Raw genomic sequence first — 141,406 nt, 5'->3', positions numbered from 1 at the left:
GTCTGAAGATCAGTTGGTATCTCGCTATATTAGAGGTATAAGAATTCAATTATTCCAGTCAACACCTGCTTGTAGTCTCCTATTCCCCGACGGCGCTATCTCAATGTCAGTGGCTCACAACAAAAATAAATTGCTTCACTTGCCTCTATACTCACTCCAAGCGGGTTTAATGCATCAACTGAAATTGCTAGTGTAATATAGTATTCGATAATGTAACTTCTTCAAATCTATATTTCCCACGGATCCATGCCATTCTTCTTAGTATACCTGACAAATCGGGAGGTGTAGCTGCAATAGCACCAGTTTTTATGTCTGTTGGCTTTACCTTTCTTTAAAAGACTTTTCAGAAATCTAGTTGGTCCAACCAAGAAAGATGGGAATCTTTGGGCGTATGAACTTCCTCAAAGTATTTAAACGACTATAGCAGAAAGGATGGGCGAAATCATTTGGTTCTAAAACATGCAGTCTATGCTCTAATACCATATGTAAACCATAGTGACTGCATATAATAGAACACTTGTCTTTTGGTCTTCCAAGAGAGCTGTCAAAATATCAAGTATGTACAAGTATTCTTCTCCTCAATATGATCCCTTATGCACTGATTCTAAATGGGGTGAATCCTTTAGTGTAGGTTGGGGTTGATCGTTTGAGCAGGGGCACTTGTATTTATATGCATCTACCTAAGGCCTCGTTTGGTTCATGGAATAAATTTGAGGGAAAATTATTTCCCATGTCATTTTTCAAGAGATGGGAAATGGAAGATTCCTTTCCCACATTTGGTAATGTTGGGAAAGTAACCAAGAGACAACACTTTATTTCCTCTTCCATGTTTGTTTTGAGTAGGAATGGAAAATAAAGTTTGTATAAATTTTCAATTATACCCATATTAAATTAAATAAATTAAGAATGCATTTAATGATATATTGTAATTCTAAATTGTAATGGGGACAAAATTTTCATGAAAAATTTGTATTTAATGTTAGTTCATTTCCCCAAACTTTCCCATGAGAAGAGAAAACAAAACCCAAGTTGGGAGGATGACTTTACTTTCCCCCCTACTTTCCCATGGGCTAGGCAATGATTTCTCATGCCTAGACTTACCAAATATGGGAAAATAATTGATTTTCCATCCCCAAGTCTCCTTTTTCCCATGAACCAAACGGCCCGTAAGAGTCTATCCCATCAAGAAACTCTTAAGCAGACCTTATTACATTAGAAGAATAATACCCTAATCCACATTAAATAAGGAACCCTTTTAGTCTTGGTATTACACTAATAACACACTTAGACAAAGACTAAAAGTCTAGGCTACAGCTAAGCTCCTAATCAACATAAAGTACCAATCTTTATTTGATTAGAAGACCACATTAAGTGGTTCGAGACAATATAACGTCTTATATATCTTTCTCACATAATTGGAAAAGAAAGTCTTTTATAATAATAGTAAAGATTTTATTTGACAAGATTAGTTAAAATGGAAGTTATGAAGCCGCGATAATGTAATTGAAACCACCCCATAAGCCTTAGAGATTTTGGTTCCAATTTGTATGTTAAAAGAAATAGGTGAAACCAACCTTGCCAATTTGCTCAAAAAGGTAAATTAATTGAACTTTTGTGCTTAAATTTACCAAGAAAATAAAGTAAAATGAAAGAACAAGGCATAAATTTCGTGCAAGTATTTCTAATATAAAATCTCAAATCTCAAATTCTGAATCCTATTTAAAGGAATGACATGTTAAACACCAACAAAAATATCCGTACTCAAGGACTGGTGGGGTATATATTCTACCAAATTATATTATATAAAATATTTATTTTGTCATGAAACAAGGTGGTTGGCAGGTTGCCATATGCACTTACTTTAATTAAGTTTTACTTTTTTCTGTACAATACTTTAATTAAATTATTACTTGACTCGATTAACAAAAAGTTACTTTAATTAAAAATATAGGGAGCTTTTACTTGTAGTACTCCGTTTAAAAAAATTCTGCAAAAAAACCCAAACATAAAGGAAAAAAACTCTTTAAGATAACAGAATACCCCAAATAGAAAAAATGTTTATTTGAAAAGCGTGATCTCACTGCAAATCTAAAGGTCTTTGTATTTTTTGGTTGCTCAGTCTATTTCAAAAGTCGAGTACTACCAAAGGAATATGTGCTTCGAAAGAAGGAGGGTGATTTGTCATGCATCCACACTATCAAGGTTTAGTTAGGGTTCGAATTTAAGACCACTTGTTTGCAAGTAAAAATTCTTTTTTATTAGTCTAAATCTTGTTGACACCGAAAATATAAACTTATTAGAGAGATACTTATATCCTTTGGTAAGGCTTATGTTGTTTGCAAAAACATATATAATACTGCTGGATAAACATGAATAACACCACTCTAAAATGCAAGGTGATCGTGAATCACGTTGTCATGCTTTAGTTGTAATCGGTCGTATTCATTTGTATACACTTGATAATAAAGAATTGCTAGAAAAATGTTTATGTTGTTAGACAATAAATTTAAAACAATCATGTAGAGAAAAATCAACCCGATGAATAATTTAAATGTTATTCAAATTCACAGTCTGACTTTCAAAAAGAAGTAGTAATGTTGTCCAACAATTCTAGTGAAGTAACATTTCTCACTAGCAAATAGCATATAACTACAAACCGTAAAACTCCAATGCCAAAAGAACAAAAATGAGTATCTATAAGTTCTTTATGTTTTCCACATTGGGTCAACAAAATCGCACGTACTTTTTTGGTCCGAACATGTAGCACATTAGGCATTTATTTAAACTACAATATATTTAAATCTAAATCAAGCAAGAATTGGTGGGAGTGGGACACGAAGAAGATTCAAAGATTGGAAAAACAATTAAGAAATCAAGCTCAACCATGAAAGACACTGCTTCTCAGAAACTTCCTTGTGTGTATAATAAGTCGTTTGTCTTAAAACTCTACGCCGGGTGCCGGCATCCGACGCCATCTCCCCAACTCTTGACTCTTCACCTTTCTTCTTCTTCTTCTGCAGAAGGACATCGCATTGAACTCTCTTCATTCAAATCGGAGCTACCCAAGTAGCCCAACCGTTTGAAGTGGGTCAGGACAGGACAGGACAGGACCCAAAACTGGAGGTGGGCTCCCCATCTCACTCTTTCTCTCTCTGAAAGGGGCTAAGGCTGAGGAGAAGTTGATCCATTTGATAAAATCCAATTTATTTTGCTTCTAGGTTTGAGGTATTTAATTGATTTCAATTGATCCCCGTTTTGTTTGATTGTGTTGTGTTTGTTACTAAAAGTGAGCTCTTTTAAAGTGAGTAGGTGTAATTGGAATCTGTAAGTTGCTTTCATGCATTCCATGCCATCTGTTCTGCAACTTCATTTATTTCAATTTTCAAAAACTGGTTTGTTTCAATATTACTGAGCTATATTTGATATGTGAAAGAAGTGAAGAAAACTGGTTTGTTTCAATACACTCGTTTAGTAAAAGATTGCATCCCATAGCTCTAAAAAGATGAACAAGAGAAAAGAAAAATGAAGATCTAATCAGGACTTTGCGCAAAAACCAATAAAGTTTCTTCCTTTGGGTCACCATACATTTACTATTTATTTCTAAGTTTGTTTATTTCATGTGCATTATTCTTCTGCTTGCAAACATTAATATGAGTGATTGCTATACATGGTCTAAGTTACTTTATCAAATGGGTAAGTGCATCTTATGTTTTTGTGAGCAGGGTCCTGCTTTGGTGTAATTTCATTTCTGTGTTGCGGTTCCTTCTGAATCGGTTGGTAATCTGTACTTGCAGATGGGTTCCATAGATGAAAAGACAGACCTTGAATATGATGAAGAGATCCCTTTTAGCTCGTCATCAGCCACCAGTAAAATGGAGGCCTTGGATTTTGAGATGATCCATTTGCATTCCCGGGCAGAATTGGCAAACTCATGGATTTCAAGACATATACGGATGAGAGTTCCGAAGAGTATCTACTTTGTCTTGATCAAAGCAAAAATTAACGTATTGCTACCGTTTGGTCCGTTAGCGATTTTGCTACATTACCTTACTGGACAGCATGTATGTTTCACATCTCTCTATCATTTTTATGACCATTTCTTTAAGTTTGGAGAAGAATGTAGTGAGACTTAGGAAGTAGGAAAGTATCGAAGAAAAATTGTCTTGAAATTGTTTTGCAGCAAGTGATCGAGATTAGTGGTTTGCTTGTGTTCTTTTGCATTTTCGATTAAAACTTGAAATAATAACCTTGTGATGTAGCCTTATCATATGTGGCAAGGTGTTCAAACATAGTTTCTCTTAGACACATTGTTCAAGATTCAATAATTTAAATTGACATCACCCCAAATCCATTGACAGTTGCTTTGTATACGTTAGGGATGGGTTTTCTTCTTCAGCTTAGTGGGCATTGTGCCTTTGGCAGAGCGTCTAGGATATGCAACTGAGTAAGTTCTGGTTTGTGAAATTAAATATAGCATTAAATTTTCCTAACTTTGTCTAAGGCTAAGTCATGCCTTGCCAATTATTGTGCTGCAGGCAACTTGCTTTCTACACAGGACCAACAGGTATGATTATAATTTTTACCATGCCAACCGATGGTAGCCTAAATGTTTTTTGCGTTTTCATGAATTTTTGTTGTGATATACATATTTCTAACTGAATTATGATTTCGGAGAATCTTTGTCTGAATATATAACTATATTTTTGAAGATTCCTGTCTTAGTTTAGACTCCTGGCTCTTCCACTGCTATATAATAATGTTCTTTTAACAAATTATCTAACACAAAATTTTGCTAGGTTGTCAATCGGGTCTTTACCTACTTTCTAGTTTATCACTATGTACGTGTTCTCGTTCAGTGGTTTATGTGAAGTGGATTGTTTTTGTACACGACTTTGATCATACCAATGAGTGTAATAAAGTTTGTGCCACTGGTTGATTAGATTGTCTGCTTACAAGTGTGTGTACTGTACATTCCTTAAGATTTTTAGTTGCTAGAAAAAGAGTGATTCAGATAATTAAAGGTTATCACAGTTTCCCAGTGCCAGATAACCTGATGTACTGTTCATTATGGAAATGGATAGGTAGTTCCTCTTGTTTCAAATGGAACCGACTTACTGATTCAAAGTATCTTATACCTTTATGTAACCTTTTCTTGTTATCTCTCAAGTGGGCTGGTTTTTGTTGGGATTGCAGTTGGAGGTCTTTTAAATGCCACATTTGGAAATGCAACGGAAATGATTATATCAATTTATGCATTAAAGAATGGAATGATTAGGGTTGTTCAGCAATCTTTATTGGGATCAATCTTGTCCAACATGCTTTTAGTGCTCGGATGTGCCTTCTTCACTGGTGGAATCGTTCATTACCAGAAAGTTCAGGTTTTCAACAAGGTAGATCTTCAAATTTTGTTGAACCTTGTACCCTGAATTTTTTTTAGTGTGGGTTCTTTGACATTCTTTCATCTTGATGTCATGAATTTACATCCAAATGTGGTTACTTTTGCAACAGTCTGCCGCCGTTGTGAATTCAGGATTGCTGTTGATGGCTGTCATGGGGTTAACATTTCCAGCTGTGCTTCATTTTACACACTCAGAGGTCCATTTCGGGAAGTCAGAGTTATCTCTTTCAAGATTTAGCAGCTGTGTAATGCTAGTGGCATATGCGAGCTACCTTTTCTTTCAACTTAGAAGTCATCGTAATCTTTATAGTCCTATTGAGGAGGTTAGTTAGGTTTGCTCAATTGTCTTAAGGGATCTAGAATGTCATTTTCTTTCTATTTTGAACATTGTGCATTAGTTGTTCTTCATCCTTTGTTAGTTGTTTGTTTTTTTTTAAACTATGGAACTAAAATGATGCTTTCGTTACATTTTCTGAACCTTGTATGATCTTCAGATTCTATAGGTGCTTTAGTCAATTGGTTTTTATTTTAAAAAAATTTCAAAGTTAAGGGGTTTATTTCCTTCTTAAATTTATTGTGATTTTATTATCTATAAAGAAGAGTGATTAGTAGTTCTTTTAAGTATCTATTGAAACCCGAAAGTTAATACATGGAATGGTTCTTGGGAACATTTTCTGACTTAAACTGCTTTTAGTTGTTTAATTATCCTCTATTTTGCAATTGTTTCAGGAAGGAAACCAGGGTGGAGATGATTCTGATGAAGAGGAGGCTCCTGAGATAACTCACTGGGAAGCAATTGGCTGGCTTGCTATTTTAACTGTGTGGGTGTCCATTTTGTCTGGATACCTTGTTGATGCTATCCAGGTAACACCTGCTTGATATCCTTGCCCAGTGCTCTGGATGCATATTTTCTGAGCTGATATTCTGCTGACCCTTTGCACTTTGTGTATGTTGTCAAAGAAATGCATACTACTAACTACTTGGTTTTCCAGTTATGAATGAGAAACATTTGGTCTTCACTTAAAAATTATCATTTAACAGTATTATATTATTATATCCAATTCATGTCCTACAAAATATCGTAAATTTCAAAAGCCCATCAAGTCACTCTGTCAGTAGATGGCCCTTCTCTTGGTCAACAGTTTTAAGTTCTCAAATCCAATTCCGTTCCACTTGTAAGGAGGAAGGCTGTGACAGATCAGTCCAAGTGTATAGCTGTGGCTTCATGTTCCAAATTGACCAATTTAACCATCTCGTAGTGGTAGAAGAAATCCAGCAGATGCTAATGGCAACTAAGATTCTAGATGTTGTGTAACTATGAGATTATAGAACTAGTTTTCCTTGACTTCCCAAAGATGCGCCCAGCCTCAACTTTGCCAGATGAAAAACATAATCATCAAATTTAGTTGATATTTTCTTCTAAATAATGAGATGACCATTCTAACCATATTATCACCCTGCAACCAAAGTCCCTGTTTCCTGAAACCAAAGAGTCGCTTCAAAGTTCTAACCCTTCAAGAGCTTTTTAATACTCAAACCCTTGATTCATGACTCCAATAAATTAGAACTTTTAACCGACCTTCTCTCCCCTAAATTTTCCTTACATCATGATGAAGTATAGGTGGCTTGTTCAACCTTCCATTTCTGTATAACCATAACTTTGAAGCAAAATTTCTTGTCCTATTTCAATTTGTTACCAAGCTCTATATCCTATGCCGAAATGCCTTTTTCTGTATTTGATTGTGAAGCACATTTTTTTATATTCTTGGTTTACTGGTAATTTGGCCGTAGTTTTGGGTAACTATTTGATTACCTAACATATTTACTGTTTCTCCAGGGGGCATCTGACTCATTCAACATGCCTGTGGCATTTATCAGTGTTATACTGCTCCCAATTGTAGGAAATGCTGCAGAGCATGCAAGTGCTATCATGTTTGCCATGAAGGACAAGCTTGTTAGTGCTTTCAAGATTTGTAAACCTCATTTTATAGATTTCATTTATTTTGTTGATGAAATTAATCTTTCTACAGGACATCACACTTGGAGTTGCTATTGGATCTTCTACACAAATATCCATGTTTGTGGTAAGGACTTGACAGTTGACTAGCTAGCTAATGAGTTCTCACTGCAGATTCTATGAACCATCACAAACCTCTGTTTGACTTGCTTGTTATAGTTTCTCTTGAGTTGATTACATTCCTTAAACAGGATTACATTTCAAAACAGGAACTAGGAAGCTAATAATTTTTGTGCTCTTGACAATTGTAGATTCCCTTCTGTGTAGTTGTTGGGTGGATTATGGGACAGCGAATGGACTTGAATTTTCAACTCTTTGAGACTGCTACACTTTTTATTACAGTGTTAGTAGTGGCATTTATGTTGCAGGTTTGTGATTTTTTTCTTGTTTGTCTTCCTTTTAGCCATGAAGATTTCTCTAGTTTTAACTTTTAACGTATTTTTGCCCCCTTAGAATTCCAGGAAATATTCTAAAATTGAGGAAAAAAAGGAAAGTTATATGTAAAACGATTACTTATAAACTAAAATCATCCAACTTTGAGGCTTCTAATGACATCATCCAAGATGAATTGTGCTACATAAACTAAAATCAGGGAATTATTTTCTGTCTCTCTTGGGAAAACTGCAAAGTTGTGTGTCATGCTTTTTTATTTTATTTTATTTTTAATTGTACAGTATGACAAGTTGATTTGCCGATGGATTTAGACATTTCTTATCACCTAGTTGCAGTTTTTTTTTTCTTGTTCATTATTGCCTGATATAAGATTCATTGCCTTTATCTTTGTAGGAAGGGACATCAAACTATTTTAAAGGCTTGATGCTTATTCTGTGCTATCTCATAGTTGCAGCCAGTTTCTTTGTACATGTCGATCCTTCAGACGGTGAGTCACAAAGAACTTATTATATTTTTTCAAGAGAAAACAAACGTGGATATCTTTGTATGCAAGGGCATATTCAGGCCTCGAAAATATGAATCTCTTTGTTGTTTCATTTTCTGCACATGATCCCTCAAGTTTCAACTGTGTCAAAATCAACACATTAATTACTTTTACAGAGTTGATATTCTACTAAAATAACAAATTAAACTTGGTCTTAGTTATTTGTTTGTTGGGTTTTGTTGCAGATGATGATTAAACTAACCATTGGAATGGTGGCCATACATGTAAGAATCTATCTATCTATCCATCTATAGGAGATATACAGGAAGCTACGCTTCCGCAGCCTTCTCAAGCCTGTGATATGCATTTTATTTGCTTTATTTTTGTTGATCATAGAACGGAAAATCCAAATGATCCCCCAAGCATCAAAAGTCTGCAAACTTCCTCAGCTTTGTATAATATAGTATGATTCTCTTCAGAAGCATGGACACTCCGTTTTGCAATGGTTTTCGACAAAATGACACGCCTCACTTTCGAATCAAAATTTTGTTCTTCGATCTTTGTTCACTTAGGTTGTGCTCTCTCAATAATGTTTGGCCAATGCCGTATTTTAATTTCAAGATATTTCAAAACGATTAATGTATCTGTCCATCTTGATTATTATGATTTATTTATTTATAAGTATCTATTTACATTACTTTGAGCCATTTGAAATTTTAAAAAGAAAATATATGTAGGTTTATATTAAAATTCGTAATTCAATACCTAAAATACCAGGAATTAGGTTGATTAGTATGAGTAGTTGATTCAATTCCAATTCCTCGTCTGAATTATCGTGTCTCTAATAAATACCAAGAACATGTAAAAGTGTAAAAAACGTAAATTATGTAAAAGACTTAACAAAGTCAATAACTAATAACAATTACTTATGCTATTATACGAAATTTGCCACTACCACCAAACCAAAGTCAAACAAAAACACTAGTTAGAAACAAGAAGATAAACTCTAGCAACTTCTAGTTGACCTAAAAAAAGAAAAAGAAAGGAAAGTTCAACAAGTTCTTTTCTACATGATAGCGCAGGCATTTGGATTTTCATCATTAAACAGACTACAATAAGGATCCATTGCCTGCTCTTGCTGTGATGGCAGTTCATTCAGGTATTGCCCTTGGAGATTAGGGATGCCGTACCCAATCATCCCTTGTGCTGCTGGACCCACTGGATAGTTGCCCATGACGCCCATCTGGACCATCTGGCCCACCTGACCCTTTTGATGCTTACCCCCTCCACCGTTGCCTTTACCTTTGATCTCCTTCCCTTTGTTGCTCGCTTTGCCACTCTTGGCCACTTTGCCTTTGTTTTCATCTTTGCCACTTTTGGCCTCTTTGCCTTTGTTTTCATCACCACCAATCACAATGCCACCATCTCTTCTACTTGTACTTCTTCTGCCAAGCCAATTTTTCCATCCTATTTTTTCTTTACCTTTTTTACTATCATTCCCTCCCATGCTTACCTTGGGCATCTCAACACCATCATGAAGCTGACTGGCCATTCTTCTTCTTTGTGTATGTGAGAGAGAGAGTGAGAGAGAGAGAGATTGATCGAGTGAATGTGGTAATTGAGACAGTTTAACAATCACACCTCAAACACATGTTTATATAGTAAAACACAATTGATAACCCCATTTGAAAACAGGAAATATATCTTGTTTTCTTTGGAGAAACAGGAATGCTAATTGAAGAAGCAAGAAGAAAAGAAAGAAAAAGGGAAACCAAGATTTACAAGATTTGTGAAAAAAAAAAAAGGAAAGGGAGAGGCTAAACCCATGATTTTACTTTATAACTTTTACAACTGGTACACCTCACCGCCCTATTTGCCGATTATTGGAGTAAAAAAAATACACATTTATAAATAAACCCAATCCTAGACATGTATTTATAAAAAAATCCAAACACTATTTAAACATAGAATCAACCCCAAAATCAACAATTGTATATTTTTTGGGTGTGTTTATAAATGGGTTTTGAGTGTGTGTAATGATGGGTTTTGGGTGTGTTTATAAAGTGTTTTGGGTGTTGGATTTTTTTATAATTTCAGCCCCCATTTTGGGTGTTTTAGTGAAACTCCTGACAATCTCTCTGTCTTCTACTGCAAATTCACTTCCGTTCTTTCCTTTTATTTTTTGGGTCGAAATAATGTACTTGCTAAAATATAAGGATTAAAGTGGTTAAGAGCATTCGATTCTCCCTTTTCTCAATATCGCTTTCGTGAAAGAAAAAAAAAATCAAATTTACCAAATCAATTTAATTGAAGCAACCAAAGCATTGTGTATTGAGAGCTGTAACCTTTTCTTTTCACTTTTGCTATGGTTTTTCCCGAATACGACAGTCTGCCTCCAAATCAAAGTTTATTTCCTTGATGTTAGGTCCACCCCATTCATTTAATTTTGTTTCTTTCATCCTAATGTGTCTATTTTGATATATTTCAAAACATTAATTTATGTAACAAATTGGATGCCTGGAGTTTTCAAGTTTGCTTTCAGAATGAATTTTGAAAAGCCATAATTTGCAGTTCAACACAAATTTTAAATTGTAGATAATCACTTCCCCCTCGATCATAAAATGGAAAGAAACTTTGAAGTTAACTAAAAACCCAATTCCCTTCTCTACCTCCTTCTACTGGCTTTGCAATATTATGGCTTCTGCTTTTGTGGTACTTTTGGTTTTGCAACTTTTGCAGCAAGTCAATGCAAAGCATAGTTATGAAGCAGAAGGTGGATCATGCAAGATGTGATTTGTTCGAAGGAAGATGGGTTTTTGATGATTTACATCCTCTATACGATTCAACTCACTGCCCCTTCATTGAGAATATTTTCAACTGCCAAAAGAATGGTCGACCTGACAAACTTTACCAGCAATATAGACGGCAGCCATCTGCATGTAACTTACCAAGGTACCTCTAATTAATTTGCTCCAAAGATATTTGGTTAAAAACTTATGAGGATATATAGTTGAAAACCAATTCTTTGTTCTTGTAGATTCAGTGCCGAATTCTTACAAAGATTCAAAGATAAACGCATAATGTTTATTGGAGATTCACTGAGTTTGAATCAATGGCAGTCACTTGCATGCATGCTTCACACAGCCATGCCACACTCTGAGTTCAACATAGAGATGCCACCCCTCAAGTACACCACTGAGAGGACCCTTTCCACATTCACATTTCCGGTAAGATTGGCTTTCTCCATTCACTTTTCTCTACGTCACGCCCTATCTTGAGCATTAACCTAAAACTTGGATTAGACTAATTCTTGAATTGGGGCGTGACAGTTAAGGCATATCGTATCCCAATATTATTCAATAATTATTAACCTCAATGCATAATGCACATCTTGTCTTCTATGATGAAGCAATACAATGTTTCGGTGATGTTTGCGCGCAATGCATTTCTTGTTGATATTGAAAAAGAGGGTTCTTGGCAAGTTTTGAAACTCAACTCAGTCAAGGACACCAAAGTATGGGAGGGAATGGATGTTTTGATTTTCAATACATGGCATTGGTTTGTTCACACCGGGAACATACAACCGTATGTAGTCTTCACCAACTCCTCAATATTTGCTTCATAACTTTCTTTGTTTCCCTTCCAATTAGGGTACCAAAAATGCATGCATAATGCATTGTTGGCTATCTATGAATATGTTTACTTTGTTTAATTTGTTATAGATGGGATTTCATCCAAGATGGAGAAAATACATACAGAGACATGAATCGCTACGTTGCCTTCCAGCAGGCTTTGGAAACATGGGCTCGATGGGTGGATGAGAACATGGATCCCTCCAAAACCAAGGTCTTTTTCCAAGGAATTTCACCCACTCATTTCAAGTAAGTTATGCAGAGCTCATTCGGAATTAGAATGATTTCAATATATATGTCAATGTCTCATGTGTAAAGCGTTGCTTTTTATGTTTTCGTAGAAGATGTATGACAATTTATTTTTCTCACCACGGTGTATTTGAAGTGGGCTATATTAGCCCGACCTCTTAATAAAGGCCCACATCATACATTACATAGCCCAAAGCCATCTTGGAGCACCCAATAACCTATTACATTAGAGTACTTAGCATTTTCGCACGCACTTCTGCGAGGGCCTTTTTTTAAAAAAAAATTAAATTTATTTTAGAATTAAAAAAGATAATGAGTAGTTATGTTCTATAAAAATTGGATCCATTATCTGATTTTTCTTTTAATTTTAATATGAAAAATGTGAATTTATCATATTATCTCCATTTAAGTAATAATTTCAATTCTTAATATTTGTATTAACTAAGAGCATTTTCTGGTATTTTGAATGTTTTACCATTCTCTGTCTTTTGCTTTATCTGTATATTAGCCTCCATGCATACGCTTCCGCCCGTGTGAGAGGCTTTTTTTTTAATCACGCGCGCTACGAGCGACTTACAAAGTTTCGTAAATATTTTTTCGCAATTGTATTTATATAGATGTCCGTTTCAACAGTTTCATATTTTAATCATGTGCATGTGATATATCGTCATTTTAAATGTTTTCCTTTGTCCACTATATTTTTCTAGACGTCCATCTTAGCAGATTACACTCTATATTGTGCATGTCCTATTTTTATAGAACACAACTGCCAATTATCTTTTTTAATTTTAAAATAAATTTAAATTAAAAAAAAAAATCCTCTTGCATGCGCGGAAGCGCGTGCAGAGGCTAGTATATATAAATTTAGAATATCTCATTGTAAAAAAAAAAAAAAAAAAAAAACAACAACAACAACAAAAACTTTAACACATGCATACTATGCTATCACATGAGTCATTAGTAATACCATGTGGGGATCACCGTCACACCATAAAATTAATCCAATTTTTTATTATCAACTAATATGGGATATACAGATGTGAATTAGACTAATTGACGGGCATGCCCTTACCCTTTACCCAAGTTCTAATCCCTCTCAAAATTGGTCACCATTTAGTCACATGGCTTCTGGATTGTATCATTCATCATTGGGGGGCATTAACTAAATGAAAATTGGTCATCAATCACATGACATTGTAACTAACTGTATTGTATATCGTCATTCAGTATTGACACCTAGCAGAAATTGAAGTTTTTCTCCTCTAATAGTACTCCCAACTTCAATACCAATTGAAGTGGCAAATGACATGACGCAAAACTTGTCGTTCAAACTTTTGTGTGCGTAGAATTGGCATTAAAAGTTGTTACACTGCTCCTATAAGAATACCATTTTTATCATGTTTTACTGGGACAACTTAAAGATTTATAAAAGAAATGTTGAAATTTTTAAAAGAAAAAGGTCACACACAAAGAACATTGAAAAACCTAATCACAATTTTTTCTTGTTGTACAGTAAAGATTTCCCACCTTCATTAAAATCAAAGATAGAATAGAGATTCCAATGCACAATATGTAAAGTGTGTCAAGCCAAAGCTATCAGCCTATCACATTAGCTATGAATCCATGACCCTTCCACAACATATATAGCCTTCTCATCAAGTTATTGACCTCCATTAATTCACCTAAATTATTTATCTCTGAAAAAAAAAATGTGGGAGGTGCTGATGACAGTTTTAAAACTTCCCCCAACCCCCACTCATACACGATTGAAACTTTTCTGCCAACCTCTCCATTGATATCCATTCATTCATAACGAGTGACTGCAACTTGAATTGAATTCTTTACTTCTCATTTCTTTCCCACAACTTAAAATATAGGAAAACTCTCCATCAACTACACCATCTACCTCTTAATAAACCCACCAATCTTTTTCTTTACCAATTTCTTTTTTTCTTTTATTTAAATATCCACACCACTCAAGCTTGAAAAATCCAAACCAACTCGATCGATCTAATTTCATTAATTCTTGCATATGGATGCACTGGGTTTGGGGATTGCCTTTGCACTTCTGGTGCTGCTACCAAGTTTAGAACACCAAGTGCATGGGAAGCAAAGCAATTATGAGTTGAAGAAGTGTGATATTTACCAAGGAAGATGGGTTTACGATGCTTCTTACCCTCTTTATGATTCCAGCCTCTGCAGCTTCATAGAGAATGCCTTCGCTTGCCAGAAGAATGGTCGAGCCGACGAACTCTATCTCAAATATAAATGGCAACCCTTTGCATGCAAGCTTACCTAGGTACGTAATTTCTTTTAGGTCAAAGGGAAATTATAGTTTTGAACTCAGAGTTTAAGTGTGGGGATAAATGCTCACTAATATACGGGAGCTACAAGCCCTACCTAAAGTATGCTCTTTTGTTATATTTTTTTCCCCTAACTAATCTTTGTTTTATAGTACAAAGAAGGGGGCTTGATTACAATTTTAATCCTCTTAAAATATTTACCAAAAAAAGAAGAAAGAAAGAAACTTTAGTGCCTCAATTTCTCATGTTCTTATAAATTTGGGCTCAAATTCTTGGTATTGCCTTCATATATCTTATTCCAAGTTCTCTTTTCATGAATGACAAAATTCATTAAACTAACTTATTGAATAGGTTTGATGCGGAAGATTTCTTGGAGAGATTTAGAGATAAACGCATCATGTTTGTTGGAGACTCATTAAGTTTGAATCAATGGCAATCATTCACATGTATGCTACATGCAGCCTCGTCTGAATCTGAGTATAACTTTGAGAGAATAGGATCAACCTCTACATTCACATTCCAGGTATTCTACATGGGTAGCGATGTTCATATTTCTCTTCTAATTATCTGCACTCCAAACTGAATATTTTACAATTTTTTATGCGCCCAGAACAATGTTGGAAGCGAAAAGATGAGTGTTCAAAACCACTAGCCTTCTTTATATTCATTTTAATTGAGTAGCCTCTATATACATGTGCAGAGTCACAATGTTTCTTTGATGCTTCAACGCAATGCCTTTCTTGTTGACATTGCACACAATAAATATGGGAGGGTTTTGAAGCTCAACTCGATCGACCACAAGGATGGCCTAGCCTGGAAGGAATTTGATGTATTGATCTTCAACACATGGCACTGGTGGCTCCACACGGGAAGAAAACAACCGTGAGATAAATAATTGAATTGTTTATAGTTTTCATGCTAGATTATTTTATATAACTTTAGTAGTAGATCATTTATTTTGTCGTAATTAATCAAATTGAAAGTGGTTGGTTGTGTAAATGTATGCATGGCAGGTGGGAATTTATTCAAGATGGAAACACTTTACGTCAAGACATGGATCGCTTTGTTGCCTATGAGAAAGCCTTAAGAACTTGGGCCCGGTGGGTGGACAAAAATGTTGATCCTACTAAAACCAAAGTCTTCTTCCAAAGCATTTCACCGACTCATTGGAAGTAAGTTCACAAATATAATGTTGAGCCTTAGTCTCATAAATTGGTTAATATACGTATCTACTCTTGTTTTAGTTCAACGGTACAACTTTTGAGTTATAGAAGACCCTCCTTTATTTTAAAAGGGTATCAAATTCTGTCACGTATATAAAATCGAAATTCAAAACCTCATTCAACAAAATAATAATTAAATATCACTAAGAGCATGTCTAATGGGACTGATCTTGCCTAGGTAATTAGGTCTAGATTTGGTCTCAAATGAAAAAAAATCACTTTCTAATGCATGTGTTTGGCCTAGTTCAATTTAACCTAAGACAAGATGAGAGGTATTATTGTCCAATTGGCTTACAGGCAAGATAAGGGACCCATTGCCAATTTTTGAAAAGAAAAAAAGGAGCAACAAAAGCTGACTCAAACAACTATTGAGGAGTTGCTACGTGGCGCTCTCAAATGCAACAGCCCAACGTCTAGTTGCTGGCCCTCTTTTTTTTTTTTTTTTTCCCTCATAACTCTATAAAACCTAACCATTTGTTCATCTCTCAATTACTCCAAACATTTCTACTTGTCTGTCTTTTTTCATTTTGCTCAAAATTGTTGTTCCAAAGTATTGCTCAAAATTGTTTCCAAAAATAAATTTTTGTGTTGTTTTTCTTATGCTTTGATTTTTATCACAAATAAAAATAATAATAAATTAAAATAACAAGTTTCGAGTTTTAGCCCCTAGTCCCTCATCACCACTAGAACCACAAAATTTGAGAGGCTAGATTTTGTGAATAGTAGCATTTTGAGGGACTAAAACAGCACCTAGCCCCTTGCCCCTTGCAGCAGTAGACATGCTCTAACTAAACCGAATGATTATTGACGGCCCAAAAATATATCCATAGAGTCTCTCCATCTATTGGAGTACCAAGTAAGTGACAAGATCAAATTAAGACTATTTGAAATGTTATGTTAACTTGCATGTTTGTTGGTTGTTTAAAATTGTTACTTAAAATTAAAGATGATCATGTTGTGAAAATCAGTGCAAGTTTTTGGGGAAACCCAGAAGGGAGGAACTGCACAGCGGAAACGAGGCCACTGGCAGAGCCACCATACCCAAGAAGTCCACACCCAGCACAGGTGATTGTGGAGAAAGTTTTGAGAGGCATGTCAAAGCCAGTCAACTTGCTTAATGTGACAGCTCTGTCACGGCTAAGAAAAGACGGTCACCCTTCTATATATGGCAATGAAGGCCATCGTGGCATGGATTGTAGCCACTGGTGTCTTCCTGGAGTTCCTGACACTTGGAACCAGCTCCTCTACACTGAGCTCATTCGAAACTGAAATATTATTTAATTACTTTGGGGATAATTATAAGCTGTTTTTGCCTAATAAACAAAAAATATCATGTCAAATTTGGTTATTGTTACAATGAATATATAGTCTTTCTTTTATTTCAGTTTTATTGCTTTGGATTTTATATGTATGTTTCTTCTTTTGTTTTTTTTGGAAGATAAAGAAGAAAATAAACCTCAAAACAAGATACATAGTGGTTTGGCTTTGAGACGGTTATGTGATTCTGCCTCACCAATAATTAAGAAAGTTCTTAATTATTGATCAAATAAAAGGATAATCCAGACTCATAAGAACAAGTAAAATAAAAGAAAATGGGCTGCAACTACCATATCATGGACAAGGGAAATCAATCCTTCAAATTTCAACCCATAAAAAAGAGAAGAACTTGCATGTAACCAGAATGTCATCGTGATGATATCCTAACACTATTGCACATTTTCATGTTGGAAAGTTAAAGCACATGATAATAGATGATGGACTTAGGATACTGCCACGCTAAATTGAAAGAGTTGTATCCGCCTTGTTTGTTTCCTTCTTTTAGTAGAGAGTTGAACCCGCATCAACTTGTTCGGCTTCTTGATCATGCAATTGAGTCCTCACTTGCAGGGGATAGTTGAAGTTTCTTTGCTTAACCATTGAGTCTCGATTAGTTAGTGACTGTCAAAGGTATACTAGGGTGATAGAGTAAAACTCGGTCTACTACATCAAATTTCCTCCGTTTATGTTTAATTATTCAAATATAATGCCTTGCATCTTTGTCCCTATTTGCGACATGAAGAGAGAGCACATCAGTTGACAATGAATGTGAATAAAGTGGGTTGAACAGGCAATCTGTGCCTATTAAGAAATGAACTTGAACTATGCTATAGTCAATTACCTGTATGTTTTTACTCATAAAAAGAGTCTTATTTGTCCATTCAATGACTATATTGTTGACCACCTCTTTAATATAGATGGTCTCACACACATTAGTGAAGTCAGTTATTAAAGAGGTGTTGAGCAATATATTCAGTAACTATGGTATAAATAGCATTGTTGTAAATAAAATTAAAAAGCCCATTATATTGTTCGTTAGATAAATAGGAAATAGACAGAGAAATAATAAAAGCTACGAGTTGGACTAGAGGAAATAGAGTGCAGACCGTTACATGCGGTTTTTTCGGAGGTCCCAGGTTCGAACCTCGGTAACGTCGCCTTCTTCGTCTTCTTCCTCTTGAGGCCTTGTCAACCGGGTATGAAATGGTGTAACTTTTTTATTTTTAATAATCTACATCAGTAAATTCTGAATTTTATCTCTAGTTCGTGGTTGTAAATGAGAATAATCAATTGAGGCTGTTTCTGTGAAATTGGGGTTTAAGTTTGGTGATCGTTTCGTCCACTATTTTGTTAAGTCCTTTTCAAATAATTTCATGACAATGGTTCTGCAATTTGTTCTGTCTCACAGAGTTCATCTCTCTGCGTTTTCGATATTCAAAGAACACGATGAGTTCAGACGAAGCCAAAACCCTAGTCTCCACCAGACAGCCCTTCATCGAAGTCGAACGGGATCGCAGGCTAGAACAGCTGAAATTTACCGTTATGTCCCCCTCGGAGATTATGAAAATGGCGGAAGTTGAAATCTTTAGAGGCGTGTATTATGGTTCCGATCGAAAACCCATCGAGGGCGGCGTATTGGACCCCCGATTGGGCCCTCCAAACAAGAAGTGTGGAAATTGTGCAACTTGTGGTGCAAATTACAAGGACTGCCCGGGGCATTTTGGGTATTTGGCACTTGCCCTCCCTGTTTACAATGTTGGGTATATGGGCACTGTCGTGGATATTCTCAAGTGCATCTGCAAGTCATGCTCTGGTGTGCTTTTGAAGGAAGAAATGCGGGTTGAGCTTTTGAGGAGGATGAGAAATCCCAAGCTGGGTCCTTTGAAGAAAACTGAGTTAATGAAAATGGTGGTGAAGCAGTGTAATAATGGTTTGGCTGCTAACAATAGGCCAGTTGAGTGCTCCAAATGTGGATATTTTAATGGTTCTGTGAAGAAGGCTACCGGCATGGATCGTTCTAAATTTGATGGTGTTATGGATGATTGAGGTCAACAATTTCTGAAACTACAGTTTCCAGTGCACCATTTAGCCTGGAGACTCATTTGATGAACCCTGGAGAAGTTTTCTCTCTGTTTAAACAGATGCTTGATGAGGATTGTGAGTTACTTTATCTTTGTACCAGGCCAGAGAACCTCTTGATCATGAACATTCCTGTGCCGCCTACCGCGATTCGTCCTTCAGTTTTGGTGGACGACTCACGGACAAATGAAAATGACATTACAGAGAGGTTAAAGAACATTGTTCAAGCAAATGCTCGTCTTTGACACGATTTAACACAAGATTTACCACCAGCTTATGCAGGCGGGTTTAAACATAGTTGGGATGCACTTCAAGTTGAGGTTGCTCAGTATATAAATAGTGAAGTTCATGTTCCCTTTGCCATGCAAAGTGGCAATCCGTTGGGTGGTTTTTGCAGCGGATCAAAGGGAAGCAGGGGCGTTTTCGTGGGAATTTATCTGCCAAGCGGGTTGAATATACTGGCAGAAGTGTTATATCACCTGACCCTAATCTGAAAATTAATGAGGTTGGGCTCCCTATCCAAATGGCTCAAACCTTAAACTACCCTGAACGGGTTTCTCGTCACACTATTGAGAAGTTGAGGAAGTGTGCAGTAATGGAATTTATACGTACCCTGGTGCCAGATACGTACGCCGTAATGGCGATGAATTCTACTTAGGGGGTAGCAACAGAAAGGCATATGCTGATAAACTGCAATACGGCGACGTAGTTGAACGTCATCTAGAAGATGGGGATGTTCTTTTCAACAGACAACCAAGCCTGCATAGGATTTCCGTCATGTGTCACAGGGCTAAGGTTATGCCTTGGAGAACATTGAGGTTTAATGAATCTGTTTGCAACCCTTACAATGCTGATTTGGATGGTGATGAAATGAACATTCATGTCCCGCAAACAGAGGAGGCGAGGGCGGAGGCTGTTCTGTTGATGGGGGTGGAAAAAAATCTGTGCACCCCGAAAAATGGAGAGATCTTGGTTTCTTCAACTGAAGATTTTCTAACATCCTCTTTCCTTATAACAAGGAAGGACACGTTTTATGATCGAGCATCATTTTCACTAATTTGTTCATATATGGGGGATGGCTTCGATTCGATTGATTTTCCAACACCTGCCGTAATTAAGCCAATAGAGCTGTGGACAGGAAAGCAGTTATTTAGTGTTCTTGTACGCCTGAATGCGAATGTGAGAGTCTATCTAAATCTGACTGTTAAGGAGAAGTCCTACTCCAAGACTGATGAAGATGGAAGGGCAATTGAGGCAATGTGCCCAAATGATAGGTTTGTCTATTTTCGTAACAGCGAGCTTATAGTAGGGCAACTTGGGAAGGGTACTATAGGAAATGGCAATAAGGGTGGGTTTTTCTCCGTTCTTCTCAGGGACTATAAAGCTCATGCTGCTGCTGCTTGCATGAATCGTGTCGCTAAGTTAAGTGCACGATGGATTGGTAATCACGGATTTTCAATTGGGATTAGCGATGTACAGCCAAGTGACATTTTGTGTGAAGAGAAAGAAGAGATAATTAAAGAAGGCTATAAAAAATGTGATGAGCAGATAAAGTTGTATAATGAAGGACACAGCTGCAACTTAAACCGGGTTCTGATGCAGCACAATCACTTGAGTCTGAGATAACTTGTGCATTAAACAACATCAGAGAGCAAACTGGAAAGTTTGTGCATGCAAAAGCTACATTGGAGAAATAGTCCCTTGATCATGTCCCAGTGTGGTTCTAAAGGATCTGCTATCAATATCAGCCAGATGGTTGCCTGTGTTGGTCAGCAATCGGTTGGTGGTTGTCGTGCACCTAACGGATTCATAGACTGAAGCCTTCCTCACTTCCCTAGAGATGCCAAAACCCCTGCAGCTAAAGGCTTTGTTGCTAGTTCCTTTTACAGTGGCTTGTCAGCTACGGAGTTTTTTTTCCATACAATGGGAGGGAGAGAGGGGCTTGTGGATACAGCTGTGAAAACAGCTGAAACTGGGTACATGGCTCGTAGATTGACCAAAGTTATGGAGGACCTGTGTGTTCAGTATGATAACACAGTACGGAATTCAAGTGGATGTATAATTCAGTTTTGTTATGGAGATGATGGTATGGATCATGCAGTGATGGAAGGAACGGAAGATGGAGCTCCATTAGACTTACCCCGATTGTTTCTTAAAGCCAAGGCGACATGTCCTGCTAGAGAAAATGAGTACTTGTCTCCTGAACAAGTGACTGAGATGGTGAGAAGCAGGCTTTCAAAACAAGATATGACTCTTGATGGTGGTTGCTCTGCTGGTTTCAAAACTTCTTTGGAGCAATTCCTGAATAAATATGTTGAAGCATTCAGAAAAACACATGAGACCTTTTTGTTGGATGATCATAGTGCCTGGAAGGAGAAGATTGTGCAAAACGTATCTGGTGTTACTTTTAGACAGCTGGAAGTTTTTCTAGATACTTGCATTTCACGTTACCATTCGAAAAAAATCGAAGTTGGAACAACAATTGGAATAATTGGAGCTCAAAGTATTTGCGAGCATGCGACGCAGATGACGCTGAAAACTTTCCACTTTGCTGGAGTTGCCAGCATGAACATTACACTTGGTGTCCCTCGTACCAAGGAAATTTTAGACGCAGTGAAAAAGATCCGTACACCTGTCATCTTTGCAACACTTGAGTGTGAAACGAATGTGAAATTTGCAAGGGTGGTAGCAGGTCAACAAATCTCAGGCAGGTTGCTGAGAGTATAAAGATTGTAATGACTACAAGATCAGCATCTATAGTTGTCACGCTTGATATGGCCATGATTCAAGATGCACACTTGTCTATAGATGCTAATGTGGTAAAAGAATCAATTTTGCAAACTCTGGGAATCAAACTGAAGCAAGAGCATGTTAAGGTTTTGGATGTCAGAAAATTAGAAGTTGTTCCTGAAGAGGCTGATAGGAGCAGACTTCATTTTCGCCTCCACAATCTAAAGAGTATGCTCCCAAATGTTATAGTGAGGGGTATAAATACAGTTCAGCGTGTTGTCATTAATGAGGTAAAAGAAGAGAAAGAAGACAATAAGTACAAGTTGCTTGCAGAAGGCACAGGGCTTCTAGCAGTAATGGGAACCGAAGGAATTGATGGTTGTAAAACCACAAGTAATGATGTTTTTGAAGTGCTGAGAACACTTGGCATCGAAGCTGCGAGAAATTGCATCATTGGGGAGATAAAGAGTACTATGAAATCTCTTGGGATGAGCATCGATGATCGACATATGATTTTTATAGGGGATGTGATGACATACATGGGTGAAGTTCTTGGGTTCACAAGATTTGGAGCTAAAAAAATGGAGAAGGGTGTTTTGGCATTGGCTTCATTTGAGATGCCAGCTGATCATCTGTTTAATGGTGGTGTAAATGGGAGAGTTGAAATTGTTAGGGGAGTAAGTGAAAGCATAATCCTGGGTCTGCCAATTCAGATTGGCACTGGAATGTTTAAAGTTAGAACAAAAGTTTCTTCTGGTTTGGGGCAGCTCACAGGTTCTGGACCTCCACATTCAGACGTGCAACTGCCTTATGGGCCTGCAGGCACTACTTTTCCAACTTAAGTTGAAGAAAAACTGAAGCTGGATTTTGCAGAAGTGCTCATTTATTTTTTGGGGTAATTTGAATCATCTCATTTCCAAGTCATTTTTGTTGTGAACTTGTCATATCCATTGCCACATAAACCTGACTTCTATTTTTACTTTATTTTTGTTTTCTCTAAATTGGAAGCCAAACTTCAAAAGATCAGAGTGTTTAGATATGCATGGAGAGCCAGCTGGGGCTACTAGTGTTGTCATATCAGATTTGAACTATAAGAAATTTTTGTTACTAACTATGGTTTCTGATTGAGGCTCCTGCCTTTTTATCAGATTCATCTTCATGATATAAACTCACATTTATTCCTTGTTGCAGAAAGAATCCAACCGTGCCTGGAAATAAATTTTCCATGTCATGCTTCGAGAAATCAACGTACGAGTATCAATTGGTCTCAAACTTGACCTGCGGCTTTATGATTTGTCAATACAAATTAATCCTTTTTTCCCTTGTATTTTACCCCAGAAAAACAATGAAAAATAATAGAAAAAAGTGAAGAGTACTAGTCATAGAGGTGATAAGAAATTTAAGTCTCAACCTTTTTTGATTTGTCCTGATGGATAACCGGTAAATATTCCTTGCATATCAACTGTGGAGGAAAATAAATAAATATTGGTAGCAACAGGTATGAAGCTGATGGAGAACAAAGAGGTGCTTCAATGTATTAAATGGGTCAAAACTGGGCTCTCAGTAGCACAGGGAACTTCATGGACAATGAAAGAGGCATAATTGTGGTAGGAGAATCCGGGCTGTTTACTCCTGATGATATTGCCATCCCTTAGGCCGATTGTGGTAGGAGAGCCGATTGTGAAATAGAGTGACCCTTGGGCCATCCCCAATGGTTGGGGCTCTAAAAAGGATTTATAGAGTCTCATTTAGAGCTCCGATGGAATCTTTGGGGCTCTAAAGCATTCTCATGATGAGACTCTATATTCGAGGCTCTATATTAGGGGTTTGATGTTTTTTGTATGATGTAATTTAATTTAGATGCTATTTTTGTTTTTTGTTAATTTATTTATTTTAGTTTTTGTGTGTGAACATTTCAACCTAAAAAAATAAAAAATTGGACAAGATTTGAAAACATAGTTATAAAAAAAACCTAGCCATTTAGAACTTGAGGGTTGTAGTCTGAGTAACTTTATCAACAAAAAAACCAAAAACAATGAGACAAGCTTGTTGCAATTGGCCAATTGATTAAAAAAATATAGAAAGTAGTCAGTAACTATCAAAATGGGCGAGTATGACGCTGTTGAGTCGCAAGGCAAGTGAGCCAAAAAATTGTTAGGCTGGCAGCTTTTTCCAAATGTGGTCCCTATCGAGTTTCAAGGGCTGAAACCAGGTACACAGATTTAGCTTCAGCTCCGGTTAGGCTCTATCATTTAGAGCCTCAAATTCATACCATTGGGGATGGTTTTTTTTCAAAGAGTTGTTATTTATTAGAGTCAAAGGTGGTGCAGCCCATTTTAGAGCCCCCATTGGGATGGCCTTAGAAGGGAATAACTGAACTTTCTGGTAAAGACATTTCCTTATAGCTCAGTTTAGGGAGATTACAACCTACTTGTTCAAACGAGAGACTGAAGTTGCCAACTACTTGTGTGATGGTGGGAGAGAGTTTTTTATAACTAGCTTGTGCAAGAAGCTGATGATATTACCTATTTTCATCAAAATTTTCATGTTTTTGGACTCCGATATTTTCATATAGACTGATATTGAAGTCCTCTTGTGAAGCAAAAAAACTTGTATGAAACAAGGGTGTCGTGATTGGATGAGGATAGCAAAATAGTGCTATTTCCGTTTTATTTCTCCTTGTGAAGGCTTTTCTGTTTTTTATATTATAAATTTTATTTTCGAAAGGCTTTTGAGATATTGTCCCACTATATGAAAGACAAGATGCAGACGATAGGTATTAGGTAAGTGCCGGATCAATATATATATTGATTGTATTACACTTACAAGGATAAATAAAATGGCTTTTGATGATAACGTAGACTAATATGATAAGGTTTAACAGATAACTAGAGCAACCAGTGGCGGTTCCAGGATTCGAAAGCCGACCGGGCAAAACCTATATAACAAATTTGACGAAACGAGTGAATTTCATTAATAAACATTATAAAAAAATTACATGGTGAGAGGAGACGTAATAAGCCTTACCTTCAAATGCATTTATATCTACAAATACAAAAACTAAAAGAAAAACCAAAAGAAAAAAAATAGAAAAAAATTTATTTCACATTAAAAAGAAAGATAATATAGAGGACTACATTAATTTTAAAAAACCATATTTATTTCAAGAGAAATGGGAACGAAGAAAATTAGCGGAGCTAGGTTTTTTTTTTTTTAACGAGTTCCTTGTTTCCTTTTATAAACGTTTATTATGACATCCGTTTTTAGCTTTCCACCTCGAGTTCCATAGCCCTATCAATCATGTTTCGCAATTTCTGAAATAGTTATCTTTGTGCAAGACAATTTTTTTTTAATAATCATTAGTAATGTAGGTAATATTTTTCTAACAAAAAGAGAGAAGGAAAAGGAAGAAATAAGAGAGAGAGAGAGAGAGAGAGAGAGAGAGAGAGAGAGAGAGATGGAAAAAAAAAGAGAGGAGGGATGAGAGAAGGAGAAGAAAGAAAAAAAAAGGGAGAGAAGAGAGAAGGAAACAACGGAAAAAAAGAGAGATAAAGAGGAGAGAAGGAAAAAAAAAGGAGAGAGGAGAGAGGAGAGTGTAAGGAAAAGAATAAAAAAAATACAAATTTATAAATAAACCCAATTCTAGACATGTATTTATAAAAAAACCCAAGCACTATTTAAACATAGAAACACACCCAAAATAAACCCTAAAGTCAACTTTTTGGGTGTGTTTATAAATGGGTTTTGAGTGTGTGTAATGATGGGTTTTGAGTGTGTTTATATGTTTAAATAATGCTTAGGTTTTTTTATAATTTCAACTCCCATTTTGGGTGTTTTAGTGAAACTCCCTAAAAAAAGGAGAGAGGAGAAAGGAGAGTGTGAGGAAAAGAATAAAAAAAGAGTGGTGATTTCCCCACTCCAATTTTATCCACTTACACTTCATTTTATAACTAAAAAAGGTAAGTTGATAAAATTGGTGTGGGAAATCATTACCCTAAAAAAAAATGATAGGAGAGAGATGAGAGTGTACGTAATATTTTTTTTAACAAAAATTAGTGCTGGGTAGAAGAGAAGAGAGGAGGGAGAAAAGTGTGGGTAATATTTATTTAACATAAATTTGGGCTGGGCATGAGCCCAGCCTGCCATAGGCTGGAACCGCCCCTGAGAGCAACTAAGATAATTACACATTCATAAATACAAAATTAAATGGCTTAAATGTCAAAATAATCCATGTGTTTTACCCATTCGGCCAATTTAGTCTATGTGTTTTTAATTTGGCTAATTTAGTCCCTGTGTTTACATATGTTAGCCAATGTTGGACAATCTGTCAAATAGACGTTAAAATAGACATGTGCATAGCACGTGAGTGGGCATAAAGGTATTTTAACACAAACCAAAACCCTCGCGACTCTATTCCTTGGCGTCAATGACAATTGCCGTAGTCTGCGTTCATGAGAATTGGGGTTTCAAATTCAATCAGTTCCCTTGAATATCAATCACTTCCCTTGAGTTCAAATAAAGATGGTAAGGAGACGAATCGAATCTGATAGAGGCTCAATCAACCCAGGTGAGTATTCTCGAGTTTGGACCCTATGCTTGTTTTCCTTCAGTGACTCGTTGTTGGTACACAAGTCATGCTTGTTAACTATTTTTTCGCTTTCTTGGTTTCTTGTTATGCTGCTTGTTTGTTTTGCTTCTTTGCTTTAATGGAAATCTCTTTAACCAAAGACTTTAACCAAATAAAAAAGGACCAATCTCAATAAGAGTACCAATCTCAAACCATATGTTGTGCAGATAAAAAAATTCTTTATTAATAAAAGTCTATTACTTTTGTTGTGCAGATGATGATCACATGACTATTGAATTTAGATACGGTGGACATTTTGTGCACACTCCAAGAACCCATTATATAAATGGTATGGTGACTTATTTTGATAATGTAGATGTGGATAGGTTGTCTACATTAGAAATTAAAGACATGATACAAGAGTTGGGTGTTCAAAATACGGTGGACATTTTGTGCACACTCCATTATTTGGTATGGTGACTTATTTTGATAATGTAGATGTGGATAGGTTGTCTACATTAGAAATTAAAGACATGATACAAGAGTTGGGTGTTCAAAATTCCAAATATTTTTATTACACACTTCCAAGCCATGGACCGGCAGATGGTCTTTATGCATTGAGTAATGCTACACTTACCACATTATTATCCCACATTTCTATACCACATGATGTGGCATGTCTATGTCATATGTCATATCAATTAAATGAATAAAGTGTATTTTAATAAATAAAATTAGAAAAACAGAAACTAGTATTTTACATGATGTGGTATGTACACATCAGCTGCCACATCATGTGGTATAAAATTGTGGTATAAAAAATGTGATAAGACTAGTATTATTCTTATGCATTGGAGAAAGATGAACACATTTTAGGTTTTGTGAGCTCAATACCTAGGAATAGGCAAATGACTGTCTATGTAGAACATGATAGTGATGTTCATGAGGTTATTGGTGACTTAACCCAACCACCAATCTCACAAGCTAATATAGATTATGGAGAATCATTTAATGAAATCCATGATGACCTGTTTAGTCAAGTTGATGAAAATAGGTATGGTTCATATAGTCTCAGCAATGATCACTTATTTCAAGAAGAGAGAAGTGCTTTGTATCATGGTGAGCCTCAAGATTTTTATGATGTACCGATACATACTAATGAGTATGAATATGATGGTGATGGTGATGATAAAACAAAAGGTTCCAATTATGAGGAAAGTGATAATCATGGTGATAATTCTGATTATGAATTTTATGATGAGGACAATGATGCCATGTTGGATGATGATAATTTCTATGATGATGCAGTAGATACACTAGAGACTTTCATTGGATGTGGTAAGAAACAAAAAAACAATTGGGAGGCAGATATATAGGTTGAAGATATGAACATGGATGAAAAACAATATAATTCAGGTGAGTTACATTCAGCATCAAACTCTGAAGAAGAAGGAACTACTTGTAGGTACAAAGAGTTTAATATTGATATTGATATGGACAACCACAGTTCGATGTTGGGATGAAATTTTCAAGTAAAAAGGTCTTGAAACAGGCTATACAAATTTATGGAGCTTTAAGGTCATATGAATGCAAGGTAGTGACAAATGATAAGTTCAGATTGTCTACTAAGTGCAAGGAAGGTTGTAAGTAGAGGTTGTATGCTTCTTTGATGCAAGGAGAAAACACTCATCAAATTAAGAGCTATACTCCTAAGCATTCATGTTCCAAAGGTTTTCATAACAAAAACATCACTTTAACTTTCCTTTTCTCAAAGGTATATGAGTAGGATTTAAGATGATCCTAAGATTAAAAAGACAACGGTTCAATCAGAGGTTCATAGAGAATTGAGATATGAAGTTTCTACAGATCAATGTTATAAAGCTAAGAGGAAGGCTCAAACTTTGATTGAGGGAACTTATATATGCTCAACAATACGAAAAGTTATGGGAGTATTGTGAAGAGATTAGACAGACTAATAACGGCAACAGTATGTTGATGAAGGTGGATCCTCCTCATTTTCAAAGGCTTTATGTATGTTTGGACGCATGCAAAAAGAGGTTTATAGCAGGCTGTAGACCTTTAATAGGTGTTGACGCCTGTCACCTAAAAGGAACATTTCAAGGTAAATATTTTTAGTACTTTTATTTGACATTAACTTATGTGGATGTGATATTAATTTAATATATATATATATATATATTTATTTCTTTATATAGTAATTCAATATAATGGCAGGCAATTACTTGTAGCCGTGGGTATTGATGCAAATGATAATATGTACCCCATTACTTATGCGGTTGCTGAGTTGGAGAGTAAAGACTCTTGGTGTTGGTTTCTCCAACTTTTAATTGAGGATCTTGGTCCAGTTAATGAATATGGTTGGACCTTCATTTCAGATCAACAAAAGGTAAGTAATTGCTTTCATTGCAATTGGTTTTTACTTTATATTGTTGCTTTCAATTATTACAAGCTGCTCCAATATTTTTTTTTTAACTTCATAAGAAATGATTTTATATACCTAGGGTTTGGATAAAGCTTTTGAATTAGTGGTGCCTGAAGCGTCTCATAGATGGTGTGTGAGGCATCTATATGGAAATTTCAAGGAAACATTTAAGGGTCAAGCATTGAAAGATCAATTGTGGAGTGTAGCCATGTCATCAAATGAAGTAAATTTTAATTGTGAGATGGAAAAACTAAAAGGCTTAGATGAAGAAGCTTATGGTTGGTTGAAAAATAAGGATCCAAATATGTGGGCTAGGCATAGATTCAATCTTAGAACCAAGTGTGACATGTTGTTGAACAACTTGTGTGAGTGTTTTAATTCTTGAATTTTGGCTGCAAGGGATAAACCAATACTTACCATGCTTAAGATGATTAGGTGCAAAATAATGAGAAGGTTACAAGTTAAGAGGGACTTGATTAGTAAATGTGAGGGTCCAATTTGTCCAAAGATCCAAGGCAAGCTAGAGAAAAACAAGACTTTATCTCATAGATTCAGACTAATGTATTGTGGCAATGGATTGTTCCAAGTGGGGGACACATTAGTTGATCAACATTCTATGAATTTTGGACCAGAACTTGTAGTTGCAGGAGGTGGGAGCTCAATAGAATACCCTGCATGCATGCAGTTTTTGCTATATTCCATAATAGGCAAGAAACTGAACAATTTGTGGATAAATGTTACACACCAGAGGCTTATTTGAGAGCTTATTCTCCAGTCATACAACCAATCAAGAGTATGAAGTATTGGCCAACAGTTAACCAAACACATGTCCTACCACAAATTGTAAAGAAGCAACTTGGGAGGCCTAAAAAAAGGAGAATAATAAAGGATTCTGAAATGGTCCAGAATAAGGATCCCGCCAAATTGGGTAAGAAGGGGGGGTACTAAAACATGTACAAAGTGTTGGGAAAGAGGCCACAATAGAACAACATGCAAAAATCAACCTCGAGAAGTTCCAAGTGGTGTTTATGTTGACAAAAGGTGGGCTCATAAATTTCAAGATGGCAGCCATCGTGGGGGTATGAGGAACAATGAAATGGACAGTAGCAGTGGAAGTTTTGGAGAAAACCAAACTCCTCCAACTCAGAGCTCTAATGTACAACAAAGTTGTGGTGGATTCTTTGTGGCGCAAGGGGATGTAACTGGAGAGCCATCAAGACATGGTCTTAAGAAGAATACAAGACCACCTAAATTGCCAATAAGAAATAATATATTTGTTACTTTTTAAAATAATTATTATTATTTCTAATTTTCATGTTTTAATGTTTCTTTCTATGTTGTTTTTACTTGTGGTAGTTGAAGAAAGCTACAAAACACACAAGGTAATAGTGAACAAATCCCAGCCTAGATACTTTAATCCTGCCAATGTAAGATTTCTGTTACACTTCATGCTTCATTTTATTAAAACAACTCCCAACCTATGCATATATTCTAATAGTTGCTTATTGAAGTTTCATCCACCTCAAGAAATTGTACAACCAAGCATCACCACGGGTTTTAGAGGGGGTACTTTCATTACACCAAATAAGCCAAGGATCCCAATTGCAAGTCAAATATCAACAAGGCCAGTTGTAACCCCTTCTTTGCAAGCTAGGATTCCGATGCTACAAACAGCCCCAAAGTCTAATATGTCCAGGCCTAGCGGGGTCACTTTCATCACACCAAATCTGACAAGTACAATTACAGTCCCAACTTCTTTGCAAGCTAGGCCTCTAATGCCACAAGTAGCCTCATACTCCCATATGTCTAAGCCTAGCATGCACACCACACCACAAAGTTCATTTCGAACTTCAAAGCCATGGAAACCACCTGGCAAAGTTGCTTGTACAAAAAAAGCAACTACAAGTTCACAAAAAAAGCATATTTGATTCTAGTTTGAGCTATTTTGATATTTTTGGGCAGTTGAAACGGAAGTTCTTTTGTGAAAAGAAGACCATGTAGTACTTGTCTTTGGTGCAGATTCAATTTTATTTTGTTAATTTGGAATTAAGGCATGGAATTACTTTTTGGTACATATACATTGAAACTCAAACTAGTTTTTTGTGATCTTGATGTAGTTGTCAATAATGGATTTGCTTTTTCTTTGGTACTGATGGGGATGTACTTGAGAAGAACGGATTTTCTTGTCAAGAATGAATTTGCTTTTTCTTTGATTCTATTAAAGTTGTTTCTATAACAAATTAAGTACCTCACACAATACCAAATACCAGTCATCACTGTCATATAAACAGAGCACTCTTGACAAGCCAAGCTAATCCAAGGATGACCTTTAATGCCACCAATCCTGTTAGTTTTTGTATAGTGGATGTTTCATGCAACTTTTTTTTCTTTTCTAAACTTTACAAACCAATAAGTGCCAACAAACAATTTTGACACATATGTAAAAATGCATTAGATCCAATATACCTAAGTCACAAGAATTGTGCTTGAAATATATCTTGGCATAAATTCACCTCTTTGAAACCTTTGCTAAACAGAAAACTTGAAGCTTGGTGGCTATCATCTCGTAAAGTCCAAGCTTGGTGGACCCTGGTTTTGGTTTTGAGATCTCTACATTCCTTCTATTTTTTTTCTTTATTTTTTTGGGTACAATACGGGGCCAAACACCCAAAACCAAACAAACTACATAGGAATCAACCTTGAATTAGGGGTACTGCTAGCATCAGCAGTAAGAACATTATTAAGGAAGAAAGGTTCCATATCCAAAACATGAAGGCCCAAAGGGAAATCATAGCTCTTGGCAGCTAAGGCATCAACAACCTTATTTTGTTCACGTACGGTAAACAGGACAGTGGGAGCAAACCCAAACACCATGGAACTGCAATTTATAGCAATCACCATGAGAGAGAGAGAGAGAGAGAGAGAGAGAGAGAGAGAGAGAGAGATCTAGATTCGATTTGTCTCCTTGCTCTCTTTATGCAGACTCATGTAAATTGGTTGATATTCAAGGGAACTAATAAAATTTGAAAACCCCAATTCTCATGAATGCCAAGGAAAAGAGTCGTGAGCATTTCAGCAATTGAGTTTGTGTTAAAATACCTTTATGCCCACTCACGTGCTATGCACATGTCTATTTTAACGTCTATTTGATAGATTGTCCTACATTGAATAATAGATGTAAACACAGGGACTAAATTAGTCAAATTAAAAACACAGGGACTAAATTGGCCGAATGGGTAAAACATAATGACCATTTTGACATTTAAGCCAAATTAAATAGAGGAGGTAGAGTTGATTAGGAATGGGTATTGGAATGATCCAATTCCTACTTTTCCTATGTTTATTAACACATGATTATTGGAATGATACAAATTCTTGGCTTTCCCTACGTTTGTTAATACATAAGAAATGAAAAATTACGTGGTATCCTAAGTTAAAATCGTAATTACATACCCTTAAAATTGAGAATGAAATCAACAAGAGATAGTAGTTGATCTGATTTTCCATACATTAATTACCCAATTTAAATTTTCCAATTCATGACTTCTCACATCCTATTAAGTAAACATGAATGTAGAATTTGGGAAAGAAATACCTATTAAAATATTCATTTTGGCTCCACAATAAACAGAGGAGGTTGAAATTTCCTAAAAAATAAGGTGGTAGAAAGTGAATAAGAGATAGACAAATTTCCAATTAATACGAGGAGTAAGTTATTTATGGACCCTACCAATATACAATATTTGATATTAAAATAGGTGAGCGACCGTGTGTTCCTCAAGTCAACGGGATATTAAATATATCATGCTATTTTGAATGTTCAACTGAATCAATATAAACACTACTCAAAGTCTTTGTTTATTTCTAAAATATATTATAAACTCTTAACTTTCTAATAATTACAACTGCTCTTTTATTTTTTGGGTAATTTGAATCGTCTCATTTCCAAGTCATTTTTGGTGTGAACGTTGTCATATTGTCATATTCATTGCCACATAAACCTGACTTCTTCTTTTTTTACTTTATTTATGTTTTCTCTAAATTGGAAGCCAAACTTTAAGCCAAACTTTAAGAGTGTTTAGATACACAAGGGGAGGCAGCCGGGTGTTAGTGTTGTCTTGTCATGTCAATATCATATCTTTGGACTCTTGACTTTGATATTCTTCTGCAATCTTGGCTTTCTTCTCTTCTGTTTTCTGATTATCTACAAGCCAAGCCTCTATGAACCAAGGATGAAGAGCCGACCTCCCTTCACGTCCCCACACTGCCACACCCGCTTGTCTTCATATTGAGATGCTTTTCATGTATTGTCTGTATGAACGCATTGGTTGAATGGTGGCCCCATGTCAATATGCCTAAATGAGCTGTAAAATGCAAATTGATCTTTCGTTTGCTGTTCTACTGTTAAAAAGGATCATAAAGCGATAATGTATTGAGTGCAAGAGAGCCGAACTCAATACTCTGACCAACTAACTTAATTCACATTTTCTATCGAAGCAGCATTTTTACTCGTAATTAATTATTATGTAGTACCGAAACACGGTCTAGCAAGCGAGTTCCATATATTCTAGACTTAAAAGGGTCATAATCTGGCATCTACATGGTATTTTACAATATGGAGGGCCCCATATTAAGGACAGAATGATATGGATGGATGATGAAAGCTCAGCATTTTACGACATGTACGTACTGTTATGCAAGTTGCTCTCCCATGCATTGCATTCAAACGCGTAGAATTGAATAATACTTTGGATTTGTTTGTCCCGTTGAATATCATCAGCTGGGCACTCCTGTCCTCTTCCGTCCTAACTTCTGTGTGATTATAATTAATGCATGTCAACATTATTATAATATGAACGTGCTGCGTCCATTGAAGACATTGACTGATAAATACGTGTGGTGGGGGGTGGGGTTGGGTTTGTTTCACATTTCCATTATGTGCGTATATACCACGTTTGGTGTTATCATTGAATTACAATGTTGTGGCTCATCAGTTAGCTCGATTTGTTCTATTTCTTTTTTAAATTGAGTGTTCTCAACCTCCTTTTTGAGAATTATTGTACTTCGAAATTATTTACCTATCAATAAAAATTACCATTTTAGCATATAAAAAAACATTGGATTGCAGTGGATTGGATTAAATAAAGTGTTATAATCAATTTAATAAGTAGCCTATTTATTAGATTAGTACAGATTAAGCACAGAAAGATGTAGTTCTAGGTCACATCGTGTATGATTAATTTAATCATCTTTATATATTATTTTCCCCTTTTGGACAAAACAAGAATGTTACTGAATCAGCCACGTTTGTCACCCTGAAGTGAATTGAAAATGAAACAAGAATCTACGCCACGAATTAAAAGGAACAAAGAGAGGAGCTCGAATGGAATAGAATATAAGCCTTCATTTCCTCTCTTTGGATTTTAGTTTTTTCGTCAATCAAATTACTTTTAGAAGGAGATGGTGGACAAAAATGCATTCTTAGCAGAAGACAAATTGAACTTCCCAATTGATTTCCAGATCTCATATTGACATAAATAAACATTTATTATGTTTGGTGTCCTCAGCTCAGTCCGCATCTACATGTGTACATTTCAGTAAAGGGCAGCTGCACACCCATAATAAAATTATGTTATCATGATGAGTATTATGCATCGAGCTAATCACAGATATATATCGTCTTGCATTCATATGTGGGCCGAAATTAAAACCTTCTCCTATTGAATGGAGATAATTATCACTAAACTAAAGGCTAGTTGGTTGGTTATTTTGTTTCATAATTGGATATAAAAATTCCACTCTTATTCCTTACAATTGATCAACACTGATTTTGTGATTTTATAAACTGTAAAGCATGTGTTGATAAATGACTAGTTACCAATTGGAAACAGTAATTTAATAAATTACCAAGTTCAGTTGAGGATTTGCTTGGAAGGTTCCTATTTCCAGTAATGTTCCATCATGCCTTTTCACTTTTGTCATCATGGGTCAAAAAAACACCCCATATGGAAAATATCAGAAAGATAGAAGCATACATTGCAACAAATAAATTTTCATAATTTCCACACACAAATGGTCAAATACCAAACACCAAGTTTATTATGGATTAACATAATGCACTTGAAACTAAAAACTCCCACACACTCTTCTCCTACCTTGTCCAATCTCCACCTTTCTATGCCTCTCTCTCTTTCCTTGAGCTTCAAAAGATGAGACTCAGAGTTTGAACTCAAATATGGGAACTGATGATTTTTCATTTCCAAAGTTGCTTCTTGCATACCTCATATGCTCCACTTCATTTTTGTTCTTTGCAACTTTTGGACAGTCAGCCACAGCCACAGCCAAGCTTCACAGTCAGGAAGGTACCTTAAAACTCTAATTTGCAACTTTCCTCACATACCCTTTTGGCAGGAACAGCTTTTGGTTGAGCTCATTTCAGCTAAGTTGAGTTGTTCTGCCAATCAAAATGAGTCCCAGGAAATTGGCAAATCAACTCAGCTTAGCTGAACTGAGTTCTCATAGTATTCAAGTTTCTTCATTACATTCAATTCATTCCTTTTCCTTGGTTGGTCTTTTGGGAGGAAGTAAAAGAGATTTGGAATCTTGTTTATCATGAACTTGTGATATTTTATTCAACCAAATTAACATTAGAAAGATGTCTATGTATTGGTCCTGTTTTGTTTTCCTGCAGTTCCTTGAAAACCAAATTAACAGGTAATTTGATTTATTCACCCATGTGTTTTTGTTGGGTACTTTAATGGAGCAGTGAATGCATTGAAGGAGATAGGGAAAAAGCTGGGGAAGAAAGACTGGGATTTTAGGAAAGATCCATGTACAGGAGAAGGGAATTGGAATGGGTCGATTGAAGGGAGGAGGAAAGGCTTTGAGAGCTCTGTCACATGTGACTGCACCTTCAACCACAATTCCTCTTGCCACGTCATCAGCATGTACAGTACACCTCTCTCTCTCTCTCTCTCTCGACTTACAAAATGTTTAGAGTTGACCAGTAATGACAAAAATGTCCTGCATTATGGCATATTCAAGAACTTGAACATTTTTTTTATTTTTATCAAACACTTTTATAACTAGTTTTAAGTTCAACTAGGTAAGTCCTTGTTTATTTGACATTCATGAGACTAGTGATGGAATTATTTCACATGGGCTTTATCATTTATGTTATGATCATTCATGAGAGCTCTTCTAATTTGCTCTGAGGATATATTGCAGAGCTCTAAAGGCCCAGAATCTATCAGGTACTGTGCCACCAGAATTTTCTAAGCTTCAGCACCTGAAAGACTTGTAAGCAAAACCAGTTCCTCTCTTATGTTAACTGATTTCCATTTCCATTCTAAAATATTAGTTTTTCCTTTCCTTATACTAAACCTTGTTGGTGCATCCACTAATCTTTGCAATCCTATTACTTTTATAGAGACCTGAGTCGAAATTACCTCAATGGTTCTATACCTTCCCAATGGGGTACTATGCGCTTGGTTACGCTGTAAGCGCCCCATTTCTCATCAGTTACTAATTATTTAATGAACTTGTAATCAACCGAATGCCTTATACTTTGCTATTGAATCTGCAGCTCCCTTATGGGGAACAGATTGTCAGGTCCATTTCCAAAAGTTCTCACCAATATCACCACTCTCAGAAACTTGTATGCTTAATTCTTTCCTTAATTCTCATATTGATGATGACTATGAATAGAGCTGATAACTAGATGCTGGTTGATTAGAAATGAGGCTCTCTATCCTTATTTGTTGAAACTCGACATCAAATCCATATTTCAATGTATTAAAATGGAAAATCCAATGTATCATATCAATAGAAAACTGAAAATATATTTTATAACATCAAATGGTATCTGCCTTATGTGGCCGGAGCAAATATGTCCTTGATAGTAGTTGAAACTCAGTTAGACTTTGATGGCTCTATATTGTTTTAAACACCATTTCAGATGTTATGATCAAAGTAAGCATTACTATATGATTGTATATTACTTACAGGAGCATTGAAGGAAACCATTTTCGGGACCCATTCCACCAGAAATTGGGAAGTTGATAAAGTTAGAAAAGCTGTAATTTCTCATTACCTTCTCTGTGTACAATCATTCATTGGAAATTCCCACTAATGTGGTCTTTTTTTTTTTCACTCTCATTACCATTGACATTATCCTTATTTTTCTTCAGCGTTGTATCTTCAAATGCCTTCACTGGAGAATTGCCATTTGCACTAGCAAAGTTGACCAACTTGTCTGATATGTAAGCAAGCATGTGTTCCTTGATCTGTGGGTTTGTCAACCTAAATAAATAATCCTTTACGAATACTGATCTAGTTTAACTAAAATGATCTCTGATAAACCTACCTTTAAGATATATACAATATACAAGACATTAGTTTTTGCTCTGGTTACAAGTTCACTGGGATGCCAAAAGCTATACAGATAACAGATTTTAGATTTATTATGTATATGTGAGTGTGATGCATATGCTATCACATCAGGTGCCTGAAAATATATTGATAGTTTTCTAATATCTTTGAAATGAATGACTTTTCCTGGGTTTCTAGCTAAGTTTTGTTTCCATGAAACTTTTAGGAGGATTTGTGACAATAACTTCTCTGGAAAGATACCTGATTTCATCGGAAATTGGACACAGATTTCAAAATTGTAAGCTTCCCCCTTGCAGTTTTCTTACAGCAATCAGAAGTATATATTTTTACGATTTTGAAAATTTCCACTCTTATGTTGCAGGCTTATCCAGGGTAGCTCTCTTGAGGGGCCTATACCGTCTAGCATATCAGGCTTAACTAGTTTAACTGATCTGTATGCAATTCTATTGCCTTATCTTTCTTTTCTGTCAAACAAGAATGTGAACTTATGGTTTTACCTTTAATGACTTTTAGGAGGATAACCGACTTGAGAGGTACAGAGTCTCCTTTCCCACCATTGAGAAATTTGGAATCCTTGAAAAAACTGTAAGTTGGAATCCTAACCAGATTTGCATTTTCCTTCTACTGTGCAAATTGAGCTCATAAATAGTTAAATATTTTTAATCCAGGATACTGAGGAATTGCTTGATATACGGAGTGATCCCAGCTTATATTGGGGATATGAAAAGATTGAAAAACCTGTAAGCACTTAAAACAAATGAATTTCTTGAATTTCTGACTTCCCATCATTCATTTTTTTCTTATGTTGGAGATACTAATCTGCCTTCTTTTTTTTTTCTTTTTGTTGGTAATCAATACAGAGACCTCAGCTACAATGAGCTGACCGGTGAAATACCTGCATCTTTTGTCCAACTAGCAAAAGTTGACTTCACGTAAGCAGATTTCTAGATTATATTTTCATCTTCACACAAACTTATTCTCATTAACTTTTTTCACTCTAGGTATTTGACAGGAAACCAGCTTACTGGAACTGTACCTGGATGGGTCCCAGGAAGAAACAATATTGTGTATGTACTACAAAACTGCAGGAGCTATCTTGTTTTGCTTTAGAAGATTACTTTTTGTTATGATTAGTTGAAATTTTGTATACAGGGATTTATCGTACAACAACTTCACTTGGGAAAGCTCAAGTCCTAATGAATGTCCTAGAGGGAGTGTGTGAGTAGGATACATGCTATTATCTTTCTCTTACATTTTTTAACCAACTACTTTGTAGAATGATAAAACAATGCTCTCTGTTGCAGAAACTTAGTAGAGAGTTACTCCTCATCGGCTGATAAATCGTATGATTTCTTTCTCGTCAGTTGATAAGAAAATTTTGTTGCTTCCTATGGTTTCTGATTGAGGCTCCAGCCTTTTAATCAGATTTATCTTCATGATATAAGCTCACATTTCTTCCTTGTTGCAGAAGTAGAATCCAACCATGCCTGGAAAGAAATTTTCCATGTCATGTTTCGAAAAATCAACGTAAGAATATCAATTGGTCTCAAGCTTGACCTGCGGCTTTATGATCCAGTTCATCTATTTGCATGTCAATATGAATTAATCCTTTCTTCCCTTGTATTTTACCCCAGAAAAACAATGAAAAAGAATAGAAAAAATTGAAAAGTAAAAGAAAACTAGTGATGAGGTGATAAGAAATTTAAGTCTCAACCTCTTTTGATTTGTCCTGATGGATAACAGGTAAATATTCCTTGCATATCAACTGTGGTGGAAAGGAAGTAAATATTGGTGGCAACAGGTATGAAGCTGATAGAGAACAAAGAGGTGCTTCCATGTATTACATGGGTCAGAACTGGGCTCTCAGCAGCACAGGGAACTTCATGGACAATGATATTGATTCAGATATCTACATTGAAACCAACAAGTCTGCACTTTCAAAAAATGTCTCTTTGCTCGATTCAGAACTGTACACAACCGCACGTGGATCTCCCATCTCTCTCACATACTATGGACTCTGTCTCATAAATGGAAACTACACTGTCAAACTCCACTTTGCTGAGATTGTTTTTACTAATGATAGAACTTTTAACAGCCTCGGGAAGCGTATATTTGATGTCTACATCCAGGTAAATAAATCACACCAGATAAACAATGGAGAATCAATCCTATACTAATATGTACTTATTTATTTATTTATTTGGTATAAAGGATAAGCTGGTGCTGAAAGATTTCAACATAGAAAGTGAAGCTGGCGGTGCTGGCAAGCCCATTGTAAAGAATTTCACTGCAGTTGTTTCAAGTCATACATTAAAGATCCATTTTTACTGGGCTGGAAAAGGGACAACAGGCATCCCTAACAGAGGATTTTATGGCCCTCTCATATCTGCTATATCAGTAGATCCTAGTAAGTACTTTTAAAATGCACTCTCACCATGCATTTTTCCTACTTGAACGGTCTAAGCATTAGAACTTACTCGTTATTGATGCTTTCAACAATGCAATATAATTGTGCTTAGGAGTTGCATCTGGTTCTGGCCAACTCCTATTGATAATTCCACATGAATTATTGCACTAGAGACTACATGACAGCTTTTAGTCTACCTTAGCTAAGTTGAGAAGCAAATCTATATATGGTGGTCCCATGCATAACACTAAAAAGAAGAAGGAAGTGAGGGATGACATAATAGGTTACTGAGAAAGCTTTACGGATTGGCCTTCAATCATAAAGTGAAGAGTCTTAAGTTTTAAGTTTTTCTGTACAAAAACATGTTTAATGTTTTCATGGAATACATGAGTTAATTAAGGTACACTTGTTGCAGACTTTGAACCTCCCTCAGTTGAGCGCAACAAGAATCATGTTGTTATAGCAGTTGGGACAGTGGCTGCAGCACTACTTCTTCTGCTTCTGATCTTAGGCATCTTGAGGAGAAAGGGTTGTTTGGGAGGAAATATCTCTGCAGATAAAGGTCTGATTTTCTATTTCATAAAAAAACATGTTTAATTTTCTTCTTAATGTATCTCTTGTTCTCTCCCTAATTTCTCAACAACTCATGTTGGTGAGCAGATTTACTGGTGTATCTTTGTTATAACAAGAAACAGTTTTAATTAATATTCTTCTCTTAACTGACTTTCAAGCAGAGCTCAGAGATTTAGATCTTCAAACAGGATTATATACTTTAAGACAGATAAAGGCTGCAACGAAAAACTTTGATGCAGCAAACAAACTCGGGGAGGGCGGCTTTGGTTCAGTCTACAAGGTAATTTTTGTTTCTTTATGTTCATCTCTTCTTTTTTTCTTTTTTTTTCTGGCTTATTCTAAGTGTTCTTAGATGAGTAGGTTGACTCAGATGAAAAAGAAACATTTAAAAAATGAAAAGCCTGAAGAAATGAGGGAATGCATTCTACAAGAAATTGGAGAAACTACAAACATCTACCTATTCAATTGGCATCACAGCAATGAATTTACATGAAAAACTTTTCGAAAGTAACTTCTCAAATATAACTTGATTCTCTTACAATTTCTGATATGACAAGGTGGTAGTGTATGGAATGTGGAGGCTTAAAAGACAGCAAAATCATCCAAAGGGATGGAGTTTTAAGCCAAAACTAAACCTTTTAGCAGTCAATATGAGCATGTGTGCAATACACAACCAGAAATTGCTGATCTTCTTTTGCTTTCTGAATAGGGTCTGTTATCAGATGGCACAGTAATTGCAGTGAAGCAGCTCTCTTCAAAATCAAAGCAAGGAAATCGGGAATTCGTGAATGAAATAGGCATGATTTCTGCCCTGCAACATCCGAACCTTGTGAAGCTGTATGGATGTTGTGTTGAAGGGAACCAGATGCTTTTAATTTATGAGTACATGGAAAATAACTGCGTATCACGTGCTCTTTTTGGTGAGAATGGTAACACTAAATTTTTAGGATTAGCATACCATTTAAACAAAAGGCAGGATTGATTCCAAGTATGAAGTAGATTGACTCTGATTCGGATCATATACAGGAAGCGACCCCGCTTGCAGATTGAAACTGGGCTGGGCTACCAGGAAGAAGATTTGCATAGGTATTGCCAGAGGTTTGGCCTATCTCCATGAAGAGTCGATACTAAAGATAGTGCATCGCGATATCAAGACAAGCAATGTGCTGCTTGACAAGGACTTTAATGCTAAAATTTCTGATTTTGGCTTGGCAAAGCTTAATGAAGATGACAACACCCACATCAGCACGCGGATTGCTGGAACTGTGTAAGTTTTTGTAGAAGGAACTTAATACACTATCAACTCCTTTCTCTTATTAAATTAAGTAAAATATAACCTATGACATGAGTCTCTGGCACAGTCTTCATGAGGTGGAGCAGAAACTATATTCTTTTTGGAAATTTATTTTGGCCCTTCAACTTTGCAGTGGTTATATGGCTCCGGAGTATGCAATGCGTGGTTACTTAACCGACAAAGCAGATGTTTATAGCTTTGGAGTCGTCGCATTGGAAATCGTTAGCGGAAAGAGCAACACAAACTACAGGCCAAAGGAGGAGTTTGTCTACCTTCTTGACTGGGTAACAAAACACTTCCAAAACAATTGTTCCCTTTTCTTCTCTCAGATATCTTCAAGTCCATCACAACCAGCTCCATACCTTGCAAACCTAGAATGTTAAGATGAATTTTCTCAGTAAAGCATTCTTCACTGAATGGCGAAATTCAGCTTATGAAAATCTTTCCCATGTTTCTCCAATCAATTAAGCTTTGCCACTTGCTTCTTTGCATCTCATACTATATGTCTTCTTAACTCGGTAGTGTTTGTTATATTTATTCTGTCTCAAAGTTGTGCTTCTTTTCAGGCTTATGTGTTGCAAGAGAGAGGGAGTCTATTGGAGTTGGTTGATCCAGCCTTGGGTTCAGAATATTCATCAGAGGAGACAATGCTGATGCTAAATGTTGCTCTCATGTGCACCAATGCATCTCCCACTCTTAGGCCTACAATGCCCCAAGTAGTGAGCATGCTTGAAGGCAGAACAGCAGTTCAAGACCTACTTTCTGATCCCGGCTTTTCGGCCATCAATTCCAAAGTCAGGGCCATTAGAAATCACTTCTGGCAAAATCCAAGTTGTACACAGAGCATGTCAACCAACGGTCCAAGAACTGATACCTCTGGTAATTCATACATTGAAACAGAAGAGAGTGGCCGTCTTTAAAGAGTTAGTTCTGTAACTTCAGTTAAATCTGAAGAGTAAACTGTACATCAGAATGGCAAGTATTGTATATAGGTTCTGGATGTGCCATATATAGCAGTTTTTGGCCTCCAACCGTATAAATATATAGTCGAAATATAAGCCTGCATATTCCATTTTTATGGCTCCGGATTCCTGTGCTTTGGAAGTTTGTTTCTATTACATTGTGTAGCAGTTGGGATCCGCTTGTTACATAAACTATTTAGGCCATTTTAACAATAAAATTATCATTCTAATACCAATGATAATTTACAATTAATTCAATTGAAATTCACAAAACTAAAAAATTTGCACAAAGCCAAAATATTGGCAGATAAAATCACATAAATGTAAATGTACTTTTGTTATACGTAAGGTGAAGGCGGGAAGTATGGCCCGTGCTTGTGTGCTATGTGTTTTTTGTTTTTCTACACATTAATACAATTGTATTTAAGGTGCAGATGCGATTCTTTTGATTGCTGCTGTTTTGCCTGCCCTTGATATGTCAAATACATGCCAAATATCTGCAGAATTCTTGCCATAATATATTGTTTGTTGCTTAAAAGTGTAATCTAAATAAAAACTCTGGTCATCAATGTACAATATTGTTTAGATTTGGAAGAAGTCTTGAGAGTATTGCGAAAAGAAAAATTTTATGCAACAGCAAAAAAATTGTTCTTTTGTGACAGATAGGGTGTTATTTCTTGACTTTGTGGTGTCGAAAGATGGAATTTTTATGGATGATTCAAAGGTCGACGCAATAAAAAAATTTGCCACTATTGCAAAACCTACACGAAGTCCGAAGTTTCCATGCGTTAGTATCATTTTATAAGCGCTTTATTCATAATTTTAGTACTATTATGGCACCCATAACATATTGCATGAAGCTTGGGAGGTTTAATTGGTCTGAAGAGGCTACAACTACTTTTCACAAGATCGAACAAAAGCTCATTTCAGCACCCGTTTTAATTCTTCCAGATTTTAGCAAGACATTTGAGTTGCATTGTGATGCATCTAAAGTGGGTATGAAGCCAAGAAGGATGACCTGTAGCGTTTTATAGTGAGAAGCTCAATGGTTCGAAAATAAACTATAGCACATATGATGTGGAGTTTTATGCAGTTGTTCAAGCTTTCAAGCATTGGAGTTCGTATCTGGCTCATAATGAATTTATTTTGTTTACTGATCATGAGGTCTTGAAGCACATTAATTCACAAGATAAACTCTCTACTCGCCATGTCAAATGGGCATCATATCTGCAGCAGTTCACCTTTGTTCTTAAGCATCAGTCAGGCACTTGAATCGAGTACAGGTGCGCTTAGCCGTAGAGCCAATTTTCTCACGACCATGAGGAGCCATGTTGGGTTTTGATTCCTTGCTTGATTTAATAGCTACAGACCCGTACTTTGCTCCTATCATACATGACGTGGCAGCTGGCGTACGTTTTGATTTTATGATACATGATGACGTTTTATTTAAAGGAAATCAGTTATGCATCCCCGAGTCTAGATTGCGCCTGAAGATTATTCATGAATTGCATAATGAGGGCCATCTGGGGAGAGATAAGACAATCTAGCTAGTGATGAGATTTTATTTTTGGCCTAGAATTCGTTGCGAAGTGACCAAATTTATTGAGAGTTGTAGGGTGTGCCAATTATCTAAGGGTTTTGCAACTAATGCAGGGTTGTACATGCCGCTTCCAGTTCCAAATCCTTCATGGGAACATTTCAGCATCATGGATTTTGACTTAGGGCTTCCGCGTATGCAGCGAGGTATGGATTGGAAGGTTTTGAATATTCTCAATGATTTTCATTGAAAAATCGTGTGATAATTATATACAATACTTTGCTTGGTGTCTACACAAATGATTTCCTATTCTAGGCAAGAATCAAGTCCTTGAGAGACAAGGAATATATACAGCAAATCTATGAAATAAACACAAATAAAACAGAAAACTAAATCCTTTTAGGATCATGTCTAATTACACCTCCTCAAGCTGGCGGGGCGGGGGAGCACATGCAACTTGGACTGAAGGAAAGAAAAGATATCAGCAATCTGATCAGCGGTAGAATAATAAGCAATAAGAAACTCATTGTGCACCACCCTTTCACGAACAAAATGATAATCAACCTCAACATGGCCAATGCGAGAGTGAAACACCGAATTAGAGGCAAGAAAGAGAGTACTAATATTGTCACGCCAAAACTTAGGGCAAGGAATTGGAAGATGAAGATTAAGAAACAAAGCCCGTAACCAAGACAAAGTGGTGGCAGTGTAGGCAAGCTGAGCGGGAGATACCGCGTTGCTTTTTGGAACTCCAATAGATTAAGTTAGTACCCAAATAAACGCAATAACCACCAGTGGAACGACTATCGTTGGGATCCTCTGCATAATCGACATCAAAATAGGCGTTGAGTTGAAGGGTGCTGGGCGAATAGAGTAACCCAAGAGTAAGTGTGTCATTGAGATAACGAAGAATGCGTTTAACACCGAGCCAATAAATAGTAGTGGGTTGGTGTATAAACTGACAAACGTGATTAACAGCAAAGGCAATATCTGGGCGAGTAAGGGTTAAGTATTGAAGAGCACCAACAATACTACAGTACTTAGTAGGATTAGAGAGAGGATCGCCATCAGAGAGGCTAAGATGAAGTCTACTGATAGTCGGGTAAGGCACGGTTTTGGCTTCGTGCATGTTAGCACGCTTGAGGAGATCCACAACATATTTGGTCTGAGTAAGAGATAGACTAGACCAAGTATGAGCAAGTTCCATGCCCAAAAAATAATGAGCGGGCCCAAGATCCTTCATAGAAAATTGATGACCAAAATCAGAAATACGTGTGGTGATGCGAGCGGGATTGGAGCCAGTGACAAGAATATCATCAACATAAATCAACAAATAGATGTGAACAGAACCATGAATGTAGATGAAAAGGGAAGAATCAGAGTGAATCCCAACTGAAGAAGATGAGAAGAGAAACACTGAAACGAAGCGTGAAAAGCCTGCTTGAGACCACAAAAAGAGTGGTGTAAACAACTAACATGATCAGGATAAGCAGTATCCACAAACTCAAAGGGCTGGTGCATATAAACCTCTTCATCTAGGTAACCATACAAAAAGGCATTTTGAACATCCAATTGATGAACGATCCAACCAAACCGCACACAGAGAGCCAAGATAAGACAAATAGTGGAATGATTAACAACTGGACTAAAGGTTTCACCATAGTCCAAGCCCGGCTGTTGATGAAAACCATTAGCCACTAAGCGAGCCTTGTAACGTTGAATAAAGCCATCAAAATTCCTCTTGACACAAAAAACCCACTTATTCAGCAGCACATTCATAGTGGGAGTATGAGGGACCAAATTCCAAGTCCCGGCACGAAGAAGAGCATTAAACTCATCTGTCATAGCAAGACGTCATTCTTGATGCTTATTAGCTTGTGAAAAAGAGGTAGGCTCAAAAATACAATTAGTAGAAGATAAAACCAATGCATGATTATCATATTTAGGATTGGGTTTACGGATGCCGGTTTGAGCATGAGTAACCATCGAATGAGCATGGAGTCACTTTTCATAGACGTGCCAGAAATAGGATGATAAGATGTACCATGAAACAAGAGTGATAGGCAGGAAGAAAAGTTTGCGGTTGGGGTTTTGAGTGTAAGTCTGAGAGAATCGAGAAGCTAAAGACACATGGGGAGTAACTGGAGGGTGAAGGGCATGAGGGATTAGTAGGCACGCGAGGAAGGTGGGCGCAGGAGCAGCTGCGGCATAGGTGATGGTAGAGATGGACAGGACAGGGTTGGAAGCACGAGTTTCTGTGGAGGCGGGAGGATCAAGTGCTGGATAAAGGGGACTAGGCACAAGCTGTGATTCTTGAAGGTGTGGGCTATAGGAAAACAAAATTGGGCCAGAGAGGATGATAAACAGATCTGACGAAGGAGAATGGTCTAGAGCAGGAGTAGTATGGGCCTTGTCAAACAGAAAAGAAAATTCATCAAATAACACACGACGCGATAAATAAAAAAACATGATTAGAAATAAGATCCAAGCATCGATAACCTTGATGGTTCAAAGAATAACCAAGAAACACACATTTGGAAGACCGAAATTGTAATTTATTATGATTATATGGCCGTAGATAAGGAAAACATGTGCGCACCCTAAACTTTTTAAAAACAAATAATTCATAGGGTGATTTGTGTTGAAGCAACTTAGAAGGAAGACTGTTAATTAAATAAACAGCAGTGTGCTTGGCCTCGGCCTAATAGGAAGAAGGCATAGAGGCATGGGCTAAAAGAGTGAGCCTGGTGTCAACAATGTGACGATGCTTACGTTCAGCTAAACCATTTTGCTCAGGATGATGTGCACAAGAAAGATGATGATGAATGCCATGATGAGATAAAACAATCCTTAAATTGATGACTAGTGTATTTCCCACCCCCATCAGATTGAAAAGCCTTAATCGTAATGGAAAACATATTTTCAACCTGAGCCTTATATTTAACGAAGTGAGAGAAAACTTTTGATTTCAATTTCATTGGAAAAATCCAAGAACAACGAGAAAAATCATCAATAAATAAAACATAATAATTAAAACCAAAAATAGATTTTGAAGAACTCCATACATAGGAGTGAATAAGTTTCAACAAAGAAGAAGAGACATAAAAAGAAGGACTAAAGGGTAATTTAACACTTTTACCCAACGGACATGATTGACAAAAGAATTAGACAGAGCTGGAAGATTGCAGTTTATTATGAGATAACAAAAATTGTAAAGTGGACGAAGCATGATGACCAAGGCGAGAGTGCCACACGGAGCGGGCAACACGGACACCTAGTAAAACAACATGATGAGGCAAAACTTGAAAAGACTCATTTGGTGTAAACGAAAACGGATATAGGCCATTGCTACTCTTGCCCAAATCTTGGATAAAATAACAATCAGGAAAAAAAGTGAAGAAACAATGGTTGTCATTAGCAAATTTATGAACAGATAAGAGAGAAAAAGAGGCATCGAGACAGTGAAGAACATCATTAAGATGAAAAGAAGAATTAAGGTGAGAGAAACGAGAGTGACCAATATTTTTAATAGGCAAAGCTATTCCACCAAGCACACCTCCAACATTGTTAGAACCATGACATTTTCTAGCAAGGGATAGTGGCTTAAGTCGTTGGTAATATGAGTGTTCGCACCGGTATCAGCAACCCACTGTTGATGGCCACCATGTGAAGGATATTGAGCAATCATACCTTGAAGACGAGACGGAGGAGGAGGCACAAAAGATGCCTTGGAGGGACAGATAATTGCGATGTGGCCAAAACCATGACAATTGAAACAATGAAAAAGCCCACGGGCAGAAAGAGGCCAGCAAAGCATTATATATAATTATTCCACTATTATTCAATGAAAATCATCGAGAATATTCAAAACCTTTCATGGTATCAAGAGCCTAGACTCACAGTCCTCGATCCTCAATTTTCTTGTTCCTTATTATTTATTTATTTTTGGCACCCATGGCTTCTTCCTTCTCTATTGATTTTCCTAGCATTCATCATGTTATCTCCATTCGTCTCGAGCGTGATAATTATCCGACATGGCTTGCTTAAATTGTTCCTATCCTTTGCAATCCCCTTGCTCGGCTTTGTTGACTGCACTTCTCTGTGTCATTCTCAGACCATCCCAACCCAAAGACTAAGGCCGATGAATCTGCTTCTTCGCCTCTCCTCCCCAACCCAAAGTGTGATGATTGGGTCCAGAAAGATAAGCTTGTTCTCTCTCTCATCAACGGTTCTCTTCACATAAAGTTCTCAGCATCGTAGCTTCCAAGACCACCGCTCGTGACACTTGGGTGGCCCTTGAAACTCTTTTGCTTCTCCAAATCAAAATCATCTTCTTCAAATTCGCAGTGATTTGCTTCGTACAACCCATGGTGACTCTTGCATAACTAATTTTCTTGGTCGTATTAACTCGATTGTCGATAACTTGGCTCTGGCAGGTGCTTCAGTTGCTAACTCTGATATCCTTACTGTGGTTGTGAACATCGTTATCCTCTTTATGATAATACCGTTGCTATTGCTCAAGTTAATGAGAAACCCATCAGTATGCCTGATCTTGAGGCTCCCCTCTTGTCTGCGGAATGTCGCCTGCAATCATCTTTTACTTCGATCATTTGTTCTGGTGTAACAGCTATGGTAGCTTCCTATGGTGGTCGCAGTGGTCGCGGTTTTGGCGATCTCAGTGGGTTTGCTGGTTGTGGTCCAGATCGTCGTAACTCATTCTCTCCCTCACGACCTAGTTTTTCTTCCAGTCGCGTTCCCTTGACACTTCTTATAGCGCCTCTCAACCTGCCTCACATCAACAGCGTTTTGGCAGCAATTTTGGGTGGGGTGTTCTTGGCCCACCTCATTCTAGCTCTGCTGCTTCCTCTTTTGTCTACCCAAAGGATTTCCTATTCTAGGCAAAAATCAAGTCCTTGAGTGACAAGGAATATATACAACAAATCTATGAAATAAATACAAATAAAACAAGAAACTAAATCCTTTTAGGATCGCGTCTCTTTATGAATTCTATTTATGTGATTGTTGATCGGTTTTCTATGATGGCTCATTTTATCTCATGGAAAAAAACTACGAACGCAATCAATATAGCTCAGCTTTTCTTTCGAGAAGTGCATCGACTCCATCTATTGTGTTTGACAAAGACACGAGATTTCTTAGCCATTTTTGGAGGTGCTTGTGGAAGCTTGCTAATACAAAATTAAATTTTAATAGTGCCTACCATTCTCAAACTGATACTAAAGTTGTCAATTGGTCCCTTCAAAATTTAATGCGAAGCTTGGTAGGAGATAATTTGAAGTCATGGGATTAAAAGTTGAGCCAAGCAGAATTTGCTTTCAATCATTCTATTAATAGAGGCACTAGGTTCAGTCCTTTTTTTGTTACTTATGGCTATAACCCAAAGTGTCCTCTTGACCTTGCACCAGTCTCAGATTTGAAGCGAGTTAATATCAAGGCAAAAGAATTTGTGGCTATACTTCAACAAATTCACTTAACAGCAAAGCAGCTTTTTAAGGATGCCAATGCGAAATACAAGCAAGTGGCTGATGTGAAGCGCCGACATGTCGAATTTGAGGTGGGTGACTTTGTTTGGGCTATCTTGACTAAAGATCATTTTTTGGCTGGGGAATACAACAAGTTGGCTGCAAGAAAGATTAGTCCAGTGGAGATTATGGCCAAAATTAATCCAAATGTTTACCACCTCAAGCTTCCTAGTCATATACGTACTGCCGATGTGCTCAATGTCAAACATCTCTTTCCTTAACATGGTGATAGTTCTAACGAGGAAGATTTGAATTCTGGGATGAATTCTTCTCAACCCGGGGAGGATGACGCAGCACGCATCGCTCATAATTTTCTATTTCAGTTTGACAGGCATATGATCCGTAATTAATGTTCTAGGAATCTGTTTTAGGAAAATACTTTTGTTTTCCTATTTCAATTAGAATTTGGAGCTTGGTTTAGAAGTAAGTTTGTTTTCCTATTTCAGCTATAGTTTGGAGTTTAGTTTGTTCTTCCCTAAGTATAGAAGCTATCTTATAGCTAATTGTAAGACAGTTTTGACGTTGAATATTAAACTTAGAGAATTCTCTCTATTTCCTATCAATTTGGTATTCCACTGGAATCAACAAGCATAGAACTCCTTTATTCTTGGTTATTCTTATATAGAGAATCAACAAGGATTGAAAGTTTATTGTTTTGTCTTGTATTCTTCACCATTCTTGCTATCACGCGCTGCGTAAGTTGGTAATTAGAGCCGGTTGGTTTACCATGCCGCTAAGGAGGGGACGTGGTGGAAAGGCCATGGTGGAAACGATCAAAGTGAGCAACATGAAGAAGATGATTATGAGATTGAAACAAACCCTTTTAGCGAAGACAATTGATGACTGACCATATTGAGACCCACTGAAACCTTTATAAATACCAAGCTTTTGTAAGAGAGAAAAGACCCCCGACACAACACACAACTTGTCATTTTACATTCTTTTCAATTCCTATCCTAAGAGTAGTGCAATGTAGTTCATAGTCTAGTTCTTATTTTTCGGCCCTAGCTCCCATAGATTTCAGTTATGCATTTACATTCTTGTTCTTGTTTTCCAATTCTATTTTAATTACAGTTCTTTCAATTCATGTCTTAGCTTAATCTTTACTGTTCTTCGTAATCTAATTTACTTTCCACTTTTACTTTAAGCACTTGTCTTTAAATTATTTATTTTGTGCACTTTCATTTATGTCATTTACTTTATGCGCTTTACTTTATGCACTTGTCTTTTCAATTATATTTACTTTCCATAATTTATTTTATGCACTTTACTTTTCATAATTCTTTTTAAATTATATTTAAATTCAAGCACCTTTACTTTAGGTACTTATTCTTCATTTCATCACATTTCACCTTCAATCTTCATCTCTACCTATTCCACATTTGGTTGCTCACATAAAGTCTTGACCCCGAGGTAGTGGAAGAACCTAGGCCGTGAGGAGGTACTTGCTCGGCCGAACAATCATTTGAATGAAAGTTGAGACATCCTTATATTTTGAGTTTTGATTACAAATCTATCGTCACTTATCCATTGGGAGATTTGCGATGTCCATGTATTTTGAGCCAATTAAGGGCCAATATTGTCAGTCATTCTTATGTTTTGAGTTTTTATTACAATAAAATTTTCATTTTTTCTAGGTAAAATAAAAGTGTTCCACACTTTTTTTACAGAACAAGTGATTTTCTTTATTTATCTCCCCCTCCATCCATGATTCTTGCTTTTCAATTGACCAATAGTTGTTGGGAACCTAGATCAATAAACAAGATTGTTAATGTATGTGAATGACAACGTAAAGTGTCTCTAGTCAGAGTCCTCGTGCATCAAAGAATCCCCTCCAAAGTGGGGTTCTCCCTATGGATGAGAGGGGCATTATATTGGATTCAAGCCCGGATTGAGAGACTAAGGGCCAATTTGGGATTGCTGTCATTTAAAAAAAAAAAAAAAAGAGCTTCTGTTGTGCTTTGAAAATAATCAGTTGTACAGTAAAGTAGTTTCATGTTTGATGAACAATATTTTTAAAGTGTTGTTAGTATAAAAAGTAGTGTCAAAACCGTTTGATAAATTTTAATATAAAACTGTTGTAACTATGAATAATGACTAAAATATACATAATGTTGAAAGTGTTATGTACACTAATCCTGTGGTGGTGGGGGTGGTAGTGGTGGTAATGGTGGAGGTGGTGGTGGTGGTGATGGTGATGGTGATGGTGATGAAGGTGGAGGTGAAGATGGAGATGGAGGAGGAGGAGGAGGAGGAGGTGGTGGTGGTGTTTGTGGAGGTGGAGGTGATGATGGTGGAGATGGAGGTGAAGATGAAGGTGGTGGGTGGAGATGGTGGTGGAGGTGGTCATCTCTGGTTCTTTTGAAAGCAGCTTTGAAAAATAAACTAAAGACTGCTTTTAAAAGTTGCTGTCAAAATACCATTAGTTTTAAAATAATCAGGATATTTTATTTTTACTAAACATCTTAAACTGCTTAACTTTAAAGTGAAGCATGTTTTTAGCCGAAAAAAAATTCCCAAATGGGGCCTAAAAAGTGGGACAATCGAGCCCCAAAATGTTTTCTATGTTTGATTACGGTTGAATATGATGGGAATGATGTACTTATTAAAATTATATTTGTTTCACAATTCAAAATATCATTTTTGGTCATTTTATATTAGGGTAAATTAGTAATTCAATAAATAGTTTGATAGTAGGATGTACTCATTTAATTTTAGGGTTCGTTTAGCAGCACTTACATTTTTTAATTAATTAAATTAATGCTTTCAAATCCTTAATTGAAATTCTTGCTGTAAAATATTGTTGATTTCAAATTTATGCATTTGAAATATACATATCTCAAATTCATGCCTATGAAATCCATTTCCAAATTCTAATTCCAAAGGGCCTAATATACTTTTCTTAACAATGGCCACAACCTCAGCTTAAAAAACCGATGGGGGATAATCCAGTGAAGCAAAAAAAGTACGAACATCCAATCTATCAAAACAGTCTACACATTCTCCAAATCCTTATTGAACAAAGTCATCCTTATATTTTGAGTTTTGATTACATATCTATCGTGACTTATCCATTGGGAGATTTGCGATGTCTATGTATTTTGAGCCAATTAAGGGCCAATATTATCAATCATTCTTATATTTTGAGTTTTTATTACAAACTAAATTCTTCATTTTTTTGGGTAAAATGAAAGTGTTCCACACTTCTTTTACAGAACAAGTGATTTTTTTTTTTAATCTCCCCCTGCACCCATGATTCTTGTTTTTCATATTGACCTTTATTTACACTAGAAAACTCATCTTGGGAATTACAGTGACGAGTGAAACCTTTGATGTGATTACAGAAAGCAAAGCATGAAGAGCATGCAATTAGCAGCAGCTGCTGGGAGCCTGGATCAAGAAATAAGACTGTTAATGTATGTGAATAATGGTGCATCCTTTTGGTGATTACTACTATGGAACAATTGTTCGACATTTTGGTGATTCAAGTCTGTAAAGTTGTAATTGTTGAGATATATGAATAAATTATTATTATTTTTTTCTGTGTTGCAGGATACTATAGGTTACTTCTTATGTCTACAGGACCGAGCTTTACTCTCTAGGAACTGTGATGTGGCCATACACACATCAAACTCCTATGTGTCTCTTTTTTTGGTCTGCCCTAAAACTCCTATGTGTCTAGTCACCAAAGGTTTCTGCTTACTGGGTGAAAGTGGGACTTGAAGCAACTGAACCATGTATCTCCTTCTCTACCAAGGAAATGTTGAGTTCTATATATGGAAACAACTTCTGAATCAGCACTGTCTCGATCGGTAAACAAAAGTTCAATAGGTGCATTCTAGGTGAGAATTAAAGAAGCATTTCTTGGACAAATTGGCGGTATTGGAACTATTTTATTAGGCAAGATACCATTTAATCTAAATACCACGACCTACGGGAGTATTTTCGAGTGGCACGTGGATATAATTTTTTGGAATTACTGATCCCTCACATAAAATTTGTAGTATTTATGTGTAGAAAGCAGTGTTTTCTGGCTTATGGATGATGGGGAATGAGTTCAAGATTGAACTAAAACTACGTACTTGACATATGAAAGCAGTGCTAAAGGTTCCTCTGCTTGCACTTTGAGAGGCTTAACTGCATATCTTCAAGAAGCTCAAGGACAGAGAAATCAGAAGCACCCTCAAGATAAATAGGAAAAGACGGATGACAGATCGTTATAATGTGTTATGTGAGGATTAGGTAGGTTTAATAGGCTTCAAGTAAGTCATGGCAAATGGTTGTAATTTAGTTAGCTTCACTGCATTGCAAGATTTTGATTGTAGCCGTTGGATTCAAAAGTAAACAAATAAATAATTTAATAAGCGAAGCATGAGTAGCTGCATCCATAAATAATTGACAGAACTGTTCAGTATATTGAAGTACTATGCCTTTTATTATTTTTATTTTCTTTAATACAAAAAAGTAAGGGAAGTATGATTAGCTCCACCCATAAATAATTGATAGAACTGTTCAGTTTAAGGAAGTGATATTCTTTTTCTTATTAAATTTTATGGAAGTGTTTAACATAAATAAATAAATTGTATGCAATAATGCAAATGTTATAACTTAATAGCTTCAAAGAAAAAAAAAAGAAAAAAAATGTATAAAAGTGGTTAAGAGCATTTATTCATATATCTTAGGTTATATGTTCGATTCCCACTTCTCTTCGCTTTGTATATAAATAAAAAATACTAACAAAAGTCGGAAAACTTTGTCTTTATCTTGGAATATAAACAAGAACATAAACCCAACAAGATAGAAACTTTCTTTTTGATGATATAAAAATTCAGAAACTTTAAGAAAAAAGAAACGTACATAATTTCGGAGGAAAATATAAAGCTTCAAGATAAGAAGAAAATTAAAAATAAAAAATATTTTCAGAAATTTCTCGAGTCAATCTAAATTTTCTAGATAAAAAATCTTCCTAAAATGAATCCCAAAAAAGAAAAAAGAAAAAAAAGTCAGTTGAGTCTCTCTCTCTCTCTCTCTCCACTTCCTCAACTATATATTGTTTTTTCTCTAAACCCTTGTACAATGTACTAGACCAAGTCCTCACTCCTGAACAACAGCTGATACATATCCAAGTGTTCCTATAAGATTAGGGTTTCTCTTTCCCTCCAACTCCCTCTCTCTCTCTCTCTCTCTCTCTCTCTCTGTATATCTTTTCTCTCTTTGGCGAGATCCGATAGTGTCAGCTAATGCAATAGGTATACTTCTTCTTCTGGGTTAACCCTCTGTTTGGTTTCTGAGAAAAAAAAATATATATATTTTTTAATATTCATGAACTGTTTCTTTTGACTGACTCACTATTTGCCTTGTTTATTGCGGGAACCAAACTGAGGAAGACCCTCCATTCGGTTGCGTGATTGAGGAAAAATATATATTAAATTTTGAATCTTTACGCATGAGTGTATGATATATTTGGTTTCTGTTTAATGAGAAATCACATTGGCTGAGAGCCAATTTGTTGGTTAAGGGTCAGTTTGTCTGCTTTCCGGGTCCCAATTTTTGCTGAAAATTTAAGAGATTGAAAGTCTTAAGAATTTTCAGTTGAAAATATCATTTTTGAACAATAGGCTTTGATTCAGTTTACTTGTTGGCGATTGAGAATAGTTCTACTGTACCTGGTTTGTAGTAATTACTAATTATTATTTAGAAAAATGATAGAATATGACATTTTTTATTAATAAAGGCAATGTCTGTCCGTCCATTGGGGTACTCTTGCATGGTGCCATTAGCTTTAGTATACGCTGAGGTTTTAGAACTTCATATACTGCGTGTAAGAATTGTAGAGCTGTTAATTGCCCTTGAGGACCTATCTGTTTTGCCCGTAACTATTACTGCTAACCACGAGGAAATTCGTTATGTCTGACACTAAAAGACAATTGCTTGGATATCACTTATGGTATTACGAGGAGGATGGAACTTTTACCCCTTGCATATGTGATTTTTCATAATAGAGACCAGTTATGTGGCGATGAAGAGTATATGGGGAAGAATATAGCTTGCAATTACAGGGAAATACTCATATTCATTAAGCATATGGCAACGGATAGTTGTGTATTCATCAGAGGCACATGTATATTTGATTCTGATTTAGTGCCAAGTTGAATTAGGAAATTGATAATGGGCCTTGAGTATGACTAGTATATATTTTCATATTGATTGGCCATTGATATTTTCTTGAATTGCAGTTTATAACTTTTTATGCCTGTCCCAAAGAGATATGAACTATTATTACCTAATATATCATCTCAACACTCCTTGTGGCGCCCAGTTGATATAGAGTTGTACAAGGATGAGAAATTAATCAGGGAATCTATAATTTGCTAATATGGGTCCGTACTTCTTGTAGACGACAAAGTTTATGCTCATCATGGAAGCTAATAATTCTAATGTTTCGCGAGCTGAAGAACTTAAACTCCTTGCAAATGAAGCATATAAAGGTAATAATCTGTGCTTCTACAATTCGTTGTTACATTTTCTTCTAATTTAGTTTGTATATCTTGCAATGAAGTGAACTATCCTTTTAATTCCTTGGATTAAAAAAAAGAAAAAATAAATTTGTAGATCACAACTTAAATCATCAGAATTGGTTCCATACTGATGAGATTTACTTTTGGTGTTCCTAAATAGTAAATCTTAACAAGTGACAAACATTGTACACTCTCACACAAGTAGACTGAATTGAATGAATTCTTGTGTGGCGTATTATTTTATCTATTTATATCCTCGCGACGAGCAAGAATCCTTACATAGAGATTAACTTTGAACACTGCTTTAGTGGTTGTGAACTGTTGTGTCTGAAGTGATATTTTTTTTTTTGGGTCTGGGTATGATCTGTGTGCTCACTTTCATTATTATTTCAGCTCATAAATTTGCTCAAGCTATTGATCTGTATACACAAGCGATTGAGGTAAACAGTCAGAATGCTGTGTACTTTGCCAATCGTTCAATTGCCCACCTTAAACTGGAGGAATATGGCAGTGCCATACAAGATGCTTCTAAGGCTATTGAAGTTGATCCTAAATACTCAAAGGCATGTTTTATGCCCTAAATTTTGTGCATCTGAATATGTGTAATTATGTTCTGATAGTTTTCTATTGCTGCAGGGATATTACAGGCGAGGTGCAGCTTATCTTGCTATGGGGAAATTTAAAGAAGCACTAAAGGATTTTCAGCAGGTGCTTTGTGTAGAACTTTTTTTTCCTGAAAATTGTGAACAATATTTATTGAACTTTTCTAGTATTGCATAATACTGAAAGAAGTTGAAAGCTTTCTTTATTCCAACAACCCTTTTGACATCAGACCACATAAAATATCTGCTTGATATGGATGTACTGATGACACCAGGGGGTTTTAAACAATCTATTCATCATGTGAAAACGGCTTTCTGCCTAGTTGATTGTTTTGTACCATATCAAAATTGTGCATCTAATAGCATTATTGGTACACATGAGTTTAAGTTTCTGAAGAATCTGAGGAAGATATCATGTATGCACATTCTAGAGGACTTGATTTTTGTTCATTTAATCACCATCAAGTTGCATTTTAAATGTCTGTTAGGATTTCAGTACACAATCTCTATCCTTATCCTTTGTGACTCACATATCTTATATACCCATTCACTGGAGCATAGCTAAAATAGATGGTTTGCGGAAACTGGAACAGGGTACGTCACCTACCCCTGACATGGAATGATAGGGGTAGAAAATCAAAATTCATAAACTCTTTAAGCAGAAGGTTGAATGTGATAAGACAAGCTTAGGTCAAGTGTAAAAAAACTCATAATCTACAAAAACTTTATATATCAAGAAACTAGAGATAAAATGAAAGGATACTTCAGGAAATGTGTTCTAAATTTTCTTTTGGTAACAATTGTCTTATATGTGGCATTGCATAATTTTTTTCTACTTTATGTAAAATAGGTCAAAAGAATCCGTCCAAATGATCCTGATGCTACCAAGAAATTGAAGGAATGTGAGAAAGCAGTGATGAAGCTTAAATTTGCAGAAGCAATTTCTGTACCAGAGTCTGAAAGGCGTCCTGTAGCTGATTCTATTAATTATCGTTCTATAGGTATTAGTGTTGTTGCTTTTCCACTTTATTCTGCTTATTGTATATGGGGTTTTTTTTATTTTTATCTTGTTGGTATTTTCCTTTTCAAAATTTTCCAGATGTTCATCTTCCTATTTTTTGTTATTGTTGAAAAATTTATTAGAGTTTCTTCTATATGCTTCTGAATCCTGATAAATGTTCATGGCATTGTATGAATCTTTTCGTTGAAAATGTACTCAAATGCATGCATACCATGAAAGGAGTGAATGAGATAGCAGCCAGAATTGACTACTACAAATCTTTCTTTTAGGTTTGAAATTTTCTTAACTGCAAGGTTTGCTCTTCTCAACATCGGTGTCTTTTTTCTTGGAAATGTACAATGGCACTTGGTTTCTTTCTTGATTCTGTTGTTATTTTACCTGATTCATTTTTTTATTTCTTTATGAAGTTCTGAACTTTGTTACTGATCCCTCTTTGTATCAATTTTATTCCCTAAAGCCATTTTTTGTGTCTTAACTCCCAATGGATAACTAAGAATTTGAAATCATGAATCTTTTCCAACACTTGTAATTAATGAATATCGGTTGCAGATTTATCGTATATTAATGCTGAATGAAGTATGTTTAGGCTTCTTATAGCAGCTGCAATAAGTAACAGTGCTATGATAATTTTGAGTGTATTTCTATGATTCGGTAGTGTTGGTTGCACTGGTAGTGCAAGCTATTTGGGTAGATATGGTAGCTGCAGCAGTGAGCATGTTGGCCATTCAAGGTGCCAAAAGAGTTAACATGTCCGTGGGGATGGAACTAATAGTGTTAGGCTAGTAATTTTGAATGGTGATTTTTTCAGTGCTATGGTTCAGAGGGTCCTTTATTACCTAGAAACTCCTTTGTGTGTGTATGTGCGTGTATTTAACAGTATATCATTTGTACATTCTGGAATTCTTACTATTTATTTATGGTCTGGGGCGCAATTTTTGTAAAGTCAATACAAGGTTTAAGCCTAGGTTCAAATTTCTTGTTTTCCACCTTTGTTAAAGGGTACATTTAGTAGGAAACCTTTGGATGAAGAGTTTGAATTGGGTCTGAGTCTGATATGGGAGGATCCTATGTGTGGTTTCTCTCCTTTCAGCATGGTTTATTTGGAACTCTGTAGTTCTCCCATTTGGATGGACTGTACACAAAGGTTATCCTGTTTTAGTTACGCATTAGGTCCATCTGTCTCTGTTGCCATCCAGGGTAGGACTATGTTTCTGGGCTCATTCAGGAATCAGTCTTTGAAACATGTCTTCCTCAGTGTAGTTAGTACCCACAAAAAGCGTGATCAGCATTAAGCAACTGATTGTTATTTTCTTTTCAAAATTCCTTTTAGTGTTAACTATATAGTGTCCATTAATAGTATTAATTAGAGTATTCTTATATATTCTGTCATTATAGGAATGGGCCCCAGTACATCATCAGTGTCCGCCGAAGTTGCCGTAGCAGCACTGGCAATGACAGTTGGGGCAGCGATGGTTATGATGAGAACAGCAGTGACTGCAGTTATGGCCACAGTAGTGGTGGTGGTCATGGTGGCCCTGGGGGCACGTTGGTGGCGTGGCTTCCATGGTGGTGTCTATACCAAGAGTCGAGTACATGACCTAGGTTTGAGTTCACAATCCATGGATATTAGAGAACAGTCACAAGTCACTGTCATAACTCCCAAGAGTTGGAGATTAGTTATTAAATAAAAAAGACTTGATAGTTGAAAAGTTGTGTTAGGTTCTAGGGGATGTATTACAAACTGATAGATACATTCACTGCTAAGATGGCATCCTTTCTTGAGAATGGATTTTCAGTCGAGTACATGATCTTAATGGAGTTTAAAAAGAGCTCGCCTGGGATATGGAAGATATTTACTCTAGCTGACCCAAGTGGGTTGTTTGGACCTTCTGTTTTCTTTTCTTTTTTCTAAGTTAAGGCTTTTAGAGTTAGAGTTGAGTTTTGTTGCGTGTTCTAAAATCTATGTTGCTTTGGATCTAAGGGTAGACACAGAAAATTGGAACAAAGACTGACTTTGTAATACTGAGAAAATAATCATACTAGGAACATTAAAATATTCATTTTAATGAAATTAGAATGTCAGTATATTATAAAAATAAAGATAAAGTGAATCATGAGCTGGATATATCTTTCTTTGTGCTTGTGTGAATTTGCATTAAGTAGCTTCGTTCTGTGCTTGTGTGAATTATTACATTCGCATGTGTTGTAAAAGTTATTACCTATTAAAATGAAATGGAGTTGCTAATTTATTTTGTTGATGATGAGACTTATGACAACATTTTGTTTGGCTCATGTTTTACTTTTTGAATTAAGTAAAGAATACAATTATAAGAATAGATGGTTATGTTTCCTTCTTTTTGTTCGGTTAAGAGATGTCAGAGAGAAATGAAAACTGGAAAATAGAAGCATTGAAGATAGGAAGTATTATAGCGGCTTATTGTTGCAAAGCTAAAGTTAGTACTTAACGGAGTGGGAGTTATAATTTGTATATTGATGACTGATTGAGCATTCATCGTTTTGGACATGATAGTGCATAAAACTAGAGCCGTTAATTTATGTATGATATAAATTATTGATATAATAAGTTCCTATCTTCGTCTATATATGGTAAAGCTTATTTACTTGCCTTATCACCTAGGAGAGCTAATGAAAGTGATATCTGTTTGAATTCCAGATGTGGAGCCACAATATTCAGGTGCAAGGATAGAAGGAGATGTTGTTACTTTGGATTTCGTGAAGAAAATGATGGATGATTTCAAGCATCAGAAGAATTTACACCAACGGTATGTATGGGAATCACAATACTATGTCACGGAACTAGTCAACAAATATTATTGGGCAGTCTTTTCACTTCACTTGGTATCGATATTGTAGATATGCCTTCCAAATTGTCTTACAAACGAAAGAAATGTTGCAAGCCCTGCCTTCTCTTGTCGATATAAACGTTCCTATGGGCAATCATTTTACTGTTTGTGGTGATGTACATGGTCAGGTAATTACATTTCTTCCATATTCATAAGATGCTGGTTCAATTGCTTGATTTGACTAGGAACAACATACAGCATTTCAAATCTGAAAGGTTGCATGTAAACATGAAGAAGGTTACTTGATAGACAATAAAGGCTATTGAATAATAGAATGTTTAATACTAGGTGAAACAACAATTTCTCAGATTCCTATTGTCTTGTATGGTTTTGCTGAAGTCAGCCTAGTTCTGAAAATCTATCATAGCTTTGAAATTCTTGTTTCGGTGGCTGTCTAAGTATAATGTATCTATATATGTTCTGGGCAATCTTTTATTTGTTTGTATGTAATGCCTGCAGTTCTATGATCTCCTAAATATTTTTGAGCTTAACGGGCTTCCTTCAGAGGAGAATCCATATCTATTCAATGGAGACTTTGTGGATAGGGGATCTTTTTCGTTGGAGGTGATCCTAACATTGTTTGCATTTAAGTGCATGTCTCCATCAGGTGAATCAATATGTTTTCTTGATTGGTTTGCAAATAATTTTGTTAATTTAGTTAGAATTTTTTAGCCTTCCATATCTCATATGTTTAGATAAGTTGAAGCAACGTCGCAATTACTATGTTGTGACTTAATTATTTCTGCCCAATTAATTACTTTTCTAAGTTCACTCCAAAAAATTTATCTACATTGTTATAGATTTATAGAACTTACATTCAATTATGGCTTCGTTTCCCCTTCTTTCAATTCCAATTTAGTTTTGACACACATTTCTTTTGCCCAGTAATATGATCATGTTCTAACTCTTTTCAATTAAAAGAATTCACGTTCTGACTTGATAACCTGTTTTATTGTTTTCAGCAATATATCTTGCAAGAGGAAATCACGAGAGCAAGAGCATGAATAGGATATATGGTTTTGAGGGCGAGGTCCAGTCCAAGTTAAGTGAAAAATTTGTGGAGCTGTTTGCTGAAGTGTTTTGTTGTTTACCGCTGGCTCATGTAATAAATGGGAAGGTTTTTGTAGTTCATGGGGGTCTTTTCAGTGTTGATGGGGTTAAACTCAGTGACATTAGAGCAATTAATCGGTTTTGTGAACCTCCTGAGGAAGGTAATTTATTACATTCCTCCCCTCACCCTTGATTCTGCATTTGGACGGCGTCTGTTATTGGCCTTTACCAGTTGAATTTAAAAATTGAAAATTTCATCACAAGCCTTCTGTAAATTAATTTGTAGGCAGATTTTATATATATGTTTCTGGGTTTCATCAGGGTTGATGTGTGAATTGCTGTGGAGTGATCCACAACCTACACCTGGAAGAGGCCCAAGCAAGCGAGGTGTAGGCCTTTCTTTTGGCGGTGATGTGACAAAAAGATTTTTGCAGGAAAACAATTTAGGTATGTCTACTAGTTTTGGCAGGGTTTAATTTTTATTTTTATTTTTTCTGAAGTTAGTACTGGTACTTATCAAAATGTATGAGAGGTTTTACGTTGCTTAATCAATGTACAGATTTAGTTGTGCGCTCTCATGAAGTAAAGGATGAGGGATATGAGATTGAGCATGATGGCAAACTCATCACTGTTTTTTCTGCTCCAAATTACTGTGATCAGGTAACTGCATGATGACTACTTGGCTAGTCTTCTATCATTACTAGAGTCATCTTCTGAAACTTTTTGTGTGTGAACCTTACCTTACCTGTAGCATTTAGATTTTATTGAGGGTTATTTTTCTGCACATCAAAAGTGTGGCATGAATAGTAAAACTATCTTACGACTGTACATTTGGAAGTCCTCTGAGAATCGAAGATTCCAAGAACAATGGTGTTGCTGCTTTTTTTTGTTCTTTGGTTTTTCCCAAAAGTGGAGTGATTTATGATCTTTCAGTATTTATTGCGCACATTCCAAAATTTGCTAATATTCATGTGTATATAACCTTTGTTTATGGTTTGGATGTTGCAGATGGGTAACAAAGGCGCCTTTATCCGTTTCGAAGCACCAGATTTGAAGCCCAACATTGTTACTTTTTCAGCAGTGGTCAGTGGCTCCTGTCAATTTAGCTGCTCCATTTTTTCAAAAACAAGTCTTTCTACTATTTCTACTTTAGTGATGATTTGTCTGGTTGCGCTCAAAAGTTTCCTTGTTTGTAGGTGTAATATATAGTGATTGTTGGTATTACACCTATTTATTTTTCTCGTGTATAATATTGCAGGACCATCCTGATGTCAAGCCGATGGCATACGCGAATAACTTCCTCCGACTGTTTCAGTAATTTATGTCGCTGAGCGGAAGGGCCAACACAGTATCTTTTTTTCGCCATCTGACAACTTTCCCGATGAATACAAATTCGTTTCCGAAGGCTACTGGAGAAGGGTTGGTGCATGTTGACATGCACCATGTAGCTGTGATTATTTACGTCTTTTGATTTACCTTTCTTGTACTTCTCACCAGTGGGAAGAATATTTCAGGCATTTTCTTTGATACCGTTTGTTTGATCTTGTGCTTGCTCGGAAGCGAGGCTTAGATGAAACTCATTAGCACATGAAGAATGACTGCCAGCTAAAAGTTCATGGCGTTTTCTCTGTGTTTATTTTATTTATATGATTTTTTCCCCTCGGGTTGTTGGAGATTCAAGTACTGGCGTAAATATGTCATCAGATGTGTTTTCCTTTTTAATTTTTATAATCTTTTTTTTATATTTTCAATGATATTGACTTGTAAATATCTGAATCATACTTTATTTTGACCTGTAAATAATGTAATGTAAAATTCAAAATATAAGTCATCCGACTCTATTTTGTTTTCGAAAATTCATTTGTGTAGGGTCACCTCTACGTGTGCATTTCAAGACAACTCGTAAATTGTTCCCAAAGAAGAAAAAAACTCCTGATTCTATACCAATTGCAACTAAAATATAAATCGAAGACTGCGTACCAATTTGAAATCGGATATACAGCTTTGTAGTTCCTGCAGTGAATGATGACGCGAGAGAGATATCGCCGATGCGATGATTTCTTATTTGCTGTGAATAATGAAGGTTCAAAACTTAAATGCAACACTGCTACATTAGTTGGTGTCTACTATCGCACTCGAGTGAATAATCATGTCCATGATGGCGTGGTATAAAATTTTTTATTATTTAAATTTTAAACTCTTTCAAATTTAGGGTTTTGGTTTGGGTATGAGAATCAGGAGCTTCAAAATTTGGACTCAATTGTAGGCCCAGCTGAACTCATTTGTTAACTTTGCCCAATTTGGAGATTGGGCTCGGGTTAGGGCAAGCGAAACCCGCCCAAAATCGAGCCCTAGTAAGAAAAGAATTAGAAATCACGAGTTGTGTTTTGCTTTAGCTTCCATCGTCGTTTCGAGGCTCCAATTGCTTGCGTTCGTCGACGCAGCTCTCCGGCGTCGTTTTGCTTGATTTGCATTTCAGGTTTGTTTATTCGCCATCCCTTCTGTACCTCTTTGCCCCTCTCATAAAATTCTCTTCCTTTTTCTCTTCAAAATCTGTCTCACTCACTTTTCTCTTCTCAGCATCTCTGTTTGGTTGCCGAGAAAATTAACCAGCTTCTTTTTAAAATTACTTCTCAAACCTAGAGTTGTAACACCACTGTTTTCGGCTCACTTATATTTCTGAGAACAAAATAAAAAACTAATGATAACTAACCCGTAATCTCGTTTTTCTTCTCTTTTTCCTCTGTTTTCTCGGGAACCAAACTAGGGTTTTCATTTTGGTGCTGATTATGATGAAGGATTAGTTCTGTGTTCGGATACAATAAACTATTGTTTGCAGATTACAGGGTTATGAATTTAGCTTTTGAACGTTAAACGAATTTATGTGGCACTTAAGCCCTGAATTGGTTTAATTATTTAATTTGATTTAGGGTTTTTGGGGCTGTGTCTTAGCTGGTAGCAAAAGTTCCTTTCAGATAGTGATTTTGGTGTGAAGGTAAATAAAGATGATTAGTGTAACTTCAACTCTTAGTGTATCATCTGAGCTGAGACAAATGGATCTTGCACCCTTCGTTTCGTTCCTCAAATATTACCAGAGGAATTAAAACACTTGATGATGGATAATGATGTTCCAAATGAGTGGATGCTTGTTGATAAAAGTTGTTCTTTTTTCATCACCTAAAAATGAAGTCCATGGGAAACATTATAAATTAGAGGTTCTAGAGTTCCTAGAGTGAAAATTAACCGCAGTGTGAGACCTTACTTCTGTAATGATCTCTAAATTCTAGTATTGGACATATTGGAAAGTGCAGAGATTAAGACCTTCATTCAAGGCCCTTAATTTGATCCCGGTAGGTTTAGAATCAGTAAAAGAAGTTTAAATTCTAATGTAACTAAAGTTTTTATTCTTGGTTCTTTCTAACTGCAACATTTGTTTATTTATCCCAACTTATGCTCGAATTTACGTCATTCCCATATGTAAACCAAACTGCCTGGAGCTTAAACTCATCATAGAGTGTAAACTCGATAGAAGTTAGAGCCAAATATAGAGTATAATTAATTCCCTTTCATAATTTTCTCATTGCTTGCATTTGACAGATTTACTAAATATGAATATGAACTTAAGATGTTGCTCTCTAGTTATTTTGTGAAGCTAATATTCCCTCTACACTGGATAGTTTCTGTCATTGGCAGTAATGGACCTAGCACTAATGGACCCTTATGGGACAAATCCTGGACCAATTGATGGTTCAGTGCTTTATGATCAGGAGAAGCATGTGTCTTCAGCAGTTTGGGATGGACAGGTGCAGTGTACCCTCAAATAAGGATGCTTATTATTAATATTATCCTTTCATTCAGGTTTATCTAACAAACTTTTTGCACTAATATGGACTTTAACTAACACTTACAGGAGCGTGGTGCACTTAGATGTCATGAACACACTTCGAAGCTTGATCAATGGACACTCACGGAAAAGCAGATTGAGTTGGTAGATCAGGCTGGATTTGGTTATTTAAGATTGATTCCTGCAATTAGTCTAGATAACCCACTCATTTCTGCCCTAGTCGAAAGGTGGAGGAGAGAAACGAACACTTTTCACCTGAATGTTGGAGAAATGACAGTAACTCTTAAAGATGTTGCGCTATTGCTTGGACTAGCTATTGACGGAGAACCTGTTATTGGAATAACGCATACCACCTGCAACTCCGTTTGTGAGAGGTATCTTGGAAGAGTACCAGAGTCTAGTTATACTAGTGGTGGAATGGTGAAGCTAAGCTGGTTGAAAGAGTTCTTTTCTTATTGTCCTGAAGATGCACCACTTGAAGTGATTGAGTGCCATACACGTGCTTACCTCTTATACCTTGTTGGAAGTACAATATTTTCCACTACGACTGGGAATAAAGTCCCTGTCATGTACCTTCCATTGTTTGAGAATTTTGACCTATGTGGGAAATATGCCTGGGGGTCAGCAGCTTTGGCATTCTTGTACAGGGCACTTGGCAATGCCTCACTGAGATCTCAAAGTACAATTAGTGGCTGTTTAACACTACTACAGGTTATTACATGCCTTTTCTCTTTAATTTTTTTTCTTCTTCTTATTTTTCTCTTTTTTCAGCAGTTCCTTTGATTGCATTTCTTTTTTTTTTTTTTTTTGGGCAGTGCTGGAGTTACTTTCACCTGAATATTGGACGACCAAAGCTCAACACTGATTCAATGCATGATCGTTTCCCTTTGGTGCTAAGCTGGAAGGGAAAACAAAGTGGGCCAACAACAAACCGTGATGTAGTGTTTTACCGTAAAGCTCTGGATTCACTGAAATCCTCCGACGTAAGTTTTTCCTTGTTCTTTTCTAATATTTATCGATTTGATGTTATATTCTAATATTCAGTGTAGAAGCATAATACATTTGGTATGGTGCTGACTTACAGGTGGAGTGGCTTCCTTATAGAAATATGGACAGTACAGTGATTCCAGAAGATATCAAGAGCAATCTAATTTTAGGGAGGTCAAAAACAATGCTAATATGCTTTGACAAGGCAGAAAGGCATCTCCCAAATCGTTGCCTAAGGCAATATGGCATGTTTCAGTCAATCCCAGAGGATGTACAGCGATGGGAGAGAAAGAGTCGTGGAGTTGATGGTGGGGTTGACTTGTCAGGTAAAATGGAATCAGAGATTAATGAATGGTTGGAACGTCGATTTCATATTGTGGAAGGTGATGATGGTGCAGATGAAAGTGATTATATGCAGTGGTACCTGAGAATTACGCGTAAGTTTGTAGGGAGGCCTATATCTCTCTCGTCTGAGTTTCAAAGAACGGTAAGGCTGGATTAATTAACTAGTTAATTATGAACTTATTGGTTATTGTCAAGTACGAGGAATTGTGTATTAATTTTAAAAGATAACATTATTAACTTTTGCAGAATGCCGGTTTGAGGGAGATCGCACGCATGGCAGATACATTCTCAACAAATGGGTTGGACGAGGAACAAGTTGACTTAATTAATAGTATCAGGAATATTGCGCATGAATGTTTGAGGGACCAGGTTGGCGGTCCGTACATAGTGTCAGCCACCCCACAAATCGAAGTTGGGAAAAGGATAAGAGGGAAGGAGAGGGTGAGAAGGAAAGGTACGGGAAAACGTTTGCGGAAGGATGATCCAGCACAATATATTGCTGCTAGTGAGGATGATCAGTCTCAGTATTGTGGTGCCACTGTCAGGGTTGAGCAGTTACCGTTACATCATCTACATAGAGAGGAAGATCATTCACAGCTGTGTCCTGTTGATAACGAGGTGACTGGTTTGGATATGATCAATGGAGATGTTGAGGGTGAGAATATGCAGCTATGCAATGCTGACATTGGGTTTGATCATTCAGAGCTAAGCCATGAGGCTGGTGAGGAAGGTAATGCTGAGCTAATCCATGCTGTTGTCAAGGTTGATGACACACAGCTCTTTGAAGCAACCGGAAAGATCAACGACTCACAGCTTTGTGATGTCATGAACGAAGTCAAGGACTCACAGTTTTCTGATTCAGCTAAGGTGGTTGATTCACAGATTTGTGATGCAACTAACGAGGTCGGTGACTCAGAGCTTCCTCATGTTACCAGTGAGAGTGATCGACAAGCATCTAAAGTGGAAGCAGAGGTTGTTTTAGAGTCTTCTCTTGAAACTCCTCAGGATATTGCACAACAGAGTAAATGTAGTGTTGTAGTATAAAGTAAAGGTGCTGTCATGCAATTTTTCAGAGGTAATCCTTTAACATGATTAAAGACCACTACTCGGATTTCTACTGTTTTCCCCTTGCATTTCCTTCTATATATCAGATGAATTCATAATTCCTCATTATTTTCTGATAGGCAGTGCGAGGCTAACAATACAAATATGCAGCTAGATTAGTAGTAAAGTAAAAGCTCTTAACATGTATAAAGGCTGTGGATTTTTGGCTAGACAATAAGATACTTGTGATCATGTTGATTAGTGTACTGTTTTCTGCTGTAATATTTCAGGTTTTATTGCATCTGATCTATTTTGATGACGTCTTCTTTAGTTCTTAGATTATTCATTTTCTTTTCCAAATGTAAAGGTAACTGGAAGTTATGTATATTTTTATCCCTTTGAAATTTTGAAGTTTCTGCTATTGGGTGTTTATGTTTTTTTATTTTATTTCTTGTTCTGTGTATATTTACATAGATTGCATTCATATTTTCAGTGACCTCTGTACAATTTATGCCCAAATGCAATGTAAGTACACCATTGGACCATATGTGGGTGCGTAAAGGGACAATGGGCCCATAAATCTGAATCCAACATGGACCAGTAGAGGCTACGGCATTATTTGCAGATAAAAATATAACCTTCCTTCTGCACTTTGTCTTGAGTAACTCATGGTTTGACTTGGGGTAAATCAGGTTTTTTTGTTTTTTTGTTTTTGTTTAAACAAGTGATATTGGAAGAGGGGAGTTTTCTCACACACACACTGCCAATGCGTCATGAGAGTTCGAACCTAATCATGTTTTAATTTAGGGTAAATAATGTTTTGACACAACTATTCCCTTCACCATGCTTAAGATGAGGACAAACTTAGCAAATTTGCATTCAATTCGAGCTTGTAATAATTACTTAGGAATTCAGAACACTAAGTAATTGGATAGTTGGATTAACCCCTCTGTATTTTGTAGCCGGTGTTCAGCAATGTCAGAAAACTAGCAAAACACTAAACACTCCATCCTCCTAAAGTCCATAAGTAAAATCTTACTTTACCATAAAGAAATCAGAACATGTCTTCAAGTCTTAGTTTTTTAGTTTTCAGCAATTGTCTAATGTTTTGTGCTACTATGCGACACTGCCTGGTTTTTACTTTCATGTCATGATTTTCTGTGAACTCCATTCTTTAAGTTTAAGGCTTTTGTCTATTAAACCCAACAATTTACACCAGAATTTGAGGTTGAGAGAAGACAAGAGCAGCATTTCCTTTTGTGGAGATACAGTTCCAATGTAACTATTCTGATTGAATAAGTTCCCATGGATTGTAGCCACCCTAATGCTTAGTGGCCCAAAATTGCAAAAAGGGAAAAGAAAAGAAAAAACTTAAAAGCAATGCCAATTGCCAATGTTATGTAAAAGTATGGATTGGCTGCAGAGTTATGATGGATTTTTAAGTTCATATCTAGATGAGGAAAGACTACGTAGGATGAGCATGGGCATTAGCTCTACACTCCAAACTAAATACTTCATAGTTTTTTCTCTGCACTCATGAAAAGACAACAAACAACTAAAAAAAATCACAAGCCAAGATGATTGTGAACCATAAGACAACAGGGGAAAATAAAAATAAAAATAATTCCAATGCTTTTTTTTTGTCTGAAAAATAATTCCAATGCTTGGAAAAGGGAAACATGCCCCTTACTTTCCACAACACTCAACTTTCTGCCTAATAAGTTCTCTCAATCTCTTGACCCTACCTTGGCTTTCATATAATCAAAATCTCACTCAAATGTCATGAGCACTCCACCTATCACTTCAGTCACTTCTTTTACAACTCTCTCTCTCTCTCTCTCTCTCTCATAAGTGAAAACTTGAAAACTTGAAAACTTGAAAACTTGAAAGCCACATCTAAAAAACCACACAACAAAGTGCTGCAACTGAGCTGGCCTCCTCAATACCTGGGCACAATGCACTGTTCCTTCTCACTCTCTCTCCCTCTAATTCTACTTCTCCTCTCACTCCCTTCTTCTATTCCTTCTGTCTCCACCACCAATCCCCACCATGCAAATAAACAACCACCCATCAACGCCCCCAAGCCCATCAACACCATGGCTCCATCTGAAGCAGAAGCTCTGTTCAAGATCATGGACTCCATGTCCTCTGATCAAAACTGGAGAATTTCCCATCCTAACCCTTGTCAGCCAGGCTCATCCTGGCCTGGAATTGAGTGCAAAGTAGGAAACGACAACTACCTACATGTCTCCAGGCTTGACTTTGGCACCCCACCAAATCCAACTTGCAAAAAAACAGCTACATTTCCTTCACAAATCTTTGCTCTCCCATATCTTCAATCTGTGTTCTTCTTCAATTGTTTCACTCACACCAAAACCACTCTTTCTGTTCCACAAAACAAAGCCTCCCCTGCTTTATTTCAACAGCTCAGTCTCCGATCTAACCTGGCACTCGTTGGCCCAATCCCACCTCAAATTTCAACACTCAAGTCCCTTGAAATCCTCACGTTGTCTCAAAACCGCCTCACTGGCCCAATTCCATTGGAGATTTTCAGCTTGGGCAGTTTGGTACACCTTGATTTGAGCTACAATATGCTCACAGGCACTATCCCATACCAGCTGGGCAGTCTCAGAAACCTTCAAGGCCTTGATTTGAGCTACAATATGCTTACAGGGCCCATCCCAAACACAATTGGCCAACTGGGTTTGCTTCAAAAATTTGACTTCAGCTCAAATTCACTTACTGGGGGCATTCCTGATGGCATTGAGAAGCTCAGTTTATTGGTTTTCATGGCTCTGAGCAACAACAAATTGGGTGGGCAATTTCCAAAAGGTCTGGAAAAATTGCAAAGCTTGCAGTATTTAATTTTGGATGGCAACCCAATTCATACACCTCTGCCACTAGAGTTTGGTAAGTTGGTGAAACTTCAAGAACTCAGGCTTGCTGATTCTGGGTACTCTGGCACAATACCAGAAAGCTTTTCACAGCTTAAGAATTTAAGCACTTTGTCGTTGCAGAACAACCGTTTAACTGGTGAAATTCCGGTTGGTTTTGGCAGTCTCTCACATATATACCACATGAATCTGAGCAGAAATATGTTGGGGGGTGTTGTGCCTTTCAACTCAAGTTTCTTGAAGAGGTTGGGAAGAAATTTGGATCTTAGTGGAAACCCAGGTCTTTGTTTGAGTCCCTCTGAGGCACACAGTTTGAAGATTGGAGTTGATGTTTGTGGAAAGAATAACAATGCGTCTTCTATCCAGCCCTGGAAGAAATCTCAAGCTCCATCTGGGCTCTCCAAGCCATTGTTCCTATTTACTGCTTTATGTGTTTGGGGATTGCATCAAATGTTGTCTCTGGTATGACAAAGTATGTTTGTGCTTTAGTCCAAATTATTACTGGTTATTATGGTGCTAGGTCACTGTAGAAAAATATATGTAGATTGTTTAATAAATATAAGGATTTTCTGGGACTTTGCAGGATTTGATGTGCATTTGGGTTCTTTTAGTTTGGAAGCATTAGGAACTGCCAAGTTTAGAAGAAATGTAAGGTTTGCTTCTGCTATGCAAGTTTCTGTTTTTAGCAGACCCCCTGGTTCCTGTATAACATGTGTCTAGTGTAGTGTAAATTACTGGCTTTTTGTTTCAATTATTTGCATCAAATGTTCAAGAAAAATACAAATAGAGTTCAGGAGGTAAATTTGAAACCATACTTTTTCTTTAATCAACATAAAATTTGATGTTTTTTTATTTTCCATGAAAGTTTGAGGCTCCTGATTTTTACTACCTGTTTTTTTTTTTAAACTTTTTGGGGAGAGATTTTCCATTGGCATTGGATACTCCTTGCCTCCTTTCAGAAATGAGATACTCCTTGCGAATCAAAGTTTGACATATATGCAAAAATAATTCATCAAAAATACAAAAAGAAAAACTTTTGCACACACATCACACTCTTATTGGTAGTAATGTAGGAGTGCCTACTCAAGAATCAAAGTTTGACACATATGCAAAAATAATTCATCAAAAACACAAAAAGAAAAATTTCTGCACACACATCACACTCCCATTGGTACCAATGTAGAAGCGTCTACTTTCATAGCAAGGAGAGAAGTATTTTCCAAAAAAGAAAGCGTCATCTGACACTATTTTGGGGAACATGTGGTTTGCTGTATCGAAATTTATCTTGCATTGCATGTCACACGGCTCATGTTGGTTCGATAAAAAGGCTTAACTTAAGCACAAACAGATATAAATAGAAAGCCATAATAAGTTTGCTGGGACCAGATAGGTTTCTCTTTGGAAACTAGACATCAATTTACAACAATAATATTTCTACCACCCAAATCAAATTTGTACAATTCAATAATGTTTGGTCCGGCACATGTGTAAGAAGAGAACGACTGGTTTTAACTTTGTAAAACTTTATCAAATGGGAGTGAAAAAGAAGCTACAGACGACAATGCCCCCTGAGATGAGGTTGATGAAACAGAGACCACCACCTGCACAGAGGACTGACTAATGGCCAAGGACACATAAACATTATAAGAGCTGGATCCCACTCTCCCTTTTAGACTATTTGTACACAGTGTTTTTGGTACATTTACTGCTTGCCCTATTGTTGTCTCTCAAAAGTGACCTATGTTTACCCCCACCACCCCCATTCAATTTTTGAATCTGCACGTTAGGTAACCCTAGCTGTATCATCTTGCTAGCTCTCCATGTAATTTCAACTTAGAACTTTGAATTGGTATGCATAGCTCCTCACATCGATCTTTTTCTGTATTTAGAGCATCTCCACCCACAAGGGCTAAGTCTAAGAAAGGGCAAGCAAGGGCTGCCACTATTCACGTGAATAGTGTCAGCCTTTGCATTTGATTCCACCCATAAGGCAAAGTCTAGGGCAAGTCTAAGGCAATTACTATTCATTGTACTTTATTTTCTATTTTTTAATAGTTGAAACCATTAATTTTTTTAATCTTTTGTAATTAAATTTTTGGATAAGATTTTCACCCTCTAAAATTGTGCCACGTCTGATATAGAACAAATGACAGATTTTATCGCGGTTGAGCTAGAAAAAGGACGTAGTGGGAATTTGTAGATTTGTTGTCCGAGCTCCGATTAGGACGCAAAATACCATTTCGGAAAGGGAACGACGCCATGAGTCAAACTCATTGCTTTGCTATGACATATGATGGATTTTGGCATTTTGAGGTCGTTTGGCCTTCCAAAACGGCATTTAAAGTTTCGTAGTTAATTTTCGGTATTTTAGATTTTAACAAAAATTATTCCAAGAAAATTCCTTTTAAAAGTGTGGAAAGTAAATAAAATGGTTAGGTATTTATAGAGAAAAAATACAGAATTTTTGGGTATTTTTTAAAAAAAAATTCAGAATTTTTTCGATTTTTTCAATTTTTTAGCCAAAAACGAGGACCGTCGGATTTGGAAAGAAGTCATCGGAGAGCCCTCGTCGCGCCACGTGGCAAACAACCGTTGGAGCTGTCGGTGGATGACGTCAGCGCTGGCGTCACGCCGACGCCAGCGAAGTCAAATTTTTACCGTTGGCGCGTGTAATTCACGCGCCAACGGTAAAAATTGATGTTACCGTGTGGCGTCGGCGTGGCGCGACGTCATCCAACTCGGCTTCAGCCGGGCAAGACTTGCCCTTGGGCTTCGGGCTGGTGGGACCCACCTCGAAACCGACTACGGGCCTGCGCTGGAGTTGCCTCGGGCTCCCTCTGGCAGCCTTTCCCCCTGGCTGGGCCTTGCGCTGGAGATGCTCTTATCTGAAGTCCGGCTTCATCACTGGAAGTGTTGTGTATAACATACTTTAAGCTGGAATCGTATAGTCACAATTCATAATTTCATAACATAACATATACGCCTTAATGGTATAGTGGATTATATTGTCATAAGTATGCATACATGATGAATTTATGGGCCCTCATTTATAAGGTGGGCAACCATTGTCAAAGTAGAATCAAATGCAGTTTCCTGTTTGAGGAAACAGTTCGAACAAGTAGACTCCAAAATCTCACACACGCCCATCCGCGTCCCCAATGCAATAAAGGAGATAAACAAATGGTTTTATTGCACAGTCACTTGTCACACCCACTCAACATTTTTCCTGCTTGCATATCTGAATCTACATTCAAAGGCTCATCACTGTGCCCACCACATTTTGTCACCAAACAAATTTTTGGCAAAATATGAAGATGAAACATGAAACTCCCCAGAGAGAGAGAGAGAGATTTTACTGAAGGAGGAGGGTTGATGCTGATAGGAGGCAGGAGGGTAGGGAGACTGAGACAGAAACAATAGTTTCTGTCACTTTCTTTGCTAACCAAAGTTTATAAAGAAAAAGTTTGCAGAGCCTCACGTGGGAAAGCAGTCCTTTGTGCAAGTACAAATTTTCACACCCTAAGCTTCTCCTTTTTCCTTTTTTCACCTACTTTGAGAATTGAGATATATACTTTGGAGTAAAATTTCAGATGTCATGTTCAATCATGTTGTCCTATTATATATATATGTTGAGTGAGAGTGAGCTAGGCTTTGAGCTTTGAGCTTTGAGCTTTGAAGAGCAAGGCATGCACATGCACCTTTCTGCACACATCATCTCAAGGGCCATTTGAATGTCTGCATATTGGAATATAACAGCTATATATGTCCTGGAGAGGGGACATCAAGTGGTATTATTATTTTCCTTGTAATTATGAGAGATATAAGGGAAAAAAGAAGAAGAAGATAGATGTGATAATACATAAAAACAAAATTCAAAGCTGCCTTTTTAAAGTTTAAACTATTTCATTTGTTCAATTTTTTATTATAACAAGTTGACAACCACCCTTCTTTCTCATTGAGATACACATATGGCATCTTTCTTCTCTTTCTCATCTCTTTCAAAATAATCATATATATATATATATATATATATATATTTCAAGAATATATTAATCTAAATTGCATGTTCAAAATGACCACTCACCTGCTTAATTTCCTAATATATTTTGGCCAAATAACCACATACTCTTCTTTCCCCTCGATCATTTGTAAAGTACAATTTGACCTAATTACCAAGAAAAGAAAAGAAGGAAAAAAAAAAAAAAAAGGTAAGATTTGATCTTTGTAAATGCCCACGAGGCATCAAGTTGTAATATTTTCATTTACAATTGGTAACACGTCCTTACAAACAACTCAAAATACAAAAACCAACCCAATAGCGAACTTGAAAAGCATTCTATATCGCCAACGGGTTCCCATCCAAACCAGTCTAAATCAAGCCCGTGTAACAAACAACCCCCAAACTCCTTAAAGTAGGAGGAGGGTTCCAACCAAACTCAACATACACAGGAAGCACAAAGACCAGAAAAACAGTGAGCCGAAGAAACACAATAAATGTAGCTCACTAGAAGCCAATACAAGGAGAAAATACACAGCAATTAAACAAGGATTATCAGTGCCAAAGCAGAACCCAGCAATCAAAGGTACCTCTAGCTTGAAAAGGAGATAGCACCACTAACAGAACGAGCCTGTGCACTCAAATTCTTCCTAATGCTCAGCCAAGCATCACATCACTCCCCCTTCTCCTCCACCAGTTTCACATTACCCAGTCTCTGAATTTTCCCAGCAATAGAAAGGCATCTCCTCCATTAAACCCTAATCCTCAAACATGATAAACTCCAAAGCACATAGAAGAGGAGGGGGAAAGAACTGGCACAAAAGACAGTGAACAAACCCTAGAAAATCTTAGGGCATTATACCCTTTGCATTTGATCAAATAACAAAACACAGATACACGTTCGGAAGCTCCTCGCCTCTATCTGCTAAAAAGCTGTTACTCTGCAGGATGAGCCTCTACACCATCGAACGATGTACGGGATCACATGAAAAACTCGGTAAGCTACAAAGCTCATGTGAGTAAAAACATAACAAAATAACAACTTGCATTCCGAAGTACGTTCTCCAGTCATGTTAGTAAAAAAATACAATCAGGATTCACATGTCAAATTCATATATTACCAATCACCATGAGATACAGAAGGACATCAGCAACATTCCAAGGCTTAGTACACTCACATAGTCTCCACTGCGGACCTGCAACATATATTTCAAAATAAACAGAATTCCATTGTACCTTGTTATAAACAACGTCACAAGCGTCACACTAAAAAGATAAATAAGAAAATACACTTGAGACTCCTCATCTATAACACTACACGGATCATAAAACTCCAATGTAGTGCGTATGTATAAGCTCATACACGCCCATGCATACAAGACGGCTACAGACTAGTGCACTAACTGTTGTGGGGCCTTTCACCCCAGAGACTCTCCCTCTTCCCTGCTTGCTTGCCATGGAATCATACACTCCCATAGAATAAGGGGACTCAACGTTCAATGTATAAAGAATCGCAATTGACAATCTTTATGTAATCACATCTCTCGTCAATAAAAGCACATGAACACAAATTATATTCATCATCATACCTGCTGTCCATACATAAATAATCCCTGCTAATAACATAAAATGCTTAGAATTTAATCCGAACAATAAGAGCACTAAATACGCAATAAAAGAACAATAATATTTCCAAGATATCAAGTAATTTCCACATAAATAAAACAAATAGATGATAATTATTCATGTGCCGGTTGTAAATTACCAAAATATGAAAAGGAACAATTATTTCAATGCACAAAGGGTAAAATAGTAATTATATAAATTTAGGGGTAAAATTGTAATTACATGGAAAAAAGACAGAAAGAGAGATCTTAATTAGATCCCTATTTATCCTTTTATATATGGTAGTGTTAATTTTTTTTTATAAAATTATCTAAGTCAATGTTTTATGAAGAACTAATTGTGTTTTTATGCATCCTTTCTATATGGATATGTGAAAGGAGCCCATTTTGATGATCATGAGTTTTCTCACATGAAACCATAAATCTAAAGGGCGGGCCAACGATGATCAAGTACTTACCAGTCTTAGGACAAAATGTAGTCCATGGCTAAAAGTTTAGCTTCAAAATATTAATTTTTTAAAGAATAGTGCAGGGCTAAATTTTTCCATATCTAGCCATGCATGGCTATATTTTAAAGCCTTTCATATTTTATTATTTTGAGAAAAACTATGGTACAACACTCATATATTCTACAACTATAATTTATGTATATATTTTTAAACAAATTTAATTTTAAATATTTAAAAATATTTTAAATAAATAAATAAATAAGAACTTTTCAATCAATGATTCTGACCTGCAACGATTAGAAATCAATTATATATATTTTAAAGACAAAACGAATTTAAAAACATTTAAAAAGGTTATTTAAAATAAAATAAAAAACCTAACAGCTAGTTGATATCATCGATGACGTCAACGCGCCTTTAATATTGGTTGTTGGATCTGCAGTTGCACGAGATGTTTCGTGCTCTTGGCCACACATGATACTTTCTCTTTTGGAAAGCACATGCGCTGGGCCCACAAACAAATTTAGTTGGAGGCTAAATGGCCAAATGTGGCCCTCAAAATTTAAAATTTGTTTTAGCATGGTTGGAGATGAGTTTTGCATTATTTTAGGGCTATATAATTTTTTTTAGCCCATGGTTGGAGATGAATTTTTCATTATTTTAGGGCTATATTTGATGGCTCATGACTGGAGATGGCCTTAAATGTCGCCAAACCAAATGAGGAGGAAAACAATAGTAATGTGAACTAGCAGCAGCAACAATAATTGTAAGATGAGATACATTATGTAGTGTATGCCTGTTGTGGCTTTACAATAAGTCTTATGTAATTACACAAGAAATATTTTTTTTTTAAAGGAAAAAGTATTACAAAGAATATCCGCGCCCGATCTAATGATCATACAAATCAAAATTAACTTTATATTACTAATATCTATAGAAACATGATGAAATTAAATAAAAGCATTATTAGTAGAATGTCTCTTCTTAGTCAATAATACCATATTAGTTTCCGATAAATATACTGAAAAGAGCACATGATAAATCATGTAGCAAGTACTAAATATCCTAAATGTTCCAACATGCATGTTTGCATTCTTTTCGCAATCCAATGTCTATTTTATTATGTTCTTTACACTATGGAATGGCCCTTGACTTGAAAAAGAAATAAATAAATAAATATGGCACTAATTAATGTTGGTTCAACACTTGTGAATGGGTGGTTTGATTAAAAAAAATATGGATATATTAGACCTTACCATATCTTGTTGGTTCATTGTTTAATTTACGTAAAAAAAATACTTTAAATATAAATATCCTTTAGCTTAATTTTCATACTCAGTTATCTACATACTAAAAGTCAATAAACATCAAGCAAAAAAATTAAAAAAGAAAAGTAAAATGTTAATAAACTCAAGCAAAGAGTTAATCGGTTAATAGACCTTCTTTTAAAGGCAAAACGTCACTTTGAGTCTCTATGGTTTATCACTTTTATAACTAATGTCCATGTGGTTTCAATTTGGTCATTTTTGCCACTGTGGTTTCAATTTGGAGCAATTCTAGGACAATTCTCAATTTTTGTCAAAATTTTAAACTTATGATATTTGTGGAGGGACAATTCAATCTAAAAATTATTAAAAATTTAATTCCCTTTTAAAATAAACAATACAAATATAAATTAAGAAAAATTAGTTTTAAAATAAAAATAAAACATCTATCTTCCTCTTCTCCTCCCAACTCCAACCACCACCAATAGTCCCCACCCAACCTCAGACACCCTCACCCCCATGTACTGCGTCTTATCTTTGGGGATGTTTGAAAGGCTTAGACCAGAATGGATGAAGGATGCCATAATGTTCAGCACAACCGTGTGCCCTGAATTCTTTGAAAGGTTATCCCGAGTTGTCAAGCATCACGCATAGCCACCCCCTTTTTGTTCTACTTTTTTTAATAGGTTGGGGACGGTATTTTTGTTTCTGACAGTGAGAATGTGAAATTATAACTTAATGCTTTGAGGCAATATGGAGGGAGAGGTTGCAAATTATGATTGGATTTATGGATTTCTATTTGGAGGAAAAATATATGTTAACATTCTAATTTTGTCCACTGATCCTCTTGAATCTATGAGGAAAATGTTGATGTCAGCGTTGTGCTCGACCTTGTTCAAAGGGATGAAGGGGATGAGGATGGAGGCATCCACTCTTATGCTTATTGATGCGTGGAGCACCAAATGGAATACAAACGTGTGACTTATGCTTGGGGTAGATGAGTTCCTTGTACAACATTTTCTCACAACATAGTTTGTGGGTCTTCACATGAGCAGTATCAAAGTGATTTGTCAAGCTTTTCCTTTTGTCAAATAAGTCATTGTCCTTGCATGCATTGCAATGAACTAGGTGTAGAACCTGAAACCTTGCATTTTGGGTTCTCTCCTCTCTATCGATTGCAACTTGTTCTTCTTTCTATCAAACAAAATCATATCTTGCTTTTCCATTAACTTCTTTTTTAAAAAAAAAAAATTAATATTGTATTAGGGTTTTATGTGTAGAACTTTTTCTTTCTTGCATTTTCTATCTTGTATCATTTTTAGGATTTGATTTGTCTTAATTGGAACATTACGCTTTGACCTTCATGGAAGTACGAATGCCTCATCCATGTTAAAAACTTCAATATGATGTTTGTCACAAAATGAAGATACTTCATCAACCAATACATCAAACCCATTGTTCCTCATGCAATGTAGCTTTTCCTTGCATAATTTCACGAAAGTCATCGCATTCACAATTTCTTGATCTTTCTTTTGCAATGCTTGTAACACATTATTTGTGAGTCCCAATATAGCTTTTAATGAGAATAGGTGAAGTCATGAATTTTTTATATTAAAAAATATGAGTTTTTAAATACTAATTTTAAGATCAAAAAATTGTTTGGTATTGAACTCCAAACTATTTTTAAGATCTAAAAGAAATTGAAATTAAAATAAGAAAATAAGAAACCCTAGATTCACAAACTGAAATTAACAGAGAGAGAGAGAGAGAGAGAGAGAGAGAGAGAGAGAAAACTATAAAATCTCACCCCTTTTTTTTTGTTTTTAAAATTAGGCATTTTTAAAGTTGTTTTTTAGTTAGGCTTTCCCAAACACGAATTATGGACTTTAAACTCAAAAATTGTTTTTGAGTTTAAAAAATTGATCGAAGTAAGGTACTAAACATGCCCTAAGATATTCTTACTTAGAGGAAGCATGGAGCTAAATAGTAGTATAGTACAATGTTATTATATGGTATTTAAAATTTTGCTAATTAGAACACAAGATGATCATCATATATTGATCCTATAGCTACAGTATAGATAGTTCCCCCTCTCTTGTCTCCTAGATTGTAGCCGTAGATTTCCCTGGTATAAGCCAGTTAGCCTAAGTTGCATGCACCATCAAAAGCTATTTGGGCACACTTTCAGACTTGATCTTTCTTCCATCGGTAGCAAGGACGGCGGAACCACGTTTCTTTAGCCTAATGCTGATTTTAGAGAATAGGCTTAGTTGTAGAAGCCCAACGTAGATGAATCAAATATTAGTCCACCCCTCTATGTTGAAATACGCCCCCAGTGCTGATATTCTCAAAGGCACGTTTTGGGTTCGTCCTAAATCTGAAAGGCATATTTTGGGCCTTGTCTCAACATTGCATTATAAGCCCAAACCCATCCCAACCGTAAACCCAAACTCTCTCTCTCTCTCTCTCTCTCTCTCTCTCTCTCTCTCTCACAGAAAATTCACCATGGCCATGGCTTTGAAGCTCCTGAAGCAACTTCGAGGACCGTCCACCACCACCTCTACAATTCTCTACCGCAATCTTAGACCTCGGTTCTCGAACCTGCGTAGTACCATTAGGCTCTTCTCAGATGCTCCTCTCTCCGAGCCCCTTACCACTCCGCCGCATCAAAACCCTCATTCTCCTTCTCCGTCGTCGTTGAATCAGTACGAGCTCGCTAAGTTCGCCGCCATTGCTGAAACCTGGTGAGAGCTTGCCCTTTTTAATAAAAGAGTTTCAATTTGTGCACTTAAATGTGATTTACCTGTGATTTGAATTATGATTATGAATTTTATGATAAGGAGAAAGAGATTTACTTACGAAATTAAAGATATTGATGATTATAGGTGGGATTCTGAAGGGCCATTCAAACCATTGCATCAGCTGAATCCTACAAGACTTGCTTTCATTCGCTCCACGCTTTGCCGACATTTCGGGTAAATTAAGTTTTTTTTTTTCTTCTGTAGTTTTGCATTTAGTAATATCACAAATTGGTAGCTGCCAAGCTATCTTGACAGTAGATTGCTTTGTGTCCTGGTATTGTTTGCTGAAGTGAAACGCTTCAAAATGATCATACTTTACAAACGTATATCAAGATTTGGAATGACAAAGATGCTTCCATCTTCATTGTATTTCGTGTTTCTGATTTTCAGGAGGGATCCGTTATCCCCAAGGCCCTTCGAAGGGCTCAAATTTGTCGATGTTGGCTGTGGTGGTGGAATTGTTTCTGAGGTATGCTATCATTTTTCCCCCTCCTCTATAGCACCCTTCTATTTTCAGAGTAAAAAAGTTAGGCATTTGTCTAACTGGGCTCAATTTTAATTCATTAAGTAGCCACAACCTGGTGTTGGTTTGGCTGAACATCCTCTGACACTTGGGTCTATACTATGTTTAGCTTAATTGATTGTTTTACCTGAAAAATGTTTTTGGTTAAGAGGTCATGCTAATCTTTAACCTTCTCCAGCCTTTAGCTCGACTGGGAGCTACTGTGACAGGAGTTGATGCTGTCGAGAAAAATATCAAGATAGCACGCCTTCATGCTGTATGTCCACTCTCTTTTTCAATGGCAATTAACTTCAGTTTTTATGTGTACAAGTTTTTGTGCATGTGCGTGTACTTTGTTTCCTTAAGCCTGTTAATATGCTTCTAAACATTAATCATTCACACAGGATTTGGATCCATTGACTTCGACAATTGAATATCGTTGCACAACAGCTGGTACATGCTAAACTTGTTCCTTTTGTATTTTTTTCTTTTTCAAAATTCAAGTACTTGTTGATTTATTAAACTTCAGGCTCGTGTTTTTCCATTTATGCCCAGAAAAGCTAGTTGAGGAACAGAAGAATTTTGATGCTGTGTTTGCTTTAGAGGTATGCTCTCTCTCTCTCTCTCTCTCTCTCTCTCTCTCCACATATGTGCATGCACTCGTGCATACATTTTGATTTTCTCCATGGTATCTTTAGTCCTGGTTTATATCCAACTTGTTGGTAAATTGATGATTTTACTTAAGGTAATTGAGCACGTAGCAGACCCTGCTGAATTCTGCAAGTCTCTGGCAGCCTTGACTGTTCCTGGTGGAGCTACTGTTATTTCAACTATCAATCGTTCCATGAGAGCATATGCCACTGCCATTGTTGCAGCAGAGTACCTCCTCCACTGGGTATAATTTGTTAATGCCTGCCATTATAAATGCCTTCTTGTTGAACTTGGTCGTGTTTTATGTTGAATTCCTTTCTTAAATAGCAGACCTTTGCTATCTCTAATATTTGTGATTATGTGTTCTTACATGAAGGTGTTATTAGGATATTCTTTTTTTGTTGTAAATACACACCCAAATGACTTTAAAAAGAAAACTTTTGCCCATAACATACGCAAGGTTCTGTGCTAGTAGTTGGTGATCTTGATAATTAGGTTATTCTGGCGAACATGATATTGATCCATGTGAATATGGTGTCTGTAGGAGAGCAATATATAATTAAGGGATTTCAAGAATGCCCCATTCTAGATTCATGGGAAAATTCTGAACAAACCTGATATTCTTTTATATGTGAGCATGATTCCTATTTTGTGTCAACTTTCCAATTATATTAAATAGCCAACTTCAAAAAATGTTATCCATGAAACAATGTCAGGTTGTAATGTTTGTGCACTGTCTGGAAAATTATGTCCGAAAGCCATTGAAACATTACGATTGAGAAGGATTCAGGAATCAACTGTTATTCTATCCAGTGTGCCCTAAAGATTCTCTATGAATGAAAAACTCGTTCTTTTCTGTATACTCGAGTATTATGCTTAAGTCTATATTCATTTATAGAATCTTCAGCTGTTGATAACATTTTAACTTTGTTTTACAGCTTCCGAAAGGTACACATCAATGGTCCAGTTTTCTTACTCCTGAAGAGCTAGCTCTAATCCTGGAGCGCGCTTCTATTTCAGTAAGCCAAACACCGAATTTTTGCTGCATGCGTAGCTAGTTTTACCCCTGTATTTGTAGGTAAAGCTTGTTTTCTGTTTGGTTGATTTTGTGCAGGTGCAAGAGATGGCTGGGTTTGTGTACAACCCTTTGACAGGAAGATGGTCTCTATCTGATGATGTTAATGTAAATTTCATCGCTTATGCTACCAAAATAAAAACAGCTAATCTATAAAAACATTTAAAATTTTCCATGTTCTCCCTCTTGTTTGCTGAATGAAAATTTTGCTTATAGTAATTTTTTACTCTCCCCTCTCCATTGTTTTCTAATTTCTAAGTTGATCTGCCTCAACCTAAGTACGAAAGGAAATTCCATTCAGCACAAGCATTATCATGTCGATTTTTGCTACGGTCAGTACCTCACGCGTGTGTGGGCAAATTTTGGCGGTTGATGACAATAGAAATTCAATTCGTACGTGGATAACTAACTGTCACAATTCCTATTATATTGAGCAAGGAAAACGAAACTTTGCGTTTGCATATCATTTCTGGTTTCGGCTTGAAGAAAAGAAGTCTAAAGTCTGAATATGGAGAGAGCGAGAGTCGAACCTTGAACATATCGAACTTTGAGGACTATTCTTGAGTTGGCCATTTGTTTCTCCTCGCATGGAGTGGAACTCTGAAGGACCTGGCCCCCATTAAAGAATCAAACTAGTAACAAATCATGATCCCAAGGAGAGAGATAATTTTTATTTTTCTAAACTTTTTGAATCAACCAAACACTGCCTAATAATAATATGATCAAAATTTATTTGGAAAGCAAAAGCGTAAACATAGTGCTACGTCATAATACATTATCCAGCTTCCACTATCCCATCGCTGAGCTTCCCGAGATAAACAGATCGCCGCGTCACTGTGTGTGCGGGGCCCACTTCTGACAGTTCGCGCCACAGCATCGAAGCTCAGAACGAGACTCGTTCACGTCTCAAAATCAACCGTCAACCTTGAGATCAAATCATCACCGTCCATCTCAGAGGCACATTGAGTGGGGCCCTCTTCTCATAATTCGCGCCACAGCAATCCAAGCTTAGAACGAGACTCGTTCACGTCTCAAAATCAACCGTTCAAACCTCGACATCAAATCTTCACCGTCCATATCAGATTGAACTTGATTGCGAATTACACTAATTGCTCGCCGCAGACGTCGCCCTGCTTTTACCAATCATTTCAGTTTTAAGACCAATTAACTGTTTATTCACAAAACAAGTGTATATAAAAGCAGGAAGAAGAAACATTTTTCTTCTTTAGCTGTCTTACTACTTCCACCAGCTCCTTTTAACTCTTTTCTATATTATTTCGCATCATCTCCTTCTCTCTAACAATTCATCGATCAAGAGCTGAAATCAAATACAGAGAATTAGAGATACAAGATACAGAAATGTCCAGGGTAACAGAATTGCCAGTAACAGCTCGTGGCCGCTTGGCCGTGCTTTCCGCCCACTTAGCCGCTGCAACCATCGAGCCCTCTGAGCTCGAACCCACTCTCGAGCCACTCTGCCTCTCGGCTCAGGGGGTGGTCCCACCACCCGGGAACCTCAGGGGCCCTTTGACCATCGTCGACGAGAGGACCGGTAAGAGGTACCAGGTCCAGGTCTCTGAAGAAGGAACCATCAAAGCCGCTGATCTCAAGAAGGTATTCATCTTTCTTAGTTATTATTGAATTTTCTAATCTGGGTTTGGTTCATTTTCCTTTTTCCCCATCTGGGTATTGTAGTTTTGAAATTTTGCTATTTGCTAGAACATTGTCTGCCTGCTTGTTTTGAAATTGCAATACATGGAAGGAAAGTGAAAACTTTTGTGATGATTTTTGTGTTTTGTGCGAAATTCGATTAACTTGGTGGAAGAAAATTTGGTTCTTGTGAATATACAGATCACAACTGGGAAGAATGACAAGGGGCTAAAGCTATATGATCCTGGATATCTTAACACTGCCCCTGTTCGATCCTCGATTTGTTATATCGATGGCGATGAGGGGATTCTTAGATATAGAGGCTACCCAATTGAGGAACTGGCTGAGCGTAGTACCTTTTTGGAAGTGGCCTATCTCTTGAGTAAGTACTCTCCCTAAGCACTTCATAATATTGGGAATGGTCTTTTATCGTAATTATATGTATTTTAAGAAAGGCTATAAGTTTTCATATTTAACAGGAAGATATGCCGCTAATTGAATATGCATGTAAAGGATTTATGTAACCGAAAATGTTTGTGGATACAATTATTGCAGAAATAAGCTGGTTCCTCGAAACATAATGGTGAATTATTGATTATTAGATGTAGTAGCTCCATGTATTGCTGTAATTTCTCTTCACCATATCTTCTCTTTCAGTTTCTCTTTCTGAACTACTTTGCTTTGTCACTACCCCTTTTTTGGTCCAGTGTATGGGAATTTGCCTTCTGAAAGTCAATTAGCAGATTGGGAATTTGCCGTTTCTCAGCATTCAGCTGTACCACAGGGAATTTTGGTACACTTTTCTTTCTCTTCTCAGCATTCTGCACGACGATGATGCAATAAGTATGGTAAACTTTTTTATTGTTAATTTCAGCCTTTTCATTTCTGACACGCCAGTGTCTTTTGTGTTGTAGGATATTATACAGGCAATACCTCATGATGCACATCCAATGGGTGTACTTGTTAGTGCAATGAGTGCGCTTTCCGTGTTTCATCCTGATGCTAATCCTGCTCTCCGAGTAAGCTAGTTTATTTTCATTCGCTCTGTGCACAACATGCATTTTGTGACTGAGTCTTAGTTATCAGAGGCGTCCATTGTTTGAGGCATTCTGTGATATCTGATCATATATTTTATGTTAACATAGGGGCAAGACGTTTACAAGTCGAAACAAGTGAGAGACAAGCAAATAGCACGCATCCTTGGGAAGGTTTGTTTTGTTTTTGGTCTTTATTTGGACTTTCTGCCTTAGAAAATGTGGTGTGAATGTTATCTATGCAACCATTCTTTAGGTTGTGAAACTTATATAACCTTGGATTTCAATTCTCTCCTTCCTCTTTCAATCGAAACACTCCAAACAGATAGCTCCTGTGTCCCCAGCCTCCATCAGGCGGCTACAGCCCCTACCTTCTACCCCACAGCCTATAGCTATTGTCTTGCTTTATGTCTCAATTACTCACTTGGAATCTTTCATTTAAGTTGATATTAGATTGTACCTATATTTTCAGGCCCCAACCATTGCAGCAGCAGCTTATTTGAGATTGGCTGGAAGACCTGCCGTTCTCCCTGCTAACAACCTTTCTTATGCAGAGAACTTCTTATACATGCTAGATTCCTTGTATGTTACTTTATTTCCTTGTATGCATTTTACTGCATAACATTGTAAATCATCTTTAGAAATCTTTTTCCCTTTCTTCTGATGCTGTTGCTGTATAAAGTATAAGCACATTATGCCTTTTTCGTTTTAATTATCAGTCATTATGGAAATTTGAAATTTGGGTCCTCCTCTAATCCAATTAAGAATTTCTTTTTGCAAACTGGCAGAGGCAATAGATCTTACAAACCCAATCCTAGACTGGCTCGAGTGGTAGATGTTCTCTTCATACTGCATGCAGAGCATGAGATGAATTGCTCAACAGCTGCTGCCCGGCATCTGGCATCAAGGTAGGCATCATATAATTCGAGTGAAATGATTTAATGGCATTTTAAAACACGTCTGGTTTGTATTTGCAGTGGTGTGGATGTTTACACTGCTCTTGCTGGAGCTACTGGAGCCCTCTATGGCCCTCTTCATGGTGGAGCAAATGAGGTATTTGCAAAAGATTATGTTTTCATTTGTATAAGCAGTTTTTGGGAGTTTCACTAAAACACCCAAAATGGGAGCTGAAATTATAAAAAAACCCAACACCCAAAACACTTTATAAACACACCCAAAACCCATCATTACACACACTCAAAACCCATTTATAAACACACCCAAAAAATATACAATTGTTGACTTTGGGCTTGATTTTGAGTGTGTTTCTATGTTTAAATAGTGTTTGGGTTTTTTTATAAATACATGTCTAGGATTGGGTTTATTTATAAATTTGTATTTTTTTAATGCTTGTAAGCTAGTATTAGAATTTAAGTTCCTTAAGCACAGCGTTGGAAGATCACTTCTAAGTTGAAATGCATACTTCAGTTTTACTATTCATTATTTTCCTTGTGTTATATTTTGCCACTACAGTTTCTTATTTTTTCTGCCTGGATTATTGCAGGCTGTGCTTAAGATGCTAAATGAGATTGGAACTGTTGAGAACATTCCAGAGTTCATAGAGGGTGTGAAGAACAGGTATTTTGTCTTATATCTAGTAGTTCACTAACTGCCGAAGAGGCTTCATATTGAAACAATTATTTATCATTTGTTTCCGGTTCTTACTTCAGGAAGCGAAAGATGTCAGGTTTTGGGCATCGTGTGTACAAAAACTATGATCCCAGAGCAAAGGTCATAAGGAAATTGGCAGATGAAGTGTTTTCCATTGTTGGAAGGGATCCTCTGATTGAGGTGTATTTCTGATCTCCATGTTAAATGCTCCCCACTCCCAAACAAACTATTGATGTGAAGTAGATATAACTTTTATGTCTGTCTACACTTATCTTATTTCGTTTGCAAGTATCATTGTGGACTTTAATAAATAAACACAACTTGAATTTGATTCAATTATTGAGTTTGAGTGCATTTATCTTATGTCATTTTCAGGTAGCTGTTGCTTTGGAAAAGGCTGCACTGTCTGATGAGTATTTTGTTAAGAGAAAGCTTTATCCAAATGTTGATTTCTACTCTGGGTTAATTTATAGGTACTTTCATTACTTTTCTTTAGACGTGAGATTGTGAAGTTTTCTTCTCCGAGCTTGTAACTATTAAATATGTATTAACTTCATATTAATCAGGGCAATGGGATTTCCGACGGAGTTCTTCCCGGTTTTGTTCGCAATCCCTAGAATGGCTGGGTGGTTGGCACACTGGCGGGAATCCCTTGATGATCCTGATACTAAGATAATGAGACCCCAACAGGTCAGTTCCGTTTTCTTGAAATAGTTTGTTTGTGCTGAGCTTTTGGTGTTTCTATGATTCAGTATTATCTCCTAACACTTTTCAATATTAATAGCTAAGAACCTCTTGAATTTCTAAATCCTACTCTGTTATAATATGCGTGTCATGTCCATGTAACAATGTAACAGACACTGCTTGTCATACAACGGCTTGGATTGATATTGTTTGAGTTTATATATGAAGTGTGATCTCTTGGGGTGGATCTTATGAAAAACAAAATACTCGAACATTATGTCGGGGGACATCTGATAAGCTTGGAACAGCAATATGCCAAAATGGTGCTTGAAACTTTAGAATTAATCTTTGGTAGTATTTAGCTTGCTTTTTGCAATTTTTTTAGATATTCTATTATCCTACTGCGTACTAGATTTATAGTACTTGCTCTCTCTATCTCTGCTCGTTTGTTTGTGTTTCTGTGCAGCGTGCTTTCTCAACCAAATATAAATAGAAGCTGCATTTTTTTTAAAGAGACCAAGCTACATATTTGTTCTTTCTGGGTAGCATAAGTAGGGTTTATGATGGTCTCTCCACTAAGGGTTTACCAGCAGTATGAATAATGTGTTCAGGGAAAAATGAATATTTTAATCTTTTTTGTTCTGCAAAAAATAAGTTGCTGCTACATTTCGGATCATCCTGTTTCTTAGTTTTGCTAATCTTTGTGACTATTCAGGTGTACACTGGAAACTGGCTGCGGCACTATATACCACCGAGAGAACGGATAGTAACAAGTGATTCAGACAAGCTTTCTCAGGTTTCTGTTTCAAATGCCTCTAGGCGTCGGCTGGCTGGATCTGGAGTTTAGTCCTCATTCAGAACCGTGTGGAATATCACAGGAAACGAAAATAAATTTCATAAGAAACTATAGGGAGAAAGAAGTATCTTTTTGTCTTTCTGCATAAATTATTCCTTCAGCAAAGGCAGAGGAACTGGAGGCTTTTTAGGTTAGGTATTATTTGGTGTTAATAAGAAGACTTTGGTGTCTATTCTATGTATTCCGAAATTTCCTGTCACTGTCATCTGGATTGATTTTATTTCTCTTCTTCTTAGCTTACTAGTACCTCCAGTGAATATATGTAGTTCCGTCGTATGTCTTTTTTTTTTTTTTTTGAAAGCTTCTGTCTTATGTCTTGTGACCAAGCATTTCACCATTTCGTGTTATGTTATGTATGCGCAAGGAAGTCTCTAATTCAAATTGGAGTTTCTAAATATTAATTCATCCAAATATCAGTATTCATCTAGTGGTGAGATTGATCTTTCGTGGTGAAGAGTTTGGGGTTCGTTTGTGATGAAGTGTCTAGTCACACCCCAATTTCAAATTATTACTTTTCTTTGAGTAAGGTTAAATACTTTTTTGGTCACTAAATTTTACACAAAAATTCAATTTGGTCACTGAGAAAAATATTTAGTCAAATTGGTCATTAGGACATTTCGTTATTTGTTAAGTGTAGTTTTTATTTTTTTAATTTTTTAGGAAGCACATTCATTCTTGTTCCTCTAACTCAACGAGTTAGGATGTATTGTGCTATTATGGGTTAGCAAATTACAAGAAATCTTGGGTTCAAATCAATCGATTGAGGCTTCAATATAACATCCAATACATGACCTTATAGAGCATTTTTGCTCACCATTTTAACTCAATGTGTACACTCACCACCATTCTCAATACTTGATATATCTCCCTAAGTATTACCATAGTTAACTTTTTATTTTTAAATATATTTAAAACAATAAAATAATAAAATAACATTTAATTATTTAAAAACCTCTTTCTCCTTCTCGCTCTCCCTTTCTGACCCACCCCCACCCTTAAGGCCATCTCCAAATGGGGAGGGCTATATTTAGCCACGTGCTACATTTAGCCCTCTAACAAATGATTTTATAAATAATACTATCAGGCTACATTTCAACCGTCTCCAGCAATAAAGGGCTAGTATTTTAATAGTTTTTAATATATTATATTTATTAATTATTTAATTTAATTTAACTACTATACACTATTTAAAATAGAAAAATATTTTGATATAGGATTTTTGACATCCACGTGTCAGCACGTGATTAGCCCTATAGATTTCTGATTAGATTTTTTCTCCACGTGGCATATCTTATCATGATGTAATCCTAACAATTTTTTAGATAGGATTTTTGAGAGCCATGTATCGATATGTGATTAGCCCTCCATCTTTATGTAAACAGTAAAAGGAATGAAGATGTTGTGAGAAATTATGTAAGAATGAGGTAAGTATTTATACAAAAAATTTAGGAATTTTTAGAATTTTTTTTAAAAACAAATTCATTAACGGCTAGCTAATGTTAGCTAGCCATCGGGGTTGCACTAGACCGTTGATGTGCAACGCCAACATAATCAATGGCCAGAAATGGCTCATTTCATCCAATAAAAAAGAAAAGCTACTAGGCCCATAAAATTATATAGCCTAGGCTGGCCAAATGGCCAAATATGGCCTGATTTTTAGGAATTGGCTTGATGGATAGCCCTTTTTTATTCTTCTTCTTTTTTTTTTTCTTTTTTGGTAGCCTTTTGTGTAGCCCACTCTTGAAGATGGGTTTTGGTGATTTTGGTCACTTGGAGATGGCCTAAAGCCCTATTCTATATAGCCAACATTTCCTCTCCCACCGCGTTCATGCTACCTATGTCCAATCAACCACTCAAGATACGAACCCAAGGCCTTTCACCAAAACCCTGTAGGCTATAGTTTTCTCTTTTTATGATCTTCTATATAAGGTATTCCAGATTCTTGAGTATTGTAAATTGTTTAAAATGAAAGTTCTTTTGCGTTTAAGGGGCAAATGACATAAAACATTACATATTAGAAATTTACACCTTATTGCTAATAAAATCATATAAGCTCATGACATGTTTAGTGACTCTATTTGAATCAACAAATTATTTAGTTATAAGTTCGATTTCTACCTCTTGTATTCGCACACACCTTCACCATTTCTGCACCTTAGGGGTTTTATTTTTGTTTTTGTTTTTGATTTTGTTTCTGCTAAGGGGAATATAAAAGGAGACAATTTTGTTTTTGTTTTGTTTTTAATGTTATTTTATTTTTATTATTTTACTTTTTTTATTTTTTTAAATACTTTAAAACATTTAAAAGTAAGGAGTTAACTATGATTATAACTATAGACATGTGTCTGTTGGCATAAGCCATAATTTAGGGATTCCGTGATCCCTGATTTCTTGGTGTAATTTATGTTTCCTAATTAGAATAGCTATCTAGTTAGGATTTTTTGTAATTAGCTAATTACTCTTCCTTGTAGGAAAAGTCAACTTGTACTTGTATATATATATATATATATATATATATAGGGCCTTCTCCATTGGAGAAATATAATTTTTGATCATTGATCACAATTATTCAATCCTTAGTTTGTCAGTTGGTATCAGAGCAAAGAGGGCAGAATTTGAGATTGCTTCCTTGATATCTAGAGTAAATACAGTGCAATATGAGATTGCTTCCTTGATTTCTGTTGATGGCAAAATCTTGTGGTATTCTTTTTAAACAAAAATACAAACCCTACCTATCGTTTGAGTTGGTATCATCCTCTCCCAAACAAAAATACAAACCCTACCTATCGCACCTCTAACCAAATACATAATAAATAAAAAAAACGCAAAATAGCGGCCAAGCCCTTGTCGTCATAAACCTAGTGCGGCAAAAAACTCCTACAACACCAACTCATCCAAACTTGTTCTCTCTCCTCCATGGCTTTCGAAGATACCCTAGACAACCTCACCGCAGTAAAATCCAAAGGTGCTTCCAATGCTTGAAACCAACAAAAACCTTGACAGGCAGAACCAATTGTTACAGTTCGCAATGATAATTTCACTGCCTCATTCACCATACGGTTGAATGGAAAGAACTATAGCACTTGGTCGAAGAGGATATTGCTTCATGTGTCAGACCATGGAAAAAGAGGTTATCTGATAGGGAAGATGGCTCAAGTGGAAGAAAATGCTTCGGGCTTTGATTCTTGGTGTATTGAAGACTCCATTATTAAAGAATTGTTGATAAAAACTATGGAACCTGATTTGGTATAGTTGTTCTTAGATCTACCAACTAAAGATGTTTGGGAGACTGCATCCCAGATGTATTATGACACGTATAGTAAGTCTCAGATTTATGAATTACAGTGTAAAACAACCCGTATTATTCAAGGAGGTCTCCATATCGCGTCCTACTTTGCTGAGTGCAAAAATGTTTGGTTGGAACTTGACTGTCGTCATCCAATCAACATGAAGTGCCCTGATGATGTGAAGATTTGACAGGCTGAGATCCATAAAGATTGTATTTATGATTTTCTTGCAGGTCTAGATGATGAGTTTGATAAAATTAGAGGAGATTTTTTTAGATTGAGTCCATTGCCCAAACTGAAGGAGTCGTTTGTTTTTGTCCGTAAATAAGCCCAACGCCGAGAGACGATGCTTAAGAAGGATGGAAAAACTAAATCCTCTGTTGTAATGGCTTCCAAAGCCCATGTTGCTAGTTTTTCTTTTCCTCGTCCAACCCTTGAGGAAAAAGAAATCATGCATTACACCTACTATAATGGAACCTGTGATATAGAGGCCACGTGTTTTCACAAGAATGGGTTTCCGAAGTTGTTCCTTGAATGCTAGAAGCAATATAAGGCGGCATAGGCGAAGAAGAAAAATGGAGGGAGAGGTATATCTGTTGTCGCCGTCGCCAACCAACCTTCTGCCAACGCTACCTTAGGTATCTCAACCTCGCTCACGATATCTAATTCCGTTGATGATTCTCTTACTGTTCTCTCTCAGTTATCTCTTCCATAAACTGATGATTAAGAAGGTAATCATGGCAAAGCTTTGGTGCTTTCTCACCATCGAGATATAGGTTAGATTATCGATTCAGGTGTTATTGATCATATGACCTATGATAAATCTTTTTTTCATTTTATGACTACTCCTACAAAAACAAGTGTGGTTACTGCCAATGGAAAATCTAGCTCAGTCACTGGGGCTGGTTCCATCACTCTTACTCCTACCATCTCTTTACATAAAATTTTACTTGTTCATGCCTTGTCCCATAATTTATTATCTGTTGGGCAAGTTACCAAACAATTAGATTAATGTGTGCTCATGTTCGTATTTTAAGTTAAACATGCCCAATCATGTCCTTTAGGGGGGAGATACAATAAATGAAGCACATAATTGGTTTGAGGTGGAAATAGTAAAAAATAGTGTGATGGAAGACATCAACGACCATGAATTAGACAGCAGCGACCCCCTTCTCTCTCGAACATAAGTCCTTTGGATCCCAGTACTTCTCAAAATATTGTTAAATTTGTGAAAAAATTACATGCACGAGCAAACAGGGAAATACCACCAGACAAGTTCTCACCAAAAAGTAAGGCGATATAGAAGAAAAAGTGTACATGGACATGCCACCTGGTTATGAGATGTCTAATAACAGTGGGAATGTGTGTAGACTTCGAAAGGCTCTTTATGGATTGAAATAGTCTCTGTGAGCATGGTTTGGGAGGTTTACTGACGCAACGAAGAAATATGGATATCACTAAGGTAACTCAAATCATACCCTATTTATCAAACGTAAGGTGGTAAAGTTACTTTATTGATAATCTATGTGGATGATATGGTTGTTACTGGTGATGATATCAAGGAAATAGGTAAATTACATGACAGGACCAGCCCCAGATTCCACCATTGGAATCTGTGACGAACCTGTTTCTGTCTGGCATTTGCCCAATGCCGAGCCCACTTACTAACATAACATTTTCGCCCCCGATTTAAATAAAAATTGGGTCGAGACTTCAATCGAAATTTCGGCAGAATCTCCCCTGAAAAATGGACATTCTCAAATTACAAGTACCTGCAAACAAGCGATAGATAATCCCAAACGGCAACACACACAATGCTAAAGCACACAATTTACAACATAGGCCTCCAGCCTCAAGTTCAACCCTACATAAGCAATATCAGAGCTTTCTACAAAACCTTAGTTTACAGAAGTATTAGGAGTTCAAAAAGAAATAAATGAATATCCTACAAGTAATGACGTGTATTGTACAGAATACTCGACGTGGACCCGTGAATCTCGTCGAGCTATAGCCTAGAGGGCACAAAACAAGAAATTGTGAGTGGACAAAAATAAAGTTAATAACATAAATTATATATGAACATACTAACCATACTGTTTTAGAAAAACGATGTAAACCATGCAATAAAATTCATCTTTATCCATATACCATTCGATACTTGAAACATTTATATTCCCATGATCTTTTCCATAACGAAACAGGGGAAGATACAACACATGGTGTGTAGAACAGCTGGTGATTGTCTTAACACATGCAGTGTCGACAAAGGTTTTTCATGACTCACTTAACAAGTTGGGCATAAGAGATATCTATGCACCAACTTGAGGAGGGTGTTGGTATGAGCCATAATTCAGGGATCCCGTTATCCCTGATTTCTTGGTGTAATTCACGTTACCTAATTAGAATTGCTACCTAGTTAGGATTCCTTGTAATTAGCTAATTACCCTTCCCTGTAGGAAAAGTCAACTTGTACTTGTATATATATATCCTCTTCTTGGAGAAATATAATATCAATCACAATTATTTAATAATGATTTCATGTGTGTAAGTGGATAAAATGAGAGAAAAAGGAGTGGAGAAATCACCACTTTATTTAATCATGTGTTTACTTTGAGTGTATCAAGTATTGAAAAGGGTGGTGAAAACACATTGGGTTGGTTAAGGTGGTGAGCAAAAATGCTCCCCATGACCTTATACCTCATAATTTCGATTTCAACACAAGATTTCCCCAAATTTTTTAAGCCCTAATAACACAATATAACCTAATTCTTTGAGTTAGAGGAAGAAGACTTGAACGTGATCCTAAAAAATTAAAAATTAAAACAACACTTAATAAAAGATAGCATATTGTCTATAAAATGTAAATTTTGGGAAACACAATGACCAATTTGGCTATAAAAAAAAAAAATCTAAGTGACCAAATTGAATTTTCGTGTAAAATCCTGTGACCGAAATAATATTTTAACCATTAAAAAAAACGTTATGAGTTATGCCAGTTGGTCACGACAATGTGCCTGTCCTTTTGCACCCAAGTTTAAATCTCCCTTAGCATATTTATACATTATGTTAAAATATAATTGACAAGTTAAAAATAGAGAAAGACCAAACATTCTCTTCATATCAATAGAGATGTGAGCTATGAAGTAATTCTTTTCTTTGATAAAGGGTTTATAGGTTAAGCAGTTCACACTATTTATTCTTACACTTTAGATCATGATTCATGTGTGTGATTTCTCTCTCCTAATATCATTGTATAAATAATTTAAAAAAACTTGAATGTTCAGACAATAAATACCTTGATTGTTAAAATTAAGATATAATTTTATCAACTATTGAATTACATATACAATGCATATTAAATTCACTAACATATTTAATAGACGTGAAAATTAAAAATCCTTAACTAATTCTTCACTTAAAATCTTTATTTTAGTTATAAAAAAACATTTAAAATCTTTATTAGAAAAGCTTCTTTTGTGATTATTTTATTTTCTCTTACAAGATTATCTCTAATTAAAGCGGGAGACCTACCACTACTAAACTACCATACCACTTTGGCAAAACCGGATAACTTCGAAGCGGACTCCATTATTAACCCGAATCCGATAGATCCGAAATCCATTATCACCCGAAGTTTCGCAGACACAGACAGACCCAAACCCAACCCATCAATCATACTTCTTGTTTAGATTTAAACTACTCGCCCCTAACCTCTCTCTCTAACTCACCGGCGGCAATTTCCGGTCCGGCGAGACCTTTACATCGTTAACTGAAGGCGATCACACCAGGTTCCAATCTCTCTGATCTTTATGCTTCCAATCTCATTCTTTTTCTCTTTCATTTTCTCTTGTGTTTGCTGTTTTGCTCTGATTTGGATCCAGATTTTCTGTTCCTGAATTCAAAAATTCAGTGTTTTTATGTGAAGAGCTTCTTCATGCTTTTGTTTTGTTTGCTTGCTGAGACTAGTATGGAAAATCAGTGAAAAACCAATTCAGAGACTTGGAATTTGATTTATGGTTTGTGTTGCAAAATCATAGAATTGAATGTGATATCAATTTTGATCATCTGGGCACACCTAAAGTCTAGGGCTTGTAATCAAATCATGTAGGTTAGCTTTAGAGGGTAAAATTTATCATAGAATGCTCCAGCTCTCTCTCTCTCTCTCTCTCTCTCTCTCTCTCTCTCTCGAATTCAAACCCTTAATAAATAAAATTTCTCTGGACTCTCTAGGAGCTCTCATCAGGTGCGCTGTCCCTTTTCCCATTTTTCCTTATTTCGTCTTCTATAAACTATTTTCTTTTTGTTGTAATTTTGTACGGATATCATGGGATTTTTGCCCTCTCAATTGTTCTGGATCTGCTGTTTGGTTTCTGTTGAATTTGCCCGATACTTGTGATTATTCATGGCTAGATTGGAAATTTCCTCAAAAGTGCAATCGATACATGTTCATTAATCACTGCGAATTTACACATGCTTGTGTTTTTATTTTCTGAGTTTGTTTTTCTCCATGATTTTCAAGAGTTTTTTGTGTTGAGTTTGCGGTGTTGGATTGATGCATCCTTTGTGTATTAACTGCCATCTGGAATTTTCTTGATCCCTGATTATGTATATCCATTATGGTTTAGATCTTTGAAAACATGTCCGGCCAAAGCCAGCGCTTGACTGTAGTTCCTACAGTGACAATGCTTGGAGTTATGAAAGCTCGCCTTGTGGGTGCGACAAGAGGTCATGCTCTGCTCAAGAAGAAGAGCGATGCTTTAACTGTGCAGTTTCGTCAGATTCTTAAAAATATTGTCTCAACCAAAGAATCCATGGGAGATGTTATGAAAAACTCATCCTTTGCCCTTACTGAAGCCAAATATGTAGCTGGTGAGAACATCAAGCACATTGTTCTTGAGAATGTCCAAAATGCCTCTATTAAAGTTCGATCAAAGCAAGAGAACGTTGCTGGTGTAAAGCTCCCAAAGTTCGAATATTTTACTGAAGGTGAGACCAAGAATGATCTCACTGGATTGGCCAGAGGTGGACAACAGGTCCAACTCTGTCGTGCTGCCTATGTGAAAGCAATTGAGGTTCTTGTGGAGCTTGCTTCACTTCAAACATCATTTCTAACCCTTGATGAAGCAATCAAGACCACAAATCGTCGTGTCAATGCTCTAGAGAATGTTGTGAAGCCTAGGTTGGAGAATACAATAAGTTATATCAAGGGGGAGTTGGATGAACTGGAAAGGGAGGATTTTTTCAGGTTAAAGAAGATACAGGGTTATAAGAAGAGGGAGATTGAAAGACAGATGGCATCAGCCAAGCAATTTGCCGATGATCAGGTTGCAGAAAAGTTATCTTTGAAGAAGGGCGTTTCCTTAAATTCAGCTCAGAACATGTTGTCAGCGGGTATGGAAAAGGATGATGATATCATTTTCTGATTGGGAGGCTAGTTTATATGTTTGTTCTTAGGATGTGCGGTGCTGGTTGTGCTTCTTGTTCTGCAGAGGAATCCTATTATTATTTAGCTCGACGGTCTTATGTTCGGAATAAAAGCTTCATCCCCTTCATGTATGTTTCTATTTACTGTGAATTATTTGTAACAAGACTTACATCAGTTCAAGGTTTTCGAATATTTGTCGACAGGAAGGTCTTTGGTTTATTGTAATTACTACAGTATGGTTATTTGATCGCTGCACCATTATTCTTATCTCTCATAATACTACGGCAAGAGTGGCTTCAGATTCATTTAATTTTGGCTTAATTATGTACATGCTCCCTGTGCTTTCCAACTTATCTCAGATTACCACATGTATTTGTAAATAGCTCAAAGTACCCCCCAACGTTTAAAAAACCGTCTCACGTTACCCTTTCTGTTAGTTTTTTTGAAGTTCCGTTACGAACATTACTGTTCATCCCCTCTAAAATTCCAGCAGGTGGCCTTTGAGCTGATAATAATTTGATAAACAAAAAAGTCTGGTACAAAATCGCAGGAAAATACGCTAAATTTTTTAACTAGCTATAATGAACGTTTTGTCCCATCAACCAACCGCACCCTAATTAAGATATAACAATCAAATTATAATCTCTTAATATTTCACATCTGTAACAATAAGAGATTATAATTTGATTGTTACAAAAGCAAGATGATCAAAAGAAAAAGAAAAAGAAATGAAGAACAAAAACGATTTTTATTGATTGATATGATTGAAAATGAGGACAGCTGAAATCATGTTGAGGCTAACAAGATTGAAGCCACCAAGATTGTTTACAAATGGAGCCATGCTTCAATAGGGTATGAGTTGCAGAGCTCAACTGAGCAATCCATCTGACACCCTTGTCTTCACTGATGAAAATGTTCAGAAAGGATAGCGTTTTAAATTCCTCTCTATCGGCTTGGGTTGTTTAGAACTTGAAGCCGAATCTTTCCCGGAAAACTCACCTGGCCGCTTCACAGGAGGGGCACTGTATAACGTAAGGTAGATATAATGAGGACTGGAAGTGAGTCTATATGTAGCTTTGTAAGTACGGGAATATACATCCACGAATTTTACCTGTAACTCTTCTGGAGCGAATTTTTCTTCATAGCTGCAAGATTTCTCACTTCATGACTGCTCGTAAGAAAAAGAGGAGAACAAAGTCAATATCTTGAAAGTCTATCGCTCAAGAAGGGTAATCTTGAGAAGAATCACTGATGGACCCAAAATCTTTGAACATAAGGCTTCAAGATAATTATCAGAACAATTTGATGATTCACTGAATATGATATACAAAAACTGTAACAATAAAATAAATTGCATCTTGAGGGAATAATATCAGCTAACAAGCCTAAGGGGCATGGCACATATCATGCATCATTTTAAGATACAACATTACCTTTTAAGAAAATCTATTTTTGATTTCTTCATCAAGCTGCTCTTTGCGGTAACATTGTAGCCCCCATTGCCTACAAAGAATTATCAGAAAAACAACCATGAAAACACATTTATTCTGCACCCTATTTGACGATGTATTAGTCTTTGAAGGGACTGATGTGGATGAACTCAAATAAAATGACACATCACAAGAGATCCAACTATAAGAGAACAGAAATACTTACCAAAGCTTCTTTTATTCGATGATGGCGGAACCTTTGTGCAAATACGAACTTGCCGACTTTGTTTTCCTGTAAAATTTGAATGATTGGTAAGTAAGTTAATCATGTAGAAATTAGTATACTGTTGTTCGGTTTGCTAGGATGTGGTGAGGTAAACTTACGAGCATCTTCCTTTTGATATAGACTCTTCAAGCGGTCAGCTACTTTATTTTCAGCCTCATCCACTTCCCTCAATTTGGCCTGCAAGTAATCACCCACAATGAAATTCTTATCCTGTTTTCTTCTTATAAGTCAGAAATATAAAGCAGATCTAGAAATGCTAAATCCAGTAACCAAAACTAAGCTACACATTAAAATAATGGGATTCGACTACTGAAGCTAAATGAAAACAAATTTGGTTGGACAGAATGAGGGAACTCACCTCATACAATTGGTTCCATCTGAATGAAACTTTCTTCTTTTTCATCCTCTCAATCACCAGATTAGTCCTCTCAATACCAAACTCCTTTTGATATAATTTCCTCCACAAATTATCAGTTATTGGACTCAAATCTCTACCCTACAAGAATTAATTAATAAACATCTCAGAACTTCTGCTGAAGCATATCAAAAACATTTATATAAAAACAATGTGGAACAACCTACTTTTGTACTCTTCTCTACATGCCTCAACTGATCGACAGTACAATGTGGTAGAATTCTCTCAAGAAAATAAAGTTCTGTTTCACCAACATCTCCAAGGTGCCTTATATTATCTATTGCCGTATTAATGCACAGATCAACCAAAGATGGAGGTTCCACACTTGTAAATTCCTCATCCATGCTACCTGGTCACTTTTTCTCCAGGTATGTCTCCCTAAGGCCAATACATTATACAACAAAATCAATTTTACGTACTTACATTACTTATTTGAAGTAGTTAGCATTCTGCATATGAACAAACCCAGCTCAACTAAACTGAATTGGACAAAGAACTAGGCGCCATTTAATTGTCAGGAAACAGTGTTGCTCAAAATCTTGGAAATTTAGTTGAATTGAGACCCATTAAACAAAAGCTTAGGACTTTATCATCATCCCAGATAGTAAGCGTTTAACTCAAACAACTTTGAACAATTATTTGACGGATTGACCTGAACCCATAAATCCCTCAGTTTTATCAACAATCAATCACAAAAATAAAAATAAAAAACTACAAAAACAGTAAAAGGTCAAACTTTCGCTACAAATCTTTTTAAAAAAATTTACAACCCACAAAACTCGAATTCATCAACGCAAATCCGTAATCAATCCATACATATCCAATCACAATTTTTTTTTTTAAGTACATAGAAGTTGAATCTCGTGCACCCAAAAAAATATGAAGAAAAAAGCAAAATCGATAAATAAATTTGAATTAAGGGTCTGGAGAGACTTACAGAGTGATCGGAGACGAGAGGAGGGAGATCGTTCGCCGGAGGCAAATTATTGGTTAAAATTTAATTGAATAAAAACATTTTTTTTTTTATTGTTTTTTCTCTGAATTTGTGCTAACATGCACCAGGCTTGTGTTTATATGGAAGGTGAGGTCGGGTTTCTTTTCTTTTTGGGCTTCAGCTAACGTGCGCGGCGCGTGCCAAATTTTGCTGGCGCATGGCGGGAGGTGACGGATCTTTATGTCTTAACTAACCCGAACTACCTTCACCACTTTACAGCCAGTCATCTTTTACCGCACCGTATAATTAATAACTTTCATGTTATTTCAGTGTTTTTATAAAATTTTAAAAAAAAAAATTTCTATTTAAATCCCGCACTTTCATAATACTTAAATCATTGTTCGTAAGTTTTATTATTGTGTAAAAAGACAAAAAGGTCATCCAACTTAATAACCCTAGTATATCTAGAAAAACAAAATATCAATAAATCATAACAACCACTGTTACCAAGTCCCTCCGCCCAGCAAACACCAACAGTCAACCACCCCAATCACCCCATCCCACTGGCGGCAACCTCCCTTTCTTACCCTACCTTAGACCAGCCACCCAACATAAGCCGCCCTAGGTTCACGATCTAGTAGTGGGTTAAAGCTCTGCTACCAATAAAAATCAACCACCCTTTCCCGAAATCATACACATGTGAGCAGTCCCTTTCATTGTAAACACATGCAAAAATAACAAAACCAAACCCAAAAATCAAATTGAAACAAAAAATAAAGATTGGCAGAGAAAAGAACGATATATAGAGGAGGGAGGGAGGGATGGAGAGAAAGAGACAGATACATAAACAGAGGTTGGAGTGGGTGGCTGCCAGGTTGGAGTTCTTAATGCTGATTGATGACGAGCTTTAACCTCATATCCCAAAATGCCGGTTATCTTTGCTCGTGAGGCTCCCAAGGTTAAAAAAGAGGTTGGAGTGGACTGTTGGTGTTTGCTGGGCGGAGGCATTTGGTAACATTGGCTGCTATGATTTATTGTTATTTTGTTTTTCAATTTTTAGTTTTTTATTTTATTAAGTTAACACTGTTATATTAGGGTTAAGTGATAGGACACTTGTCAAACATTTAAAGAAGGGACATGAGGGGTTTAGGGACAACGGATCCGCTCCCATCTATACTACTCTTCATATTAAGTTTTAGAAACCTTCTTCCAACTTCTTGTTTACAAACTCTCTCTATCTATCTCTCTCTCTCTCTCTCTCTCTCTCTCTCTCTCTCTCTCTCAACAATACCTAAGTGTTAGAATTCTAGTTACAGTTCTTGGAGAGAGGTAAAGTTGTTCTCTTTCTCTATAAAGTATTAAATTTCTAATTTGGGGTTTCATTTGTTTGTTTGTTTTTTTTTTTTTTTTGCTAGTAACAAAGAAAATTATGGGGTTTAAATAGAAAATTTATTTTAGTTCTTTTTCTTTTTTTTTCAGTTTGGGGTGTATTTAAGAGTAGTTTAGGAAGATAGTGGGGTTTTTTTAGAAATTGTGAAAATTTAAATTAAAAGTTGGGATGAACTAAGAGAAGTGTGGGGTTTAAATAGAAAATCTCAAAAAAAACAAAAACAAAAAAAAAAGTCAAAATTAAATCCAAAAATTCATAAATTAAATCCAAAAATTCATAAATGTCAGTTTTTTGAAAAAAAAAATTCAAATATAGCCAAAAATTCACTTAAATTGACCCACATGCCCTTAAAACCTAACCGAAAAGCTAATTGTCATGCTCTCCAAGTCGTAGGCTACTGTGACACATAGAACCTGCCTTACCTCTGATTCATCAGCCATAGTTTGTGCTTGCTCTTCTGATATTCTGTACAGCTTCCCGAGCAACACTAGACTTTGAAGCATCTGCATTCTGTGATACCATAAAGACATCTGCATTCAGTGATATCATAAAGAAACTATCTTACACTACAGGTGGTAATTATACTTGTGATATAATAATGAAATAATTATCGTCAAGTTTAATATAATCAAACAGTTTAATAGACGTAAATGTCAAATATAAATGAAATGCTAGAGAAAATTATTTTGATTTTATAATATATTAAACATTACTCCATCAAATTACTTTACATGTTTATAACTTTCTTAATGAAAATTACCTAATTAGTAAAATAAGCATGAAACTAACTATGTTGGATTGGATTTGATTTGATTGGATCCTCACAAGCAAATCCAACATCCGATCCAACCATGTCACTTTTGAAAATTAGGGATCCAATCCAATCCTCCAAATTATCAAAATTTAATAAAATTGAATTGGATTGAATTGGATCAGTCGGTTTATAATATGAGCGTCGCATACGTGACTTTTCAACTGTTGATGCAAGTGTAGCTCACATATATTATGATATGAGTGTTTGAGTTGAAATATTGATAATCACTCACGTGACCTTTAGATGTTGATGCGAGTGGAGCTTACAATACACCAACCGTTTAAAGTCATCCATCCGAGTGTGATGATTTCCCTGGCATAAAACTTATGCCCCAAAAATTGATAGATCAATCACACCACATTTTGATAATTTATTAAAATGAAACCCAAAAATATAAGTATGGGTTAACTTGGACAATTTAGTTGGGGACATTTCAATATAAAAGATGATATTTAGTAGCTTCCAAAGAACATGCCTGATGTCATTCTCAAGTGATGTTGATGTTCTCTATAAAGAAACCTGCTCATACAGAATATTGTTTGGGCTTTGGCACAAAGCTGTGACAGAATAACTGGTGATTGATAAAGTTAATTCAATGGTTCATTGATCAATTTGAGAAAATTGGAAAATTTTGAACTTGTTACAAAGTCAGGCTGATCAATTTTATAAAATGGATTACATGTGTCAAACGCCATTTTCAGTTGAGCACATCAACCATCAATTCTGGTCGCTAGCTATCATGCAACCTCATCTGCTATCAATGGAGGAACAAATCTGCAATTCTGCAGTGTCTGCTCAAAAATATGAGCCACTTTGAGCAATTTGCCCTGCAAAATCAGTGGAAAAATCTCAAATCAACTACCAGCTACTCAACTCTGCAATCCCGTACTTTTCATTTAATTCAGTCACTTCCCAATAAGTGTTTAATTTAATATGTTAATGTAGCAAGTTTTCGCTCGTGTTCACCATATAAATACCAGAAAAACAAGGTCAGGGTGAATGCTAATACCCAACGGAAATTAAAATTTTGCTATGTAGAAGGTGACAAGGCAATACCTCGTCAAATGCTGCACCAATCATTTGAAGACCAACAGGAAGGCCTGCAGGCCCCCCATCAACAAATCCACATGGCAAAACCAATGCAGGTAGACCTGCCAAGTTAACATTGACCTGCATACAGATTAAGTAGAAACAGATCAGCGTCATTTAGTCATCTTACTAGTGGAAACTACATCACATGACAGGCAATAAAAGTTTCAATGGAGAACAAGCACATATGATACATAGAGCATCATAAACAAGAGTCAACATGTGTGTCGCTGGATTCCCCAAAATAAGATCTTGGACCATTTTAAACTTCTTACCACAATAGCATCATTCCGGAAACAAAAGACTGTTAAAATTGAGATCACATATATAGAGCTGGGTGAAGGTGTATCATTCAAAAAACGCGAGTATTCACTGCAATTAAATACATATGTACACAAATTATATACTAGCCAGACATTGCTGACCCTAGCAGCAAAAGTAATTAAACTGGTGAAAAGAATTAAAGGAGGCTTAAATACGCCCACAAAAAAATTGCTCAGAAACAGAAGGGGCTTAGATGACATGAGTTTAGCTGAGTATTGATAAGCAAGAATATGCTTTTTTGTGTACATGTCCAATATTGTGACTCAATTATCATAAAAGTCCCAGTACAAACAAACACACACCCAACACATGCATATAATAAACAGAATTTAAGAAGTTGGGGTACTCAGAAAAGTGCTTACAGTCATTATGTCACCTGCATACATTGCTAACGGATCATTTTTCTTTTCACCTGGAAAGATAAAAGTAAATGGGTGATTTACTAAAACCGTGTCATTTAAAACAAAATGAAAAGCATACGCATTTTGGAAAATAGCATACCAATTTTATAAGCAGCAGACGGAGCAGCAGGTGAAATTAGGATGTCATGTTCATCCAGTGCTGTCTTGAAGCTTTTCTGAATTACAGTCCTCACCTAAAACACTATAACAATCATTAATTCCTCCTTGAACACCATAAATCCGTAGGAGTAAGAAGCTGAGAACATAACCAAGCATGAGATTCTACAGAGAGGTTGCATGGTATGCAAATATAAATTACATAAACTACTGCAGCACTGATAAACTACCCTAAAAAACCATTCATGAGGATTGAGAATACAAGATTGTTGTTAGGTGAAACCTCAGATAAATGATTTCTCGTGAGGTCTTTTTAGCTTTTATGAATGTCAAGGGTTTTGGTTTCTTCAATATTTTAATGTCAGAATGCAAACACTCATGGGATTAACTCCTCCCACCAAAAATCCATTATTAAATTTAACACAACAATGTATTTTTTAAATGAAAATTTTAAGCATGAACGCCATGGTACCTGCTGGGCGCGCTTATAATATGCATCATAATAACCAGCTGAAAGGGCATATGTTCCTGTTAGAATTCTCCTTTTGACCTGCAAAAAAACAAAAATGGGTATAAGTCTGCTTTCAAAAAGAAACCAAGTAAAAACTAGGCAAAGAGCACTGCAACAATATTTTGATCAATAGAAACTTCAAACCCAACAGGATGTACAGAAAAACAGTGTTAACTAGCCACCTATACATAGTGTACCTCAGAACCAAAACCCTTGGCTCGGGAATCCATGTATTGTGAGTTCAGCTCATCAGCAGCAACTTGGTTTCCATACCTGGATATTGATTAAATAATAATAACGACTATGAGCATACTTATTATTCTAATATACCATGCAGAGAGAGATTTTAAGAATAAGTTTAACAACTTCTCTTTTTCTTCCAGTCACAGTGGAAATCTAAACAAGCATCTACTTACTTACTCTCTCTTCTCCCATTAAAATACACAAATGAAAACCTTGCAGAGATGAAAATTAATATATTAGAAGAATTACCTGACACCATCATAACGTGATAAGTTCGAAGATGACTCGGACGAAGCAAGAATGTAATAGGCTGGCAACCCAAGTGAGAAAGATGGTAATGAGACCTGCAATTTAATGTTTCAAGTATATTAAACCAAGACACAAGAAGGGGTACAAATGACATTTTGAGGAAGAAACAGAGAAGTTGAGCAGTTCCAAAAACAAAAAAACAAAAAAGAAGAAGGTAGACCTCTGTTACGCAGCATCCTAATTCTTCAAGGTGCAAAGCAGCAGTACGGACTGCCGAAGTTACTCCAGTATCAACACCATCATCAAGAGTTTCACGGATCAGACCAATCCTCAATCCTTTTAGAGGTTTAGATTCTAGCAAATTCATGGAAACAAACTGAGCTGAAAAGTCGGGAACCTCCTGAAAGAGAAATTCAAATGCATTTACATCAACCAACCAATTCCTGATATTAGTCTTTAGTCAATATATTCAAAGTACAAAGACCAAATTTTTTTGTTGAATAAACATTTCAGAGCTCAAATTCAGGATGCATAATGACAAGATAAGTTGGCTTATCCTGCTAAAATTACGCATGGTGAATCTTCAAAAGATAGTGACCAAAGTACAGTTAGAGCCCTCATTAGAGGTTTCAGAGATGGACATGACACAGAATTTGATACTTCTTCAACCCCCTGTATGCTAAAATTATTTATTTTACTAACAAGAATGTTCAAAATATATTTTTCCAGAGGATTTCCATGTGGTAATGAAATTTGTAGGGGAATTACTTGGTTGATATGGAATCAAATCATGATTTGTGACAATCAAAGTTTGCAAAATATTTGACAACATATGCATGGGTACAATACAAAAAATATCAGACACAAAATTTACTTACACGCTTGCTACTGGTGGCATCAAGTCTATCATGGCCGGAAATTGCATGCAGAAGAATCCCAGCATCAGCAACAGACGTACCAAAGCAGCCAATGACATCAAGCGATGATGCATATGCCATAAGTCCAAATCTTGAGACACGCCCATACGTGGGCTTCAACCCAACAACACCACAAAACGATGCTGGCTGCCTCACACTTCCACCAGTATCACTTCCCAGTGACACCATACACTGCCTGGCAGACACAGCTGCAGCCGAGCCTCCCGATGACCCTCCGGGCACCCGAGAAATGTCCCATGGGTTTGCAGTCACCTAATGAATGAACAGATGCACCACCTGAGTAAACCAACCCCAGTTACCAGTGGGAAACATAAAGAAACGAACTTCCAAAACCCCACTCTATTGGACTTTTACTAATACTAACAACCAACCTGCTTTACTACCCACAATAAAAGGGGTAACTCACATTCTAAAAGTTCCATAAAAGACTAAAATTAACTTCTTTATTCAACTAAACTTTCATTTCCATGAAGTTGTAATATAAAGTTCTAATCTGTTAAAGCATTTCTTCCAAGATGAATAACAAAAATGAAAATTTCACAGAACACACAAATTATATAGAGAAAAGAAAGGAAACCCAGAAGAGAAAAACCTGATAGGCAGAGGCTTCAGTGGTGCTGCCCATGCCAAACTCATCCAAATTGGTCTTACCCACCACAATCCCACCTAGCTCCTTAATCTTCCTGACGGCAGTAGCATCATACGGCGGCGTATAGCCTTCCAGAACACGAGACCCAGCCGTGGAGGGCATTTCAGCCGTACAGATATTGTCCTTGATGGCAACAAGTACCCCAGCCAAGGGACCCAAGTCCTCATTCCTCTGAATCTTCTCGTCAAGCTCACGGGCTTGGGCCAGGACCGAGTCTGATACGTGGAGAAAGGAGCGCAGAAGGGGCTCATTGAGTCGGAGGCGAGTGAGAAAGGACTCGGCTAGTTGGGTGGCGGTGAGGTGGCGGGAGAGAAGGGAGTGGCGGGTGGAGAGGATTTGGGAGTGTGATGGTGGGTTTGGTGATTGGGATTGGTCTGTGATGGTGGAGTGGGTGACGGGCTGTGAGGATAAGGAAGAGAGGGGTTTAAGGGAGGTGTAGCGGAGGAGGAGGGTGGGGTTAGAGCGGAAGTGGGAGAGTGAGCGTGGAGGTTGGAGTGTTGATATCATAGTTTATTTGACTTGCTTTCTCTGCAACTGGGACTTGTAAGATGAATTGTGTGAATCTCGGCTACAAGGGAAATGGTGACTGATGTGAGGAAGAGAAATGCTCCAACTGTGACGTTTTGAAGATTTTGAAGATTGGCTGAAAACGGTGGCTGAACAATGCTCAACTGTTTTATCTGTCAGGAGTTGCTCCAAGTCCGTTTTGTTTGGGCCTCTGGGCCCTGTGTTTACCACATACAAAAATGACGGCTATCTGGCAGGAGCAAGAATTCTATAGTGACAACCTTATGTATCACCTTATATATCACCTTATCTCTACCCTTGGATCAAATTGATTAACCATTAAATCAAATTAGTTAAACCTAATCCAACAATTAAGAGATAACTGTTCTTTAACCGGTTAAGATACAAGCTCACATGCACCCAACCACTGGAGCCACAAGCCCTTGTGTATATACCGAGTTAGATTGCCAAAAATTATAAATTCAATTTCTATCCCATTGAAAAAAGGATTGGATAAAATCATAGGATTATGGGTGGTGCACTAAACTCAATTTCTTATGTGGTACTGTAATTCAACAGCTTCAATAATAATAATAATAAAACAAATTTTTGTTTTTCTTGATCACGTCAAATGGGATAAATTTTCCTCTCTTAAGAGTGAGCACACGAGGAAATGGCAGAGGGCAAATACATTACATGTAGTGATACACGAGGTATACAAAACTAAAATCACCACGATTTGGCAGTTTATTTTCTTCTAGGCTTCTATAGAAATATTGCCAATTGCTCAGTCACGTGAAATATACAAAGAACATTCCCAGCGTCCACCTATATTACACAGATATTCTTTATGTTTATGGTGATTGATGAAGGTTTACAAGTACTCCGCTAAATCTTCTTGGTTCCCCATATCCCAGACAACAATTTTTCCATCCAATCCTGCAATGTCAAGGTGTTAGAGCTAACCAAAGTAGATTCAGTGGAAACAGGAAAGAATTCTACGATAAGCAATTGAAAACTAAATTTAACATTGACTTGCTAACCCGATGTGCTGAAGCGCTTCACTTTAGAACTCCCTGGATCTCCAAGCGGCACGATACAACTACAGTTACCAGGGAGGATTGTTATGTAAAAATATATAAAACATATAAAGGTAGCCCTTAATCCAGAGTCATCCACCCAATTCATCAGTCAGACCTCCCACCTGACAACTAGGGTGGAGATGTAATGTTTGAAATGGAACTGGGGCTACTACACAGAGAATATCTAATGAGAAGGAAAAGTGAAGTACTTGATGCAGTTCTCATGGACCCCTCCTCGTGATCTTGAATGCTCATTTGTATCATTGTTGAATCCCTGTTTTGGTTGGCCATATAGCTTTCCAAATGCTTCAGAAAACTGTAAGGGAAAAATCCAGTTGAGAAATAGGAAAAGGGATAGCATAATGTGATGAGTGATTTTTGCTCCACAACATAGCAGGGAAAAACCGCAAATCCAGTTTACACTAACAATGAACTCGAAATGTTCACTAAATTCCTGTTATGCTCTCAGAGATTAAGACTGCTTGCTTAGTTCACTATCTCCAACATACCGCACACAGGCTTTACTAAATAATGAAGACAAACTCACTAGGCCAACAATAAAATTGTGGTGTAGATGAGAACTAACAGTCGAAACTGTTGTCCCACTGCATATGCAGCTGAGTTATGGTCAGAATTATCAGCAGGGCCTTTACAAAACATTCAAGCAATTTCACATTTTAAAACTCAGAATAATAGCATCTTTTAACATTCTTTGCTGTTTTTCTTCTCCTTCAAGACCGATTTCCACCCTATTCAACATGTTTACAACCACAGTATAACAGCCCCTGGCAAGTTGATTATATTTATTTACAATAGGCACACATTTAATGCACTACGATAGAGGAATGTGAAAACCATGTAATTTTTATACCCACCCCCAAACAACCTCTCTCTCTCTCTCAACATATAAACAACCAGGTATTTACCTGTGAACCATATTTTGGACCTGAAGATGTTGTCTTTCTTTCCCCCAGAAATTTGATAAAACTCCTACAGAGAAAAGAACAAAGCTATTATTTTGCTATTCTCCTCCAAAAAACAAAGCCATCACGAAAAGGCATTTACCATATTCCTCTTTCATCTGCCACGAAAACCATTGGGTTGCAATCAAATCCCACACCTATAACTAATCTTTCAGAAAGAAATAAGACCTGAAAAAGTGCCACACATGGATTGACGATACCCAAATAGAAATAAGTTAGTTCATTACATGTGGAGTAGATATTTAGACTCTCAAAAAGTTAACATGAGTTGATGCTGACCCACATCACGGAGAGGCAAATCACGGAATGCAACATTTTGAGCCAAAGGAGAAGGTCCCACATCATCAACAAAGTAAATCATAGAATTATGGCCTGCATAATGCCACAACCCAGAAACCAATTAGTGGGAAATGAATGATAATACCCAAACCAGCTGCTAACTTGACAATTTGAAACACTGCCTACCAAGCTATCAACATACACTATGCCAAAAGCTTTTTATCTTTGTAAAGAACATGCAGAAAGGAGATATGTCTGACCTACATATGCTAAGGTATTGCCACTTGGTGACCACCTTACACCAAATGACCAAGTAAAGGAGAGATCAAGTTGAAGAATTTGCTGTTTCACCAGAAAGAAAACAAGGTTAGCTTCTACAAAAGGGCAAGACAAAAAGCAAAATGCATGAATGGGGGTGGCTAGAAAACAATATGATACCACTAAGCAATGTCTCCAAACCAGGGTCACCAATTATGGGCTTTAAGACAAATGATGCTAAATTTTGAAAATCTAATTTTGCTTTAATTTTAGAAAACCAAGCAGGTTGGAGTCTTGAAACTTACTGTTTAGAATTTAGAATTAGCACATACTCAATTATTATTTAACTTTCTTGCACTGATTCAATACCTATCAAATTAACAATGAGCTACATTGTTTATTCTTCTTTTGTAGAAACAACGAGCTAGAGTTTAACATATTCCATAACTTTTAGAACATTGTGACAATGCTCATAATGGGAAATTAGATTAAAGGTAAGCTAAGAAAACATATTTACTTATGAGTATTTCATAAATCAGTGGCTAGGTTTTAATATTGGATTTACAACATTACATTGTGATACAGGTAACTAGTACTAACAACTCTATATGATTAAATGCGTAATTAAACTAAGCAGCAATTATTAACTGGTAAGAGACTGTTTGTTATCTATTCTATACGTCAAATATATAAATTGATGCATTAGAAAAAGCTGTGTTTGGACAAGGGAAATTTTTTGCACCTCTCCAAATTTTGAATCTGCAGATGGGCCTGTTCTTGATTCCCTGAGTAATGCATGAGCAATTATAATTATAATATACACAACTAAAATAAGAACTAGACTAAATCCAAAGAATGACAGCTCTACAACTACATGTAACATACTTTGCGTCAACGACCTTAATAAAGGTGGAAAATATTCGGCACTTTCCATCTGTAGATGCAGTTGCAAGAAGAATCTGTAAAAAATGAGCATATATGAATACTTAAACACGCTAAAGGTTTAATTACTTAGCGACCAAACTAACAATTGAACATGAAATTGTCCCAATAGTTCAGCAAAAGCCAGGTATCAAGGTAAAGATAACTTCTGGAAAGGGAAAATGTAAAAGATCATTGACTAACTATACTAATCATGTCTAATACATCAAATATGACAGTTATGTATTGCAAGCCTGACACCTTAGCTTAGGACACAAGATTCAACTTCAGAAAATATCCAAGATTAAATAAAGGATTAACATCCTAAACATAACGTATTGGCAATTATAAAACCCTCATCACCTTTGGGTAGAGGAGGGCCAAGCCCTCGTGCACACAGATTCCGCAAACCCACATGCACCGGGTCCCAGTATGTATGAAAACAATAACTACCATGGAGCTTTGCAAAAGAGGATGGACAGAGTCAAACCTAACTAGATGATATGCATGCATGCAACTGCTTTGAACGTACAGGAAACACATACAAATTGTGAACTGGGAAAATACGCACATTATTTGGATGCCAAGCAACACTTGTCACAGAAGAGTCATGTCTTTTTCTGATAAGTTTACTGACCCACCTGGAAATGGGTACAATGCAAATATTAACCAGCAAAAAAGCATTGAAAATAGAAGGTAATTCTAATCTGTAAATGTATCAAACGGATTTAGCTGAGCACAAAAAGTTAAACTGCGCGTATCATGTTAATTACCAGTTGTTCTCTTGCTCGTAGTAGCATATACAAACAGTTTTTGCCCCACTTCCAACAGCAAATTTGTTTTCTGGAACATAAAGGCATACACATTAGAGTTGCATGACATTTTAACACTGATGGATCTTCTGTATTTACATTCCGAAAAAAAGAAAAAAAGATTCAGTACCTCTTGGACTCCACCGAACACAGAGTGCAGCACGATTTAGCCGAAGGATAACAAGGGTTGGTACCCACTCTGATCCTTCAAGATTCCAGACATAGCTAGCCAGAATTGGGAGTTCGGAAAAGAATTAATGCAGCAAAAAGTGTAAGAAAGACAGAGTGAGTGAGAGAGTGAGAGAGAGGGAGAGAGAGAGAGACCAAAACTCAAGTTAAACTTATTTGATTAAATAAATTACCAAAAAAATAAGACTATCTCAAACCACAAGGTACTCACGAATTCCGATCATGAGATGCAGTAACTATTTTGTTCGACCTTGCACTCCAGTCTATCCCAGATACAATTTGGTCATGCTGCGAAAGGATAGAATAAAATAATGCTTACTATATTCGCATTCTCTTTGTCAAAAAGCTAAGGCCAAATTTTCTTAGAAAAAGTACAATGATCAGATGTGAATAACCAATAATAAAATATATACTTAATGCCTGTCTAAAATTCTAACATTAAGGTTTTTTTCTTTTTGCCTGATGGCTAGAGATAACAAGGAAACAAAACGAAGACAATGAAGCAGCAAACACAAATGATAACTAATCACCATAAATACAAATCTCTCAAACACAATACTTCACACAAATTGGACACCAGGACCTTCCAAGAAGCCATCAAATTTATATCAATTAACAATTATCACATTATAGGGAGGTTTGTCAAACAGCTTGATATATCTAAGTAATTTTCTTAATGCTTTTTACCTTTATTTCTGTTACTACTTGAATTACTTTCTAATTGTCTTGAGTAAAACTTAGAAAACTCAGCGCCCCAAAAGTTGCAAATTTTACTTTAATAAAATAATTCTCTTTCCTCGTATTCATTTCATGGTGCAGTGAAATATTATAATACAATTAAATGAGTTTGAATCAAGTACCTTCTGAAGAACATGTAGCTTCTCCCACTTGCCTTGCAACAGAGCATAGATGTGAACTTCATTGTTGTTCGGACAAAATGCCAGCACTACCAGAAAATAGGAATGATCAAATTACAGCATTGCAAATACAAAATACCTACACATTGTCTGAACCGAGATCAAAATTCTCTATTTTTTCAAGTTGATTACCAGAGTCTTTTTTTACTTCACATTTTTCAACAACAAGCAAAATATATAGCATAAGCAGAAACATAGAAGCTTAACAGCACAATAATTAACCCCAAACCCCCTGTTTGGTTTCCAAGAAAGTGCAGATAAAAATGGAATCAAAATATTCAACCCAGATTCTTCATATTAATTCAACAAATATGTTGGCTCCAACCTATGAGCTTTCCAATTTTTCCAAACAAAGACACATAAAAGAACTAAAAGATATCACCGTAAATAAACAAAAAATTTGGTGTTTGTTGTCCTATTGGTTATCCCATATATTCTCAGCGACCAAACAGAAGAAGTAAAAAGGATAAGAGCATTACTGGAGCGATCACGGCTCCAAGCATGACAAGTGATGCACTGAGCGAACTTGTGAACTTCGACCGCCGCCATTTCTTCGTTTTTATCTCAGCGGCAGAGAAAAATCGAAGCTTTTCTCCAAATCTACAGCTGAAAATTGAACTGCTTCTTCTCTGTTCCAATTAATTCGTTGAAGACTTGGAATTGGAATTATACGGACACAGAGTTTAAAAGGGAAGAGAATGTGATTATGTGAGCTGGTATGGGTAGAGAGATCTGAAGCTTGAAATCAGATCCAATGCTTTATGTGTCTTCTTTCTCACTCTGTTCTGTTGGTATTGGCACGGGGGAAGTCAAGCACGTGCTTGGCACGTGTTAAGAAAATAAAAGTTTCTGTTCAATATATTTTATTTATTAGGTTAATCGTTTTATTAGTCCCTGAAGTCAATTTTGTTAGTTTGGTAAATTACTCAAATGGTTCTCAAACTTATACCTTATTTACATTTTGGTCTCTCAATTAAATTATTCGTTCAAATGATCCATCAACTCTATATTATTCGCTCTAGTGGTCCTACAGTCTAATTTTCTGTTAGATTTAACCTAATTTTATAGTAAATAATAACCAATTTGCCCTCATATTTAACGAAACTATTGACAGAATGTAACGATATGACCAATGAAATGAATAATATAAAATTTATGAATCATTTGAACGAATAATTTAGTTGAGGGACCAAAATGTAAATCGAGTATAAGTTTGAGGACAATTTGAGTAATTTACCCAATTTGTTAACTTTTTCTATTAAATGCAGGGGCAACATAGTATTTTTATATTAAAACAAAAAAAATGAATAAAAAATTATATCTTTAAAATAACAATAAAATAAAATATCCAACCATAATAAATAAATAAAGTATTTGGGGGAGTAGAAATCGGGATAGAGGGTGAGAGAGAGTTTAATTTTAATTTTTTATTCATATTTTAATTAATTTCAATACAAAAATATCATTTTGCAGAAAAGTTAACAAAATTGACGGTATGACCATTTGTCCTAACGAAACTAAAGTTAAAAGACCACAGGAACTATTTTGGAAATTGAGGTACTCAAATGCAAATCGGGTCTAAATTCAGGGACTAATAAAATGATTAACCCTTATTTATTTGATATGGTATACAACTAGGAAGCTGATGTTCCTACTCTTCTTTTGTCCACTAACTTTCTAACTTTTCTTTAACTCATTAGAGCATCCACAATGGACTCCCTAAACCACATTTTAAGATAAATTTTAAGGAGGAAGTGGAAAAATACAACTTCAACTATGCTCCATATCCACCTCCTAAATATAGGGACATCTTTAAAAGCTCTTAAATGTGAAAAGAGATATATGACTCATACTAGCTCCTTATAATTTAATGCTACTTTTTTTTATGTATAAATTAAACTTTTAATTAATGCTAACTTTCTTTTCTTTTTTTATAGAGATAGATCAATCATATTGAATTAAAAAATAATGACACCCTAAATTAAGGAGTAAGATTGGAGTTCAAATTTTATAGAGAAATCCTAAAATAACTTCGTGTGTTTTTAGCTAAATTTTACTGAAAAATAGGGAGGACGATTGTAGATGCTCTTAAGGAGGACTAAACTGGATTAGACTAGCAAAATGCCTACATTTCATGTGCAATCAAGACATAATATAGATATTGTTGTCTAACTTGAGGGATTAAGGAGGATTATTCATAAGAGGTTGATGACTAAAACTTATCCCTCATAATCTTACCAATTTCAAGGGGATATGAGGGATAAGTTTTAGTCATGGTGGGATTATGAAGAATAAGTTTTAGTCAACAACCTCTTAGAGATAATCTCCATTCTTTCTCCAAGTTAAGCAACGTAGTATTATGTCTTTAACGCACATGAAATGTAGGTATTTTTCTCATCTAGTCTAGTCCTCCCTACCATATAAAAGTTTTTTCTTTTTTTTTTAAACAAAGGGAGTAAAAGGGGAGTGGGAAAATCAACACCCTATAAAAATATCTAGGTATTTTTAGAATGCTAAGAACTCGTTTTGTAAAACATTATGGCTAGGAAAAAAAAAAAAGAACCTTGTTTTTCACATGTATATGATGGTAGTTTGTGCTAAAAAGAGAGTGCATGAGCAATAACTCAACATGTAATTACTAATCGAAATTAATGTAAAACCCTTTGAAACCTTGAATATTTTTATTGAAACCTTGAAATTTGGTTAATTTTTTATATTCTGGCAATTGATGAAATTTGTTGGCTAATTAGAGAAACTCATCTACTAATTGATTTTCGATCAAGGCTTTAGAGGAGAATTAGAAAATTAGTTAATTACCGTTTGTTGTTATTAGGCCCCAAGTATTAGTATTTTCTTAGGAAGAATGAGACATTATATTGTTATATTTCTAATATTTATGTATTGCACTTGATACTGTCTTTTATGTTATTATGAAATTAAATTTATATACATAGTTATTGATTTTGTGTACTATATTCTTGAAATTAGCATTTGACGAAAATGGGCTATAAAACTCTCTTTGCAAACTACTACACATGCCATCGTTGCTATAAATGGAATGTCTTAGTGCTTTTATAAGTTAGGGGATTCTCTGATGCACGAGGACTCTGAATAGAGACACCCTAGTTTACGTTGTGGTAAGATCTTGTGACTTGTGAGCTCTGAAAACAATTTCATGGAACTAACAAGCATATGTCAAATCAAGTTTGCATTATATGGTATGCATATGCTGGCAGAGAATGCAGATTATTCACTTAGTTATGCAAAGCAATTGAACCCCACAATGCATATCATTTTGGTCTCCACATTATGGTCTATGTGACCATTATTATAGCATGGAATTAATTACAATGAAGGTTAATGTACAAGATATGATTATATGAATATATTAATCACAAAGGCCCCTACAGGCCACAATAATGAAACAAAAAGCAAAAGAAATATACATTCACAAGTTTTCCACTTCATGACATCAATTTACTCAATAAACCAACTCATAAAAGAAAAAAGAGCAACTAGAGTAATGAAATACAAAGGGAAATAACAGAAGGACATAAAGAAAAAGAGCTTTTACATGTCTTTGGAAATTATGGATAGTCCTACGAAAAGCCTCCAACCTCTATACTTCAAGTTTAAATACTCTGCAGTGCACCCAATTTCCTGCTATGCTAAAATTATCCAATACTACGCAACAAGAACTTCACAGCACTATAGTAAAACAAAAGCACCTAATAAAACAAATAGGTAAACAAATCCAGCCACATCACATTAGATATTAATTTTTTTTAACAAAACAAACAAAGAATCATTAACTCAACCAATTAGTACAAACCACATGCACACATAAAGAATAACAAGCAACAGCACCATCATGAATCATGATCCAATGAAATGTTAACAAACAAGCACCACCCAACAAATGCCAAGATTCAATTTCACAATGAAACACAAAAATGAATTAACTAAGTGAAATTTCACAATATATCATCATAAAGTCACAAGCTTTGAATTATTTGTAGACAAGAAGAAGTTGAAGAAATTTTAACAAACAAGCACCACCCAAAAAATGCCAAGATTCAATTTCACAATGAAACACAAAAATACCTAACAGATATCACACTTGGGCAGATGAGATGAAGAGGAAGAGATAGGGACTCTATGGTGCTTACTGGCTAATTTTGTTGGCCTTGGTCTCATGCCCAACAAAGGCAGCCTCGTCCGCACAACATAGCATTTTGACATATGCAACCTCACATGCATTGCACTATATCTTCATCTCTATCTCTTTTTTCAACTTTCTCTATGTTATCCGAAACAAAGTATAAGGCTTTTATAATTGGTAGGCTAATGCCTAAAACAGAGGGCTTTGGACAAGAAGTTGTGAAGTGAAGCTTTTTAATGACGGAGTTTGAAGTGAAGCTTTTTAATGGTGGAGTTTAAGGTAAAGCTAGAGACTTTGGGAGCAGAAGAAGATGAAGGAATGAAATCTCAGTTCGAGGTTTAAGAAGGCTCAATGCAATGCAACTGATTATTGGTTTTGTCCCTATAATACATTATGGCAGTCCGGATCATTGACACGTGTTCTACCATATGTAACCCGTGCCCCGCATACTTGTCTGATTGTACACATATGATAAGAGAGAACTGTGATGAGTTTTAGAGTTGCGATGATGAGATTTTTGTCAAAATATCTCGTGATCTCACCTCAACCAACAACACAACTTGATAGATTTGGCGTTATTTGTACCACATTTATTAACCACAGTGTTAACCATGTCTCCAATAGAGGTAGGCCCCACCAGTATATGTGGCCACACAAGTATTAGAAAAGTGCTCATCAATGTGGTCAGTAAATATGATTTAAGGGGCCTTCTCCATTGCGAACTTCTAAGATACGGAGTATCTAACTCTAAGATGCGGAGTATCTAACAACTCTAACAACGAATTCTCTCTCAACAATATCACTAATGAGCTTGAAAGCCTCATGACAGTCCCTACACATTCTCAGGTTCTTCATTATTTTAATGGTGAATGCTTACCAACACAAAACCCAATGTCAATCTCTCACTATGCAGACCTACAATTCCCTCCTTGGCTTATCAACTGCAATTAGTAGTTTCGGCTAATTTTTGGAATCAGGTTTGACTAATTTGTTGATCTGGTACAAGAGAGAAAAGGAGGAAGATAAATAAAGAAGATCGAAAAGAAAGAAAATAAGATAGAGAGAAAAAGGAACATGAGGGAAAATGAGGAAAACATATGACAAAGGAAAATAAAACAAAAGAAAGAGAGAGAGAGAGAGAGAGAGAGAGAGAGATGAGCGAACTCGTGGAAGAAGAGGAAAAGGAAGAGAGAGAAAACTGAGTTATTAAACTTTGTTTTAAATCTAAACCATACAAGTCATTCAACTGTTAAAAACAAAAGTTTGCAACCACTCCGCATCTTAGAAGTTCGCAATGGAGAAGGCCCCTATGATTTAAATAGCAACACCCATTTGGCAATATGAAAACTGGAAACTATGAAAGTTTGGTCGCACCCAATGCACAAATGCTTGAATATGTTGACGAAATGCAAGCCAATGTTATCATTATCATTTGTTTTCATTATTAATTTTAAATAATCTAATATAACCATTGGTTTAAATATTAGAGTCAAGGAATATTATTAATCTATTAAAATTGCCAAGATATCATGTTTGGATTTGATGAATCAATCTCAGCATATACAAAAAGTCGTTGAGAATTATTCTTCCCACCAAATTGCAGACAATCGAAATACTTAAGAGAACAATTGAAGCATCATGTGGCTTGCATTCCAAGGATGTGCTTTTAGAGGCCACGATGAAAAAAAGAATTCAATCAATCGTGGAAATTTTCTTCAAATATTAGAGATATTGGCTACATATAATGAAAAAGTTGATGGAGTTGTCTTAGATAAAGCTCCCAAAAATGCCTCTTACATATCACCACATATCCAAAAAGAAATTTTACATGTTTTTTCAACTAAAGGGAAGAAAGCAATCTCTGAAGAAATTGGGAAATCAAAGTTTTGTGTAATTGTTGATGAATCGTGTGATGATCTAATAGGGAGCAAATGGCTATAGTGTTACGATTTGTTGACAAAGAATGTCTTATTCATGAGCTTTTTTGGGCTTATTCATGTGTCAAACATTGAGGCATCACGTCTGAAAAAAGGTATATACTCTATATTGTCTCATAATTCACTAAATATTCAAAATATTATAGGACAAGAATACGATGGTGCAAGTAACATGCGAGATGAGTGGAATGGGTTACAAGCTTTGATTTTGAATGATTGCTCATATGCTTACTATGTTCATTGTTTAGCACGTCGATTACATTAATTGCATCATCAAGAGAAGTTATTCATGTTCACCACTTTTTCACTAAATTGACTTCTATTGTCAATATTGTTGGTGCTTCATGCAAGCGTAATGATGAACTGAAAAATGCTCAAGCTACTGAAATTGAGCACATAATTGCAATCGATGAGCCCAAGACTAGAAAATGAATGAACCAAATTGGCACCTTACAATGTGCTGGTGATATTTGTTGGGGTTCTCATTTGAAATCAATTACTAGCTTGGTAAATATGTTTAGTGCAACATGCATAATTCTAATTAATATAATTGATAATGGAATTACTTATTCTCAACGAGGAGATGCTAATGCAGCTTATAAGGCAACGACTTCATATGAATTTGTCAAGCTTTGCAATGTCAATCCTAAAACATCATAAATGTCATGAATCTTGTTTCTTCCACTAAAGTATAATGGATGAGATTCTTTGCTTACCAAAGTGAATTCTTTTTGTGAAGCACAGAACATAGATATCGTATATATGAATGCTCATTATGTTGTAAGACGAGGTCGAGCTCATCATCAACAAGATGATTTTACAATTAAGCATTATTACATGATAGATATTTTTTATGTTGTAATTGTGAGAATACACATTTCGTAGACCGATAAGGAGGCGACATGTGGAAAAAGAATATTCCTTAGTCAACTAATTATCCTAATTAAATATATCTTTGATTTAAGATAGAAATATCTCCATAAATCAAGGAACCAATTTCCACCAAATTCTTAGAGTAATTCCTATAATCTTTTTGGGTAAGAATAATCCTAACGAAATAAGGATTATTCTGCCAAAACTCTAGCACACAAGGAGCCTATAAATGCATGGCTACACAAGGCATTCAAGGTAATTATAAACTTACATTCAAAACCCTAGCCGAATTTCCTTTCCCTTTCTTTTTCTCTCTGGCTGCCCCTCTCACGCTCTCCTTCACATGGCAAAGCACCACACACACGACTCCAGCCACCTGGCTCTCTGCATGAGAGAAAACTCTATCCATTTTAGCTATTGTCGTATCTTTATCAAGATCCAATCGAACTAACTTAGGCATGGAGGGCATTTGGCCAACACCCAGATGTGGTTTATTTACTCATATTTATTTCACAAGGATCGAGAAAGAGAGAGAAGAAAGATCAAGGATCAAAGAATCAACCTGCAAATATTCTCCATGCGAAATTTTGCTCAAACAGTAATAGATTTCTCAACTCTAAGAATTAAATAGCCGATTTCATGATCAAACAACAAAGCTACTTATTCTAGGGTCATCTTTGGATCCTCGTGAAGTGAATAAGTCTTTTAGAGTTGATGATATCTATCAATTGGTAGATAAGTTCTACCCGCAAGACTTTGAAGATCATGAGAAGATAGGTTTGAGAAGACAACTTTAACATTTTGGGAGTGTTCTAAAGTTCAAAAACTTGTCAACAATTTCCGATCTATCTCATTGGATGGTAACGACTAAAAGATCAACAACATATCCACTTGTTTATAGAATGGTTGTGCTTGTGCCTACTCTTCCTGTTTTTACTGCAACTGCTAAGTGATCATTTTCTGCTATGTGTATAATAAAAACTAGGCTTCGTAACAAGATGGAAGACGAATTTCTCACAAACTCTTTGATTATGTACATCGAAAGGGAAATTACATAAAATTTTAGCAATTGACTCAATCATATATTGTTTTCAAGATATGAAATAACGATGAGTGTTATTTTGATACCTAATTGAATAAACAATTGTTTTTGGCCTTTTAATTTTCCAAACATTGTTAAGGTTGAAATTTTGGAATTTTTAAAAGTTTTTATTTTTTGTTTATATGTTGCCCCCTCTTCCCCCACATCTCTCTCCCTCCCAAATATAAACTCATGGCTCCGCCACTGGACACAAGAAATATGTGCAGTTGGGTTGGTTGAGAAACATATCTAGCATGAGTCTAATTGTGCCTCCTGCCTCATTTGGCCATGCTTTCTTCATGTGGTGCCGACGATATTGTTAACTATAAATTTAAGTAAGCTCTAGTTATGTTTTCTCAATGTCAAAGGATGTTTGAATGATCTCAACCGATCTAATATATTTTAATTATGAAAGAAGAAATTCGTGACAATGAGAGTGTTTTGGAGTCATTCTTTTATCTACTTTTGTCGTCAAGTACCCAATGACTCGAGAAAGATCTTTTCATGTATCGAACATTTACCTTTGAATTGTTTTGTGGTGCAATAGTATGTGTTTATGTTCTTAATTTTGTGTATTTTCTTTCTTAAGTATGATGTTTATGTTCAGAAGGTAAAATACTATCCATTTTTTATGAGCTATGCTTAGAGGATGAGATAGTTCGATATATTTCAGCTTTCACTAAATTTATTGTCTACACGAGAATTCAATGAAAGCTGGAATCCATCAAAATACCTCATCCTCTAAGCAGGGCTCATAAAAAATGATGATCCCCTACCTTCCAACATAAACATCATACCTAAAAAAAAGAAAATACATAAAATTAAGAACATAAAAACGTAATATTGCACCACAAAAACTGTTCAAAAGAGTTACGATAAACGTTCGGTACATGAAAAAATCTTTCTAGAGCCATTTGGTATAGGACGACAAAAGTAGATCAAACAATTACTTCAAAACATGCCCAATGTTACGAATGTCTTTTTCATAATTAAAATCTGATAAAATCGACTGTACTCATTCAAACATCTTTTGGCATTGAGAGTCTTTACTACATCAATGATGAACTCCCTCCCTTATATAAGTATAGTTGTTTCCACGAGGCCTTTCTCCTCTGACTTAGCAAACCCACTATATAAGAAGTTAAATGCCAAGGGAAGTGACCCTGGTATTCTGTTTTAAAAGTTATTGATTGTGTCTTGTAAATATTAATTTCCAAAAAAAATTAGGGAAAATTATTATTTCGGTAATTTATTTTGAACCATCATTATCTTGTTCATGTCGCTTTTTCAAAAAAGCCAATTACAAAAGTTGAATTAGCTCTTTCTTTCGATTATAAGGGAGCCCTCCTCTGGCACCAAAGCTAAGTATGCGTTTTTGTTTGTTTCTTTTTCTTTGAATGTTCATATATTCAATGCACTTCTGATTTCTCATTGCCTTCACAGTTTTATTCATTTGATCAGTTTACTTCTCATAATGCAACTAAAGTATTTGCCAAGCTTCATGAAGTAAGGGCAAGTTTTTTTCTTGTTCTTCCCCACTTACCATAGTATACTTAAGGAAAAATTTAGTTGTATACACAAATTGCAAATTGGTACATTTGTATACACAACTTGTGTATTATTGGACTGTGACAATAGATTGTTCATCAACTTTTATCTAACTATACTATCCGAATTTACAATTTAGTTTTCATCTAGCAAAAGAACATTATTCATCATGTTTAAATATCGTACAATATAATAAAATATACGAGCTAATCACTTATATCCAAATATATAAAGAGTAATGCGAACATTCTAGAAATGATTTTTTTTTTCTTTATCCCTGACACGTAACATGTGGAAACTTAATCTGCGATGCTGAAGATATGTGAAAGGAGGAGGTTTTGAACCCTAAACCTCCTGAAAACTAGAGCTGACACTTTGGGCTTGGATGTGGAGTATGACCATGTTGTTTTGTTGCTAGGAGAAATAACCTAGCCCAAGTGGGGTAGGCTTATGTATATTTTTTAAATACAAGTGATAGTCTACAATGAGAATGGGGTTTTCTCACATACACTATCAAAGTGTCATGGGATTCGAACCTTAAACCATTGGTCTGCAAGTCAATGCCCTTATTTACAGAGCCATGCCTTGAGGGGGTAGGCTTATATCTGATTGTGCTTAGTTTTTGTGTGGGGGCTCTGACCACTTAAGGCCATCTTAAGTCATGGACAATTACAAATCTTTTATTAAATTTCATATTGCCCTATTTTTATGTTTTTCTTCTCTCTCTTTTCCATTTTTATTACTACCCATTCTAAATATCTTTTCGTCTTTTTTCGCTGATAACAATAATGAGTATATAGTTAATCTAATATATAAAATAATAAAGTATAGTAATCAAATTTAAGAATTTTGTATTGAATAAAAAACTAATTCCAATGTCACTATGTAGATAAATATATTTATATCATTATATTAGGTGCTCCTCTGAAAATTTTCTGGTTCTGCCACTGCTCTTGACCCCCTAATGTCCAAATGTTTAATGGGAATTTTCCCATGTTTAATTCTTTTCTTGATTTTCTGTAAAGAAAATATGGGGTGGAAGAAGATTGGGGTTGGTGTGATGGCGGCGTGCCGTCAACTCTTGCAACTGTTTTGTTGTTATTGACGACGACCACTAGACAGTGAGGATATATTTTTGTTTTTTCATTATTTTTAATTTTAATCAAGAAAGAGAGAGGAAAAAAAATATAGATATTTAAACCCCATACTTCTCTAAGGAAAAAGACAAAAAAAGTTCAAACACTTAATCCTAGTACATCACACACACTCCACACACCCCACACACCTCACAACTCTTCAAATTAAGAAAAAAAAAAATACAGTGACTAGCTGACAGAGAAAGGGCAGGGGGGTCCTACCCAACCCTTTCTTTATTTGCACAAAAGGCCTCATACATACCCTGTGCCGCTGTTTTTGTGAACAGAACTCTCCTCTTTTTCCATTACTTGTTTCTGGAATTCTAAAAAATCCCATTGCCATACAACTTTATGATGGCTTAATCATTGGGGAAGAGGTTTCTCCCATTGTGGCAATGAGAGAGAGTGTAACATCCACATTTGTGACTCCTCTAAATCATTGTTTGTTAAAACTTCGCCAAACCAACAGCAAAAAAGAACAGTCTTTTTGTGGGGTTTAAATAGAAAATATCTGCACCCAAATCCCCACAACCACAGAACAGTCCGACCAACCCTTTCTTTCACAATCGTGCTCCATGTTTCTGCTATACAACTTTATTCTTATCCTCCCAGTTCATCTCTCCTCTAAATTTGTTTGTTTTCTCTTTCTGCACCCAAATCCCAAATCCTTCTTCTTCTCCATTCCATACATGGAAGCCATGCCACAACCTCCACAGCAAGCAGCAGCAGCAGGGGCCCGGTTCACTCTGCTGAAGCAGTCGTCGCTCGCACCGGACCGGGAGGATTCGGTGACGCTGGAGCCGGTTGACCCGAATGTGAGGCTGATGTACATGGCCAACGAGGGCGACTTGGACGCCATTGAAGAGCTCTTGGACTCCGGAACCAATGTCAATTTCAGAGACATTGATGACCGCACCGCTCTCCACATCGCCGCCTGCCAGGGCCGAACCGACGTCGTTCAGTTGTTGCTCAACAGAGGCGCCGAGGTAGACCCACAAGACCGCTGGGGCAGCACTGTAAGACATTTCACTGCCAATTTTGTCACTTTGGGTTTGTTTGTATGTGTGTATAGGTTGCTAGCAATTGCTTTGCTTAGTGCCAAGGACTCAGTGAGTGATTTATTTGTTCAACAGCCTCTTGCAGATGCAATGTATTACAAGAACGATGATGTGATCAAACTTTTAGAGGAGCATGGCGCTAAACCTCCGGTATTTAGTGGATTTTATGTCATCTACTTGTATTTGGGTATGCAAAGTTCCACAAATTGAGTATTTTGGTTCTTCAAATTTTAGATGGCTCCCATGCATGTCCAAAACGCACGTGAAGTCCCAGAATATGAAATTGATCCTACTGAGCTTGATTTCTCCAACAGTGTTGATATAACTAAGGTACGTCTCATGAGTCATATCATATGGGGAAAGGTCCTATACTATGGGGTAGGCAATGGTTTTTATTTTGTTTTAAGAAGTCTGATTCAAGTACACGTCGGTGACACAAGGCAAAGGCTCCTCCTTTCTAGCTGATATAATAAGCAACTAAGCAGCTAATAAAGCAATTATAAATGGCAAAAGATGACAAGTGATTGAAGTTGAAACTCAGAAGTTTGAGTTTCTGGGTGCAGGTGAACCAGCTCCACGTCAAATCTATGTGACCATAATGGCTCTTTTGTCTTGGTGCATGCATCTAGTTACTGAGCATGATATTTCTGCTGGCCTTGTGAGGAGCTATATACCTCTGGCTGGGTTTAACTAAAATTTCCACATTTCCACATTTCCACTTAGAAATGAAGGAAGTGAAAAAGTAGTCTATGTGACTAGTTTTATGTGGGCGTCTGTTCAATAAGCTTAAGATAAAAGATTCAGTTGAGTACGGATTACTAATGATTAAGGTACTGGGTATGATGCGTTTAATGGCAATATTGATCTTGATTGCATTATTCAGCTGTTTATTCTGTGTTTTCCATTGAAATATATGATAGGGAACCTATCGCATTGCATCTTGGCGCGGAATTCAAGTTGCAGTTAAAACGCTCGGGGAGAAAGTTTTCTCTGATGAAGATAAAGTGTGGGTTTGTCTTACTTTAGGCATAAATTTTTGTCTGTATATTATTACTATTATACTTTCTAGTGTAATTTTGATAAGACTTAAAAAGTCTCGAATCTTTATTCTTTACTGGAGTTTTAATTGCTAAATGGAATCTCAGAAATGCATTCAGGGATGAGCTTGCTTTACTTCAGCAGATACGACATCCAAATGTTGTCCAATTTTTGGGTGCTGTAACACAAAGCAGTCCAATGATGATTGTCACAGAATATCTACCCAAGGTCTGACTGAAACATGAGAAGAATTTAGCTTGATATCTTCCCTGAAAAACATCATTCATTCCTACGTCTTACATGTTTCATTATCTTGTGTCTGAGTATTTGATTTTGACTTAATTCAGAAAACACTTGCATTGCATTGAGATTACAAAATAAAGGCATAAACAGGGCATTGTCCTACTGTAGATTGTAGTACAAACAAAATGAGACAAATGTATTGTGTGGTTTTTTGGCATCATACACAATTGTAAAGATTTAATATATTTTGTATTGTCTTTTTCATCAGATATCATTACATTTGAAGCTTTTGTTGAGCCTTTGTTTTTACTTTTGCAGGGAGATTTTCATGCATATCTTAAAAGGAAAGGTGCGTTAAAGCCAACAGCAGCAGTAAAGTTTTCACTTGACATTGCTAGGTCAGTCAAGTGGCTTGTACACTGAATTTGTTTGCAAGTTTTTTTTGGAAATGTGAATGGTCATCACAAATGCCTTATCTTGACATGGAATCTGATGTTTCCATGCTATATTATCAAGTTGGAGTTCTATTAATTTGTGTGTGGAATTTGAGGTGTAATTCTTTTAATTCCTTAAATAATTTATAGCAAGTGTCATTTCTTTTAATGTTCTTAGTACTTGATTGACTTGAATCATAGCATACCACATTTGTGGATTTCCTTAATTTGATTCAAGGATGGGGTCATTGGGGAGGTTTTTTTGTTTTGGAACTTACCAGCAGTTAAAAATCATAAGGTCAGCTGCTTGGTCCGCATTGCCTCTGTGAGAATTACAGTCCCTATGGAGACATCCCATTAAAAGTGAGAACTCTAATTCCCTGTAGGGTTAGAAAATTTCTGGGTTGGGAATTCAAATATGGGGTGAAGATAATGAAAATGAAACTAACTTTATAATAGAAAATCCAACGAAGAGCAGTCAGCCAATTACTTGTTTCCTCTGTTACTACTGCAGTTTTTGGATCATATTGGACTGTTACAGTGAAGCTATGTATGCTTGGTTGTAGAGGTGTTTTGTTGTCACTGCGTGAATCATTGAATGGGCTTGAAGGCCAAGTTGGTTAGTTTTGGTATCTACCTTCTGTCTACTGGGGCTATGGTTTTGTGTGGATCAAATGCAAACAGTATTCTTTGATTGAGTTTGTGGTTTTGACATTCATGATGTTGGAAGGTGGATGATTGCTACCTGTTATAGCTAGGCAATTTCATGTGTTCTCTTAGCTTAATGAGCACTACACTGATATTGCAGGGGAATGAATTATCTTCATGAGCATAAACCTGAAGCAATAATTCATCGAGATCTTGAGCCCGCGTATGCTCTCTCTCTCTCTCTCTCTCTCTCTCTCACACACACACACACACACACACACGCATTATTTCTTTTATTTTTTTTAGTGGCAAAACAGATGTAAACCATCATAGTTTTACTTATATATTATCTGAGTCATCAGCTGGAAACTTATCAAATGAGCCATTGAGCGCAGGAAGGACAAGTGGATTGTGACCAAGTAATGTAAATGGGTTGAAAACTTAAGTTGAAGCCTAAACTGAACAAAATTGAGTGGGCTCAATTTGGGCACAAATTGATACCTTGCATTCTTTCTTTCACTCCTCCTAGTTTAATAAATTGTTTCAAGCAGTGTGGATTTTTTTCATCTTAGCTGAGCGTGTGAAGCATCATAGTTATATGCTGGCATGAATCATACACTATCAATAAATAAATGGTTGAAGCTGTTGATAGTTTCTTAATTGTTTGTGAGTAAGATAACAGAAACATATTGCGGGATGATTCTGGGCATCTGAAAGTTGCAGACTTTGGGTTGAGCAAGCTACTGAAAGTTGCAAATACAGTTAAAGAGGATAGACCTGTGACTAGTCAAGACACTTCTTGTATGTTGCTCCTTTTCTGAACATTATTATCTTCCATTTATTTGATCAATGCTATTCTGTGTGCAAAATTGTAGAGTCATCCAATCAATTCTGGTCTTTATTAAGAAATAAAACCCAGCTTGTTTGGATGACAATTTTGCTAATTTGAACTGAGAGAGGGAATACACCCTCAGTTTATTGCATGGGTTGCTAACCCTATTAGAATCCCACACAGGCTCTTGTAATTTAGTTAGAGCTCTAGAATCTTAGCAATTCTTTGTCTCCTAAATGTTAGACATTACAGGATAAGGCTTAGGCTTATGTAAACATGTAATCATTCCAATTTTGATTATCTAGTACTTCCAATCAGCATGTATGCCTATTGTTGCTGATATAATGAAATCTCCAATGAACAGGGAGATATGTGGCTCCTGAGGTTTACAGAAATGAAGAATATGATACCAAAGTGGATGTTTTTTCATTTGCTTTGATCTTGCAAGAGGTACTCTCTCTCTCTCTCTCTCTCTCTCTCTCTCTCTCTCACACACACACACACACACACAGAGCAAGATAGAATCCTTTGTTTTTTTTTCTGTTAGTTATTGTCTGACCAAGTTTGTTGTCATTTGTTCTATGTTCATACGCTCAATTAAGTTTCTGTTCATCAATGTTTTCCAATTATCAGGGTTTGTGCTCTTGATGGTCTAAGCAGATAATATTTACCCTTTTTTTTCTTTCCAGATGATTGAAGGTTGTCTACCATTTTCTGCAAAGCCAGAAAAGGAAGTTCCTAAGGCATATGTTGCAAATGAGCGCCCACCATTTAGAGCTCCACCGAAGTATTATGCACATGGATTGAAGGAGTAAGTTGTTTGCAAGCATATGACCTTATGTATATATGAGGTGTCATTTTCTTTATGCCTACCCACTTGTTTGTGGTACTAGAAATGAGTTTTTGACCAGTCTTCCAAACTGTTGCTATCTACACCTCATGAGTATAACCAAGTTTGGCTCCCTAATTGTTGGAACCTAAAAGCTTTGAAGATGGGGGAAACAAAGCTTTCTATTTTATTTTTATTTTATATAACAAAAATATTATATTGTGAAACTCCAGGTTGAGAGGAAAATCCCTTGTTTCGATGCTCAAGATCTTTTATATACTGGGTTATATTCTCTTTGATAGGGGGAGCTTCTTGTTAAGAAAGCTTACTTGAAGTTTGTGTACAGGTTAATTGAGGAATGTTGGAGTCAGGATCCGTTCAAGAGACCAACATTCAGGCAAATAATTAAGAGGCTGGATGACATTAATACCCAGTTTGCTCGAAAAAGACGCTGGAAGGTGCATTCTCTCTCTGCCTAAATTACCTGGTTTTGACACTTGGAAATGCATTTTCTGGGATACTTGATTTCCTTTCATACATCTGCTGGAAATTTTCTTGTTGCTGCACACAGTGCAGAAAATGCATTCTAGTGGTATTCATGCTATGTGCAAGTCAATTTGGCTGTGATTGTAAATGCACCTCTGCAATTTCTTGTATTTTGTACAGGTTATGCCACTTAAATGTCTCCAGAATCTCGAGGCCATGTTGAAGAAGGATCGTACATGCCCAAGCAGCCGTTCATCTACCCAGTCTACAGTGAGATGAGTAACTATTGCCTCATGTCATGCAGGACTAAAAGCGCTTTTTCTCCTCCAACTGAGGAAGCTTTTTTCTAGCAGAGTTTGTGAGATAGTTATACCTTTTTTAAGGATTTTCAGTTGTTCGACTGAGCCATTCCAGCATGCCAAGTTTGCCTCTTAGTTGGGCCAACAGATGCTGTGTAATACATATTCTCACATGAAGAATTTGTAGAGTTTCTCCCAACTGGAGCATTTTTTTCTTTTTGTCTTTTTTTCTTTTTTTAAACAATAATAATCATAACAAAGCTAAACTTTTTGGTTGTTCTTAGGAATGGCCCCCAGCTTTATGGCTTATTGGGTGGCGTTGTTTGGTCTTAAATCCAGAGAATTTGGAAGGGGACTTGCAGCTTTAACATTTGCTAGCTAACCCAAATGACTGAATCGTTTTATCAAGATCGTGTTGTTGCAGTACATTTGTCAATTACGAAAGGACCTAAATGCCATGTGGGTAAAATTTCACAAGTTCTAATCCCCTCAAGTATGTGAAACATATATTCATAAATAAATAAATCATCCACCAAAAAGGCAAAAAGGAAAAAAGATAAAAAAAGAATCGCTTATGTCAGAAAAGATAAGGTAAATGCAAATGTTAAGCCATATGTGCTCTAAGTAAGCACACAATAAAATAAAAATAATCTCTCATTTGATGAGGGGAAAAATTCATTTGAATATGCCTAAAACAACTGATAACCATTAACAGTGTTGACAAGATAATATTTGCCAAAAATCTGAAGATTCCCTAATCAGATGCTAAGTTGAGGGCACCTCTCAGGCTTATTCTATGAACAAGTACTAATTTTTTGGTAAATACCACAAGATGTCCCCACACCCTAAGGATGGGATTAATCCCGCTCAGAGTTCGGCTTGCCCTGACCACAAAATGCTTCCAACGGATTTCGAACTCCTCCCATTGAGGCTTATTCTATGAACAAATACTAATTTTTACTCCAGCATCTTTCAGTCTTTTTCCTGGACTGATGGGCATCACAATTCAGAACGAGAAAACTAGTATTTGTTCCTCCAATGTTTATTTCAAGTAAACCCGCACGTATTTTCTGCCATCAATTTCCTGGCTGCCGTCATCATTGCTGCCATTTTTGTTCTGGCTGACATTATCATCCTCACCCTCCTTATCTTGTTCACTAGTAAATTTGTTATAAAACTGCACAACCTTAGGGTGCACCTTAATCTTCGAGGGGTCGAAACCAGATAAATACAGGCCTTCCAAGCTTCTCACTCTGGAAAGAGCTACATAAACCATTCCATTTTCGAAAGCTCTGGAGAGATCGGTGTGAAGGCGGTCAAGAGTCATACCCTGACACTTGTGAATGCTTGAAGCCCATGCCAGTATGAGAGGTAGCTGCTCTCTTTTAGCGACTGAATCTCCCTCTTTCGTAGTCCATGTATTTGGTTCAATCGTCATTTCTAACCCCGAATCAAATCTAACAACCGGTAGCAGCCCATCATCACATATTCTTGTCACACCCACATCCTCTGACTCATAAAATCCCGTAACAGTTCCAGTGGCACCATTCACCAGGCCACGCCAAGTATTCAAATTTTTTACCAGCATCACCCTAGCATCTTTGCACAGGGCAATTTCTTTAGGCGCTATCCCCTGTTCAAGCTGCCTCTTCAAAGAATCCTCCCCGCTATCAACAGCTGTATAAACAACAAGTTCATTGCCCAAGCTTGCCAATCTACTTGAATTCACTCTATTTACATCTTCATTCCTTGGATAGAGTTGTACCACAGTAGGATCTGGCTCGGCTTTTGAGCAAGACTGTTCTAGTAACTTTAAGTCTTCAGGATCACTCTCCCCTCTTCTTATACCCTGAAGCAACTTGATCAGTTGCGGGTCAGATTGCCGAAAAACTTTGGTAAGGTTAACCTGTAAGTCAAAGCTAGAATCCCAACACTCTGCTTCAAATGCAAATTCCTTACCCCCTGAATTCTGTTGAGGTTTAACGGGCGGTAACTGAAAGAAATCCCCACTCACAACAAGTTGAATCCCGCCCCAAACTTCATCGACTTGCTTAATGGCTCGGGCAATGAACTCAAGACTCTCAAACAACTCTGCATCAACCATGCTACTTTCATCTAAAACCAACGCCTCGGCTTTCCGCCACCTCTTATAAGCCTTATCATTCTTGGAAATCCTATGTAGCAAAGTGTCTCTATCAGCCATAGCACATCCAATACCAGCAAAAGAGTGAAGGGTCTGCCCACTAATTGCGCAAGCCGCAACACCCGTAGGTGCTGTGACAAAAACCTTTGAAGGTGCATGACATTTCTTCAATTGTTTGATAATATGCTTCACCAAGATTGTCTTCCCGGTCCCCGCAGAACCGGTAATGAACACCGATTTTCCCTCAGAAATGGCTGACATGACTTGTTTTTGTTGGTCAGTCCATTGAACTCTCTCTCTGGTTTTAGCGTTTTTGGCCTCTCCCTCTCTAGGTTTGTATCCGCTCTTGTATTTACCTTGAGCCCATTTCGCGTTTTTGCCAGTGATTTTGGTGCTAAAATTTCTATGCGCAGACAATGCACAGCCAAACAACTTCATACCCAACATTTTTCCCTTTCAACTCCTTTCTGGGTCCTCTAAATTAGGCTCTCTTTTTTCCCTTCTCATATTTGGTAACAGTAACAGATACAACAAGATGCACAAAGCATCATCAATATGAAAGGGAAATAGTTCATATGGTGAAATGAGATTGCTTGATATTAGGGGCAAAGTGATAAACAGTAAGAGAATATAGCAGAACCGAGAAGGTAAGGAAAGATTCGAGCTTTACCTTTCAGATTGTGCTTGGAATATGTACTGAGAGAAATTTAAAGTATTTCCCAGCCAGCCCCAAAAATCTCCATCTCGAAATTAGGCTTCTTTAATCTGGAGAAGTTATGATACTGACTACAAGAAGAAGACGCAAAAGTTGAAATGGTCGAAGGTGGGCAACCCCTCTTCTTCATTGACAATCTTGGGCTTCTGTTCTTCTTTTTGGGCTCTTTTGGGCTTCATTGTAACTATTTTTATATTGCAACTTCACTATTTAATTATTTGTCAAAACACTTCATTATATCATAATTCCCTTTTTTTAGGAAAAATCTATATCCATATCTTGAGCTCTAGTAAAACCCACCATGCATTGTATTTTAATAATATGAACCGTCTATTTTTTAGGTATTCATTCAAATATCATCTTTGCAAAAAATCACTTAAATCGGAATCCATTAACCACTCAATTAAATGGTTATTTTAGTGTTTTCTTGAAGCACAGTGTTCATACATTTTGTTAAGCACAACTAGATGTCTTAATGGTTTCCTATTTGCCTAATTTTTTGCAAAGATGATCTATAAGTAAAGAATTAAAAAATAGATGACTTGGATTGTTGAAATTAAATTCATAGTAGGCCCTAAAGGTATCCCTCAATGAAAAGGACTGTTTATCTATATATTTAGGATGATGATTTTCTCATTCCCCTTTTGTCCACTTACACTCCCTTTTGTTTTTTTAATAGTTTTTACTATAACAAAAAAAAAAGGTGTAAATGGACAAAAGAGGAGTGAGAGCATAACATTTCTGACAAAGGGAGTGTAAGTGGATAAAAGAGAAGTGGGAAAATCAGGTCCCTATATTTAAAGGTAGTAAGAATGATAAAACATTTAAAATACCAAAAAAATTCCCTTATTAAAGAAAATGTTAACAAATGAACATTTTCATTACATGGGTAATATAGTAAATTAACAATAGTTTTACATTAAAAAAAATTTGAAAAACAAAAACAAAATGAGAGCATACACTATTTTTATGAGATACAACTACACTTATTTTCTCTTTATTAATTTAAATTGAATTACTAATATATATAAAAAAAATTTAAAACATATATATATATATTTTAAAAGGGGGCTAGTAAATATTAAGAAAGGTTCTTTTAATAAAATACTAGCCCCTTGGCACATGCGTTGGTTTTCTTTTTTATTTTTTATTTTATTTTTAGAATTAAGAAAAGATAACATGGGTAGTTATGTTCTATAAAAGTAGGACCTATTATCTGATTTTGTTTTATTTTTATTTTTTTTAATATGAAAAAAATGTGAATTTACCATATTATCTTCATTTAATTAATAATTTCAATTCTTAATGTTTGAATTAACAAAGGCATTTTGTGGTATTTTGAATGTTTCATCATTCTCTATCTTTTGATTTATATATATATATATATATATAAGAAAAACTAACTAAACTTTTATTATTATTATTATTATTTGCATTCTCATAACTGGCCTGCCAATTAGCCTTTTTTTTCTCTTTTTTTTTTAATCTATATTGGATTTTTTACATATTTAAATATCATTTATTTTTTACATCATGTAAATATATAGATATTTAGAAAAAACAAACAAATTAAAAAACTGAAAAGAAAACATTAAAAAAAATGTGGGTGTGGGTGGAGTGGAGTGAAGAGAAAAAAGAGGAATGTGGATGGAGTGGGGGAGTAATTTCTTCTATATAGTTACTTAGGTGGAATTTATTTTAATTTTATAATTGAGCAAATTAATATTTTACCATTTTACTTTGATTATATTAATTTGCAGTCCTTTTAACACTTTGATTAATCCATTCTCTGTATTTTTCTTTATATATATATATATATATATAAACAATGGCATTTATCATATTTTTGAATGTTTTACTATTTTCTGCCTATATATATATATATATATTATATGAAGCTCATAATTGAAATTATCTAAATATATAAAGCAAAATGCATAGAATTGTGAAACATTTAAAATATCAGAAAATGCCCTTAGTTAATGCAAACATTAAGAATTGAAATTATTAATTAAATGAGGATAATATGTTAAATTCACACTTTTTCATATTAAAAAAATTAAAATTAAAAGAAAAATCAGATAATAGATCCTATTTTTATAAAACACAACCACCCATTATATTTTTTAATTCTAAAATAAATTTAAATTTTTTTTAAAAAAAAAGCCTCTCACAGGCGTTGAAACGCATGCAGAGAGGCTAGCATATTGATAAATCCAGACTTTAGACTTCATTTGTTAAGGTAAAAAAACAGAATATGAATGATCACCATATATGGTCCAATACTTCTCTACAAACAATTAGGTAAAATTCTCTCCAAACAATTACATACAATTTTTCAATTTCACTACAAAAAAAAATTGGCAACATTTATTTGGTGACTATTGCAACTTTTTTTTTGTAGTGTTCTGAAATTATCTGTTCCCCATTATATTAAAATGGTCCAATTGATCATATCTTGGGTTGGGTTATTCGAAGCAAAAGCACCTAATTTCATATCAATTTTGGGCATGCAAAGATACTTACATCATGGCAAAAAGAGAAGAAGAATTATTAGCATGAAAAGAACTACTTTCAACATTTGACTTCGTAGAAAAGTGTGATCCCATTTTCAGAATGATGCACATATATTTAGTATACAATTTTTGTCCATTGAAATCATCAAATAGTGGGTTGCAAAGCAGACGACATATTGATCACCTATGCATCATTCATTGAGAATTTTAGAAAGCATTTGGAAGCATTTTGGAAGTAATTCTCATCGCTTTTATAGCATGATGATGTAATTATGATTCACTGATAGAAAAAGAAGGAGCACCTCTGAGTTATAAACCCTAGACAACATGCAGGTGACCCCCAGGTTTTTGTTTTTTTGTTTCTTAAACATATCTGAGTGAGAGAGAATCTTTTTAGCAATTACTAACTAGTTATTATTATTAATGAGCTGCTGCTGCATCAGCAGCAGACTCTTCTTCCATCTCTTATTGCATCCCTGAGCCTCATCAGTCGTCATCTATATATCTACATGAGAGAGAGAGAGAGAGAGAGAGATGGTGACATAAGAAGAAGGGTGGTAAGTAACCGTATATAAGGTCAAATGGAAAATGACCAAACATAAATTACACAAACGAAAAGGTGAAAAAGTACACTTAATTTATGAGTTGCATGCACTGCTATCATCGCCAACACCTGCTCTGCTTCTCATGAAGATTTGTCATGATCTGCATGCATGCATGTGTACTGCTTTTAACTGCATTCATGTTTCATGTCTGGAAAACTCAAACAGACGAGTTTCATCAGGGTTTGCCATTAAAACCAATAATCTAATTAATTCTGCTAATCACATCTTGTAATGAGTAATTTAGGATTCAGTACTCTAGAACATGCAGGATCGATAGACACAGAAAATATTGAAATTAATTCATATTATAATTGGTTGGATTTTGGAGTGTTTTTGGACTACATAGTCTGTGAAAGTTAAATACAATCGAAATAGGAAAGAGACAGGAGACAAGGGTCTCGTTGTCTGTGCATGGCCTCAAATTTTTGGCCAGAGCGATCCTTCTCCACTTAATTACGTGCAACTTGGGGACCTTCTCCTTGGAATTATCAACTGTTTATTCTCCCAAATTCGAAATAATCGAGAGAGAGAGAGAGAGAGAGAGAGAGAGAGAGAGAGAGAGAAAGCAACTCTAAATTGTCATCCACACCAATCCGATTCCCTCACTTCCAAGCTCCTATGCCAACGTGTTGCTTCATTTTATACATTTCATTTCCTATAAGTTTTAGAGGCTCTTGATTTTTGGTTTTTTCACTATACTATTTAGAGGTGTCTATAAATAGGACCTTACTTCTCACCAAAGAAAGGTGTATTTGGTGGTTGAGCCTTGGACTCATTCTATTTGTGCAAATAGACCTGAGTCATACAGCGATTCAGATGGACTGTAGTATCCTGAAAGGGACAGATTAAGAAATATATTGCTGCACCGATTCGTGGGCTTGAATTTTCTAAAAGAAAGCGAAATTTCCACGCCTCAACCTAATTGTCTACGTGCTTCTTGGAAGAAAAATATCACTAATTTCATTGTAATTTCAATGAAAAAGGAAGGAATATATATGAGTTATTTATCAAAAGTTGATGAAGAAGGCAATGTTTGGTGGGTGTGCGTGAGAACATAATGACCGCTTCTTTCTTTACTTTACATCGGCTTTTATGGCAAAAAAGGTACACCCTGCAAAAACGCACGCACAAACACAACTGTAAAAACTGGCTTTCTGGGATATTAATAAGGATTAATTAAGGCTAATCACTGCATGTCAAATGCAGGTGAATATATAAATAGAAACAATATTACGTCATGGTCAATACTTAATTATCTCTTGGTAGACAAGGTGAAGTGGAGGCTCTGAGTCTGAAGTCTGATATGTCAAGTGAATCATGTGATTACAATTGATCGATTGTTCCTGTGTCACATGCATGCCATGAGTGTCCAAAACATTAAATAAATTCCCAATTCCCAAATGCTTCATAAATAATATACATATATATATATATACCTAAATCTAACCTTTTTAAATTCTACCTGTGTCTAGCTAGCTGCCTAGCGTTTTTTGCACCAAAAGCAAACCCTGTATAGGCCTAAGCTATTGCGTACTTGCCTAATTATGCATGTTCTAAAGATTCTTGCTACATCCTACATGAGGAACTCAATTATAATCACAAAGCAAAAGCCTAGCTCTATATACAGCTAGCTAGGGAATAACTTGGAAATCAAACTCTTGATCGACAAAATTAAACATAATTCCTACTAAAACAATTGATATATTAAGATATCGAAGGCTTATAACCCTGATCCGTATAGAATATTTGAGTTTATCTAATTTGTGTGAATTGAGATATGTGCGGCGAAATTACAGGTAAAGTCTGAGATGGCTTTGGTCCCTCAACTTACATCTAGCTCCATGTAATCTTTTAAAGTGCACAGTTCTGAAATAAAACTCCAATTAAGATATTTAGACTTCTGGTTTTCCTATTAAGATATTTTGACTTCTTGGCTCTTCCAAAATAGCTCTTCCAGAAAAACTCTTCCAGCTCCGTCCTAATGACAACCACTCGTAAGTTATACAACAGCCAACTCCGTTAAAAGTTAGCCCACTTTTAATTTGGAGAATGTTAACCATTAGACAAACTTAATAATTCCATACATTGACATAAGAGTAGTTGTTTTAATAGGCTAAATTTGGCACACTGTTAATTTCAATTCAAAATTCAGAAGTAGAAAAACACAAAGAATTGAGCTCTCAACCAAAACAAGTAAAGTCAGAATCCAGAGAATTAAGGACAGAAAAAAAAAACGTAATTAATCATTAAAAAAAAGGATCATAACATCGTGCTAATTCAGATGACGGGCGTCGTAGGGGACGTTTGATTTGATTTGATATGAACGAAACCTGTTAAGGGAACTGTGAATGTGAGTCACAATTATAATCAGAAAATCCAAAGGCAGGACAACGCAGCACGTGCGTCAGGAAGAGGACACAAATGGAAAGGCCAAACACCAAAAAGCTGCTAAACAAACATGAATTATTATTAAAAGCAAATAAAGGGCGGGAAACTAAACAGCCCGAATTTCTAGAAAAGTAATCAGAAAGATCAAACTTATTTAGAAACCCCAAAAAAAAAAAAAGGACCGAAAGAGAAAAGAATTTAATAACAAAACACTCATTCCTTTCCTTCCTCTCTTTTCTTTCTTCTTGACTCACTCTCGACTCGATCGGTAGAATGAGAAGCCCTTTGATTATTTTTTATATTTGCAGCTCAGTCTTTCATGCATGCAGATGCAGCTCAGTCTGTGATGGGATGGCCAAGACCAAGAGGGAAGAATCTTTAGCTTGGCTATCTAATTCTGTACTTATGAGCCAAGTCTATAATGAAGTGTTAGCTATAGATAAGTACTATTTTTTTAATTAACTTTTAGCTTGAAACTTTTACCAAAATAATTTGTGACATGCATCACTAAAAAATTTGTACAAAATAATGGTCTCTTCATTCCCGATTGATTTTGAGATAAAATCTCAACTTTCTTTATGATATCAGAGAACGTTTGCCCTCTATACGTGATTTACATCACTTTGTTAAATTATCCATGTGTTAGAAATCTTGTATGTGTTTTATGTCACCCAATTAATTGTTTGCATACACACCTTGCATGGATTTAGAATCTGAGGATTTTCTCCATAGATGGGTCAATTTTTCTTCTCGAGCATCTCTCTAGGGAGAATTTTTCTTCTTCCATTTACATCTTTAATTCCTTTTTCCCACTTGAATGAAAAATTAACATGACTTTTGTAATCTACCTATTTATCGTCAGAAATAATTTTACTTATCACTTTAATTCAATGTAAGTGTACTTTCACTATCCTTCTCAATACCTGACACGTGTCCATGAGCATAACCATAATTAACTCTTTGCTTTGTATTTATAGAACCATGATTATGCCTTTGAACACATGTCAAGTATGTTAAAAAGGATGATGATAGTATACCTAGGAATAAACAAGGAATTAAAATAGGAAAATAACAAAGTTTCCAAAAACTATAAAAACTTTAAAACTGGATTTCGAGCTGCTAAAAGATCTCGGATGCTCGAAAAAGCCCATACATCTATGAGTTTTAATCATGACGCTATTCTCTTCGAATCGATGGGTCATGACCTGATTCTAAACTTGAAGCCCAAATCTGTAGTTTGACTAATTTACCCTTGTTCTCGTCTCTCAAGCTCCTCTTCAATTGCTTTTACCGTATGTTCTACATCATATTAGTTCAACTACTATATCACTTATCAGTGGTATATTCCTTCTCGTTCTTCTTTTCTTTTTCCAACAGTGATAAATATTCCATTTATTACGATGTTTTCCTACATTTATTTAAAATTTGGTTGTGTTTGATGTCAAATTCAGAAAGCAGGTGACACACCTACTAGCTCAAGCCCATAGATTGCGTCAAGGAATTGAAATCGCCAATTATGAACAATACTTATTATTCGTATCCCGAGAGAAAAAAGAGTATATAGAAAATGATCAGAGTTTTTTTTTCTTATTATCAAAACAAGTAACTTCATTCAATTGGGAAAAAAAACTTACAATGAAACACACTTTGAAAGACCGAAAGGCAAAAATGTAGCATCGTCAAAATCTTGTCATAAAAACCCTTAAAAGGGAAAATTCGGTAACAAAAAAAAAAAATAGTACCACTGCCCTCCCAAATAAACAAAAAACAGACTAGGCCAATTCTAAATCATGTTCCAATCTTGCCAACAGCCAAAGTGGAGCAGCATCTTCCCAAAAGAACCTTGTGCCTTCCTTTAACCTTAACTGAGCAAGTGCATGTGACTCCATTGCCTATTCTAGGTTGATGCACCACATCCATTTCTTCCCTATCAACAAGCAAGCGTCGAATATCCTCCACCACATTACCAATGTTACTCCACCAATCCAACCCACCCTTGAATATTGTGAGCAGCATCTTCACAATTGTGTATACAGATTATCTGAATTGTGATTTTATGGAAAACTTACAGATCATAGCAAATTGGAATTGACATCGGCAAGTATGAAAAAAATTGGCCGTGTATGTAATATGAGTAATCAAATTATAGGATATATTCCGATTTTGGTCGATAATGGTGAGTGCCAAATTTTGGTTGGTAGATGGATTTGCTAAAGATTTGATTTAATTAGGGATTTAAAATCAGGATTGAGTGTATCATCCTCGTCAACGGGATCTAATCCAGTAAAAATATGCATTGATTTGACCAGCAATATCAAATTTGAACTTTCATAATATCTTAATAATACGTGTGTGAGAAATCTCATCTCTTTACAGTACTTTAGACTAGCAAAAATCCACAACCCACCCATACCAAGGTAAATAAAGTTGTTTGAATGATGTGGGAATATATCGTATTCATAGACACAGTGTACGTAATCTTATCTATTCAGTTGATTTTTTTGTTGTACAAATATCCCAAAATATATAATAAAAATAATAAACATGACATTATTTGTTTAAAATGTATATAATAATGGTGGGTGGTAGAAAAAATATAGTATCTGTGGTGTTGTCCTATAGTTGTTAGATGTCGTTTTTTTCAACTTTACTACACGCTAGCTGCTTGTAGCTTTCTTCTTTTTTCCATCGGCAGGCAAGCAAACAGTATAAATTTATTTTATTTTATTTTATTCTTAAAAGCAAACAGTATTTATTTACTCTGGTATATTTTTTTTTTCGTACAATGGTGTCTTTATCCATGGGACACATGTTTCTGGTAGCTGGGTCCTATGTCAGCTCCTCAGTGGAGCGGAGCGCCTGTCTCCATCATCACATGAATGTATGCATACCTATCATCCATATTACATGCAAAGCATGCATGCACATCATACACAACATACATACACACGTATAAATAATTTAAAGAGAGTTATTTTTGATCTCTGTAGTTTGTTCAATTTTTTTCTACTATGATTTGGTTCTTGTAGTTTTATTTTCTTAATTTAACCAATGTAGTTTGATTTTATTGTTGTTTA

General features: G+C 36.1%; 14 protein-coding genes and 2 pseudogenes across 29 annotated transcripts; 12 read left to right on the top strand and 4 right to left on the bottom strand.

The window, feature by feature from the left end:
- Positions 1–2,761: 2,761 nt before the first annotated feature.
- LOC103328738 (vacuolar cation/proton exchanger 2-like) lies at positions 2,762–8,989 on the top strand. Of its 9 annotated transcripts, none has more exons than XM_089050640.1 (13): positions 2,762–2,915; positions 3,021–3,123; positions 3,795–4,061; positions 4,377–4,444; positions 4,536–4,564; positions 5,194–5,390; positions 5,509–5,721; positions 6,128–6,262; positions 7,236–7,352; positions 7,429–7,482; positions 7,667–7,783; positions 8,202–8,295; positions 8,538–8,989. In XM_089050640.1, the coding sequence occupies exons 3-13, from the start codon at positions 3,795–3,797 to the stop codon at positions 8,546–8,548; spliced, it is 1,302 nt and encodes a 433-aa protein (XP_088906766.1). In that variant the 5' UTR covers positions 2,762–2,915; positions 3,021–3,123; the 3' UTR covers positions 8,549–8,989. The 9 variants fall into 9 exon arrangements, 8 of the variants coding, with proteins under 8 accessions (XP_088906766.1, XP_088906760.1, XP_088906765.1 ...); XM_089050634.1 differs by having other exon boundaries at positions 2,763–2,915; positions 3,021–3,225; XM_008231150.3 differs by having other exon boundaries at positions 2,817–3,225; positions 8,538–8,576; positions 8,689–8,989.
- A 592-nt stretch (positions 8,990–9,581) lies between these two features.
- Positions 9,582–12,414, top strand: LOC103328818 (protein trichome birefringence-like 43; annotated as a pseudogene). Its single transcript, XR_016126159.1, has 4 exons — positions 9,582–11,244; positions 11,330–11,519; positions 11,702–11,877; positions 12,015–12,414. The product of XR_016126159.1 is annotated as a protein trichome birefringence-like 43 (transcript).
- Positions 12,415–13,930: 1,516 nt separating this feature from the next.
- On the top strand, positions 13,931–17,188 carry LOC103328819 (protein trichome birefringence-like 43). Its single transcript, XM_089050328.1, has 5 exons — positions 13,931–14,468; positions 14,825–14,999; positions 15,177–15,358; positions 15,490–15,648; positions 16,668–17,188. The coding sequence occupies exons 1-5, from the start codon at positions 14,206–14,208 to the stop codon at positions 16,966–16,968; spliced, it is 1,080 nt and encodes a 359-aa protein (XP_088906454.1). The 5' UTR covers positions 13,931–14,205; the 3' UTR covers positions 16,969–17,188.
- Positions 17,189–18,087: 899 nt separating this feature from the next.
- LOC103328820 (DNA-directed RNA polymerase III subunit 1 pseudogene) lies at positions 18,088–22,969 on the top strand (annotated as a pseudogene). The gene is made up of 2 exons (XR_016125825.1): positions 18,088–18,212; positions 18,425–22,969. The product of XR_016125825.1 is annotated as a DNA-directed RNA polymerase III subunit 1 pseudogene (transcript).
- A 12,024-nt stretch (positions 22,970–34,993) lies between these two features.
- Positions 34,994–42,578, top strand: LOC103328739 (putative LRR receptor-like serine/threonine-protein kinase At1g07650). The gene is given in 25 exon segments (XM_008231152.3): positions 34,994–35,197; positions 35,602–35,782; positions 36,063–36,134; positions 36,265–36,333; positions 36,421–36,492; positions 36,842–36,855; positions 36,858–36,912; positions 37,025–37,096; positions 37,432–37,503; positions 37,588–37,659; positions 37,740–37,811; positions 37,895–37,966; positions 38,087–38,158; positions 38,228–38,293; positions 38,379–38,444; positions 38,531–38,569; positions 38,695–38,753; positions 38,970–39,355; positions 39,438–39,633; positions 40,049–40,195; positions 40,368–40,486; positions 40,916–41,126; positions 41,233–41,473; positions 41,634–41,784; positions 42,067–42,578. Coding segments are annotated over 25 exon segments (3,096 nt in total). The 5' UTR covers positions 34,994–35,070; the 3' UTR covers positions 42,460–42,578.
- A 12,030-nt stretch (positions 42,579–54,608) lies between these two features.
- Positions 54,609–63,316, top strand: PP5.2 (protein phosphatase 5.2). Of its 2 annotated transcripts, XM_008231153.3 has the most exons (14): positions 54,613–54,788; positions 55,937–56,027; positions 56,451–56,620; positions 56,694–56,765; positions 57,510–57,660; positions 59,076–59,282; positions 60,355–60,463; positions 60,555–60,672; positions 61,004–61,151; positions 61,507–61,755; positions 61,916–62,041; positions 62,154–62,254; positions 62,603–62,677; positions 62,853–63,316. In XM_008231153.3, the coding sequence occupies exons 2-14, from the start codon at positions 55,949–55,951 to the stop codon at positions 62,910–62,912; spliced, it is 1,665 nt and encodes a 554-aa protein (XP_008229375.2). In that variant the 5' UTR covers positions 54,613–54,788; positions 55,937–55,948; the 3' UTR covers positions 62,913–63,316. The 2 variants fall into 2 exon arrangements, with proteins under 2 accessions (XP_008229376.2, XP_008229375.2); XM_008231154.3 differs by lacking the exon at positions 59,076–59,282 and having other exon boundaries at positions 54,609–54,788.
- A 616-nt stretch (positions 63,317–63,932) lies between these two features.
- Positions 63,933–68,326, top strand: LOC103328741 (Aminotransferase-like, plant mobile domain family protein). Of its 4 annotated transcripts, none has more exons than XM_089050759.1 (7): positions 63,933–64,073; positions 65,272–65,397; positions 65,505–66,149; positions 66,254–66,421; positions 66,523–66,912; positions 67,017–67,845; positions 68,308–68,326. In XM_089050759.1, exons 2-6 carry the CDS (start codon positions 65,290–65,292, stop codon positions 67,812–67,814), a joined length of 2,109 nt encoding a protein of 702 aa, XP_088906885.1. In that variant the 5' UTR covers positions 63,933–64,073; positions 65,272–65,289; the 3' UTR covers positions 67,815–67,845; positions 68,308–68,326. The 4 variants fall into 4 exon arrangements, with proteins under 4 accessions (XP_088906885.1, XP_008229378.1, XP_008229377.1 ...); XM_008231156.3 differs by lacking the exon at positions 68,308–68,326 and adding an exon at positions 67,955–68,235; XM_008231155.3 differs by lacking the exon at positions 68,308–68,326 and having other exon boundaries at positions 67,017–68,235.
- Positions 68,327–69,607: 1,281 nt separating this feature from the next.
- On the top strand, positions 69,608–71,396 carry RLP29 (receptor like protein 29). Of its 2 annotated transcripts, none has more exons than XM_089051154.1 (2): positions 69,608–71,170; positions 71,292–71,396. In XM_089051154.1, exons 1-2 carry the CDS (start codon positions 69,770–69,772, stop codon positions 71,331–71,333), a joined length of 1,443 nt encoding a protein of 480 aa, XP_088907280.1. In that variant the 5' UTR covers positions 69,608–69,769; the 3' UTR covers positions 71,334–71,396. The 2 variants fall into 2 exon arrangements, with proteins under 2 accessions (XP_088907280.1, XP_088907281.1); XM_089051155.1 differs by having other exon boundaries at positions 69,608–71,180.
- Positions 71,397–80,510: 9,114 nt separating this feature from the next.
- On the top strand, positions 80,511–83,292 carry COQ3 (coenzyme Q 3). Its single transcript, XM_008231158.3, has 9 exons — positions 80,511–80,788; positions 80,930–81,019; positions 81,236–81,314; positions 81,547–81,624; positions 81,752–81,800; positions 81,903–81,952; positions 82,093–82,242; positions 82,937–83,017; positions 83,113–83,292. Exons 1-9 carry the CDS (start codon positions 80,550–80,552, stop codon positions 83,227–83,229), a joined length of 933 nt encoding a protein of 310 aa, XP_008229380.1. The 5' UTR covers positions 80,511–80,549; the 3' UTR covers positions 83,230–83,292.
- A 1,139-nt stretch (positions 83,293–84,431) lies between these two features.
- On the top strand, positions 84,432–88,903 carry LOC103328745 (citrate synthase, glyoxysomal). Its single transcript, NM_001326505.1, is given in 15 exon segments — positions 84,432–84,687; positions 84,925–85,105; positions 85,431–85,516; positions 85,638–85,742; positions 85,869–85,931; positions 86,230–86,339; positions 86,546–86,665; positions 86,735–86,810; positions 87,262–87,335; positions 87,428–87,548; positions 87,744–87,841; positions 87,935–87,995; positions 87,997–88,001; positions 88,004–88,058; positions 88,768–88,903. Coding segments are annotated over 15 exon segments (1,542 nt in total). The 5' UTR covers position 84,432; the 3' UTR covers positions 88,900–88,903.
- A 6,862-nt stretch (positions 88,904–95,765) lies between these two features.
- On the top strand, positions 95,766–97,930 carry LOC103328747 (vacuolar ATP synthase subunit D (VATD) / V-ATPase D subunit / vacuolar proton pump D subunit (VATPD)). Its single transcript, XM_008231162.3, has 2 exons — positions 95,766–95,983; positions 96,821–97,930. The coding sequence occupies exon 2, from the start codon at positions 96,833–96,835 to the stop codon at positions 97,616–97,618; it is 786 nt and encodes a 261-aa protein (XP_008229384.1). The 5' UTR covers positions 95,766–95,983; positions 96,821–96,832; the 3' UTR covers positions 97,619–97,930.
- Positions 97,931–98,349: 419 nt separating this feature from the next.
- On the bottom strand, positions 98,350–100,827 carry LOC103328748 (transcription elongation factor B polypeptide). The gene is made up of 8 exons (XM_008231163.3): positions 100,689–100,827; positions 99,919–100,129; positions 99,695–99,832; positions 99,435–99,513; positions 99,277–99,342; positions 99,054–99,123; positions 98,732–98,788; positions 98,350–98,642 (listed from the first exon to the last, which is right to left on the bottom strand). The coding sequence occupies exons 2-8, from the start codon at positions 100,093–100,095 to the stop codon at positions 98,537–98,539; spliced, it is 693 nt and encodes a 230-aa protein (XP_008229385.1). The 5' UTR covers positions 100,096–100,129; positions 100,689–100,827; the 3' UTR covers positions 98,350–98,536.
- A 2,518-nt stretch (positions 100,828–103,345) lies between these two features.
- LOC103328749 (Amidase family protein) lies at positions 103,346–108,122 on the bottom strand. Its single transcript, XM_008231164.3, has 10 exons — positions 107,354–108,122; positions 106,702–107,013; positions 106,044–106,223; positions 105,824–105,918; positions 105,529–105,604; positions 105,293–105,370; positions 104,804–104,897; positions 104,665–104,714; positions 103,946–104,059; positions 103,346–103,716 (listed from the first exon to the last, which is right to left on the bottom strand). The coding sequence occupies exons 1-10, from the start codon at positions 107,915–107,917 to the stop codon at positions 103,627–103,629; spliced, it is 1,653 nt and encodes a 550-aa protein (XP_008229386.2). The 5' UTR covers positions 107,918–108,122; the 3' UTR covers positions 103,346–103,626.
- Positions 108,123–108,454: 332 nt separating this feature from the next.
- LOC103328750 (actin-related protein 2/3 complex subunit 1B) lies at positions 108,455–114,123 on the bottom strand. Its single transcript, XM_008231165.2, has 15 exons — positions 113,838–114,123; positions 113,302–113,387; positions 112,653–112,729; positions 112,383–112,477; positions 112,214–112,283; positions 112,012–112,081; positions 111,405–111,478; positions 111,262–111,304; positions 110,522–110,603; positions 110,266–110,354; positions 110,065–110,150; positions 109,926–109,989; positions 109,209–109,315; positions 108,961–109,019; positions 108,455–108,856 (listed from the first exon to the last, which is right to left on the bottom strand). Exons 1-15 carry the CDS (start codon positions 113,905–113,907, stop codon positions 108,792–108,794), a joined length of 1,137 nt encoding a protein of 378 aa, XP_008229387.1. The 5' UTR covers positions 113,908–114,123; the 3' UTR covers positions 108,455–108,791.
- A 10,506-nt stretch (positions 114,124–124,629) lies between these two features.
- On the top strand, positions 124,630–130,271 carry LOC103328751 (Integrin-linked protein kinase family). The gene is made up of 12 exons (XM_008231166.3): positions 124,630–125,111; positions 125,229–125,303; positions 125,388–125,483; positions 126,074–126,159; positions 126,299–126,419; positions 126,753–126,832; positions 127,677–127,739; positions 128,199–128,317; positions 128,713–128,798; positions 129,038–129,159; positions 129,524–129,635; positions 129,844–130,271. Exons 1-12 carry the CDS (start codon positions 124,671–124,673, stop codon positions 129,940–129,942), a joined length of 1,500 nt encoding a protein of 499 aa, XP_008229388.2. The 5' UTR covers positions 124,630–124,670; the 3' UTR covers positions 129,943–130,271.
- A 327-nt stretch (positions 130,272–130,598) lies between these two features.
- On the bottom strand, positions 130,599–132,883 carry LOC103328752 (uncharacterized). The gene has a single exon (XM_008231167.3). It carries the CDS (start codon positions 132,550–132,552, stop codon positions 131,005–131,007), a length of 1,548 nt encoding a protein of 515 aa, XP_008229389.2. The 5' UTR covers positions 132,553–132,883; the 3' UTR covers positions 130,599–131,004.
- Between the last annotated feature and the right edge of the window lie 8,523 nt (positions 132,884–141,406).

Source organism: Prunus mume, linkage group LG4 (genome assembly GCF_029339155.1).
Source record: "Prunus mume cultivar Tortuosa linkage group LG4, ASM2933915v1, whole genome shotgun sequence".
Taxonomy (NCBI): Eukaryota; Viridiplantae; Streptophyta; class Magnoliopsida; order Rosales; family Rosaceae; genus Prunus; species Prunus mume.
The sequence above is the reverse complement of the archived record's forward strand: the minus strand, read 5'-3'. Positions and strand labels throughout refer to the sequence as shown.

Coding starts and splice junctions, on each gene's coding strand:
- LOC103328738 (XM_089050640.1), top strand. CDS start 3,795: ATGGGTTCCATAGATGAAAAGACAGACCTTGAATATGATGAAGAGATC. Junction 7,483..7,666: donor CACAAATATCCATGTTTGTG/GTAAGGACTTGA, acceptor TGACAATTGTAG/ATTCCCTTCTGTGTAGTTGT. Junction 7,784..8,201: donor TAGTGGCATTTATGTTGCAG/GTTTGTGATTTT, acceptor TTATCTTTGTAG/GAAGGGACATCAAACTATTT.
- LOC103328819 (XM_089050328.1), top strand. CDS start 14,206: ATGGATGCACTGGGTTTGGGGATTGCCTTTGCACTTCTGGTGCTGCTA. Junction 14,469..14,824: donor CCCTTTGCATGCAAGCTTAC/CTAGGTACGTAA, acceptor TAACTTATTGAA/TAGGTTTGATGCGGAAGATT. Junction 15,000..15,176: donor CCTCTACATTCACATTCCAG/GTATTCTACATG, acceptor ATACATGTGCAG/AGTCACAATGTTTCTTTGAT.
- PP5.2 (XM_008231153.3), top strand. CDS start 55,949: ATGCTCATCATGGAAGCTAATAATTCTAATGTTTCGCGAGCTGAAGAA. Junction 56,028..56,450: donor TGCAAATGAAGCATATAAAG/GTAATAATCTGT, acceptor TTATTATTTCAG/CTCATAAATTTGCTCAAGCT. Junction 61,152..61,506: donor TAAGTGCATGTCTCCATCAG/GTGAATCAATAT, acceptor TATTGTTTTCAG/CAATATATCTTGCAAGAGGA.
- LOC103328741 (XM_089050759.1), top strand. CDS start 65,290: ATGGACCTAGCACTAATGGACCCTTATGGGACAAATCCTGGACCAATT. Junction 66,150..66,253: donor GCTGTTTAACACTACTACAG/GTTATTACATGC, acceptor TTTTTTGGGCAG/TGCTGGAGTTACTTTCACCT. Junction 66,422..66,522: donor ATTCACTGAAATCCTCCGAC/GTAAGTTTTTCC, acceptor GCTGACTTACAG/GTGGAGTGGCTTCCTTATAG.
- RLP29 (XM_089051154.1), top strand. CDS start 69,770: ATGCACTGTTCCTTCTCACTCTCTCTCCCTCTAATTCTACTTCTCCTC. Junction 71,171..71,291: donor TGCATCAAATGTTGTCTCTG/GTATGACAAAGT, acceptor GGGACTTTGCAG/GATTTGATGTGCATTTGGGT.
- COQ3 (XM_008231158.3), top strand. CDS start 80,550: ATGGCCATGGCTTTGAAGCTCCTGAAGCAACTTCGAGGACCGTCCACC. Junction 81,020..81,235: donor ACGCTTTGCCGACATTTCGG/GTAAATTAAGTT, acceptor TCTGATTTTCAG/GAGGGATCCGTTATCCCCAA. Junction 82,243..82,936: donor CAGAGTACCTCCTCCACTGG/GTATAATTTGTT, acceptor TTTGTTTTACAG/CTTCCGAAAGGTACACATCA.
- LOC103328747 (XM_008231162.3), top strand. CDS start 96,833: ATGTCCGGCCAAAGCCAGCGCTTGACTGTAGTTCCTACAGTGACAATG.
- LOC103328748 (XM_008231163.3), bottom strand. CDS start 100,095: ATGGATGAGGAATTTACAAGTGTGGAACCTCCATCTTTGGTTGATCTG. Junction 99,833..99,918: donor ATGTAGAGAAGAGTACAAAA/GTAGGTTGTTCC, acceptor TAATTCTTGTAG/GGTAGAGATTTGAGTCCAAT. Junction 98,643..98,731: donor TCGCTCCAGAAGAGTTACAG/GTAAAATTCGTG, acceptor TACGTTATACAG/TGCCCCTCCTGTGAAGCGGC.
- LOC103328749 (XM_008231164.3), bottom strand. CDS start 107,917: ATGATATCAACACTCCAACCTCCACGCTCACTCTCCCACTTCCGCTCT. Junction 106,224..106,701: donor ATGCCACCAGTAGCAAGCGT/GTAAGTAAATTT, acceptor TTTCTCTTTCAG/GAGGTTCCCGACTTTTCAGC. Junction 105,371..105,528: donor CCAAGGGTTTTGGTTCTGAG/GTACACTATGTA, acceptor GTTTTTTTGCAG/GTCAAAAGGAGAATTCTAAC.
- LOC103328750 (XM_008231165.2), bottom strand. CDS start 113,907: ATGGCGGCGGTCGAAGTTCACAAGTTCGCTCAGTGCATCACTTGTCAT. Junction 112,730..113,301: donor AGCTACATGTTCTTCAGAAG/GTACTTGATTCA, acceptor ATCCTTTCGCAG/CATGACCAAATTGTATCTGG. Junction 111,305..111,404: donor ATTAAGGTCGTTGACGCAAA/GTATGTTACATG, acceptor TGCATTACTCAG/GGAATCAAGAACAGGCCCAT.
- LOC103328751 (XM_008231166.3), top strand. CDS start 124,671: ATGTTTCTGCTATACAACTTTATTCTTATCCTCCCAGTTCATCTCTCC. Junction 125,112..125,228: donor AAGACCGCTGGGGCAGCACT/GTAAGACATTTC, acceptor TTTGTTCAACAG/CCTCTTGCAGATGCAATGTA. Junction 126,833..127,676: donor TTTTCACTTGACATTGCTAG/GTCAGTCAAGTG, acceptor CTGATATTGCAG/GGGAATGAATTATCTTCATG.
- LOC103328752 (XM_008231167.3), bottom strand. CDS start 132,552: ATGTTGGGTATGAAGTTGTTTGGCTGTGCATTGTCTGCGCATAGAAAT.